A 121,902-nucleotide genomic window follows, 5' to 3' on the forward strand; every position below is an offset into this window, starting at 1 on the left:
CAATCTTCAGGTATGCAACTCAGCCTACAACTTGCAGGCAGTATCTAGACCATCAAGACAATTAAAAAAGTACTCGGACCAGTCTTGGAAACGCCTTTTCTTGGAGACAGTTTGGGAATGCACAGGGAGAAGGTTGCAGGCAGGCTTGATCCTATGGGAAGCAGGAGCAGCCCAGTCCTGGCCGCTGCCTTCTCAAGCCTTTTCCCAACATGTCCTTAGGAATTTGCTGAGCGAATTAACTGCACATGCACGGCGAATCCAGTGCTTCCAGGAAAGCACTGAGTTTTGGGAAAACATGATATGTAGTCATGTTGTGTGTGCACAGTAAACCTAGCTCACACTGGGTCTACTATGTGCGTGCAGAACAAATATACAGCACGAATCCCTTACACGATAAGGGAAAGGCCAAAGAGTGCAGCCTGTCCCAACGCTGACATGACTACGTGACCCACTCTGCCCTGCCGGAAAATACGGGCACTACTGCTTGAGGTAAAAAACACCCCGGGATTTTTCCCATCAGCTTTAACACCAGTCATCAGCTAATTGAAAATTTTTACATTTCTCAATATTTTTTTTTTTCCTTTTGATTGGAAATTTGGAGAAGAAGATATATAGTAGAGGGTTTTTTTCCCTGAAAGTGGCCCCGAACTGTGTAAACTTTCAGGTTAAGTGCTCAATTAAAAGGTCAAATTATCCAAATAGAAAACTGAAGTGTCAGGCAATAATTGTCTACTGGACTCCGTTACCTGAAGAGTTCATTGCACACTGACCTCGTTTAAATATTATACAAACTAGTGGTACGTGTAGTACTTCCTACCAGTTATTTATAACTCTTAAATATCCGGAGTTAGGTAAATATCAAGATCACTCTTCAAAAGTGTTTTAATATGAAATTGCAGGATCCACAAATACAATAAAGATGCTTTTAGAATTGCCAACCAAATTTTTCCCAGAAAAAAAGTAGTCCTTATCTCTTACCAGCGTAACGAATACATTTATGTAACAATATTTAAGCTATTGCTAATACTTGCTAAGAAGTCTCATTTTATGTGCCACCCCCAGGGCTCAGCTCTGTGCCCATACTCTTCCTATGTGGTATTTATTATAACTCAACTTTTCAAACTCATTCTTTACTTTTGACCAAAAACTCAGCTTCTATTTAAAGTATCTCTGCCTCTGGCAAATCAGCAGGGACAGTGACATATGGTAATCATCTCTACTGTAATCCCTGCTCAGTGCCATTTCAAAAATTAATTCAATTTAATGATTCATTCCAAGTTCTTACTTTGTAGTTGTAAAAAAAAAAAAAAAAAAAAAAGCGCTAAGAAAGCTTTCAGTGTCTAGTTGCAGCATTCAATAGCCTTTGGCGATGTCCAGAAAAAAGCTATTATAATTCATTTTCAGAAATTAAGGAGGAAATATACTTGAAGGTATTCTCCTGAATAAATGTTTCTCCAGTGGGCTAGGAGTTCTTGTTGGCTACATCTAAACTGCAGGGTAGGTGGTGACTACATTTACCTGGAACATGCTGTGGCTCTTTTTTGTACCTTACCCCAGGGGAATCAGGAGCAGGGTGAAAAGGGTTGTAAACGTCTCATCCTGCCAAGGACCTGGGATGTACCCATCAATCTAAGCTGGGGGCTATTCTTCTTCTCTGTCAGCACAAACCTGAGTGCCAAGGTTGTGCACACCATCACAGCGGTATTTCTGTAATACTCTTGTTATTAAACTTCATGCACGTCAGAGGTGGTTTCCAAAGCTTACTGAAATTAGTGGGTTCCGTTCTATCGGATCTGAACATGCTTAGACGAGGCCTGAAATGATTCTGCCTCTTGCACTCGGCAACCCTGACGGTGCCACATGATATGCGGGTCCCCTTTCTCTTCTTGTGTGTCCCCTCTGGGCGAAGTCACATGCTGGCTGCAAAAACATTAACCACTATGTCCTCTTTAAACCCAACTCACTATCAGAAGCAGGGAGGCCATAACCTGGTGTTTTCTGGGAGATGTGGTCTGTTCCTGATAAGGGTTATCTAATCACTTCACAAAGCTGAAAAGAGATAGTAGGGACACACAAAGAAAAAAAAAAATCCAAACCTGCCAAATATATATTACTTCTCTTTCTTTTAGAAATCTTTGGCACTGTAAGCACACATCATCTGAATACAACAATAAAAAGGCTTCCTGAGTCATCAGTTGGATTTGTTGTGAGACCTGAGTAGGTTAGCACTGACATATGAGTCACATTAAATCATTAACCCCACCTGAAAATATCAGCATGGACTCTATGACCCCAGGGAACAAATTTAACAACACAAAAAACTTGATCTGAAAAAAGCTAACTTTAGATGAGACTAGTTCAGACCAAACATAGCCAGTGGTGTGGCTTGAGAGAGCCGGAGTCATGTCATGGGCTGCTCCCAGTGGGGCCATGGCTGGATGAGAGGGGGAGGCAGATGCACCTTCAGGTTTCTCATGCCTAAATTTTTGTTCAAAATGGGAACAAAGGAATGAAGCTGGAATAGGAAATTGTTTGGCTGCCCAAGGAGTTGATCATAGCAGCATCATGTCCTGTCCAGTCTATGCTAAAAATAGAAATTTGATAGTCCGTTAAATATTGTTACTCTTAATTAGCCAAGTGCCAAAGAAAAATCTTAGCTTCTTTGGGGTTTTGCTTTTGTTTCTTTATTTAAAATGCAATGAAAATGAGGGAATACCTATTTTTTTTAAGGATGTATGAGTATGTTCTTGACCTAATGATACCTACATATTATTTTCACAGCTGTGACTTATAGTTTTACTACAGATGCTAAAAACAGACCTGTCCATGAATATGTATGACAAGAACAGCTCTTGTGCAGCCAAATTCACTATTCAGTCACCGCAGTCACCACAGTTTGTCTATTTTAATGACACAAGGGAAACAGTGTGCATTGTAGCAGCGTGAAAAAAAAAAAACAACCCAGTGCTTAAAAAGATGAGTCTTTTTCAGGGTTGGGGATCAAATGATAGAAATGACACACACACTCGTCCCTACCTACCAACCTACAAACATGCATGTACACATGTAATTAATCAGACAAGTTTGTCCTCGGTTGGAGGCAAAAGAGAACACATGGACTATTCCTTTGCAGGAGGGAAGAGGTGGCTGGATGTACCCATGAAGAGTTACAAGGCATGAGGCTGCATGAGAATACCCCTTCTGAGTCACAGAAATGTTCAGAAACTTAAAAGTGAGGCTGATTACCTCGTGACACCTGCTAACGGTGAGGAAAAGGCAAGGCAGGGGTTGACTTGTTTTCTGGCAAGGGATGTTGCAGGACACGGATGCCAGACACAGTTCTATAAAGTATGTCCTGAACCTCAGCCCCTTGCTGACACTCATATTTGAGGACAAATTAGGCAAACTCATTGCAGACTAGCCTCTAACAGTTGCCAAACGAGTCAAGATCCCACGGCAAGGCAACTTCTGCTAAATTGCCAGACAGTCCAAATCTGTGTTCCAAATAATCCTAGGTCTGACATTTCAGATGGCCTTTAGCTTGGTGTCCAGGGCAGCACATGGCTGAAAGGTGGTTTCTGTTGGGGCAGTTATGCAAATCGTACTGGTTGGAAAAAATTCAGTGGGTTTAACAGGACTTCACTTGAGTCATTGAGTTCTTTCTAACCCAGAATTCATAAACTAACTGCAAAACAGTTACTCAAAGATAAACACAGTGGACAGCTACAAACCAGACCAAACAGGTTTGGAAAGACAGAATTCCAAAGACATACCTGCAGGATGACTTGAAAAGGCCAGAAGTCCACATGCTCCCATTGCAATCACTGAAACATCCTCTGTGAGCTTGAACCTGGACTGGAAGCATATACCAAATAACAGACAAAACTGAAGGCTGCTGGAAGAATGGAACTTTTTGGTGGATATGACAGTCTCATTTGGTGGAAATAACATGAAAGAAAACGGCTGGTTACTAGGAATGTTCTCCTTTACTGTAGTTACCTAAATGCTATCTAAATTATTGAACAGACCATTGAACCATTGGAATTACTATTCCAGGTGAGACCTTTGGTTAGTCAATGATCCTGCTGATCAATGTCCCCAGGAGTGATCCAAGACCTTCAAAGCAAGGCAGGAGAAAGATGTTTTTAGCTAGGTACCAAACATGTTGGTCCTGATTAGGAGTGTCTCAATCTCCAGTAAGAGATTGTAACAATCACTGTGTTCACCAACACACCAGTATTTGAAAAAAGAAGATGCCAAGCCTAAAAGTGTGAGGTGTGACGTCATGAAGGAGACAGGTGTGACGGGAAGAACAGCATTCACCAAACTGATAAATGCAACAGCTTATCAGGGATATAAAGGAGCCAAATGATGACACAGCTATGTGTATCTGAAATAGTGCTCTAACGATTAAATCCAAAAACCACCCAGTTCATAAGAAATGCTACTAGTGATGGCTCAACCCATGACACGTGTAAGCTGACCTTCCTAAGCAGATTGATGGGGAAAGTGAAATGCAAACCAGACACAGCGTTCCAGGCACTCCCCAGTGAGTCACTGCTGCAGCAGGCAACATCAATGAGAAATACTGATTGCCAAATTTTCCACTCCTTCCCTGGGTATTGGTTCCTTAACATCACCCTTCACAAATCTCCCTTTCTTATGCTGTTGACTGTATTCCTCTGAACAGCTCCCTCCTGTCAGTCAGCTGCCTGCAGCTCTCACCAGCTTTCGGAGCAACTGAGACATGCCAGCATGCGACTCGAGCAAGAGTCTGGCCTCCGAGAATCCTCATTTGTAATTCAGAGAGACTGTGGTCCTTCCAAGCTGCCTACATTGTTCACTTGTAACTAGTGAGGCACATATTTTCCCAAATCTGTTTGCAGAATTTGCAGTAGTGGCAATTAATACCAGACAACAGGCTCCCATTGACTTTGGGCATTCTTGCTGTAACTACGAACAAGTGCAAGAGTTACATATCTGTCATCACAGCGGCGGTAACAGAGAATGACCTTTTGTCTGGCTGAATTGTTTAGGTCTTGCACTGCAAGACGTGGGCTCAGCCAGTTTGCAAATAGATAAATACAAAGTCATTCAGGTAAGGTTACACAGGGATAAATAGCAAAAATCATCCTGTATTTAATAAGGATTAAGGCAAATTATTTTCAGCAGGTACAGCTTACATTGGCAAAAAAAGTGGGAGTGAAATTGTTCTTAGATGTGGATTAAATCTTGTGAACAATTTTTGCAGGGGAAAAAAAAAAAGTAGGGAAAAGTATTCCAATAAATTCAGAAGTTTTGCTTTCATTATTTAAATTCTTGACATCTGTGGTTTTTTAGATGAATTAGAACATGTTACGTCATGCATAGTTTCTGATCAAATGAAAACTTCCAGATGACCTAGCTCATTTAAGGATTTGTTTTTCACTTTTTTTGAGTAATATTTTCATTTTGAGTCAACAATGAATAATTTTTTCACTCATTGAATTGCAATGCTCATTGTTAAATGTTTTGCAGGTGACCTGTGACCTGTGACTGCATTACAGAATTATGCAGAAAAAGAAAAAGGCGTTCCCATCTTTTAGTTTAATTCCACAAAGTGAAAACTTTACTATCTGAAGGCATTTTGTCTTGGAGCATCTCTGGCCATTCACAATAGCTCTGAGTAGGTTGAAAAGTAGGATGCAGAAATGAGCATCTGCGACCCAAAGCACCAGTCCCCAGGGATTTTACCTGTTTGGGAGGGTTGGGGCAGTTAGACAGCAGCGAGGTTCAACTCCAAAGCAGATTTCAAAGTCTAAAACCTCTCAAGAGGATGTTGCCTTTCAAATCCCGGAGGCTGTTTCATTGCTGCCTCGTTGGGTCTGGAGCGCGGAGCCCCCTGCGAGACTCCCCGGCGAAGGCGATTTACGGCTGCCCTCTGCCGTCCCACCGCCCGGCCGGCCGCAGCATCCCTGCTCCCTGGGCCCCGCTCCCTGCCGTCCCCCTCAGAATGGGGGAAAAGCTTCCAGCAGGGTGAATTCAACCCCCTCTTTACATTTCAGACTTGTTGCAGTATGGAAATTGTAGGGGTTTTTATAATTGTTGCTTTGTCTCAGGCATTATAATTGCCATCATCTCCCTGATTTGTAATTAAAAAAAACCCAACAAACTGCACCACTACAAAAGTAGTATGGGTAACCCTATACTTTAATGCTAGTTTCCAAATAAAATCTATAGTGTAAATTAGCTTCTGTAAGTGAATTAATTACACCAGTAACAGCAACAGCCTGACCTGTGCTCTTAATCTTTGTAAAAAGACCAAACCAAACCAAACCAAAACCAACCGAACAAAAAATCCCGGTGTCTCTAAAAACTGCTGCGAGGAGAAGTTACAATTTTTAACGTTGTAGTACCTTCAAACTACATTTCTGGGCTTGCATTCCCCTGTACTTTGTGCCATGTAAACACCACGTAGGAAGTAAGACCAGCTGTGTTGTTTCCTATCCCGTTCCATCTTAAGGTGGGACTAGAGGCAATGGGAGAACTGAGCTGGGAGGAATGAAGGGTGTGAAACAGGCAGCAGGTTTCTTATAATTGTGAGAATAGGTGCACAGGTTATCAACTTCCATAAGTAAATATGCTTACTAACAGCTGGAGGAGCTTATTAACAGGGAGGTTCTTACACCTCTGCAGTGGAAGAGGTATTAGTTAGTAAAGAATTAATTTCTTCTTGTCTATTTCTCAGCAGAAATCCTAGGTGAGACCTTGGCTCTCTTCCAGAGGGCTGCCTGAGCTTGTTAATACTCAGGAGACAAGAACTAGAGAGCCTGGACGCACAAAAAGCTTTTTTCCTGTTTGTCACAATAGAGCTATAGAAAGCCTGGCTTTAATGTGTTAGTTTTGTTTGATGCACGTGATTTCTCACTAGCCCTGACTCACCTGACAGTGACTCATCTTGTTCAAGGTAAACTTTCATTTTATTGAATTAGCAGGAAAAAATTGGTGTGGAGAGCAGGCACCAGTTCTTGCACTGCTCTAAAGAGCCTATGAAGAAGTGGTTTAGACTATAAAGAATCATGCACACTAGAAAAAAACAAACCAGACCAAACCATGACAAAAACTCCATGCTTCAAAGCTTCAATGAGGAAGAAGAAAAGCAGGATACAATCAGTATGAAGAGGCACAAGTAGCAAAGAATACCAAATTCACCATTTGATTTATAGTGTAGATACATAAAAGGCTTTTAAATACATCTCAGGCTGCATTCATAAAAACAAGTTAACCTTCTGGTAGTCTCCTTTGGAATTTAGGTGACATTTATGCCTTTAGTCTATGTGTATCATTTCCAAACTGGGAAATCAGAGAGAGGCCCAAGAATAACACTCGAACCAGAGCTTGGCAGAAAAAGAAATATTAAAAGAACTCCTCATGTTTAAACATCAGAGGAAAGGTTGGGTGGTTTGTGGTTATCAGAGGATGATTAGATTAAAATAAACCATGGAGTGAAAAGATATATTCTTGATTCTTTATTAGAAGCTGTAAGAGAAAGGCGTCAACAAAACAATCTCTTACACATCTCTTGCCCTTAAGCTACTCCTACAAGTGGCAGATTGGGAGAAAAAAACTGGTAGATGAGTCAAATATTTGCACTCCATATTTCAAAGTTTTAAGATATGTAAGGAAATACTCTTAACTGAATATTTTAAAGCTGGACTGCCTTTTTTCTACTCTAAAATGGGGAAAATGCCAGCAAACTTTTGGAAGGATTTTTGGCTGCCCTGAAAGAGCATGTGGTGCAGGATGGCTCCCAGTGCCACATCCAGGGACACATTCCCCACTCTGTGGGACAGAAGCACAGGCACTGCGGCTACCTGGAGCCACCGAAGGACCTCCAGTGGGACGCAGCACGGTGCCACCCACTTTAGTCACAACCAGAGGCAGGGCCAGCTCTGCAAACAGCCCCACTGGGAGTAGCTGCAGTAAAAGCTGCGCAGCTCTGTGGGTAAGAAATGAGAGAGGAACAGGCACTTGAAAGCTGGGGATCGCTGTGTTTTGACCACACTAACCCCTGCCTTCGTGTGCTTCCTATTGTGCTGGATTTCTCTGACAACGTACCCTATGATGTTGTGTGGTTTCCTTAGTCGCTTCCATGCAGTTACATCCTTCCTAAGCCCTAATTATCGGTGTGAGCACCTAGGTGCAGCCAGATGCACATGGCGGTTTGCAGGAAGGCAGGAGGATGCCCTGCCCTGTTGTCCTGGTGTGTCCCCAGCTGGCAGCTCAGCCCCCCCAGCCGCTCTCTGCCCCCCCAGCAGGGTGGGGGAGAGGATCCAAAGGGCAAAAGTGACAAAACTCGTGGGCTGAGAGGAAGGCGGCTGAACAGGTAAAGCAAAAGCCGCGCACAAGCCAAGCAGGACAAGGGGGTCATTCAGCAGTTCCCATGGCGGGCAGGGGCTCAGCCGCCCCCGGGACAGCAGGGCTCCAGCACGTGGCACGGTGACCTGGGAAGACAAACGCCATCCCTCTGAACGTCCCCCTCCCTTCTTCCCCCAGCCTGACATGCTGGGCATGACGCCAGGCGGTACGGCACATCCCTCGGGTCCGGGGGGGGCAGCTGTCCCGGCTGTGTGCCCCAGCTTCTTGTGCCCCCCAGCCTCCTGGCAGGCGGGGTGGGGTGAGGGGCAGAATCTGCGTGAGCGATGCTCAGTGGTAACAAAACATCTCGGCACTGCCAACACTTTCAGCACAAATCAGAGCCCGTACTAGTGTCTGGGAAGGAAATTAACTGTGCCCCAGCCCCAGCCAGCAGTGCTGTGCTCACAGACTCATGCGTTGCACGTGGCATTGCTGGCCAAGACGTCCCGGCCATCTCAGGTACCGGCCAGTGTTCATTGCCAGGGCAGGGCTAACTCGCATCTCCTAAAATCAGCTGTGCCTGAATCTGTGCTGCTGACATTTCACCTCCCCAGCAGAGGATTAGACCAGTGGAGGCACGCACTGCATAGACCCAATGCGAGCTGGTGCTGAAGCCAGCCAGGAGACGCTTTTCCACCCAGAAGGCATTCCCCTTGGCACTGTTCCCAAAGGCAAAGTGCAATCACTCTGTACTAACAAGACTGATAGGTGCTTTCACCCAACCCACATTTGCTTCTGGGCTTTGTTTATCTGATCGACAATTTAATTACTTTTGTGAGCATTACTCATTCAGCTATCACCTGGATTGTTTTATTGTATGTCCTCAGTGTTGATTTTTAGAGACACGTAAGATTTTGTGACACTATACCAAAGCGTTAGGAATCTGGACAATATTGGCTAGAGACATATAATGGGAGACACTCCTAAAGTGTATGGCTTTGCAAGTCCATGAAATCGAAGGGAATGTTATTTTGATTATGCATCTGTATAATGACCTCATTCCAGAGCCCTACTGCAAATGGTGTATTTTCCAAATACCACGGACCCACCTGTCCTGGATCAGAAAAGCTTCTGTTGCAGCATCAGCACCTCTAATTCAGTTGCTAATATACTCTAGAATATGTTGACAGATTTACACAACATCTGTAGTCAAACAAACCCTCTGACAGCTTGCAGAGAAGGCAGGAAGGACTCCCCAGTGGCATTCCTGCTGGGGTTTGCAACCCGCTGTCAGAACTCCACCTCTGCCCTCCAGCTTGTCTGGGAACTGAATTTTGGGTCTTCCGAGGACTGCAGTAGGGCAACAGACAGAACATCATCACAACCAGTCCTGAAGGACAGGGAAGAAAAGACTTGGCATTAAGTTCTCACCTTAAAAAACTGCATCCTAGACATTTTCAGGTTACTTTGTGAAGGAATACAATTTAACTAGCAGTTGAAGAGCAAGTAATCAGCAGTGTTTAGGGATGCATCTTTGAAATGGGGAAAGAACAAAAGTTTTTGCATTTTTTCAAGAGTCTGTATGTCTTTTTCTTAAAGCCCAAGAGTAAAAAATTGAGGTTTGGCTTCTCTCTGGCTGCTTGGGAGTCCCTTTGCAGTAATATCTTCATGCTGCCCAAGCCTCTGCAGACTGACGCTGAGCGTGTGGTTGGAGGTGAAGTTGTTATTCCATTTTATGAGTGGGCAAAATGAAGGACAAAATTGAAGGTTACACGGAAAGTACAAATGCCAAGCCTGGGTCATGGAGGACAGGTCAGGCCCTACCCTGGTCATTGAACAGCACATTGTCAGGTAGTAACCTGTCACTCCTGGAGAGCTCCACTTAAATTAGGTGACACTTCTTCATTGAAAACTCCAAAACTGAGATACTATTTTGAATCCAGAAACGATTGCTCCAAGCTGCATCAGGCCTAGAAATCTTCCTATTTATTTATTTATTTTCGTAATTTTGAATTCAGATGTGACAAATTAAAATTAGCTTATTTTTGTTTCTAGCCCAGAAAAAATATTGCTCCTTACAAATAAATTAATATCAGAGCAGTTTCATGCAGCACTGATCCCTTGGAGGAACGACACCAGGAGGTGAGAGCTGAATCGCAGTGTCAGAACTGTGGGTGAGAGAAGTTTGTAGAGCTGCTAGCTTTCCCGTGCATAGCTCTCACTTTTGCTTTTAAGAATTTATAGTTTTAAATACTAAATTTAGCTATGAAGTTACTATCTGGTAATATCCCCTTCAAAAATGTATAATATTACTGGGTTTGAGTATTACTGATTTTACTGATAATGAGTTACATAGAGTGTAGATCTCTTGAACTGCAGTATAAATTCTCAGTACCTGGTAACTCCTCTTTGCGTCTTTTTTACTTATTGACAATTTTTTTTCACATTGATAATTAATTTTCAAAAAAACCCAAAGCTATCAAAATGTTCCTAAATGCTGAATCAAAAAACCTGTGAAATCCCAAGATGCATGTCATATTTTTTTGTACATGAAACAACCGGTCTCATGAACCAGGAGGATTTACAAAAAGTCCTCCCACGCTGCCTGGAATTCCTGCTTTTTACTCCCAGCCGACTTGGATCACACTGACCCTCTGCTGAGCTAATGGGCTGCTGTGACGGCACTGGCTGCTCTGGAGCTGTGCTGACGGACAAGCCCCTTCTGTTAGAGCTGGGAGTTATCCTAAAATAAAGCTTTAGCTCGTAACAACCACAAACTCGCTGACTAATGCCGTGGGGTCACAGAGTTTATCTGCAGTGCTGAGATGATGATTTCAGAAAGGGAAAGGGGCAGTGCTGGAGCTGGCAGAGGTCAGATCTGATATTTCAGCGGAAGCTCATCTCCCGTGGTAGCAATAAAATTATGTAATATTCTTACACTCTGCAGCCATTCACTTAAATTAATGTTTCCTCACATAGCGTAAAGCTTTTATCCCCTCAGTGTACTAAAGCTAGGGCTACCCATGCTTATGTTTTCACTTGACTGAAGTTTAGCAAACTGTATTTTTCCAGGAAGAAAAATTGTCTCCAGCTGCCCTAATCCTGCAGTGACCTAAGGGACGTCTCCTTACGTCTGCCCACCACAGCTGCTGCAGCAATTCGCAGCTGGGGTTGCACACAGAGTTCTCCCAGCTCATGCTCTGTGAGCACAAAGCATGAAAACAAGGTGCCTAGGAGGCCAGTCAATTGTTCCCTTGCGAAAAGTCCAAAGAAAAGAAAACAAAAGAAAATTTGGACGTTTCCCTCAGCCCAAAGCCATGAGGACAACTGGTAAGGAAAGGAAGGTTTAAAATCATTCATGCCTGAAGGCCAGCACTCATCCCCAGCTCAGCCCATCCCATCCCATCATCCGCTGGTACAGCCTTAACCTCCTGCCTGGCTCCTCCTCAGGACAGAAGAGCATCATAGAGGTGATCCACATGGACCAAGCACTCTTTTAAAGATAACGATTTCTATTACTACTAACACTGCTGCTGTTTGTGCTGATTGTGACCATGCTAGTTTCTCACTAAAGCGACGAATTAAATACACGGTCTAAAATAAGCCTTTTTTCCCCCTGCTTTTTCTTTTTAGTAAGCCAAACTCTTCATGCTTTACATTTCAGGCTTGGGAAGGGGAAGGGTGATAGACTGATGGGGGGAAAGTACAGCTAGTGGGTTTCAAAGCTGTGACAGCTGGCAAAAGCCGCGACCCAGCCTTCGCAGAAGCTGTATTAATGAAGTGAAGTATTTAACATAGTATTGTTATCATCAGTGCATATTTGATGGAAAAATAAAATGCTCATACAGGAGAATAATTGTTGTGCAAATGCCTGTCCCACCCACTAAGGCACTATGTATACAATAACTCTCTGTTTCAATCCTGACACAGTAACCTTCTATCTGTTCTAGAAGCTCCCACATAAAGAAATAGCTGGTGTATATTTTGTAATTCTCCCTCTTTAAATAAATAGTGAAGCAGGAACCTGGTTTTTTGTGATGGGGGAAGAAGAGGCAATAGCAGATGGCCAGTTCCCTTCCTACAGCAACGCTGTGAACCACAGTCAGCATCTGGAGAAACCAGAGGCTGCAGTCCGTAGTTGGCAAACCACGTTCAGGCTCTCCTTGGTAAGCAGCACAGGCGACTGTTGCTCATTCAGCATGGTGTTTCAGCTGAAGCGCGTGAGCCGAATTCTGCTTGCACATTAGTGCGGATCTGGAGGGATTCTGCTAGTTTTGGTGGAGTTATTTCAGAGCAAGAGCACAGTAACTCAGGCTGCAGCCTCGCTCGCGGTCCCCGCTGAGAGGTATGGGGAGCATGGTAATAATTACTGATGATTCTGCTTCCCTGGAGCTCCCCGCACTGAAGCAATTATTCTCTCCTTTTCATTACCCAGTCAGACCACATTGGCTAAATAGAAGACAGATTCAACAATTAATATGGACTCCACAAGAGACAGCGGGGAAAACCTACTTGCTGAAAACATAATTCTTCAGTAATCACTAGGAATCACTAACTGTAAGGGAGCCAGATCCAATAAAGCTTCAAATTTAGGCAGAACTTAAGCAGAAACAGTTTTCCCTGTTAACTCTGTGTCAGGCATTTCAGTTTTGGAGGCAAATGGGTTCAGACGTGCTTTTCTTTGTCTGGTTCCAAACAGCACCTGATCTGCAAAAGATCAGGGTGTTTGCCTTGCTGGTGTGATGTGTCTGACTGTGCCCCTGCACCACCTTTCGAGCTCGTGTCTGTCCCAAGGATGATGGATTTCACTGCAGGGACTGGGTGTTTAGGAGTGCCAGCATCTTTATGCCAGTTGCTGAAGCCCCAGGTCTGTAACACCATCAGTCAGCGCACTGCCTCGGGCTCCTGAAAACCTGCCCTGAGTGGGCTGCTGGGGGAAGTTATATGGAGGTGACAAATCTCAGCCTCAGAGGTCTCACTCAAAGTTTCTTAACAGTGCAGGGTTACATTTAACGACTCGGAGCTGCTGTGACGTTCCCCATCTGCCACGTGCACTGAAGTGTCAGACAGGACAGTCCCTCCCTTCCTTCCGAAATGACTGTGCCAGCGTGCAGCAGCTCCCACTGCCAGGACAGCCTCCCCGAGACGTGGCGTCAAACCGCACAATTGAACAGCATTTTTGCTGGGAAAAATTCCCACTGGGATATTCAGATGATATTAAATCTGGTTTGGACTTTCAGATGAAGCTGAACCCACAGAATGGTGGAAAGGGAGATGGTTATGTAGTTCCTGAAGGATTTACTGAGTTTCCATGAGAAATGACTCTACACCACCACCTCCATTTACTTTGGTGTCTGCTCCCTTCCAGCGCTGGCTGGAACCAAACCAGCTCCTCCAGACCTGCAATCCAGCTGGACTCCTTGTACCTCAGCCTGTTTCTCTGGCCAAAGGAGGCAGAAACGTACCCGATTTACCTTCTCCATGGTCTGCTTGGACAGGAATGAAATTGAACTCAATGCACTTGAAACTTTTAACTGTAAATGAGGCATCTTTTATTTCACAACTCATCCCTGTTTACGGCTGTTAGCCACCAGCACAGGGCAAACCCTGCAGACCTCAGAGGCCGGTGTGTCACCCCTTGGACAGTCGGTCCAAACCTGCCCGGGTGGTGAGTCCTGCCAGGGGCTGGCCTGGCTCTGGCATTTGGGTGGCTCACATGGTTCTTCCCACTTGGGATCTGGGGTAAATTAAGCAATGCAAATGTTGGGCTGCTCCTCCCTCATCTAAGAGAAGAAGGAAGTTCATGACTCACTTCATCCATCCTCTTGGGACTGAAATGGGAAAGGCTGAGTCAAAGCTTCATCTGTATTTTGTCTGAAACTGTCAGAATTTGACTGGAGTCATGCCTAAATTTTGTTTTTCCTCAGCTGTTCTCCTGCAGGTCCCTTCTCTCAGCTCTCTCTAGTGTTGCTAAGGGTGTATTGCTGCTCACCTCTCCTGCTCTGCTGAACAAACCTTGACCGCACCAGCCAGATGGAAGTCCTCACCTCAAATTAACGTCAGCCCCTTTCCAGGCTCCATATAGCAAAAGCAGATGCAAACATAGACCGATACTAATCAGCTCTTCAACTGTCAATATCTGAATGGTGCTGGCTCTCATTCTGGACAGTAATAAAAGAAGCTAGCTAATCATATGTAACTGTTGGGAGCTTTGTGCCATTAATTAGCAGGAAGTTTTATGCAGCTGTCAGATGCACAAGCTGAGCATTTCCTGCAGGGGAGAAAGACTTACTTGGTGACAATTTCATTATAGATATTAGATAGAAAAAAATAACATTTTGATCACTGAAAAATTATGGAAGCAGCACACAGCTTCCTCCGTTTTGGAGAGGATTCTCCTCTGCGGCCATCATCCTCCCTCCCCTGCCACCCAGCTAAATAATTCCCAAGCACAAGGCAAATCCAAACTCACCGTGTGCCCCTCTGGTCTGTCCTTGATGAATACATGGGATGTCTTTGAAAGGGCTGTAAAAAGAATAATAAAACCAGAGCTGAAATACGCCTCAAAGAATGGATAGTTAATTGTCCATTAGGATCACATAACTGGGAAAAATTAAATCGGTATAAACCTCGCTCTGATCTCTCTAATTTAATAAGGTTACACCAGTGTAATCAAGAAGAGCATCCCAGCGACTGCACATCAGATTAGCTCTAAATTGCACTGATGCTGGAGGAGTCACAGCAGAAAGACATTTCCTCTGATACTTGCTGTAGCTATTTCTGTTGTTGTAAGTGCTGCCAGACCAGGTCAGAGAAGGATGAGCTACGAGGACGGGGGGAGAAACAGCTTTGATCTCAACAGAAATAGCGTTGATACTGGGGAAAGGAACATGGAGACACTGGGAGTATTCACATGGCCTGGTTGCAGGCGTCCAACTCAGCTGCCAAAATCCAGGGATTGGACTTGAGAGAGAAAGGCACTTCAGGCGGGTGTCACAACAGCCTCCTGATCTGTCCAGCACTGCCGGTGTAGCGTCCAAAGGAGATCTGTCCCCTCACGTAAGCACTTATGTTAAATGCCCAAAGCTAGGCAGTGACCTTTTCTTTTAAAAGTGTCTAAATTATTCCTGTGCAATTCAAGTCATGAAGGGGGAAAAAATGCCTGGATAAAAAATAGCAAACACAATTCTGTAGAAAATAAAGGAAAGCATACAAACATCCTTCAGCAGTGCTACCATCTGTTTGTGCTCCATCCTAAGAGTAACCTTTTTTGAGGAAAAAGAGTATTTTTTACTCTTATATTCACAGCACATTCCTGTAAGTGAAGTATATGATAAACCAAATTATTATTTTCATTATGCTCATCAAGTTTTTAAGGCGGAATTTTATGACATTTTAGGAGCAAATAGATTCATGGAAAGCAAAACATGGTGCAAATATATACTGAATCTTAGTAACATTTTCTTAAAGAAATTAAGTATTTCTGGAATTAAATATTTACATCTTGTTTTTCAAAATTACTCCATGAGAATATTTAAGCCAAGGAGAAAGACCAAAATAATAATAGTAGTAGTAGTAGTAGTAATAACAATAATAATAATAATAATAATAAAATGAAAACTAGTCCAGAGTCACTGAATGGGTGGCTGGTTTTGCAGCCAAGTTGGTATTTGGTGCCTTAACCAGCAGGTAAATTTTGTTGCCGCCACCACATGTGCCATCCAGAAACCATTCCCAATATCATATTCTTTCTCTGGACAAGATTATGAGACTAAACTTTTGGGGTATTATTCATGGCTGTAGTAGGCATGGATTTGCAATATGTAAGGTGATAAATTTGGGGAAAAATGTTAAAGATGCTTGACCCGATGCTTGAAGAAGGAATCAGAAAATCCACTCATCCTCCCATGCATGCTGGGGTGGTGGATGTAATCAGCAGCTCTTGTTTTCATGCTTACAGTTTCTTCACCATCCTCTGAAGCATCTGACATCATTCACATCCAGCACATCACCCTTGTTACAGATCTGCTTCTGTTTCTTTATCATGGCTAATAACAGAATAAAATACAAAACCATAAAGCAACACAGAAATAAAAGTGCCATCCAGATGATATAAGCAAGTCAACAGGGAAAAAGATCACGGGGATTGCAATAGTATTCCAGTTTATTTGAATCTTGAGACACATACTGAGGAGACAACGTACCACTTGAAACAAGCTGGTTAATATATTTGAACACTTGAAGCTGACACTCAAGTGATCTATGTATACCAGGCCTGGATGAAAGGAAGCCTAAAGAGAACTTCTGGGAACCCCTGGCCTTGGGATATTTCATTCATAATCGAGGAGAAGTTGGCATTGTGCTTTCAGTATCTTCACATCACGACAGCATTAACAGCATTGCTGCTGTCACCTGCTGTGCTGGGCAGGTGCGTGGTCTCCCTCCAAGCCTTGCAGCAAGAGCTCCAGCTAGTCCCCAAACTGGTTTCTGGTATCGCCCTGTGTGAACCTTTCACAATTCTTTGCTATCACTTTGTCAGCCTATAAAATATTTTTTTGTTGGTATTACAACAGCTTGTGGGAACCCCCGTTCCAGAAACCAACTTTTATTGGCCAAGGTGGTGTGAAAACTCAGAACAAAAAGCCTTTCCCTGATCCAGACACCCCCAGCCTGAGCGTGGGCTTAGTGACTCACGTAAGGGAGCAGTAAATGGTGACAATAGATTTAAAATAAAAACACTTAGTCAGTTTACATATTATGGAAAGATGTTAAGATCCACTTTGACTGCAGAAAACAGTCATCATATTAAATGCACTTTATTTTTTTCTGCCATCGTGGGAAAAATGTGTACTTGGAAGGGGTTTCAGGTGTGCAGCACAACATCGCAATTTCCAACAACAGAGCGTCCGTGGTGGGCTCCCCCAAAGCCTTGCAGTCAAGCCTGCGTTTGAACAGCTTTGGGTGGCCAGAACACTCAAGAACAGAAAATATTTCCAGAAGGGCTGGGAGGGTGGACTACTCCACCCCTCCGTGTGTTTGCACCCAGTGTTTGCGAGCACTCCCCGGGCTGATTGCAGGAGGCAGGGAGAGCTGCTGGGGCTGGGGGAGCAGCACCTCGCCCCTTCCAGCGCCGGCTCCCAGGGCCACTGGGTGCCCCGGCCACCCTCCCCCAGGTAACTTGTGCTGCTGCTGTTGGTTTGGTTTTTCATGGGTTTTTCTTTTGCTTTTCCTCTGCTGCCGCTTCTAACCATTGCTTGAGTAGAGTCCTGCAGGGGCTCTTGTGCTAAATGATTTTGGGAGCTCCTGCAAATGCTTGGCTTGATCAGTTTGGGTTTTAAAGTATAATTTTTTCCTTTTGGTGCACTGGTTTCTTCTGGAACAGGACACAAGAATAAAAAGATCAGCTTTCTGACAGAGCATTTCTACCAGCCGGGTTGGGACTGTTCACCTTTGTGGCATTGCTGAACTGTTCATCCCTGAAAGCCCAGGGTGTGAATGTTTGAACTATTTTGCTTTTCCCATTTGGCTGCGATGCAGGGTGGCTGAAAGAATTGTATTAAAAACTGCCCCTAGAGCCTGAAGGACTGTAATTCTGCATGTGCTGGATGCACAGCCGGCTGCCAGGTGGCTATTCAATTTGTTCCTGGGTGTTTCTTGTTTGCTCTTAGGTGAGTCATCTCAATCCTTCCTTCTCCTGTCCCTCCACCACTGTCAATTGCGTGTCCATTTCTCCTCCTTAGCCACTGACAGTGCTCAGATGCATTTGTCCCCTGGTTTCATCATACCCAACACGTGTTCGAGTTACATTTTTCTGCAGGAGAGCAATTGGGAGCTGCAGTGAAGGAAGGTAAGGAAACTCTAAAACTGTGCTATTATTAGTCCTTCCTTGGCTCCACGTGAATCGTAGCAGGAGCTTCTGCCTTTCTAGCTGGTCACTGACACATCCCCATGTTCACCTGTTTTCCATGAGGCAGGATAAAGGGCAGGGATGGACCAAAGAGCTGAGGATCCAGTCCTTGCCCTGTGACCACAAGGCAGGCTGCTCTTTGCATTAATTAACGTGTGCTAGGTCCTTCCTCCGCCTCTGGAATGTATGTGGGTCTATTTAAGTCTTTCTCTGCACCTACAGTGAAAGTGTAGACATACCTACAGTGAAATAAGCTGCATAAAGAACTGAGTAAAGTTGATTATTTTTTTCTGACATTTAAGTACAATATATGCAAAGTTTTAGCGAGGAACAAATTGTGTACTTTTTATACGAACAGACACTGTGACACAGGTGATTGTAATATTCTAGGTTGGTCAATACATTATAAAGGTCAGGTTTTAGCCAGAGTACTCAGCAGCTCATGGATTTTGTTGTAATTTTCTTTGTATTTTTCAAAGCTTTTGCCACTCTGCCAGGACCAAACCAATGATTTTTGAAAGTGAGAGAAAAAGGTGAATTTTACCAAGCTTTGAGCTCATGCTCAGGGCACACTACGGTTCATATAATGTTTAAAAAAAAAAAATTAAAATTACAATTTTTCTTTTGGATTATTTTTCTGCATTTCAATAGAAGTAGTTAGGCATAATTTGGGAAAAGAACTCCTTTGGAGCTGTGTCTGATCTGGAGGCTGGTAGCTCATGTTCCTTTTTAAACCAGTCAGGCTGCATTCCAGCTGGTCTGAATGAGCCCCCTGCCAGGATAATATTCTTGAAAGTTAATCAAAAAATCTGTATCTAGAAAGGAAGCCTAAGCATGAAAATGAGCTTACTCCAGTTCCTCTCAACTTCTGAGGGTTTCCTTCTCATTTTGAAAAAACGCTCTTGCATCAGCATCATCTCTTTTCCCCTCTCAGTCCCTGGAAATTGCCTTTGTAAATTGTAAAACAGCAATCTTGCCAGCAGTATCTCCCAGGGCTGGTGGAGGTTTGCTCCACACGCACAGCTCCTGCAAAGGCCGGCTCTGCCTTTCCGACATAGAACAAAGGGCATAAATAGGTCCTGCCTGGTGGCTGTACTGCTAATAAATAGCCATCATTAATAACAAAGATGGCAAAAACGCCCAACGGAGAGACCAAGCCAGCATCCCAAGGAACAGTGTAGGGTTCACAGCTGAACAGAGGTCCTCAGAGAGCTCCTGAAGGTTCACGGTTCTCAGGCAAGTCACTGCACGCTGGGAGTCCTCAGCATCTTTTGAAAATCCATTTGCTCGTGTGAGGATTTTAGTTGGGGGCCAAAATGGGTCCTGGTGCTCAGATTTTGGCAGCGCACATTCAAAATGGTGGTCTTCATAAACACATTGGCAAAACGAGATACCAAATGAGAGCCTTGTGGGAGCCCCTTATTTTTCAGAAAGCTTCTTTGGCTCCACATTTAATCATTTTAGCTTCAAGAGAAGATGTTTCAAATCAGAGAAAAATGGATTTGTTCGTATAAATGACAGGCCTGAGCACTTTGGGGAAAAACGTAACTATTTGATGTTAATGACAGAGCTGGAGCTGCTCGTTTATGCAGCTCTAGAGCCACATATGGGTGCGATCAGATGCAAGTCTTTACAGCAGCAATTTCTAGATGTGATGGCAGAAGTGAATAGCTGTGACATTACTTGCTTGGCAACTTGAAACTCTGCCAATATGATACCATTTTGTACGTGTATTATCGTATCTGCTGATACTCAGTTTTGTCTATAGGTGGCAGTGACCTTTCATTTTTTCTTTAAAATAGGGCAGAAGCACACATATATATATCTTTTCCTAATTTTACTGGAGGATCTGGGCCAGGACTGTGAGGCTGTGCCGCTGACCGAGCTCAGTACCCAGAGGAATGGCCACAGACTTGTCACCTTTCTTCAGTAGCCACTTTGCCCCAGAGCACATCCCCCTCACACAGTACAAAACTCAATGCAATACCACAATTAATTACTGTTGCAAGAACGAAAAAAGTCTCAAGAGATATTGTGTATGTGCATGGTGGAAACTGTGTTTGGTGTTTTGGGATCATACTCTGAGAGGGTTCTGTAGTAAGTTTGTCCCATTTTTAGCAAAAGTAGCCTCCAAGTCTTACCCAGCTTTCTATGAGAGAGAAGTCTGGTGAGTGAAAACCTTTAAAAATTCCATGTGACCACTGTGTATGTTTTATATCAGTGAGAATTAGAAACCTGATTGTAGAAAACAGGTAATCTCTCCTAGAGCAAACTACGCCTGAGATCAGAGCCTGTGATTTCTGCTCTGTATCGGTTAAAGATAACTTACGCGATGTGAACAGAGCTGCATCAACAGGAAACTGGAGTAACTGAGAGTCAAGCTACAAGCCATTGTGGAAAAAAAAAAGAAGGAAAAAAAAAAAAAAGAAGGAAAAAAAAAAAAGGAATTTGCTTCTCTTCTCTCGCTCCCTGTAGATATGTACTGATTTTACAGCACATGTGAAAAAAGGAAGCGTGTAACCTGCAAATAATTCCACCCTCTGCTTAAGTTGTCTCCTGGCATAAACCAGGCGGCCTTGTGAATGGAAAACAAAAGTAAATCCTCCAGATTCAACCAGATACTAAATTTACCATCGAGACTAAGCAGTAGGATTTGAATCTTGTTTTCTTCTCTTCCAATAGGATAATACTTAAAGTTGCTAGGAAACAGAACCACATAGCAAGGACAAGAGGCCATTGTACATCCACAGGGAAACATTGGCTGCTTTCCACCGTAAATCAGAAGTTCTGATTTATAGTGGAAATATCAGCTGAGAAGATAAAATCCCTGTAAAATAACTCTGCACTCTGAAATCAAGGCTCGGTCCTACAGCCGCTATTTATGCGGCAATTCTCAGCAGTGCACGGCTGCAGTTCATGTTCCAGCATCAGTGGGGTCCGCTCGGTGTCCAGCACGGCAGTGGGCACTTTGCAGAGCAACAACCACCTCTGGAGATTGGTGCAGCTTGGGTTTCATGTCAGCTAGGATGCAGCATAGAATAGAAACCAGATCTGGACCATCCCTGTAAAGCAAAGGTTTGTAGACTGGGGTTAGCAAAAACCCACAGCCAGCTCCAGCTCTGTAAAAAATAACTGGAAGCAGTGACTTGGGGTGGCAGGCTGGAAGGGGAGCTGCCCCCACTTCTCACCATCAAATTCTAGTGAGCGGGATTTAGCAAAACTACTCTTTTCCTTCTTTTTTTTCAATAGCTAAGGGTTATTTAAGTAAAACACTAAAGAATTTGCTCTTATCCGTACATCCATACCTCTGCAGCATCACTGATTCATACAGGCATAAACCAGACCGATAATAAACCAGAAAGGCACTTGGTACCCATGGTGGCTGCGCAGGACATCCGACAGGACAGGCACTGAGGCTGGTCCAGCCTTCTGCCTGCATCTCTTTGGAGACCTCCCTCTTTCAAGGTGTGGCTCAGAACAGTTTATCCTTATTGTTTATTTGTGTAGCTTTAACAGTATATATACATATATATCCTGAGCCAAAGTCAATAGGAACCGTCCTCTTGACTTCAGTCTGGTTTGCCCTTCAACCATGTTGCAGAGTGTGTTTGGCCCTACAGAATTTACAGCCCTAAAGCACAGCAAGCTCAGAGGCTACATAAATGTATTTTAAATTAAGGGAAAAATAAAAGAAAGCCAAAAAAAACCCCAACAGGTTGATGTGTACTTGTACATAGGAAAGAGGCTAAAACTGAATCAGACACATTGCTCCTGAAACAAAGTTTAACAAAATCAGAACAGTTTCACTAAGTGTTGAATTATCTAATGGGCTAATAGTAGTTAACTAGTGAAGGTTATTCCTGGATTGTAGTTAGAGCTGTGGCTCCAGTAAGTATGGACCTAAGGAATCCATTTTAAGCTAACTTGGGTACCAGTAGTGCTGTACCTTGGCAACACGAGATGCTCAAAAAACACATCTGGGACAACAGGTGAATGCTGTGGTGGCTGGTTCATGCCATCTCTGACCTGCTGCAGCTACGGGCTTGGAGGTGCTTGAACTAGCCAAGGAAATGTCACCCAGTTACTTCTGTGAGCTGCAGTCAAGTGCTGAAGTGTCTAGAGCAGGACAAATACTTCCACAGGTGAGAATTTTCCCAGAGGATTTCTTATACATAACTGCAGGACATAGAGGGCCTGATTTTCAGAGTTTACACGCATGATGCCTTTACACCCTGCCTCTTTTATCTCTTCTCTTTTTTTATACGAAAACCAAACAAAAATATAAAACCCCACCAAGCTGCTGTAATTTATTAATGTATTTTGGTCTTTTTCACTTTATTCTGCTGCTAAGTCCACGTCGCTCTCTGCTGAGTCCTAGCAAATGACATGGGTGCGATTACATCCCATTATCCTCAACAAACAAGAAAAGTTGGTTAGTTTGTATCGTTTTCAGCGAGCAGCTGTGAGCCCCGGTGCACAACTGGGTTTGAGGGAAACAGGTTGGTGCAGACTGATGAGTAGGGCAGGTGCCTTCAGGAAAGCAGGTGGGGCTTTTTAAATTCCTAGTTTAAACAGCCTGTCAAAGTCTGTCACCATTGGCTGTCTCTTAATTTGAATTAGGCAGTAAATTCATACAAATGAGAAAGAAAGGCTGGTTTGTGGTTTGGTTTTTTTTTCCCTCTCTTCACCTTACAGGAGCTATGGGGAACACAATGAGTATCCCAGAGGAAGCTGGAGATGACAATATGTGCACAGTAAAGAGCTATCAGGTAAGCAAGGGCTGTCCATTCTGACCTTCCCTGGCTATTGCATATTGGCCTTTTCAAATCTCATGATGTACTCAGTCCTAAGAGTGCTTAAGAAGTGTATTGTTTGCTATTTCAGGCTCTATCTGACTCTCCTGAGAATATTAAAAATGGATCTGTTGCATTTGCTCAGACTTGTTCCCCTGCAACAAATCGTGAAGGTATGTACTGGGAAAGGGTGGCGCGTTTGCATTTCTTTTGCTCCCAGACCAGCAGAGAGAGGCTTATGGTGGAGCAGCAGCAAATATCAGTGCATGGCCTCAAATTAAAAGATGAGCCCATGTTTCAGCTCTTACTTGTGATTCAGTATATGTGGATTTTCAGAAGCCTGAAAGTTTAAAGATAACAAGGAGTAAAATAGGAGAATATTTCTAAAGTCCGCTGGACGCTGTTTCTTTAATTGAGCTAAGAATTTGGTTCTGCACCTGGTCCACAAAATGTGGTTTTATAGACCGATGGGTTTGGTTGATGTGAAGTGTTATAGGGCAGGAGTGGTGTGACACTGGTCCCTTTCAGGCTGCTGCACAAACATCGGGGTGCCCTGTGATGAGCTACCTCTGCTGGGGCTCTGGTGGCAATAGTGCCTCTGACAAGCCTTGGGGGGATCGTTGCTGCAAGGGGCACAAACTGGGGATCCTGCGTGGGGCATCATGTAGCAATGGCACCAAGGCGAGGGGCCCCAGCTGTTAGGGAGGTTTCGTGTTGCGGGGGGCACAATGAAATGTTGTTTTGCAGGCTGGAACAGGAGAGCAGGGAGAGAAAGTTGGTTTTAAGTAATGTCATAGCATCCCTGCTGCTGGTGGGGAGTTAACAGGTGATGTTGTTGTGCCTGGATGCCAGTTTGAAATACCCACTGGTGCAGAAACTGGTAATCCAGAGGGGATATACAAAATTACAATTAAAAAACCAAGACAAACAAACAAAAAACAAAACAAAAAAACCACACACACACAAAAAAAAAAACAAACCACACCAACCAGGACTGAATGCATTGAAAAAAGGAAACTTGTGCAGGCTAGAAGTAAAATTTGTTAAGCTTTAAAATATTCCCCAGCTACTGTACAGGAATAATCTTTGAGGCTATTGCTTGTGTTGATCAGGCTGCTTTGCTTTGCCAGACCTGTTCTCTGGCCACAGTGGGCACAACTCTGGGACTAGACAGAAACTGGGCTGTTATATGGAGAGCTGCTATAATTTTCTGTTTATAAAAGAAATCCACAAAGTACCCTATACTTAAGGGTCTATCCCCAAACCGTCTAATAAGGATGCCTAAAGATAGGTAGGTTAGAACAGTGCAAAACTTTGCAGAAATGGGGTATCTTGGGGTGGGTAGAGGAGGTAAGACATTAATGGGCCAGAAAAAAGACTATTGTATTGCTCCAGGTAGCGCTGAACTGCTTACCGGTGAGCTCAGAGTGTCTCACCTGATTTAGGTTCTGTAAGGAGCTTGAGGAAGGTGTTTCAAGGGATACCTGAGGCTGGCACAACGGGGGTGCACCTTGCTGATCTGCCCTTTGAGCTAAGGACTTGAGGGGTGCTTACCGAGTGCCCTCGGCTGTTAAATATTGAGTGTAGAAAATGGGGATGGGATCATGCAAGCCCGGAAGAAATGTATTAGTGTAAATTATTTAAAGCCCAGAGTAATACTGTACTAAGGTGACAAAGGGAAAAAGAAGGGAGTAGGAGACTGTTCTGGGGGAACTTCTTTTAGTGACTGCAGTAAAAGACATTATTTTGAAATATTCTGCAGGCATTCGGCCTTCTGGGGGTGTTTTGAGCAGTTTAATAAAAGAAAATTTTTCAAAATTCTTTGCAAGTTGGTTACAAAAACTGAAAAAAAATAAAATCCAGGTCCTATATATGTGTTCTCATCCATGAGATTGTAAAGTCTTAGAAACCACCTCTGCTTTTTTTTGGAAACAGTATTTCCGATCTGTTCAGTAACAATTTCCACAAACATGATAGAAATGTGAGTGCCTTTTTGTTAGTCTAAACATTTCCATCTTGTTCTTTGATTTTTGGTCTTGTGTTCTTGAGTAGGTGCATTGCTTTGACTTCAAAGATACCAAAAAATTATTTGTTAACAATGAAATATGTATAGGGAAAATTTTTTTGTCTTGTTTGTCATTTCGCAAAAATGGTTGGCTGGGAAAAATATTGTAAGATGGTAGGCATTGTACCTGCGGTAGTGGAGTTATGACATAATTGCCTCTGGACCTGAGATTTCATGATGAAATGTCACTCCTGTTCCTGAGCTGGGCCTCAATGGTACCTTTTCTATATAGAAACCCTCCTTGCTTTTGTTTTAGAGGTGGCAGACCTTCTTGAAGAGAGCAGGGTATGACTACTCTGCAGTAAGATTTTCTTTTTTAAACAAAATATAACTGCGTCAACTGCCTGTGTTTAAATTCTAGAGAATTTAGGGTAAAGCACAGCAATTCATAGAGCTAAATAAATAAAAGTTGGGAATGTACTATGGCTGATAACATTATTACCAGGAGGTTGGTCCCATTTACCAGAACTTATTCAAACTGTTTCACAAGACAAATGTAACCCTGACCACCTCTCTCCTGTTACAGTTATAGGACATATTAGATATTACTTAACTACTGCTGGGGCAATAAGAGAATCAGGGAGGCAGGGGGATGATGACTTTCTCTGTACACTAATGAAATAAAATTTATATGTCCCTATTGCGTATAAACTGTGGGTGTTGGTGTAGAAGTTGGATAGTTGGTAGGGGTATGGGTAGATCATTACTCAGCAAGTGCTTCCCGTTTTGGACTTGTTTGGGTGCTATTCATAGCAGAACAGCAACCAAGTTTTCCACAGTGGCAGGCTGGCCCCTGGGCTCACCATGGAAAGGTGCCTGTCACCAGCTGAGCCCCACTGCCAGTGTTGACATCCTGAAAATCTGGTGTCAGCTACATGGCCGGAGTATTAAAAATTCTGGTCCAAGTTGTTTTGAAAAAAGTTATCTCCATGTATTCGTGAGTAATTGCTTTCACCTACAGACATGTGTGTCTCGTCACCTTCCAGCACCTTATGAATTTCTCCTTCCACCTCTGGTTGGCTTTGGAGCCCTTCTGAGCAGCGTTCAGGCAGCACTCATCTGGAGCAGCGTTGCTTCAGTTCACATCTCTGCAGATTCAACCACGTTAATTCTGCTAGTGTTTTCCTTGCATTGAATTTCTTTCTGTTTTCAGAATACAGTAAGAAACAATTCTCTCTAATCTCTGCAAGGAAAGAAAATATTGGTTTATTATTTGTTGTTAAGAGAACCCTCTCAGCCTGCTATATCCAGTTAAAAAAATCTAAGCTTAGACAAAAATAATCAAAGACTGGTAGGGCAATATGCAGATGGTACCTATTACAGTTCAGAATCTCTGTTCCATGGCTAATTTCCTAACGTTATCTAGCTATAATAAGTCAGTTTAAATGGTTGTCTACTAGAAAATGAAAGCCTGTAGCTGTGTGTTTCTGCTGGTGTAAACCAGTGGAGTTCTGGAAAGTAAATAAAAGCCAGATGATTTACACTGTCTGAAGACCTAGAAAATAAGTGTACATTTTACTCTTTATACATAAAGTGAAGCATATGGCATTGTTTTACTTAAATGGATTACCTAATTAATGTAATTACTAAATCGGTTTAAGTAGAGAGTTAAAAAATGGGAATGTCTTGTGTTGATATTACTCGTATTTTAACTTTAATGTTTAAAAAGCAGTTAAAGTCATTAACTATTTAGATACAACTGAAATCTCACTGGTTTGTGTAATGTAGCCAAGGTCTTGGTGAAACAAAAGTACAAGTGCTGTTTGGAGATAGAAGTTATTCCTATAGAAAATGTAATTGACAGTATTTCTAAAATGAAATAACACAAGAAATAGTACTGTTATCTATCTTATGCTCATAAAGTGAGCAATTCTCCAGAAGGCAAAAGAGCTGCAAAAAAGGCAAGTGAAGCAAGAGGATTTTATTAATAGTGTTAGATGTATGTTTGTGGTCTTTGTCTTGTTAGTTTGTATTTCTGTGATTGCCAGTGATCTGACCATGTGCTGTGCATTAAAAGGTATAGTTGATAAATGAGTCTATGAAATCTATATCTACTAATATAATGAAAAAAGAATCCAGAGAGTTAACTTAATATGACCAGAGGAAGTAATGTTATTTGGAAGAGCCCTGTCACCATCTGCTTCACATCTGGGTGAGCAGATTGGTGACTGGTTCCCTGCATTTGCTGCTTCTGCTCAAACAGGCTGACAGATGTGTGGGCTTAGAGATTCTTTCCATGACTTGCCTTTCCTGCTCCTACTGATTATCAGGCTGCAGACACTGCACAGAGTGCTAGCATCCTTCTCCTGTAATCCTATTTAAATAGTAGTGGTGCCCTTACTGCTACCTCATGGTGTTGCTTTGCAAGAAAAAGGATAGCAATTTTGGTCCTGGTCTTTCCTAATGTTTTGTGTTGGCCTTTTAGAACTTTAAGTAATACAAGTACTTGGAGGACAACAGGTAAAAGGAAGACAGCCAGAACTAAAAACTCTTTATCTGAGATTTGCACTACATAGAGCAGAAATGTATCAGAAGGATAAAACGGGGGGGGAAATTTGTTTGTATATGTGTGGTACTTACATGCAGATTAAAACAATGACCTGCTCAGCAAAAGAAAGATTACATGAGGAAGAGGAGTTCAGTTAAGCTGAAATGCCTTTGTTCCAGGAGATAAATCTTATTCAGCAAATTCTGCTGCTAGCCAGCATCTAACAGAAATGGGTGTCTTGCAATAACTTGATGTGCCTGTAAGCTGTGAAACAATGCAGTTTGGTTATTTCAGGAATGATCATTACTATTCTTGCTGCTAGCTTCTCTTCCCCTATTTCCATTAATTTCAGTAAATCTGTTAGGTAAATAACAATGGCAGTTACCTTAATGACAAAAAGTTATTCTAGTGCATAAATGTACCGACAACTTTATTTGCATGGAATAGTTGAACAATATTGCAAAAGAATATTAGTATGGGGTTTTTTTTATTTAAGAGGGGGAAGATGTCTTATTTTAGAATTCTTTAATGTCTCTGACAACTTAGTCATTCAGTTGTTAAAACAGTTTTGGGGGTGCCCCACACAAACATGAGTTATACTTGGAGATCTGAAAATGCTGCACCTACTGTAGCATTATGATCCCAACTCAGTTCTAAATAACAAAAGGAAAAAATAACCTACACAATGTCTATAAAAATCTATCAGAAATGTCAATTAGGAAATTCACTTTTTGTTGGTAAACGTTTAGATTTTTAAGCCCAGTATTTGCTGCAGTAATTCATTCAGGACTGTTATCATCCATTGTGCTGGCCTGCTCTGGTAGATGACTTCGTGCCAAATGTTGCCTTGTAGCTTTAATGGTTCCTTCAGGGCTGTTAAAATCCATTGTCTCCATGACTGAACTCCAGGGAACAAGACAATGCTGTGGTACTGATTACATTGCTAAGCAAAATACCTGTTTGTAACTGGCTTGTATTCAAAACAATCAAAGATGCTGAAGCAGTATTTGTAGCTAATGGCTTGCTCAGTTCAGTTCCAAAAAAAACCTGATTTCTTTCTATTATCTAAAGCAGCAACATCAGAAAATGTTTTCTCCTAGCATTAATTTTATGGCATGTTCGCATGCTAGTGGCCTACAGGAGGAGATGACTATGCTGAAGACATTGCCAATTTAAGTTGTTCCTCATTCGACAGCTAAAAATTACTTGCCCTATGAAAGAGTCAGTAGGACAAATGGCAGGAGGTGAGAAGCTGCCAATGTAAGGCATTGCAGGACCTGATATGTTCCTGACATGTAAGTATTAGCCATGAGAGCACGTAGAACTGCTGAAACCAGACTAGCAATCAAAGGCTAAGGAAAAGGAGTATGTTTTAAGAAAGCATCTGAAGGAATTAGCTTGGGCAAACTGAGCATCAAAAAAATAGATGCCTACCTAGTACGTGGCTTAGGATGCTGCCAGCAATGAAAAGAGCAAAGTAAGCTTCAGAGAAAATAGGGTTACAGTGGAGGAGGGGGAAAAACAATCTGGAAGTGCTGGACAGAATTGCTTTTGGTCCCATTTGGGGGAGTTTGGCTGCCATCTGTTACGTGCACTAGGCTGAAGTCTGGTGATATTCCCTCTGATTAGCAAAAGCAAATCAGCTGACAAAAGCTTGGGCAGCTTTTTCATTTATGTTGGACTGGTGGTTCTGAACTTGCTTTCATATCAGTCACATCCTGCCCGCATCTGCTGCTACCTCTGGTCAGTGCTGCGCCTTGGTCCAAAACACGTGTGAAATGGGTGCTTTGCTGCAGGCGCTTTGCACCGCTGCTTTCTGAGCTCTGCTGCCTGCCCAGGGGGTTCTGGGCACATTAGGTCCTATAATGAAGAGAAATAATTCTGTACCTACATGGTGAGTTTTGCAGCTCATGTGGTCAACTTAGTCTGTGCTTGCCTTCAGGCTTTGTCTGTTATAACATTTTATTTGCTGACTCTCTTAAAACCGAAGCACTTTTTAAAAATTCAGTGCTAATTCTGCAGACTTGGTCCCATCCTGTGTCAGCAAACGTAGTGCTGCTGTTCACCCTTAGCCTATGGAAGTGCTTAAAATGCAAAGTCAAGCCTATGAAAGGAAGCGGGAGAAAGTCGGTCAGCAATTACTTTTGAGCAGTGAAATGGTATTGACATAATATTGTACTGTTACTCTTCTCCATACAGTTTTTCTTGTAAATCAAGAAAAAAATGTTGGTCTAGTCTAGCAAATTTCAGAAAATCTCCTTATTTTGAGTGTATTCTTACAGAAGAGGGACTTTGTGCAGCTATAGTATTGCCTTTTTAACATATCTTGGTGAAGTGAAGGGAGAGGAAGAAATCTTCTGTAGCATGACTGTCTTCTGTTAAGTACTTGAAAATGCCTGTGTGGTAGCAAAATGAAATGCAATCTTACAACAGTGCTCTAAATTGTATATTGATTTTAGTTTCAGAGCAGTTATTAATCTCATTCAGAGTGAGCAGCTTTGATCTACTTGCAGACCTGGCATAGAATTTGGGAGGCTTTGCTCCTATTCATAATTCTGCCTCTGGATTGGGGAACAATCTTGGAAAGAATGGCACTTCTGTGTCTTTTTAAAACCAAAAACATCATGCACTTTTCATCCAAAAACTGCAGTCTCAAAGCCTTTCTCCTTTACGGTTTGCTGTGAATATGACATGAGCCAAACCCCTTCTGTTCAGCCCACCACAGCAGTGTCTCCTCTCTGGTGGTGGGACTTGCCTCGCCTGGGGTCTGAGCAGACTTTCCCTGAAATGGTTTGAATCGTTTTGACACAAGAGACGTGCTGCAGAGCTCTTGCTGGTGATACTTTCCAGGTCTTTCATTCCTTCCATGATAATTAGAGATAAAAGGAGCTTGATAGGCTCACCAACTACTTTTTTTGGTTGGTTTTCTTAATGATGAGCTTCTATTCCTATTTTTACACTAAAGACCATTTTCCTGTGTTTCATTTTTTAATCTGTTACATAAAGCAGAAGTTCAGCATCTATTACAAATATTTTCCAATGGATATTGTTTCTGCTTGCTTTAGCTGGGGAAGGGTTTGCTTTTTGCTTCCTTCCCAAGTTTCCAACTATAATTAGAAGTTAGTGCTTCAGTTTTTTCACGCAGTATTACAGGAGGCTTAGGAGACTATAGCTGATACTTAGTGGCCCTGACTGAATGGCTGAATAGGTGGTTGAGCAGCTAGTTATTTGTACCTTTTCTTTGCATGTCAGTCTGTTGAAACAGGCACTCGTGAAATATTACAGAAGAATATTACTGGCGAAGGATTCTCGCCAGTGTGAGTTATTTTCTTACATGAGTAGTAACACTGAGAAATTAGAGGAAGACATTTTCTCTATTAGAGTGCACACAAAGAAACGAAAATCTATTTACCTGGACAGAACAGGCTGTACTGAGGTGCCCTGGCCCTCCCTCTGCACGCTTGCGTATGCCCAAAACACAATAAGAAAGCAAATGTCAGACTAAAAACTTTAGAAGCAAAGCTATTAGGAGCCAGCTCTCTGGCAGCTGGTGAAATGCTGGCCAGGTTGTGAACGCTGCCACCACAGCCCTTACTCTGTCAGCTGTTGCCTCCACTGCTGGCAAGTCTTTCGGTAAAGTCACTTGAGACAGGTGCTGGCGTGCCAGCACGCTCCAGTGCTGCTCACCACGTGGGTTTATGGAAGCTCCGGCGAGTCAGGGCCAGCCCTGAGCTGTGAGCAAGGGTCCGGGGGGCTCCTGGTCACCGAGTTAAGGCTGTAGGGAAAGGGATGTCACAGCTGGATGCTGGGGCTCTGTCCTCCTCCTGCATCTGCCCAGGGCCATGAGCAGGGTGCATGGGCACAGGAGGACAGTATCAGATGGGCACAGACATGTTACAGGGTGCCTGCTGATGCATGCATGGTGTCATGCCAAATCCTGCAGAGGGGTGGGAAGCTGGGGTAATTTCTCTGGGAAAAGCTAAGGGGTAGTTTTGAAAGCTATGATCTAAAAATGGTCTGCTTTCCTCACCTTGAAAAAGAAATTAAACAATGAAACTGAAGATCTGTACTGCGGAAGACAGGTGTTTAGTCAAGTTTTGTTGGTATCTGGGGTTTTATTTCTGTTAAAGTAAAATATGAAGGGCATAATATTGACTAGACTATTACAATTATTGTTTGAAATAATTTCAATTTTAAGCTGAAACTGACAATTTTGAAGTTCTAATTTAGCCAGTCAGTTTGAGACTGTCAGTTTTTCACAATTATAATTAAGTAGATCTAAATTCATCCTTGTCATCTGTGGTGGTGATTGACAGGGAAATCATATACATATTCTAGTCAGAGTAAGGAAGAGACGCTCCCGCTGAGGGGGAGCTGTAAGGTTTACCTTTCGGCCAGCATCTTGTTTACTGCGGTTTCAGGCCACGTAAGCTGCGATTCAGTCTCCCATCCACAAAACTGGTACAAGAGATACTTCTGTCTCTTGTTTCTTTTGTCCTCTGTAAAGCAGGAGCCTTCTCTCCTGTCTGCATATACAGTATTAGGGATTTTCACCTCAGCTGTATTATCAAAGTGCCACTGTAATACAAAAAAATCATAAAATATGCTTTTAAGATTAAAGATTTTTTTCACATCTAAAGTGTGATGGCCACGTGCCTACACAAGGGGGAATTATTTGTGCAAATTTTAAATGTGATTAAGAGCTGTACTGTTTGTGGGTCAGAAGAGTCAGAAACCTGAGGACAAGGCGGCTGGCTCAGATGTGATTTATAAGTATTCAAATCAGGCTTAAACTAACCTACAGACAAGAGAGGAGATGTGCAACTAAACCCTGCACTATGGAGAGCAGGCAGGAAGGCGAGGAACAGTGTTGGAAAAATTAATTAAATAAGTTATGACTGCAAAACCCTGTGGGGAGTTTGGCAAGCCAGGAAACAAAATAAGACGTCGGGCTTTCCGTTCTTTTTCCCATTTAGCTTTAACAGAGGAAAGTGTAATATAGTCATCCATAACTGTCTCTCAAGTTTTATTGACTCCTTTTTTGTGTATCGCTAATTTTAATTGGAAAGTAAAATACTTCAGCTTGTCCACTGGGCTAAGCAGTCAAAAACCAGGGCCGCTATCTGCCTTTGGCAGCTGAGAGGGGGCTGTGGAGAACATAAAATTTGCACCACCTTCAATGAGGAATGACAGGAAAGAAAAATCAGACGGGGGGGGTCTGAGACATGAGTGGCAGCTCGTGTTTAGCACAGGAAGACAACAGGGTCTCTACACAAGCTGCACCCTGTGTGGTCCTCCCAGAGGCTCCACGTTTCAGAATTAGTTTATTAAAGAGCAAGGTCACCATGATTAATTGTACGACCAACATAACTTCTTTGCTGTGCTGGATAATTACTGTTTTATGTTTCTGTTTGTAGTGGATGCAAAGGCAAGTGTTGCACGGGATAATGTGGCTGTTTCTTCCCCAAAGACAATGGAGCAGAGCCCCGCTCCCGAGGCGGGCGGGCAGAGTCTCGGGAGCACTGCCAGGAGAGCTTTGCCATTTGCTAAATCCCGCTCTGTCTTTGCATTTTCATGGTCTGTACCAGGGCGTACTGAAGACCCAGCTACAGATTCATCAGTTGGATCGGTGAAACTTGATGTCAGCTCAGAGGCGCCTGGAGTGAACAAAGCACCAAGTGAGAGCGCGGAGGTTCCCGCAGCAGCTGCGCGGGAGGAAGGCACACATAAAAACCTGACCCAGGCCCCGCCGGCAGCATCGCTTGGTGACATCGATCTTGCAGCATCAGTGACACCTGAGGGAGAGGATGCGGCCGCCTCAAAGCCAAAGCAAGTAACCTTCTTTGACAGGATCTTCAAGCTGGAGAAGGGAAAGGAAAGGAGCAAAACACAAATTGATACCCAGGAGGAAAGGCAGACTGCAGACCTTCCCGACGGGCGCATCGCAGCAGAAGAGGCGGCTGGATTACAGAGCGCATCAAACCCTGTCCCACAGGGGAAGGCAAGTGCTTCAGTAGGAATATCCATTTCACTCTTAATGAAACCTCCTAGGAATATTAATAGCACAGGACAACTTGGTGTCATGATAGCTGTGTGAGTGAACCGGTGTTGCTCTTAAAATTATTGTAGGTAACATCCCCCTCCTGCCGCAGGGGCGGCTGGATAGAGGTATGGGAGAAGAACCGATGGTGGAGTGGTGATAGCTCTGATGTCTGCCTTGAGACTAAATGCTGGCATCTGACCTTGATTTTAAACTAATTTGTAATTCTCTGAAAGGTTTGGGCAAGATAGCTGTGTTCATGCTCCAGTTGCCAGGATGATGAACAGCAGCCAGCTACAAATGGAAGCAAAACCACCTGAAAGTAAAATTGTTTCTTATGCTTTAGGAGCTTGGAGTTTGGCACGGGATGGTTTTAAAGAAGTTGTTTAGCATGTTTTGTGCCATTCTTAAAATAGTCACTCTTCTTGAGCAACAGCTGTTTGCTGCACACCCTCCATACCAGAATAAGGTGTATTATGCAGCAGTTTTTGCACGCTTAGCTACTGTGACTTTTTTTAATCAAGGAAACATGGTCCTCTAGAATTGATTTTTATAGGATGAGAATGCAATATAAGAAAACAAGTAACTTATCTGAAAGCACACTAATCAAAGAAAGGAGCTGAAAACAGACATGAGTTTAGATCTTACACTTCCTGCAGAGTCTGATATTAGCAAATACATTATAGGATCAATTTTCAGGCAGTTAACTACTGGAAAAGCCCATCCCCTGGATAGGGATAAGTGGCATAACCCTTCTTAGCTCTGTCGGAGAGGTGCCAGTATATACCAATTGGTGATATACCTCAAATCCTGTCCAGTGTCCGAAATGGGAGGGAGAAACTAGCTACACGGTCCCCTCATCAGAATCTCTGTGTAAATCCATTTTAGTAGTAACTGCTTTTATTGGCCTAGTTCAGGCTTACAAATAAGAGTGCTGTATGATTGCTAATGCTTTGGATAGTGTTGAACATGGCTCACGAGATCCTCACTGCTTGCACTGATGACGTTGCCGGCTGTCCCCAAAAGTCTCTTCAACTTGTATTCTTCTACCTTGTCATCTTTATCTTATGCCTTCTCAAACTGGAAGATTACATTTCTTGTATAAACATATAAATCATAATATTTTTCTGAAGAGTCATTTATAAGACTAAACAGTTGCATTTTTGACCATAGGCATGCGTGACTAGTATTTCAGACAGCTATATATGCGCATTTAAAGGATCCATAGTCTCAACCTAGCAAAACATCAAGGCATTCACTACATAAACAAAACAGAGTGAATGATTCAGAATGAATAATCTATTCTGTGCATACTGGCACTTCTGTTTGTAGCTTTTAAAACTGAAGCTTTTCATCACTGAATTCCTGCAGATGCTTTTGACTAATACACGCAAAGAATAAGCTTTGCCTGTGGCTCGCAAGAATTGTTATTTTTACAATCAAATGCAAAATTCATAACTTCCTATTTTGCTGTGATTGCAAACTACAGAGTGTGAAAGGTCAGTTTGTGGTATTGAAGTAATAGTGTGAAACTGTAATGAAATAACCTGGAGTAGCTTTAGTCAGAAGTCAGCTAAACGTTTGCTGGTAGCAAACAGTCATGTTGGGAAAGCTCAGGTAAGAAAGTGTTTGTAATGAGCAACCATCAGGGGACAGGACAAGATAATCTGAACCTTATTCTGCCAGTTCAAGCAGGTACTAGAAGCACTGTTCACTCAGATCAAGCTTATTTTTATCTCGATAATGCCTAGCTTATTAATTTTGAATTCTGTTCCATCCTCATCTTATACCTACCCACATCCTGAACATCGCTAATGGGAATAGCCTGGAAATCCCAGGCACTCATCAGCTGTAGGTTATGTTTGGGATGTAAGTGTTTGTAGGATCCCAGGCCACACAACAGCTTTTTGGTGCCTGAGGACCTGCTTAAGGACAGGTCTCCTGTTTAACCAAAGTGCCTGTACATCACTTACATATGTGCTTAAAGCTGTACTACTGAAAATCTTTGAGGGCTCTCAAAATCAGGGTACAGGCTGCTCAGTGTGAGTGGCAGAAGTGTTTCATGGGGAGAGTGGGATTTTGACCTTATCTTTGAATTTCTGGACTACCGTTTTTGTCTTTAATTTTTCAAATAGGAAAAGGAGTATATGCTGGGGACAGAGAGGAGTTAAGGACCTATTCTGGGAAAAATATGCCAACTAAATGCTTCTGATATGTTGCCAAACTTACTTTAACTCCATTTCTAAAACAAAGGTTGTGGCTCTGCCTTGCAGCACAGTTGCCTTCTGTTCCCTCTAAAGTTGCTATTCTCATGTAGGGTGGGAGAATGACCAAGTCTAATTTAATTGCTGTTACTGTAGTAACTACAAAGTGTTACCAAATAATCGTACTAAAAATCCAGATATTACAGCCAACAGGTTTCTTCTTTTTTCTTTTTTTTTTTGTGGGTTTTGACTTGTAATATCTGTCAAAGCAAAGTTTCCCCGAACTGAGTGCCAACACAAAACAAACAGCATTGCTGGTAAGTAAGAGAGAGGCTCCACAGTTGTAGCTTAAGAGCTGCACAAACATTCTGTGTTTGGTGAACCACTCTTTATTTTTGTGGTCTACAAAACTACATTCAGAACACAGCATAATTAAAACAAGGACAGAATTCATGAATTCATGAAGCATTTACTATGTAAGCCAAAGAAAAGATAAATTATATGCCTGAAATGTTTCACTGAGCCATGATTCATACAAACAAAAGTGCTGGCAGGAATACATTCTTTTGATATATTTTTCTAATGACTGAACTGAAACTACAGTATAAGTATTTAAGGTGTTTATTACCACCAAATTTGACTCCTCAAAGAAATGAATTGCACATTTACATAGTATCTGTTAACTTCTAACACTGACTTTCTTCTGTTATTTCTAGAGTTTTCTTTCATTATTTGCCTCCGGGGCTTTGCGCAGCATATTGTGCAGTGAGCTGCTGCGGAGGTTCCTGTGGCTATTTGACTGCAGCTCTGCAAATGGGATATTGTAGGGCTCCACATTCTCTCTCCCTGATTTACATGCTGATGGCCTGAGTCTGCGCTCCTTCCTACAGCAGTATTCCCACGAAAGTGCAAGATGGATCACAGCATCTATCAAAGTCCAGATCAGAGTTGTATCTCTGTAGCTAATGGCAGCCTTGGCTTGTGAAGCCTGGAGCAGGGCTCCGCCAGTAGCAGCGGGTCAGCATGGGGCCGGTTTGTGCTCTTCTGGTTGGAGTTCAGGGATTTTGGGATGGTGCCGTGCCTCCAGCTCCGCATGGCCTGCAATAGCTTTCGCTTCTGCAGGGCGAAGTGTGGCTTTAGCAGGGAGGTACCCTGGGACCGCTGGTGCTGCCAGCGGTAGGACCTGTCACCTCTGTGGCTGTCCCAGGGGTATCTACTGCTGGCAACAGCTCTATGGTGCTCAGCAGAGAGATCTTTTCCTCCTCACCGGAGTGCAGCCCAGCACCAGAGCTTGGGCTTGGGTGTGTAGAACAGTTTGCTTATTGCGGTTTGATAGCATCTAGTGCTTCAGTTATGAAGCCAATTTTGTGTAGCAGCGTATCTTCTGCCTCCCGCTTCTGTAGTGTCTTGCCTCCTGCCTTTGTTGCCCCTTTAATACCTGAAACAGAGCCAGCATTTTTCATATGACCAGGGCTCTTTAGACGGGATCCCTGGAAGCAGGGCTGCCGAAGCTGGCACGGCCACGCGTGTTCTGCACGGGACATATTGTTCTTGGAGCCACTCTGGCCCATGACTGGCAGCAGGACAAAGTGGTGTGTTAGACCCTTGTAAGAAACTTCTCAATAGCCTGTGGAAGCAGTCTGAACTACTGTGCTGTGTTTCTTCCTGGGTAAACTTGGAAAACAGTGGGTGGAGAATTAAACAGCAGTCTGTTCTTGCAAGTAAAACCTTGCGCTTTTTTTAACTCCTTAAATGCTGTATGGACACTGGCCACTCCATCCTGATCTTTCTTGATGCCAAACTAGCCCTCTGAATTTTTAAAACACTTATGCATCTTTAGTCTAGTCCTTCCCTTAGGGACCTACAGAAATGTATGTCCTATACAAATACTGTGGGGTTTTGAATCCCCCAGTACAGTGAAAGGCTCTAGAGTACAATTTTATTTTAACTTTTCCTAGTTAAAATGGCACTGAACAACTATGCCTAATGGGCAGGTTGGGAAAAAAACCCTGGTGTCACTTAGACGTTCAGGCAGTCTTTGAGAGCAGCAATTCAAAGATACTGTTTACTGGAGATGCCTGAACAGGCTCATCTGTTTTATTTCTTGTCCTGATTTTGCCTCTGGAGTCATCTGGGCATCTAGTATCGTAACAAGTACTTCTCTAGTTGCTGTCTAAGTAGCTGGGGATGATAACTTCTGCTGAAGATTTATGGCACTGCTACGATTGTCTGCTCAGTAATGTCCCAGATCCCCTAGCCAAGTTGGGGCCACCATCATTTACCTTAACGGACAGATCCAGCCCTGCACTTACAATGCAGACAGATAGACACGGGGAAGGAGGATTATTGGTAGCAGACTCAGATATTACTAGCCAGATGTAGTACTCCTAAATATCAAAAAAAGGAAATGCTGAATGGGACACGAGGACTTGCCTCAAGCAGCTCTCTCCTGCATAACATTTGTGTTGGCTTTACCTGTGCAGGCTCAAGGCAAAAGTGGCCAGAATAGCAGGCAAATTCAGCGTAAAAGAGTGCCAAGCTCTCCAAAACTGGTCCAAAAAGAGGTTTTTAAAAACCAGACCCTTGTTTAGGTGTCTAAACAGAAACTGAGTAACTTAATATTACTAACTTGTGAATGCCTGAGCACTGGAAAACTATTTTTGGGCTCTGGGAACTGTAATTCCAGGAAGAGAGGAGGCAGTTCCATCTGGCTCAGAAGAATAACTTTGGGTTGTTGCTTTTTTCCTTCTTTTAATATGTACCATGTTTGTGTTTTTGCTAGATAAAAATTATTTCTGGTATTGCAGAATACAGAGTATCGGAAGCAATCTTTGTATGGTATAATCAGACACTGAGCCATCAAAAGCCAAAATCTCAGCGCCTGTTCCGATGCACAAGTTCAGCCTTGAAAAGAGAAAAGCAGTGTTGTTTGGGACGCTGTGTGCAACTTTACTTGTGTTTGTTATACTTGGTAGCTGAGAACAATGTTCCTCCAACCAACGGCAAATGCTGAATATATTAGAAAAGAGGGGAAAGAGATGCATAAATGCTCAATTGTTCTGAATACGTAGGCTGGAGAAGTATGGTTGGAATTAGGGTTGTGACTCTCAGAGCAACATAATGCAAGTCACAAATGTTACTTTTGCATTCCATTGGAAATTAAGCAAGCTAGGACTGAGGAAACTCTGTGCAACCCCCCCTTCTTTTTTTTTCTAGGACATAGATGACTGCAACCAAAAAGACCTACGGCAGGACTCGGCAGGTGTCAACTGTCTCACTGCTGAGCAACCTGAAAAGGCAGAGGTAAAACAAGACAACCTCCAAGCAGCTGCTGCAACAGATAACTCTGTCATGAGTTTCCTTAAAACACTGGTAAGCTTTTGGCTTTCCTTTTCATCTCTAGGCTGTGCTTTAAATTGCTTATAAAAATCCCATGTGAACATGTTGAGCTAAATGTAACATGCTCGCTGTCACAGGCACTGAGAAGTAATGAAGCCAAACAGGTGCCTTAAAGACAGACTTGAGAGTGACAGAGATGTGTAGGTACTGTGCAGTTACAATCAAACGATGATGACCTACTCTGGAAACTGCCTCTTCTGCACAGATACTGGTAGACCTGGAGGTATTTAGCTCTTGAAGTTTCATCATGCAGAAAATCCTTATTTTGTCATATCTTTAAAATTTAAAATCTTTATATTCATGGATTAATGGAATGGTCAAGCTTGAATAATGTATCTTTGTTATTTTTAAATATGCAAAATATCTAGATATTTTGCATGTTAGCCATTGGCTTTAAGTTGTTTTTGAGACATGTTTGTATTATAAATTTTCTCATGTGCTGGGGGGGAGCAATATTTATTTTTTTCTCCTTTGTGCTAGAAAATACTGCTAGTTTCAAACATATGATCTTTCAGATCTTTTGAAAGACTCTGTTGGGTGTGACTATTTGTTTTCCTCAAATACATTTAAGGTCTCCCCAAGCAAAGCTGAAGCCAAAAGTGATTCTGAAGACAAGGTAGGCACATTCCTCATTCTGTCACTGGTCACTAGATGTTTCTGACAGGTATTTCCTCTTCATTGTGTTGCTTGTTCCCCAGTTGATGTTATCATTTGAAGTAAGTTAAAATATTTTCCCCCTGAATAAATTTGAAAGGAAGATGAGCATAAAGAGTGCAGTTCTTCATACCATATGTTACAATCAAGTTCCAAACTGTAGCATTTCCTGCAAGGCTGGTAACAACCTGGTAGTGCTTTTAGTTATTACTCTGACTTGTCCTTGATCTAAAACTACAGGTCCCTGCAGCAAGATCCTCTTGAGTCCACAGAAAACTCCACTTGCTCATTGAGCTGTGCTAAGCTGCTGGTTTTTCATTTCCAGTTGTGTATATGCATGTCTCCTTTATGTCCCCACACCTGCTGGTGGGGGGGACAGGCGAGGTGCCCCTGCCTGTGGCAGCTCTGTGGCTTGGTGGGCAGGAGCCGGCTCCCACGCCCCTGCTCGGCTCTGCAGCCACAGCTACTGCTGGTCACCCCTTAGGGTGCAGGAGAATGGGCGAGGACCAGCTTCCCACTGGAATCGGTCAAAAACAGGAGGAGGAGATCCCAGTGCCTCCTCTCTGGGACTCTCCAGGCTGAAGCACCCCTGTATGGACTCTGCCGCAGTCAGGGTGGACAGGCTGCTCCTATGAGCAGCTGAAACGTCAGGAAGGCAATGGAGCTGCTCCGAGCAGGACTGCGACTGGGATCGCTGTCCTGCCTTGACTGCTCAGGATTCTTCCCTTTACATGCGGAGATGAGGATCAGGGGGGTTGCTTAAGCACGATGAATTGAACACTTGAGCTGTTCTAATACAACGCATCGGGCTGGCTCCAAGTGTGTGTGAGGCTCCCACTGGGAACTGAAACCCACATGGGCTAGACACGTATAGGACCAGTCTGAGAAATGCTCCTCCATGAACAGGCAGATGTGGCCTCTTGCTTTCCTCTCTGCAAACAGTATGTTCTTGGATTCCACTGGCAAAAGGAAACTTGTTTTTAGTGTCCATGCGCAGTGATGTTCCTTCATATGTGAATTCAGGAAAGCTTCATTATTATGTTTTTCATTTGCTGTCAGATATATTGAAAATACCAGACTGATCCAACATTTAACAAACTTGTGGAAATTACCACCACACCACCCAAAAAAAGTGGAAAAACAAACTGTAAAATTTAAGTTGAAAACATAATCTTCTAAAATGGAAAAATGTAGGTGTTTAAACACTTTTCTCCCTTTTTTCCTTTTCTGTTAGTGCCAAAATTTACAATAGTTTCAACAGAAGCAGAAATGAGACAATTTTTATGAAGCTGCCTTCTATCTTCTAGTGTTTCAGTGGCTTACAGGCACATCACTGCGTAACCAGGAACTTCCAGATTAGATGTCCTTACACATTGTTATGACTATAATAACTAAAGCTTTTCTTGCAATGCCTGTGATAAAATTTAATTAACACATAAAGAATAAAACACTAGAAGAGAAAACAGTCTTTCCATGCAACTATGTTGCCAAAACCACTGTAGGCACAACTTTTTTTCTATCCTTTCTTTATTCTTTTTTTATCCTTTGTCTCATTCAAATTTTTTTTTTATGTAGCCTGGTACTAAAATGGTGAGGTCAGTCTTTCCAGAAAGCTTGGTGAGTACGTGGGAGATACACACCACTCCCCGATTATAGCTCAATAATTCCGGAAATCATCAGCCAGGGCTATGGTCTCTCAAGATATCCAGAAAAGGCAGTTATCAAATTCCACTCTTTCAGTGAGACTTGTAGCTCTTTCAACAACTCCTGAAAAATCCAATTGAGCAGTCCTGTTTGCATACCTGCAAACTTTATCATGTGCACCCATGTGCTTCTATAACAGGTGACTGTTGGTGGTGGTGTACTGTAATTTGGAAACAAATATGCTGTTTGGGTTTGGTTTGCTATCACACCTGCGAGGGTAAACAAATCCAGATGACTAGCAGGATATGCAAACTCATTATGTAGTAGTTGAATGGGAGTTGCTTTTTTTATGAAGAATTCCTTTATCTTCACTATCTTCCTGACACAAAGAATGACATTTTCACTATATTAAAGGAAAAACATGTTTAAAAGGTTAACTTATCAACTGTTGCATAGAAAAGCTGCAGATTTATCAGCTGTTACATATAATGAAATAATGGTCATTCTTCCCCTGAGAAATAACTTCTGTCTTAAAGGTAAAGACGTGTTCTTAAGTGAGGCTTTCCCCTTTGTGCAGTCTGAGCCTCTCCTGAGTGCTGTGCGGCTTTCACGGGGTTTGGCTGGCACAGGGATCACTGTGCCTTTGAGTCCTGGTCACACTTTCATTTCAGCTGCTGGTGCACCCCCTTGGCAGGGAGGAGCTGGGGTTTAGCATGCAAGGGCTAGTATGTGCCCAGTGTCTCTCGGCAGTGCTCTTCCATGGTGAACAGGACAGACAAGCTTTCTCATGAATCTGAGAAACAGCCACAGCCCACTTCAGCTTTGCAAAGCACGGCAGTGTGCTCCCTCCTGCTGAAATGCAGAGGTGTGTGAGGCATCAGTGACACTGAACTGGGTTGGTGTTATTTTTGTAGCAACATGCTGTCATTAGCCGCTGCCTCTGGCTTTAATCAGCTGGCTAAAGACACGGATGCTTTCAGCAGCCTGTGCACACCCTTAGTGGTTGTCATTTCATCTATGTGAACACAGGAGTTTAATACGAGTTGAGTCATACTTCCTTGGAGTAATTGATCTATTGCAAGTTTATACTAACCAATGTGGCATTTGGATCAGATCTGCCCCAGACCACCTCTTTGACCTTTCTGTAGCAGATCCTGTCTTGTTCCCACATTGTACGTTTGGGAATACTAGGAATGGTACAGTGTACTGCAGGGGGAAATGGCCAATTTTGTTGTGACTGGCCACAGCCTTTTCTCAGTACAAAGCACTTTGGGAAGATGCAACGGCACAGAATGGGACAGTCCTGGAGAGCAAGACCCCAGCTTCGCCTACTTATACCTGTTACGTTCTGTACTGTGGCCTTTTCCTCCTGCCTGTTTAGTTGTGGTCAGCCACAGGGCTTGATACTTCACCTTGTAAATGCCATAGGCTGACTGTTTCTGTAGTTCCTGGAAGTTTTTGCCAACTCACTTTAAAGCTTTTTACTGGTTGAAAGCTTTTTTTTCCCTTGTTCAAGTATAAAAGAAAACAGAATGAAGCTTGCAAAGGGACAAGCTAATTACCTGAAGGATGAACGCTTGAGTCATTTGCATTGAAATATTTTTAAAATTCTTTATTTCTTTGCTATATATTGGTCTGATTCTTAATTAAATCAGGAAATACATTGCCTAAAGGAGATTGGAATCAAGTCCAGGATACTAGCAAGTAGTGAGTTAAAAAAAAAATACATCCACCTTTGTACTAGGTAATGAAAGGCACCTTATTGTTTTAAAACCTGACACTGAAGAGTGAAGAATGCTACCCTGTATTGTCTGCGATTAGTCATATGTTATGGGCATACGTACGGCGCAGTCACCATAGAACACACTCTTGTGTTAACTTGTTTCTATGTGGAAGCTCAGTTAAGCAACCTTGCATGCTTCTGGTTTTGTGTGTCTCTTTTTTTTATTAATGAAAAGATGGAAATGGTGGTGGAAGAAGAAAAAAAAAGCCTATTTTTTATTACATGAAAACTTAAGTTTTTTTCCTGCACTGACAAATCCAGAGGGTTGTGTTGAAGACTGGGGGTGAGGGGGGGACAGCAACAGTGACTTGAAAAGCAAAGTTTTGAGAAGGTACTTCATTAAAAAAATATTCCAATTCTGTGAAAAGTTAAATGGAACATTTTAGCAAATGCTATTCGGGTTTTTCCAAGACTTGCAGAGAAGCCACGTACTTGAACAGGGCCACCTCTACCCTCTCTGCAGGGTAATTGACTCTGCCTTGAGCCACAGGCAGTCTGCTACCACTTTTAAAATAGCCCGATGCTGCTTTTTCCCCATATAGAAAGCTGGCAATGTTTCCTTATTTTATAGCCCTTTGTAGTGGGTTTTTCAATGTGTTGCCTAGTTTTTTTAGAGATCTGGTCTCTAACATGTTTTGGGAATCATTGTTCAAGTTAAATGCCTCCTGCAGATATTTAAAATGGAATGAAAAGGAAGCAGTGCTCATCCAATACTTTTAGTGTCAGTCTATCATTACTATTTTTCTGATACTTTCATTTCTAACTAATTTCATGAACATTAGTGCAAACTTGAAATAGTTTATGTAGCATATATTATGAATATTCATACTGCCTCTTTCCTGAATAATGCATTATGCAAAACATTTTCAAGTCTCTCTAACACTGCAATAAAAAGAATGAAGGCATTTTCAATGATTTATGTATCTGCCTATTTTAACACTATAATCTCCAATTCAGTTACTCATGGTAACTAAAACACAGAGGTCGCAGTCTTTGTGGGATCTGAGTCTCAATGAAGATTTTAGGGGGCAAATTGTGGTTTAATTTTGAGTCAACTGGATTGCCTTAGCTTTTATATTTATTTCACTACTCATGTGAAAGGAAGTCTAAGGAGAACTGAGCAATCGCTCAGAAGAAAACATTATTTATTGTCGAGAGCAAAAAGGAAATGTTTGGATTTGATACTACATGTGTGAGTAGTTGAATGTCTTCTGTGAACCAAGAAAGAACTCTGCAATAAGTACTTAACTTCAAATGCTGTTGTACAAAAGGGATCAAAAGTGGAAAAAGGCCATGGCGGGCAACCTGCTCCGAAGACATCAGCAGAATCCCAAGCTAAAGGAGCCAAGAAAAAGAAGGCAGAAAGTCCCAAGCTAGGACACAGTACTTTTAGTAAACTCTTTAGGCATAAGGTCTGTATGAAACACTAGCATGAGCAGAACCCTGAGCAGTAACAGATGGCTCCTCTCACAGAGTGAAGTTGTTTATTTGGTGACTGAAATCAGCATCTGGCCAGCTGTGCAATGCTCTGAAAGCAATGGCATGAGCATTTCTGTGCCATGCCTTATGAAAATGATCTTCATGTGCAAAGTTTCTCTTGTTATACCATCTGTGAATTCAGGATTCTGAAACAATTCCTCTAACCTTCCCTGCTACATGCTTCCCAGTTACACTTGCTAATGCTGACTAAACTTCCCTGGCCACTTAAAAATAAAAGGTACTGACAAACAATGAGTTCTGCAGGCATGAACGGTGCCTACAGTTGTAGGACAGGTTTAAGAGTTCAGTCCAACTACAATTAAGGCTTTATGATCCACATTGCCTTACCTATTTTGACCACATGCCAGTGCATGTTGGTTTGGTGAACTGGGGCATCAGATACGGCACAGAGAAAGTGGGAATTCCCTTCACAAATACTGCTTTTCACTGAAAACAAGAAAAGTAGTCGTTTATTGAATCCAAAGTTTAGTTTGGAGGGGAAAAGTCTGGTTTTCAAGGATACTTTAAAGTTGTTCAAAATGCACACTTTTCATGCAAATGATTGCTTCAGAGGACATTAGCTTTTACCTTTATATATATATTTATATCTCACTGAAAAATCTTTGGTCTCAAGGCCTGTGTTTGGGCATTTCTGCATTCTCTGAAGATAATCTGCCATGATATTCTGTGGCAGGGAGGCAGAGAATTGTAGCTTTTTAGCCCAAAGAATGCAGAGGCGGAGACCCTTCTACTGGGGGAGGAAAGTAATTAATATTTAATGTTCACTCAAAACACCCACATGGAATTTCTGGTGAGTAGGGGGCTTTATAATCAAAGGCATGGGTCAAAGGGAGTTCTTCAAGCTATTTTCAAAACAAAAATGTTCTTTCCACGGTCTAATTTTTGAGATAAAAAAGTCATCTGTATATTATTGAAGGAATAATAATCTTCCCAATGGTTTTAAGTCTACAGTTCTTGCCAACAGCTTAAAGTTAAGATCTTGTATATACTGCATTGATAGCTAATGGTTTTGATATTTAATACAATTAAAATATTAATTACTTGTTCATAATCAATTAGGGCTTCCAAGTAAAAAAACATACCTGGCTAGCATTTTTTAAGGTGCTAAGCCTTTTCAAGAGTTCAAAATCTTGCAGTGAGTTGTTGGGAAAGATAATTGGGTTTCATTAGGCTGTTTGATAGAATTTGTAACAGAGCCTTGGTCTGGAATGAAAGTAGTTATCTTGAAGGAATGCAACAGCACTAAAATTTTACACCAATAAAATCTATCTTATAAAATGTCATTACTTTTTAAACAGTTTTTTCTTGTTTCTAAGTTTATTTTCACAGTTTGCTTTCAACATACAAAATACAGAAGCAATAACTAAGGTATCATTTATGACATATTAAGAATAAAGGAGATGGATTAAAATGGTGCCAACAGTTTGCTTGTAAGGATGGTTGAAAGTGGAAATTCAAATCAGAGCACTGATGTGACAGGCAAGCACTAAAGTTATCACCTCTAGTAAAAAAAAAGTTTATCTCTTTTCATTTGAAATGCCTTAGCATGATGTGTCAACTGGATGAATAAGTAATGAATTCCTTTATTTGAAATTATCATTTTAATGTATGTCTCCTCATATTTAATTTTAAGCAGTTCACTGTCTCCTCTGAAAGTTCTTTCCCTGCAAGTCTTCCAAAATGCACTTCTCCACACTTTAAGTATAGATTGACTATTAGGTTAACAGAAACATTGTTTTTCAGTGTCCTGTGTTTACATGAGTATTAACTTTAAAGCAACTTGTGAATGTTGTTTTCAAACACCAACATGCATCCTGGTATAAATCCATAATATAAGCTGATGCAATGTGATTTGGCCATTTGAGCTGAAAGGCTGAGTTTGGGTGGCACTTGACAGTTGGGTCCCTGTCTGTTCTTTTATGCACATCCATGTATATTTGCCTTGCATTGCATGCCAGTTTGGTAGTACAACCGTACTGATTTATGGAATTTTTACTCGGAACAGAAGGGTTAATCACTTATTGTCAGCACTGGTATTGAAGCCAGCTCATGGCATTGTACTACTTCTTACCGCTTGCTTTGGGTCTTGTTCATTAGAGCTAACCACAAAAAGAAGTTCTTGGCTCCTGCAAAATATCTCTCACCTATTCTTTTAAGAAATCTGCAGAGCGTGTGGCAGGCTGCCTAAACCCGGGGGTGCTGGACTCACGTTTACTTGAGTTTGTGGCTTGCTGCTCCTCTCTTTGTACTGCTCAGACGCTCATCTTCAGCGTAAGCCATGCTGGGTGTTAGGATTGATAGATGCTGGTATGTACCACTGGCCGGGAAGGAGTTTAACAAACTGGATCCATCCTGGCTTTTTGTGTTTTGGTGAAACCAGGACGCCCATGACTGTGAATGATTTTTTACAAAAGAGTAAATTCAAAAGCACGAGTGGATGGACTAAAGCAATCTCCAGCACCTGCAGAGCGGCTTTTTGTAGAGCTGCAACTCCTGCTTCTAAGTTAAAAAGCCACCGCTGTTCTGTGTCCTTCATTTCCAGGCAGTCATCTGCCTATGTTTTGTATCCCAGAAAGCAAAGTTTCCCGTTCTGAAGGTGACGTTAGCACGTCCCTGACTGGTATGCAATTCCTGCAGTGGAAAAGACCCAGCTCTGGCTCGTACATGTGCACTGAAAGCTGTGCACCAGACCCAGCTCAGAAAAATATCTGCTAGTATCTTAAAACCCTGGGTAATGTCTTACCTGAAGAAACTGGGAATCCATACGTAAATACATATATTTCTACAGACGCTGAGGACTGCAAGCAGAGCAGCGTGAGCACATAGCAATTCCACACAAGGCTTCAGTGCTGCTGCAGGTAGAAGGATGCAAGCTGGCAGTCCCTCCAGGCAGCCTCGCCTCTGCCAGAGATCAGTTTCCATGGTTGCAGGAGCCAGGACTTTCACAAACATTCACTAAAAATAAAATAATTTGTGACACAGACAATTCCTGAACTGTGTAACTGTGAGCACTGACGCTGCCAGAAACAGACTTGTCTTTGTGTTTTGTTTCCCTTCAGGCTGCAAAAGAGACCCAACAGACAACTAACACCAAAGTGAGTAGGATGATTCAAGTTATCTGTATGAATAATGCAGTTAAAGGGTAATTATTCTCGCTGTCATTTTCAGTCTCACAGACAGCGTTTTAATTTCTTTATCAATTAATCAACTCTGTTATGAAGGGTGGGTTGATATGTAATTTGCTTCCTCTGTTCAAGACATTACTTCATTCGAAAGGACAGGGATGCAGCCCGTAAGCTGCACCTTGTTGCCTTGTGTGTCCTGTGCAGCGGTGGCCTGCTGTGCACTCCTGTACAAGGTGGTGCCCCAACTCGCTGCAGGTATCTTGTTCTTCACATCTTTCCAATAGCCTATGTGTTCATGTTTCTTTCTAGAGCACTGAACAGCAGCCTGTTACCTCTGTAAAATCAGACAAAAATGTCCCTTCCTCTCAAGAGCCACAGACAACTAAGCAGAATACAAAAGCCCCCGAGCCTGCAGCTCAGCAGCAGGCAGTGGCCAGTGAAGCCCCCAAAGATGTGACGAAGGAGAAAACATCGTCCACTCCTATGCCGCTGAGCAAGCTCTTTTGGAAAAAGGTACGTCTGGATTTCAGAGCTGGTCCATCCCACAGCTCCATCTTCACACAGTGTCTAGTTATTGCTAAATACAGAGTTACAGTAAAGCAGTCAAATCTGCACAGTTGCATATATCCCACATGTCAAATGCACAACAGGCTATGCATGTACAAATGCATACGTGAGCTTTGGGCAGTCACATATGCACATGGTTATAACAGCAGTTAGGCTCCTGCAGAAGAATCTCATAAAACATAGCCTTTTAAACCTGCCTGTAGTATTTTTTTAGTGCTGTTATGGAAGAAGAAATGTTATACTCTGTCAACTTAACGCATTTATTAAAAACCCCACGAAGATTATAGTATTCTTTACCAAATTATGTCATTAATAGAGACATAACCGTAAAAACCTATTTCATTTTCATGAGAAAGGTTTGCTTTAGTTCTAAATGTCAGAAAACCTGGAATCTGGTGGGTCTATTCTTACTCAATAGAAAAAGTTGCATACCAGAGCGGATCAGTCTTTAATTTTGAGGACTGAGGTTGATTGCTTGGGAAGAAGTATTTTTCCTCAGGTAAAGTAAAGATTTTAACCAAAATTAGGGCTAACTTTGAAAACACGGTTCCTGTTTTCATGATCTGTGTGTTTTATAAGCTGAAGGATAATTCTTTTCTCATTTAATTTAAGGGAAGAGCTGTATTAAACTTCACTGAATCACTGTATGTTGAATAACTGCTTTCCTGGGCTTCTGTTCAAGTTCAAATCCCAGAAAAGAACTACTTCCAAACGCACAGATGCTGACTGAGCAGCTAGCCCTGCAGCTTCTTTAGCTGTATTTCCCTACTGAGCAGTGGTGCTAGACATACAGTTTGGGTATGTTACTTACATTAAAAAAAAAAAAAAAAAAAACCACTAAGGTCTTTAGATATTTACAGAATAAACATGCATGAAAACAATCTAAGCTTGAAACATTTGTAACTTGGGACTTCATTTCCTGGGGAATGAGGCAAATCAGGTATTTAGAATGAGAGGAAAGTTGTGAAGAAGAGGGAGAAGGATTTTTTTTTGTCTAGTTACTGCTACAGAAACCTCCTCCTCTGAGTAGCCTGGCGTATTTGAAAACAGGGATGGGAAGCAGGATGTATGCTGAACGTCTGGCAGATGGTTGTATGTAGTTTCAGCGTAAATTTGGAAGTAATAAAGCTGGTCTGAACTTCAGTAATTTCATAACGAAGTAACAAGGTCTTTTGTGCTTGAAAAAGAAAAAGCATCGAAGAAGGGAACGTATTCTTGCAGAATAATAGGGAAAATCATTCCTGTGGAGGAGAAATTGGTAGTGATGGTTGATTTAAAAAAAAAAAAATCTGATAAGGTTTTGGTAAGATTTCAAAACCTTAATTTGAAAGATTAAACCAAACTAATGTAGTTATAGCTATTTTACTGCTCTGTAATGTAGGTTCTGCCCACAGTGAGCACCAGTTCCCTATATCTTGCATTACAGCTAAGCTAAACTAGTTTTAAGTACCTACCCTGTGTTTCTTTAACCTTATAACAATCTTCATGTGAAGTCCTGGGATCTCAAACATCTCAGGGGTTTAAAACTTGTACCAAAATTGTCTTTCACTTATGTTTGTTCATAATGCTGTGTTAAATTTATCCTACATCAGTAGCAGCTGCTTATGTCAGTGTCATGGTTTAACCCCAGACAGAAGCTAAGTACGCACAGCTGCTCGCTCTCTCCCCCCACAACAGCAGGGCTGGGAGGAGAACTGGGAAAAAGGTAAAACTCATGGGTTGAGACAAGAACAAGTTAATCATTGAAATACAATAACAACAACCATAATGAAAAGGAGAGGGAGGGAGAGAGGAATAAAATCCAAAAGGGAAAAAAAATACCCAGGTGATGTACAATTGCTCATCAGACACTGACCGATGCCCAGCCATTCCCTGAGCAGTAACCAGCCCACTCCCCCCAGTTTACATACTGAGCACAATGTCCCGTGGTATGGAATACCCCTTTGGCTAGTTGAGGTCAGCTGTCCTGGCTGCGTCCCCTCCCAGTTTCTTGTGCCCCTCCAGCCCTCTGGCTGGCCAGCCCTAGGAAACTGAAAAGCCCTTGACAGTATAAAAACCACCCAGCAACAGTTAAAATCATCTGTGTGTTATCAAATTTATTCTCATACTAAATCCAAAACACAACATTGCACCAGGTATTATTAAGAAGAAATTAACTCTACCCTAGCTGAAACCAGGACAATTCGTTGAATGGAACTACAACTCCAAGCAGGTTTTGGTTGCTACCAGAAATATTAAGGGCTAGTTAAATAACTTATGCAAATGCACTGAGCTATAATAGTATGTGAAATCTGAATTCTGTAAAAGGAGCCCAGTTCTGCTTAGTTAGAACTTCTTTGGTCTGGAATCATGCTGAGACCAAATGTTTTTGCAAGTTTTCTGCTTTTCTGGAGTAAATTTCTGCAGCAGAGAAGTGAATTTGGTCCTAAGAATTAAAAAAAAAAAAACAAATGTGCCTGCTTGAGCATTGAATCCTTACCTATAAAAGGCTGATGTTGCTTTACTGGATTTTCTTGGCAGAGAATAATATTGTATTTCCTTTGATGAAAGACCCTGGTGACCCAGTCAGCTTGAAGCTAAAAAAAATGATGATAGATGTAAAATAAAATAATAAAAAAAAAAATCCTTAGACTACAGGTTAGCCTCAAACTCAGCTTGGTTCGAAGATTCTGTCTTTTTTTCTGCAATGATTTTATCTTTCTTTCTGGCACACTTAATGTACTGCCCTTTTGCTAGGACAGAGAATCGAAGCTAGCAACTGTTCTAAATAGGTGTATGATGCAGAGTCACATGTAGTTTTCCTTTTGAACTAACAAATAGCAAACACAACACTCAATAGATCCAGGATTCAGATCCAGATCCTCTCTTTCCAGGCAGTCTCTTAGATATCTATCTTCTGATGAGCTTTCACTTCAAAGTAAAGTTAATGAAGTGCCTGTCAACACATTGCAGTTAATGCTGCTGCTCTGACTACAGATAAAAAAATATCTAAAAGAAAAAAAAAATCCTTATTCAGCTCCTCAGATGGAAACCACTTTGACTGTATTTGCCCCATTTCCTGATCAGTCTGCACAAAATTGTCATAACTGCTACTTAAATGTTTGTCATGCTAGCTTTTGGGTTTGGGTTGGGGTTTTTTGTTTGTTTTTTGCAAATGCTGAGGAATATTAATAGAATAATACAGTTAGTAGTTTCCAATATTTGTGTTGGAAACTTGGTTTCAAGACCTTGTAGATATCTGATCGGGGCAGAGAAACATGACACTTCATTTATATCTGATCAAAGCAGGCCAGTGAATGATGGAGGAAAATGATTGAGGGAGTATTATTTCAAGTGCTCTGTGAATTATCTTTAAAGCAGATATATTTTTTAAAATCCAAAATTTAAGCTACTGCAATTCTGTTGCCATACAAACGCAGAAAAATCATGCCCTTTTTACTGCGGGATATTTATCTACTGTTAACACAAACAGCAAACTGGTTAGCTAGTAAGTGAAGCAGAATAACACTTTCTATTCCTGAGCTTGCAACTGTGTTCTTCCATAGGAAAGCAAAGATAAATATTTGGGTGGAGCGTGTGAGATAAATGTCACAATTGCACAGGACCTGCCATGTTCCTGCAGTAGTTTCCCTGCTCCCATCCTGGGATATACCGTCTATCATGCAGGACAGGAGAAGATTCTGGCCATTTTTGGCTGGATAAATGGATGAAGGAACTTGAAAGAGAATTGCCCCTGGCTGAGGGAGTGAGGAGGACAATAAGCAACAGGCTTTTGGTGGCCGTTTCACCACCTGAGTACCGGCACGGCTGCCACCCTTACAGCAGAGGGGACCTCTAACCGCCTCAACCCAGCAAATCAAACCAATGGGATTTGTGAGTCAGAACCACACTCCTGGGATGTTTACAGACCAGTGTGGCTTAACCATAAGCTGCCCATGGTTAACACTAATCGGTTAACAGTCTGAGCTGTTACAGCTACAGATCTGCCCAGTGGCACCTTCGTGCAGCAGCTGCAGGTCACAGGGGGCTTCAGGGCGGAGGTCTGAGAGCACATCCATGGCTGAAGCTGAGCTACCTTAACTGCAGCAACCTCTGTCGTCTTCGCATTGGCAAAGGAGGGCAGGAGGGTGGGTTAAAGCCTCTCTAACCCTCCCTGCTTCCCGCCTGTGAGTCTGCAAGCAGCAGGAACAAATGTCAAGCATGACTGCTCTTTTAAGTGGAAATTTCTTGAGCAAAAGGTCATCTCCCATATATATTGTTAAGATAAAAGAAAACCTGCTTCATAAAGAAGGTATGACCCAGGGAAAACAGAAGAACTGTTCTTTGTGTCTAATGAAATGCAGTGCAGAGTACCAGTTCAGACTCCAGTACAAGATCAAAGCAGGGTATAGTGTTTACCTCAATTCTGAGGAAAGATTCAGCAAGCAAAACGAAAACTCCTATCAAAGTTATCCAGGTCACAAAATAAGTTACGCTCTCATAAGGTGACAATTTGTATGGTCAGAAACCTAGATAAGAAACTGTTGTAGTAATAGTTCCCCAAAGCAATAAGAGGGTTTGTAAGAACCAGACCACAACTCAAAGAGTAGACACAAACTTCCCACCACAACTGTTTTAAGTAAGCTCATTAATAAAACAAAATCAGAGATGCTGTCATTCAAGAGATGGAGGAATGCTTCCCAAACACAGTGAAATAAAGAGCCTAGTAAAATACTCCTATAAAACACAACTAGCAATGATAAATTAAAATATTATTTTGAAGAAGAAAACAAAGGTATTTTCTGTAATAAGAAGAACAAAGGATGGCACTCATCTTACTTCAAACAAATGTATCTTGAAATGTTTCCTAAGCTTGGCAGAGTGCCTTCAAAAAACAAAAATCAAACAACCTAATGGCACTTCTGTCTCTGTGGTGCATAACAACAATAGCTGCTGACTTCGGCTGAATTTAGTACAATTTGTGTCTAAGGAAACTGGAGGCAGAATTTGGACCCATGAATCCAGCAGCCTCAGTTGATGCAATTTGTAGATGTAAGGAGATAACTTACTTTTATGTGAACGTTTATGCATCAAAGACTCATGAAGCAGATAGATCTGGGCTGGTTGCAAATTCTTATTATATACAAATTGCAGTTTCTTCCCAAAACTAGTCACAAAACTTGATATAACTTTTGGTTTTCTCCCAGGTGAGTAAAGAAACCGAGCCCATTGCTCTAGAGAACAGGTTAGGTTAATGTAGTGTCATTCAAAGTTTATTGACTTCATCGTTGTTAGGCTCTTCCCATCACACTTTCAATTCCTGCCAGAAACACTTTGGCGAGTCCCTTGGATGCACAAATGGAAATTTTTCTTCTAGTTTCATAGGGGAAACAAAAATGAAAAACTCTTAAAAGTATGTCAGAAAACCTTCACTGGAAGGGGTTTTCCCCATCTACTGAGACACTGCGTGCAGGCATTCTCTGCCTCTCTGAAGCATGCAAGATAGCATGATCCTGTGTCATCGGTCTCAAAGAACATGCCACCTTGGTCAGTCTTATTGGAGAAGAGGATTATGTGCTGTCTCTAGAGCTTCCTTTTGTCCCAGCATGTCTGAATAGCCTGATCTGATTGTATAAAAATTGTGAAACCTCCAGTCTTGGAGATACTAAAAGCTCAGCTTGACAAGTTCCTCAACAGCTTTGAGCAGACAGTTGGACTAGGCCTCCAGAGATATCTCTGAGATCACAAAGTTGCAAAAGAAAATCAGCAGCTTCAGTTAATTCATTCTTAGAGAGGGAGATGGGTATACAAGAATGATTCCTGGAGACAATTTATTAACAGTCCTTGCAAACTGGGAGGTCCCAGAAGACTGGTGGTTAGCTAGCGTGAGGCTCATCTACAAGAAGGGCAAAGAGGATCCAGGGAGCTACAGGGCTGTCAGTCCGACCTCGGTGCTGGGGAAGCTTATGGAGCAGATCATCCTGAGTGCCATCACATGGTACATACAGGTCAACTGGAGGATCGGGCCCTGCCAGCAGGGGTTATGAAAGGCAGGTCCTGCCTGACAAACCTCATCTCCTTCTATGACAAGATGACCTGCCTAGTGCATGAGGGAACAGCTGCGGTTGGTGTCTGCCTGGACCTCAGTAAAGCAAGCCTTCGACACCGTCTCCCACAGCATCTCCTGGAGAACCCGGCTGCCCATGGCTGGGACTGGGGTCTCTGCGCTGGGTAAAGCCCTGGCTGGCGGCCGAGCCCAAAGAGCGGTGGGCAATGGAGTCACATCCCGCTGGCGCTGGGCACAGGGGTGTCCCCAGGGCTCTGCTGGCGCCGGTGCTGTTTCATGTCTTTACCAGCGACCCGGACGAGGGGATCGAGTGCACCCCCAGTCAGTGTGCAGGTGACACCGAGCTGGGCAGCAGTGTTGATGTGCTGGGGGGCAGGAGGCTCCGCGGGGGTCTGGGCAGGCCGGGCCCATGGGCCAAGGCCAACTGTACGGGGGCCAGCAGGGCCGCGTGCCGGGCCCTGCCCGTGGGCACCGCAGCCCCGCAGCGCCCAGGCCGGGGGCACAGCGGGGGGAACTGCCCGGCGGGACAGGGCCGGGGGGGGCTGGTCGCCGGCCGGCTGGGCAGGAGCCCCCAGTGTGCCCAGGTGGCCAAGGCGGCCAGCAGCAGCCTGGCTCGTGTCCCAGACGGTGTGGCCAGCAGGGCCAGGGCAGGGACTGTCCCCCAGCACTTGGCACTGGTGCGGCCGCACCATGAATCCTGTGTTCAGTGCCGGGCCCCTCACTGCCAGAGGGACACGGAGGGGCTGGAGCGTGTCCAGGGCCGGGAACGGGGCTGGGGAAGGGGCTGGGGGGCGGCTGGGGGAGCTGGGGGGCTCAGCCTGGAGAGGAGGGGGCTCGGGGGGACCTGATCGCTCCCTACAGCTGCCCGGCGGGGGCTGTAGGCAGGTGGGGGTCGGTCTCTGCTCCCAGATAACAAGAAGAATCAGCCTCAAGTTCCACCAGTGAGGTTTAGGTTGGATATTGGGAAAAATGTCTTCACTGAAAGGGCTGTCAAGCGCTGGAACAGGCTGCCCAGGGAGGTGGTGGGGTCACCATCCCTGGAGGTGTTTAAAAACCATGTAGATGTGGTGCTTAGGGACATGGTTTAGTGGTGGACTTGGCAGTGCTGGCTTAACGGTTGGACTCAATGATCTTAAAGGTCTTTTCCAACCTAAATGATTCTGTAATTCTATTCTAATTATAAGGAATTTATCATAAAATTTTTAATAGCAAGCCTAAGATCTTACACAAGGTAACCTGTAAGTTCTGCAACAATTTTGATATGCCTAAAAGTATGAAATTAAAATAACTTCATAAGTACACTAGATATCTAAGTTCAAAAAGAAAAAAAAAATAAGATACTGTAAAACAGGATTTAAACTTTCCTAAAGCCTCCCATGGAATCCATCAAGAAATGTACAAAAAGTTGCCAATTGCTTTAAACAAATCAATTTATCTGAATAGTTGACTATCACTTTGTTCTTTGCTTTATTTAAATAGACAGTGCTTTTCAGAGTTTGGCATTTCGCCCCAGGACACATTTGTTTTCAGTAGTGACACCAACGCTATTGCATAGACAGAGCTTGAGAGACAAAACTCATTTGGGTTGCAGCTGTAGGAGCGCAGCAGTAATATGATCCCAAACCGTAATCTTTGAGTGATGAGCTCCCAGAAGCTAGGTTGCTGCTTTATTGAGCCACTGTTTCAACTCATGCAATGAATCATTTCCTTCAAGCAAATAGATGGTGAATTGATTATATGTATGTGTGAATAGGCAGAAATATAGATTAAAATTATTACAGATTGATTATCTCAAAAATGTTCATAAATATAAATTAAATCTACAATTCCATGGGGAAGCGGGCTATGCTGCAGTCATCACAGGCAGCAGGGGACAAGGAATATTTATTCCCTCATCATTCTTCTCCCCCCTACCCCACCCCCAAAATGTTCATTTCTTCCACAAAAGAGGAGTACAGAACAAAGCAAAATCTCTCATGCTGCTGTAGAAGTCCATGGTGAGTCCCTATCTTGCATGTGGGGTCCCCTTCAACTCGAATATGATAGAACTAAAAGGTATAATACTGAGGAAAAAAAGGCACAAATAAATTGAATGGCTTCCGTATGAAGAACTACATAAATTAGTATTTATTTATTTTTTGGCTCAGAAAGGAGTTGGCAGAAAGGAAGGTGACAGCAGCCTACAGAACGACTACTGTAACATAAAAGGTGAACAAGAAAGATCAGTCGTTGCTCAAAATAAAAGCAGTAGAGTATCAAATGAAATGATCTGATGACTAACAAAAATAAACTACTTTAAAAAAAACAAACACACTTTCGCTGTAAAATCCTTTGCCACAGGACTATGCTGGATGTCAGGAATTTATATCAACTGAGAAAATGTTCAGCTAAATTTCTGTAGGAAAAAATCCATCAAGGGCTATTAAACCAAAGATACTCCATGGGAATCACCAAGTTGAAGACAATTGGGAAAGTGTGTGAGGGCAGCAGTACTTTAAGCTGCTGTTGCTGGAGGAAGCATCCATTTTTTGCCGATCTGAGTAAGGATCCGGGCCTGGGGTGAATCTCTGGTATTATCTTTTAAATTGTTTTCATGTTCATGTGGCTAAAATTAATTTGGTCAAAATAACTATGAGTATGAATTAAGTGTGAGTTCCTGTAAGGATATGTAAAAACTGTGAGATATCATTCTGAGATTTATTTACAGCAGTTCTTTCCTACAGTAACCATAGCATATATTTCAGCTGTAACTTGTATTTTTAAGCAGCAGCATGTGTTGAAATGCCAATACCTAGAGTAACTGCTTCTGTTTGATTCAGTATTGGAGGCTGAGGGTGCAACTTACCCTGCTTTCATGTTCTGCACCTTTCTGTGTAGGCTGCAAAATGATAAAGGGCTTGCTCCAGGTCAGAATACCTGGTTATTAGCATAACAGCTTCTTTTCACGGGAGAAAGGAAGATACTTCTTTATACAGTTACCATGGTATGGGAATTAATTAGTGGTCCTTGAGGGCACAGGAGAATGATATTTACCAGGGCATTTATAAAAGGCAGAATAGTCAGCGAAGGAAATGCACGTTCAGCCTCCCACCCAGCTGTGCCTCCACGTCCGACAGCAGAAATGTGCCTCCTGTTCACGTATTCTGCTCCACACAGGTCTTGTTCAGTTAAACACATCGAGCATTCCCAGGATAGCCTTGAGAAGGCTGTGGAATGAGACATGCAGGAGATTAATCAATAAATCTTATGGGGAATCCATATTTCAGAGGCATTTACAAACCGCATGCCTCTGATTGAAGTACTGTTATAATAGAAGGAACTTTCCAGTAATTCACAAAAGCTCAGTGGGACCCAAAATCCTTCTACAAAGGCAACGTTGCTGAGTACCCAGCAGCTTTTCTTGTACTCAAATGAGGGTCAACACTATCAAAGAGGGTGACTGTGACCCATGGGATTAAGCGAAGTAATAGATGAGCTACTTAACTACCTTGTACCTCAAGAAGTCATTTATATCTTTGCAACTGGGAAGAGGAGCTGGCGTTGCAAATGTGACCAGCCTGAGAAAGCTGTACTTCTGTATTTCACAAAGAAGGGTGCCAAACAGTTTTAACGATTAATAGTGTCCACGGTGTGTTTTAATTAATCCTATTCCTGCTTTTGTGTGCAAACTCCTGGCTATGATCTTGCTCATTTCATTGGTTTTACGTGAGTGTCATTTACTCAGGGCACATATTACAATATGTAATTTTGTTTAAATTTTCTTTTAAAATTGTGATCAAAGAAAAATTACTCTGTTTGGGAAGTGGTACTGCAATTCAAGAAAGGCTATTTCTTCAGTTTAAACAAGGACTTAAAATCCCACCAGCTTCTATGCTTTTTTTAAATGAGGATGAATCAAATTCCTGAAGAAACACGTACAGATGGCAGTGAAGCTGAGAATGCTTTTGTGCCGTATTTGTTCCTGATGTACCAACTTACTGCACTGCTGAAGCACTTTGATTGTAATCTCTTAAAAAAAAAAAAAAAAAAAGCAAAACAAAAACAAAACCACAACAAACCTCACTGATACTTTTTTTTCTTTTTCTTAATGTTTCTCCAAAATAACCCCAGAATGCGTCGGAAGAAGCAGAGATTGTAAGCAATGAAAAAGCGGACGCTTCTTTAGAAGCAGTGGCTCCTGGCAAAGAGGAGGTTAAAAGCCCAGAAGCCGCAGAAGTGAAACCCCGCAGAGAAGAAAGCAAAACCCCCAAAGCCAACCTGAGGAAGTTTTTTAAGCTGGTAAGCAAGACGCGCAGTTGCCAGGGTTGGGAGCCATGCGCTCGCTGCACGGCTGGGCTGGCAACTCCTGGAAAACCTGCTGAACATCAACGGCTGTGAGAGCGCAGCGGCGCAGCTGCGCCCGTTCCCCGCGGTGCGCGCAGGGCTGCGCCCCTGCCCCCCGCGCCCCCCCCGCGCCCCCCCCCCGCGCCCCCCCCCGCGCCCCGTCCTGCAGCTCCGCCTCGTGGCGCCTCCGGGAAGCGCCGCCGAGGGGCGCGGGGCAGCCCGCGGGACTTGCGCCGCCGAGGAAGCCCTTCAGCTCCGCCAGCCGTTTCCTCGGGGTGATGGGAGAGCGGGACTGGTGCTGCTGGGGCAGCCCACCCGCTGCTGAGGCAGCCCACCAGCCGGCTGTCCCTGCGCTCTGCAGTGCTGTGCTGGCTGCAGCGAGTCGTGTTTTTTAGCAGTTACACGTTTTTGGCAGCTTACGTGGGTTAGCTACGCTGGCGTGTAAAAGCATACGGTTGCTGCTTCGAAGGTGTTATATGCTAGACGAGTCAAAAAAAAAAGGCACGAAGATGAATCTAATCCTTCCCAGAAGAAGACTGAAGGGCAGAAGGAAAGCACTGAGGTGATAACGTAGCTAGACTCGATCTTAAAGGGCTTTTCCAACCAACACGATTCTATGGTATCATCCTCCAGTCATAGGCATGAAGCCGTCCTGGCGGATTTGTGTACAAACAACAGCCAGACAGAATTCCTCAAAAGACTCTAGAAAAGTAGCCAAGGAAAAAAATAGTCCAAGACTAGAACTAACACTTCCCTGATTAAAATTATCGCAGGCCTTGAGGATTTATATAGCAATTGATCTATTTTGGCAAGATTTACAAATGTGTATGGAAGATTTCTATTTTAATCAATGCTGTTTATTTGCAGGCAGCTACATGGTGTGGGTGTCAGAGTAGCTTATACATTAAAATGGAAAAACCACAGTTTCTTATAACACTACATAATACATAGCCCAGGTTGTCTGCTTGCTGGTACATACCGCTGTGAGCAGCCACATAGTGAAAGGTTAAAATTTGTGAGTCAGGCTATAGAAGGTACACACAACAACCCAAATCCTGATTTATTTTTTTATTTCTAAATGTTTGGTGTTTATTTTCAGTTGTCTGTTAGCCTCAGCCCAACCCATGATGGCTGCCTTTACTTTTTATTCTTTAGAGTTAACATTACTACATAGCCACTCCGGTGTATCTGAGGATCCAAGCTAAAATTCTTAATACCAGTCAAGAACTGTGCACCCAATGGGCCTTTAATTTCACATATGACTTTACAAAATTAGTCAGTTTGGGAAAATCTCAACTTTAATCCTAAATCCAAGGGGGCTTGTGGTCATCCTGCATAGAGGCTTGTCACTGTGGCACATGCTAGGCATGCAGAAGGTGACTCAGGAGCAATGCATATCAAACACGGACGCCTATAGCAACCATGACTTCAAATCATGTCACCTTACTTAAAAAATATAGCACCAATTAAATAATAAAGCTGTTCCACACCTGTCTTAGTCACCATGGGAGAAAACAGGGCTGTGTTAAAAGCCTAGATGTAATCAGAGCAGGCGTTTAGTCCGGATTTTAGCCTAGAAAGACAGAACTATTGTGTAGGCAAACATCTACCCACATGGGAAACAGAATTGTATTAACTGTGTAACTGGTTTTGCAGCTTTTTGAAACCTTTAGTATTTATCTGCTCTGCTTTTGGCTATCAATTTGCAAACAGATCATGGATTACTTTAATATATTTTTGGCCTTGAAGTATGTCCCAGGCTGTTTCCTCTGAATAACTTTTGGATTACTGGACCACTGCCATGCTGTTGCGCACATCAGAGCTATGTCGCTGCCCTACCTACAGCTTTGTGCCGACTGGTCAATCAGTATTTCTGATTCCTAAGGCAGTCAGAAGGATTTTAAGCCACTGCTAAACAGCCACTCTCTGTAAAGCTTTTGAACTAGTGGTGAGCGCTGAAAATGCATGAAATGTTTAAGACTCTAAGAGAGGCTTTTCTGGCAAGGAAAAGGCGCCAAGCTCCAGTGCTGTGGGGCTGAGAGCCGAGATGGGTATTGTAGAGATAAGGTCCTTCTGCTCAGAACGGTTATACTGGCAGACTGCATACTGGAAGGTATCATTTCCCCTCAGAAAATGTCCATTTCCACTGCAGTTTTCTCCTGAGGTCTGACTACCCTAGAGTAACAGCCATAAAGCGGAGGAATTGCCGAGCCAGCTCTGCAATAGCTAGCTCGCAGCCTGGTAGTGGTGTAATTCTGGCACCATGGAGCTCAGAGCTCGGTAATTTGCACATTTTGGGGAGCTGCCATTTGCAGCCTCCCTGGTCCTCATGCTAATGTCATTAGTCTGCTGTTCATACTAATGCTAGTTAGTTTTAAACTAACTCAGACATATGAGAGTTTACACTGCAGCTCCGGCCACAGCGTGAACGTACATTTAAGGAGCACAGCAAAGGGCCTGACATCACACCATCCCCTTGTGCTTTCTGCCTGTGTGAGGCACTCAGTTCTTAGCACCTCTTACCTGAAGCATGGGGGATAAAATGATGTCTTCACGTGGTTGCATCTGTTCAACCTCTTTCACTTGCAAATCTGGACAAACCTCAGCCAATGCCTAAATGTACCCTGTGGCGTTCTACCTCCCATGGTGACAGGGGCAGGAGGCTCTTGGAGGTATGGGAAATGCCTTAAAGTGGCATCAGAGCATGTCCAAAGCATGCCATCCACGTGGTGCAGGTCACTGGCTGATCCAGCAGGTCCTCTTGGAGCACTCCTCCTGCCTTGCTGCAGGTGGAGTGGGCCAGGAATTCTTGTAAGACAGGATCTGGACAAGCACAGGTACTTATGGTCTCTGAAAGAAACCATGCTTGTCGTGAGAAGGAATGTGGCAGGACTTTGCTAAAATCCAGGCTTCTGTTTACTGATATACTTCATTGTTTAGTCTCCATTCTGGCAATAGATGGATTATCGCTCTGGCTGTTGAAAGAGACTGACCTTTAATTTTATACTACTTTACTGGGTTTACTGGGTTTCTCTTCTACCCGCAGAAGATGATCCCAAGGTATTCTGATAACATCCACACTTATGTTACACAGGTCAACCACCCACGTGCCTAAGAAAATGTAGCTTATATTCTTAGAATTCAAAACTGGGACTCAGAAATTGTTTAATAGTATTTCAGTCTATTGTGAGCCTCAGACAGGCGAGTCTGTTATTCTCCATGTGCCCCAGTTTTGAACATATTCTGCTTAGAAAGTACAAGCACAGGCTGATAGCAAATAGACATTTAGATCCATAGCCCTATAGTTGCCACTATTGACACAAGGATAGCCATTGCAAGAACTAGGAGTAATTTATTTTGGAAAAGACAGCATGAGTCTCGAAGGTTGCCCGCTGACTTGCTCAGTAGAGACATCCCTTCTTATTTGTGACGAATTGTTTACAATTGCAAAGGTCACAGAAGTCATTGCTGTGGTTAAAATGGGAGAGGGTTAACTAATGCTACAAAAGCTATTGGGAAATTATAGAAATATATAAAGTATTAGTTTAAAGCCCCATGAATCAATAAAAGATGAAGAAATACTACTGCTTTTTTATCTAACTAACCCACACCTACGTGAATGTGAGTGAAATCCTGTGCTTCCAAATGAAAGTCACTCATGTTTCATTAATTAAAATCAAATAGCTATCTTATTATTTACAGGGTGGGATACATCAGACCCAGTGTAAATGACTTGATAGAAGTGGCTACACCTGAGCTAGTCACCCAGGTTCCCTTTAAAGGCACCGAGTAGAGGTGCGCAGGTCTGAGAGTCCCTTAGAATTTAGGATGTCAGATGGCATGAGCCTATAAAGTTCCTGCTTTTCTCCATACAATATAAACAGATACAAAGCTAGGTAAGATAAATCCTTTCAAGATGTCTGTTTTGAGATATTTTTGTGGAGATGAGAAGGATGTAAAATGGCTGCGCTTTTATTATTATTTATTTATTTATTTTTATTAAATCAGAATGAGCAGAGTTATTGACTGTAAACTGGGGGTGTAGCCTTTGTCCTCAGCTGGGAAGCTGACTGGTAGCACAGTTAGTCTGAGATAGTGTTGAGTATGGTCTTTGCAAAAAAAAAAAAAAAAAAAAAACAACCTCCTATTTCTGGATTAAGGAAGATGCTCTCAACTCTCAAGGAAAATATATCTTTCTGGAATAACAAAAAAAATATTACTTTCAAATTGTCTGTAGTGTCTGTGCTGTGTAATAAATAGCATTTGGCATCAAGAATAACTATTTTATGTTGTCCCAACTTAATTTTTCTTCATTACTCATGAAAATGTAGTAAGCCTATTGCCTGTCCCCACCCTCCTCCATTTAAAGATATGCTGATCCACCCTTACTGCAGAAAACAGAAAACCCTTTCAGGAAGCTTGCAGCAGCAGCAGCAGTTCTAAATGACCAAAGGCAAGGATAAGAGGTCAGCAGTGCTCTAGAGAGAAATCCTTGTGATCCTTAAGCATATGTTTAAGTGAAGGCAAGAGGGAACTTTGTCTAGGCAGAGACTTCAAGGTCTTTACACTGTTACTTATTTTTGGGAGGTGAGGAGACAGACCAAACCACAGATTACTAATTGGCTAAAGCAGGGGTTTTTTCTTTTTTTTTCTTTTTTCTTTTTTTTTTTTCCCCCTGGTAATTTTAATTGGGTTTTTTGTTGTTGGTTTGGTGCTTTTTTTTAGAAAAAAAAAAAAGTAACAAGGTGATTGCTGTTATAGCATAAACTTTTTTTTTTTTTTCTGAAGGCATTTAAAGACTTACTGAAATAGAAATGCAAACTAGATCTTATCACAATGTATCTTCATGCACTCTGGGCTGAGTTTCTATCCTGTAATGTTCAGACAGACCACACAGCGCTTCCTCCCCTCCGTTTCTGCAACCTCTTACACATAGTCACAAGCATAAACATGCAAGAGACTGAGCAGCAGCATGTTCCAGAAAGAGCATTCTTCCCACAATTTGTGACAAGTAATGAATTGTCATGAAGTGGTTTAGCTTTCTATCATGCTGCTTCTATGTATTGATTTTCTGTGGGTTTATAGGGGAAATCAGAGACTGAAATAGGTCCTTGCAATAATACCACACACAGGATCAAGCTGATACTGTTGTGCTTCAAGTAACAAATCTACAAGCTACAGAAACCCACAAATCCTCCTGATCTATCTTTAGAACAAAAGTCACATCCTTTCATTGTTTTCATTGAACTCATGCAATGAAAAATGACATTTAAATTTGGGCACTTTGAAATTCTGGAATTTATTTTATGCTTTACTGCTAAGCATTGTGTCTTACATGGTACTCAGGAGAATACCATGTTGAATCCTCTAGCGTACTTTTTAATTAAATAAATGTACTTATTTATTTTGTTTCTTTTATGTCACTAATTGTAACTAAACCTTAATCTAATTCTCACAAATGTTGTGATATTTACTCATTGAGCTAGTTTTGTCAACCAAGTTTTTGTCATTTTGAAATCTAGATAGAAACAGAGGACCGTACCTTAAAAACATATTTCAGAGTCATGGTTTGCTCTGAATGACTGGCCAGTGCTGCAGCCTCAGGGTCTGCTCTGATTGTCTGGGCTGGGAACAGCGGGCACCAAGAAGGGCCATTACTTAGATCTATATAGACAGAAGGCATAAACTGGAAAGCAAAAATTGGGAAAAATGGATGCGGATCATAAAATATAAAAATATATCTGTAAAGCCGAGTGGGTTTTAATTATTCACGGGATATGCTCTTAGGATGATGGTTAAATAGAAAGGCAGTCCCACTAGATCTTATAAGACAGATTTGCCTCTGAAAAGCAAGCAAAAGCTCTTTCCTAGAAAACTACAGCGGCAGGCCTGATAGCACTGTCTTGTTTACTGGCTGATATGATCTCTGGTCCACTGAGACCTCATTCATATTTCTCAGGCCTTAATGGGAAAATTGACTTGCGAGAGACAATCACTTCACATAGAAAACGACTAGCAAAAATCTGCCTTGGAGATGTGGGTATTTAAAAGTGTTGGTAGAGTTTCTGAAATGTCTGGGTTTGTTTTAGTGTTATAAAGAGTATCCTTAAATCAAACCTCATGTTTTTTGACTCGTGTTTTCATATTGAATTAATGCCTCAAACAGGAACCCAGTTAGAAGTCCTATAATCCTTTGTTATTTTAGTCAGTCAAGGGTGATGGAGGGACAACCAGTTCAGAAGAGGTAAATGGCCCAAGCCCCAGTCACCAAGTAAGTGCCCGGATTTCTTCATCTTTTGGTGATGGGTTGTTGTCACCTGCTTCCATACAATTCTAGCTTTTGAAATGTAAACATCACTGAAAGAAAAGTGCTACATGCTCATTGAGCTTTATATATTTACATATTACTTTACTTATCTATTTATTTTATCAGATTTTTTTTAATGCTTTTTTTCAGGTGTGTTCCTTTTCTTAAAATGATCAGTGTTTTTATGTTCAATTTTTTTTCCTATCTCTCTTGCTATTGTTTTACTTCCTGCATGTACCTCAGCTTAGGCAGTGAATCTAAATACACACAGCTAGAATAATTTTTACTTCACTGATTTACTTGTCTGCAGAGGAAAGGATCATTTAGGTGGAAACTCCATAGAAGAGAAATGAAAGTGAGAATGAAAACTGTTCACTGCAATTTAACAGAAGCTGTGAAAATAATTTTTCTTACTCTCATTTCATTTCTTTCATTTTATGTTCATAAAAGCTAAACTGAAACTTTGGATGTGACCTTTACATTATATTCTTTATGGCTTTAAAAATGCTTCAGAAATATCACAGTTTCATTAACAAATACTGTTACCTTTTCTGAGCGTCAAACCCTCACCTGTTGCAAGTCAAGATATCCAGAATGATTACATTCAGCAATGAGAGACAGAACACAGGCTCTGTGTTCAGGCATAAGGTTTCCTTCAACCTGAGAGCAAAGCAGAAGATGTATTGGAAGGTGACCTTTCAGAATTTCCTTTTTTTAATCAATACTAAAATTATTTTCTCACTCTTCCTATTTTAATTATGTCCTATGACGCTAAGGTTAATCTTTATGAATTATTTCTCTAAAAGCATCCTAAATATAGAAGGTCTTGTCCTGTGACGCTTACTCCTTGTTTTATACAACAGCTTTGTGAAATGATCTGGGTGACTAAAAGTTACAGACCTGGATCTACTTTTTTTTTTTTTTTAAGTATTGTATTATTTTAATTATCAACCAGTTTACTTCATTTTTTTTAAATAACTTATTGGTCTTCCTTCTTCTCTTGCTTGCATTGGTGTAAATTAGCACAGTTTTATTACACAGAAGAGCTCAAGGAAGACTATCTGCTGTTGACTTTTTCCTTTTTTAGAATTTCTATGAAACAATCTTAAATTATGCTATTGCATCTCTGGAATGCTGTGATTCTTCTTTGCTCTTCATCATTGCCATTCTGTATGCTACAGAAATGCATTACAACATTGATCCAAAATCTGCAGAAATTTAGGGGGTCTGCTGTTGTGCTTAAAAAACAGCCTTGGATCAAGGTCTCCTGAAATATGATGGGGAAAAATACTATCCTGTTAATCTTTTGGTTGGGTTGGTTTTTTTTCCCCTCTAGCAGCACTGTTAATGTTGAGAGAGTAAAAGCAATCTGTCAGGTGCAGATCACCCTTTAGAATAAGAAACATTAACATGTTTCATTATTCATAGGCTTCACTTTGTATTTCCTGAGCTTCTCCCATCAATATAAAATATGCCAATTTCCTGCCTTTCAAGGTTAATATGAAACACCTCAAAGATATTATCTGATTGGATTTTTTTTTTCTTATTTTGCCTGGAAAATGTATTATGAATATTTTTAAAGTGTTTTGTTTTACTAACATCAAAGGCCCAAACCTGCTCACAGAAATAATAATGTTGCACCCAGTTCAGATTTGGCTGCAATGCTGTAACTATCAGGCACCTACACAATCAAGTACGTGTGGTGAGGAAGACTCAACTCTAATTTTATACCTGCAGAGTAAACCCACAGATTTCAGAGTGTTAATAAGGGTTAGAAGTTGTTCTGGCACCTTTGAGTTCAGACGTATCCAGTCTCATATCTGTATTTTGGGTGCTGTGGTTATTTCTGAACTGAATGTGCACATTTGCAATTGTACCAAAGAGAAGCATTTCAAAGGCGAGTGAAGACAAATAAGAGTAAGAAGGATCTTCTCAAACTAACCGACGGGGCCAGCAACTGAGAGCTTCCTGTCTCATAAAGTTATTCAGAAAGAGAAAGACAGAATTAAATTTGGGTCTATGAAGTTCTGTTTGTCCTTGTGCTGGGAGAGCTCCTGCATCACTTGGGCACCCAGAAGTGCATCCAAGCAGGTCCTTCTCCTCAAGGCAGGTGAACAAGCTGCAGGTAGCGTGCCGTGTCTGTGCAGCCCCAGGCAGTTCTCCTGTACTCTGACATTCTTGAATTTGCTTTAATAAACTATTGACACCTGATGGTGCCTGCCCGTGAGCATGGGGCTACTGATCACCAGCATCTCCAGGTTTCATGGGCTGCCTTCATGTATCTCCTGCAGAACTAGAGCAAAGACTAGCTTCACAGCTGTATTTTTTTAAGACTAAAAGCAGACAAATCCAGATGTAAGCAAGCATATACCCACACATGTCTGTCCTTTGGAAAAGGAAACGGTTAAATACAAGCACATATTTTGCAGAGGACTGAAGCCTACTGGTCAAGACTAAATGTATTTAAATGGTTGCAGGTTCTATAATTTACATGGGGGGGGGGGGGGGGGAGGGGCTAAGATTGGGTGGGGAAAAAAGGTAAATCAAGTTAAAAAGGCCAGAGGTAGTATTGCTACCCCCTCTCATTCTTGTTTCCCCAAAATTAGAGGGTCTGAGGGTTTTTTTAATAGATATGAGAGATGTATTTGCATTCTGTTTCTCTGGAGTTTCTGCTTTCAGGTTTTTCTCTAAAATCATAATGTCTAAAAATGTTTTTATTTTTAATTAAAGCTTGTCATGTAGGTGTATAACCCTAGGCCTTTAGAAGAACACCAGGTATTTCAAGACTAATGGTAAAATCCCCAAAGCTGGAAAAATTACTCAGCATTAAGCTCTGGGCTCTGCCCTGCGGGCAGATGTAAGATTTCCAGCTTTTCAAGATGGTAAATTTGTGTGCTGTTTTAATTATTATGGTAATAAATAAGACAATACGATTTTTTGCATAAGAAAAAAGACAATCCTATTTGCAAAGTGAATTCCAAGCAAAAACTTATCTAGCCATTTGCTACTCTCCAAACTGTGACAGTTTCATTATCCTTTGTTTGCCAGATACGGTTTTTATCCTGTGAACTTCAAACATATCCGGTACTTCTCTGAGTTTCGAAATCTTTTTCTTTACTATAAATAGGTGCTCTGTTGTTGTATTTGTCTTTGAAATCTTTGCTATCTCTTCTTTTGTGCTTGTATATGAAATTTTCTATGACGCTATGGCCTTCCATAGCCAAACCCCATGTTAATTCTTTGGTGGAGTGGTGCAGTTTCATGGCAGAGTTGGTTTTATCCTTTGCTTTATGGTGTCTTTTACTTCGTTTCTCTCTCGGATCTTTTTCTTGCACTTTTTGGGTGCTTTCACAGCCTTGGATGCAAAAGCTCGGAGAGCCTTAGTTGGCAGTGCATGCTTGTGACTCTGCATCTTACCATGCACACTGTCTGCCTCCTAAAACAGCCTCAGCATAGACATATACATAAATAAAGTCTATGCAGGGATGGTTTGATCTTGCAGTCTTTGCTCATGTAAGTAATTCTGTTGGCTCACTGGGAGTCCTTTCCTAAGTCAAGGCTGCAGGAGTTCATCCCAAACTCTGTAAATGAAAACTCGTTGGACGGCAGGATTTCTCCCTGCCAGGTGGCCTTTCATTTTCTAATATATTTATGGATCGCCTTCCAAAATGTTTACATTTCACACTAAAAATAACCATTGTTTGAAACTGCTTTAGACATTAAACTCCACAGAGAGGCCAGTTGCCCCAGCTGAAAGTGAACCTGTGGGCCAAAAGAGCAAAGAGAGTTCAAAAGACAAGAAGTCTACAGTGGAGCTGAGCAAGCAGAAAGGCAGCAAACAGGAAACCAGGGAGCAGCCAGACTCCAGGGAGCAGCAAGCAGCCGAGACCGACTCCATCCAGAACGGAGGAGATGCTTCCAAGGAACCCTCCTTCAAGAAGACAGAGAAGAGGCAGTCACTTGGAGGGTTTTTTAAGGGCCTTGTACGTCAACTTGATCTTATCTTTTTAGTCTTTTTTCAGCTGATTGAACCACCTAGCCTGCAAGCTGTAACCGTGCGATATTTGTGCTCCGATGGAGTGCAACTTCACAAGCAGCTTGCAGGGCTAAAGCCAAACAGCCGCAAGTTTTTGGAAAACTTGGGCCTCAGGGTACTGATTCACAGGCAGGTATGGTTTACTATGGGAGATCTATAATTGTTCCCACACCCCCGTTTTTGAGGTTCATGCCTTGGCTATGGGGATGACTCAACTGTTCCTATAGCAGGTACTGAACCACCCACAAATTATGGTGTGTTTGTTAAGGAAAAGTGGACATGGTGCCAGTGAGTAACCTGCTGGCCACAACGGTGGTTTAGCTGCTGCTTCAGAGCAGCTGGGACATCCCTGCAAGGCAGGAAACCCCTGCAAGGAAAAAATTAAGGTAGACCACTGGGTGGGTGGGAACCAGCATAGTGGTCACAAGATAAGCAGCTCATGTTAGCGATCAGTTATAGACTAGTTAAGCACATTAAAAAAAAAAGCGGGGTTTTTTCCCTGCTTTTTTTCTTAAATCTTACCCTAAATTAGCTATGCCCCCTTCACTGAAAGCTGAAACGTATAAATGAAAGAATTCAGTATGCGCAAAATCTGAGTTTCTGTAAGGTTTGGTGTTAATCATGCAACTAGTGGTTCCTCAGAGTATTAAATAAGTGGAAACTTTTTTTTCCCCCTCGTCTGTATTTGGTGCCAAGGTAAAAACAAAAGCACAGATTAGACCTGGGACTGCCTCTCAAGTGCTGGCATGAGGGCAGATTTTGATTGCTTTTTACGAACAAACTGGAAGGATGCGGTTTGCTCCTCTTTCCTCACATTGCCACAACAACAATAAATCCACAGAGCTATGGGGTCATTTTTAGCATCTTTTAGAAACCTTGTGTGTAAACTGAGCTTCATCACAAATTTCAAGTGATGTGAAGAAGCTAAACAGATTTGACTGTTACCTTCAATGATTCCTAGTGAATCTGGCTCCCCTGAGAGACATACAGCTTTTTTTCCTTCCTCCCTAACCTACTTCTAAGGTTGTCAGGAAAGAAAAAGAGCTAGGCAATCCTCCAGGCCTGAAAGAAGGAAAGGCAAGCAATACAGATTGAAATGGTAACACAGATTTGAAAATTAGCCCTGTTAGGACACTGGGTTATAAAATAAGGGCTGCCATGCAGGCCAGTATGACTCATTCAGAGGCAGATGTTTTTCCACATCATAAGAAGTGTTTAATTTGCACACATTTCACAGAATTACTGTGTATACTACAGAAGGTGATTTGCATTACCAAAATAATTACATATTAGAAGGGGAATTAAGAACAAAAGGAAAATAACTTTCTGTAATATTGATTAGCAAAAGTTCAGCCACTTCTGCTTTCTGTTTCCCCCCATTGTTCTGGGGTAAAATCCTGGTCCTCACTGAATCAGTGGGACTTTCCTGTAGTTTCAATGGAGCAAGGAAGTCCAGGAGCTCACCTGGAGCATCCACCATCTTGTGCTGGCTTCCATTCATCTTTGCTCCCAGTGAAGTCAAGAGGAGAAATCTTTTTGCTTAACAGAATGTGAGAAAGTGTGGACATTGTTTTATATCTACCTATGAATTATACTAGCTAATTGAAGTTATCAAACACATGCATGCTTATGTGCACATTTCTTTCCTCACACCCTTTGCCTCCAAATTTTGTATGAAATTTCCACTGTGCACAACATGAGTTCATGTGCATAGCATCTGATCCACGCTCAGAAGCATGGTGTGTAGGTGTCATATCCTGCTGTGAGTATTGGCAACCTCCCCCCAGCAGTGAAATCAGGAGTTCTGTTACTTAAACCACTCAGATGATGGTAACAGATCTCTTATGTCAACTGCAGGGGAGGAAGACAGCCACATATTTCCAGCATAGGTTATCTAGAAATGGGGCAAATGTTAACTGCCTCTATTATTTCTGGAGATAAATGGGATTTGTTTCTCTGGTCTGGAGGTTTGTTGAATTTAAGCACTGACAGTCCTCCTTTGTCGAAGTTCTCACTGTAGCCACTGTGTGAAAAAGGGTTTGTCTGTTGACAACTGTACTTTATTTGTATGGTGTCATTCATCCAAGCTGTATCCAAAAATCTCTCGTAGAATTTAACAATAGATACAAATTTAGAATTATTCCACAAAGGGAGAAACAGGAAGTGCAAGCTAGCAAGGAGACATGCTTTCGAGTGCAAGTTCATGAGACACAGAAAGAAGCAGGAAAGGTGTCTCTGATTCAAAGGGCAAGAAAAAGCTTTTTGATCAAGAGAGGAGATTGTGAAGAGGTAAAAAGACCGTTTGGGGAAAAAAAATGCAGAATAAATGTAGAGGAAGTAGAGATGTTCTGTGAGATATTTTTGCTTGCTCGAGTAGTATGCCAGACAGTTTGTCTGTATAGTCCCTTATCTTCTGTTGCAATTATAAAGGTCAACAGTATTCCTACAGCTTCCCTCTACCATTAACAGAAGATGGCGCTAAAAAAAAAAAAAAAAGTTTTTATAACAGTATAGCTGATACAGTCAGTTTCTTGTGCTTTTGAACTGGGAGGGGAAAAATAAAACAACAACAAATGAGGTCTGTGTATGGAAAATATCTCACACAAGATTACTGTATCTTTTTTAATATCCCAAAAAAAGATTACCCACATCTAAGTAACCCAGTTCTGCTATGCTTTTAAAAAAATAATCTGCACATCTCCTAGGTGATCATACGAAGTCCTAGGAAGGGTAATCATTAATCTAAAAGTATTAGATCACACACAAATCAATGCCAGAATTTTCATCTCAAGATAACAGCTCAAATATCTGGGAACAACTCAGCAAAACTATAAAGCTTTATGCTGATAAAATGGAAGCAGGAGATACTTAACAAGGGATCCAGCAGACCTTACTTGCTCACATAACCTGTACCCACCCAGCGCCTCCTAAATTCTGGTGAGCTATTTCAATAGCAGCTATTTTAACACCGCTCTCTCCTAAATCTGTGGATTCCTCTGGGAAAGGGCACAGAGTAAGAGGAAGTCGTAGTGCAGGAATGCAGCTGATGAGAACACTACAGTTCAAGCATCTGCTCCCGGTTGGACTAACAAATGCTGAAACTTTTGATACAAATGGAGCCGCTTATGCAAGCAAACAGTGTTGCAGCCCGGCTGAGGGGTTTTAGCATGGACGATAAGGTCCAGTGGTTGTCCCTATGGTAAAAGAGATTAATTTATAAGCTATATAAAATGCAAAGGTATTTAGTGAGTCTTAGAAAGATTAGATTAGAAAGGGGGGTAAAAAAAAGATTAATGACATTGTTTTCTGAGCTGGAATAACTCATACTTAAGTTGTCAGAAACTAGGAGTGCTTAGCATGTGGAAACTATTCTGACCTATTCTGATCAGAGTATCTAGTATACTGACACAGATTTCTCCTGAGCACAAGGTGGAAAAAAAATACACTCCAAATCCATGACATTCCTCTGTGTGCACTTTAAAGTGCTCTGCACAAAATAATATGTTCCAGCTTAGCTGTCACAAATACAGCCAGCTTCCACTGCACTGAAAGGGGTGTGCAAAGTAACTGAAAGCAAGATGTGAGCCAGTGGTACCTGTGCTTCTGAATCTGAGGGCAGAGCTGGAATTTGTCCGTTAAAAGGGCAGGAACAAAGTTCCTTGTTTCACACAAGGCTTGGAAATTCCAGTTTAACAAGAATCATCAGCCAGTCTCCTCAACGCTTCCTGCTTTAATCAGCAACCACCTTGATGGGTGCAGCAGGGACACTGTAGTATAAGCAAATAATGTATGACACTTCTGCAAATGTGCTAAATGAGTCAAAATGGGGATTATCTCAAATGACTTCCCCTCCTTTACTCCTCTCTCCACCCATTTATAGGAAGAATGGCAAGTAGTATCATCCTCGTTTCCATCAGTCTAAAAATGGCTTAATATCTTCATGCATCAGACAGAACAGCTACCATTGACAGACTCCATTACTCTTGTAATGTGGGAAGTCTTTTAACAGATGTGTAGGTTTTTAGCATTGTTGGATAAATTTGGAATTACTAGCTTGTTTGGTATTGTCTAATAGATATTAGGAGCTATTACATTGTTTTATGTGGTTTCCATTTGCTGCTACATATATGTGGCCAAAAAATTTTATTCTGCTCTAGAGTGTCTTCCAAACTCAACATCAGTGTAAGCAGAAACAAACCCATTGCAGCCAGCTGAGCTGCACAAGATTACAGTCAAAGACAGGGGATTCTTTTAGTCTGTTGTGATTTTTGGCTGCTTTTTTTTTAATACTTAGATTTTCAAAGGTGAAAAGTTAAAAGAATATCAATGAGGTGGAGACTAATCAGTATAAAAACCCCACTGTTATTACTTCTCTGAAAAGGATGAGGAAGTTGAGATCTTTCACTCTCCAGGTCTGACACAGAATAGTCTTGTGGTGACCTGAAGTGATGAGTCAGGTTTCCAGTGCAAAACATACTGTGTGAAAGGAGAATTTGTATATGATTCTGCACAGTTCCTGTTGTAGGGAAAGCACATAGCAGTCACCTTTAGCTTTGTCATGCTCTTTTTTCTGTTTAGCATGTAATGACTTAGGCATCTGGCTACAAATAGGATTGGCATCCTACATTAACAGTGACCTCTGAAACAGTGTTGTGGATCCATTTTGCTGTCATGTACTGAAGTTTCGGTGGTTTCAAGGCCAGTAGAATTAGGTCAAGGCATCTTAAACTAAAGCCAAGGTTTTATCAATTACTAGTAAAAAATTTAATTGGTGTGGCTAGATCTATGCATTTCCTTCATCTAAGTCGGATTAGTGTCTTGAACTGGTTCCAAAACCAGAATTGAATTTGTAGTGTAAAAAAGCTTTATCACTCTAACATTGTCAAATACCTGTCATGCATAAAAGTATTTAATGTTCCTTTAACTTAGAGCAGACCAAGGCTGGCTATAATACACTGTTAATCATGCTTGAAGGACTCAGCATGGTTTCAGTGAACCATTTAGGCCAAGAAAATTTTAGAGAAAGCTATGCCAAAACTACAGTGCAAGTACACAGCAACATGTCTCTGGTACATTGGTCCAATTTCTAAAGACAATTGCTTTCCGTGCCGACCAGGAAAATTATATGAAAATAACCAACACATTTAGGCAAAGTCACAAGCAGTAGCTTTCTGGGATTGTCATGATACAGATGGTGCTTATATGCTTATGCATATAAATAAAGGGCAAATTAAGAAAAGCAGAAAGGTGAAATGAGTGGGAAATATCTGGCAGCAAAACTCTAAGACATAATTCCAGACTTGAACTGTTCTGAAATATTTGAAAATTTTTATAAATTTCTCTATTTTGTTCCACAGGGTTCCAAAAGGATGTCTGATGCTGAAGTGCAAACAGATCCAGTGTCTATCCTACCTGCTGGGAAATCCAAGTAATGAATACACTTGGTTGCTGAAGGATCAGCAGCTCTCTGTAAGCTCCCTTGCAGTAGAGATGACTCATTATTTTCCTTTACATGGCCGTCATCAAATGCCTGAGGCTAAAGCAAACATTGGTGTATCATTTAAGGTATATCATTTACAAGGTTTGTTCATTAGATGTTAGAAAGCAACTCTAAAGATCATCAAGCAATGTGTAGTATACTTAAAGAAAGGTCATGTGGATGGTTTTAAGTCTATAGAGGGCAGAGTATGTAAGGTGAGAAAGCAGCAGTGAATTAAATAAATGGCAGAAAAAAATGCATGTGACAAAGGAATGCAGTTTGTGCAGCAAGGCATGAGCAACAAATCCTCAGCTTTAGAGAGCTTTAAAGCAGCCAGGAAAAAAAGAAAATCTCCTTTGATAAATGTTATAGTTAAATGTAAAAACAACCAAGTCACCTTCTGTGGTTTTCAATAGAGCTGAAATTAGCAAAAAGTCTGCAGTATAATAGAATCAGTGGTTATAAAGTTATGCTTCATATTGGTTATTAATGTAAATTAAAACGCTAAAATGCAAAGGCTTTACATGATTGAGACAGCTTCTCTCTTGTCTTGGTGAGGTGGGATAACAAATTAAAAACGATTTAAGGTTCTAATAGGAACACAAGGGGGCACTCGCGTCCCCACCGCAGTCCTAACTCCAAGGCTGTACCTACGATCCTGTTATTAATGTTTTTCAGATGATAGGAAACTTAGTGGTTTCATCAGCTATTTGTTTATATCCATACTTGTAATTAATCCTAATAAAAACCAAAATCAAGGCTGTCCAGGCACCTACCTGCTTCACAAGACTTGTGTAATAACTGTAGTTAATAAATTTTACAGAAAATTAAGATTTCTGTTTATTCAGCCCCGGGCTAACCTGGACAGTTTTAATCCACACTAGCATCTGAATGATACAGTACTGTATATTTTGACCTCCTTATGATTAAATAAACGAATACTTATCCTTTCAAAGAAATCACTTGCCGCTTTAATCTTAAAACAAAGTTTGTTACTTACATCTCTGTTTTCTGATAATTGATGTGACATTAAGGCATAAATCAACACAACAAAATCCTGCCTGCGGACTGAATAGCTGTCATTCTTTATTTGAGTAGAGATTAAAACTGGAAACCAAGCGAGAATTCTGTAAAATCTGCAGAATTACATTTCTAACTAGTGCTAGAAGACCAAGGTAAAAGAGCCTTGTTTCTTGATCTGAGCCACTGCATAGGTGGGTGGTATTTTTGCACTGGCCTCTGCAAACCTGTAGACTTGTGGCAGATGACCAAGACTTGCCACTGGTTCTATGCACAGAGAGCACAGACAAAAGGTCCTTTAGTTGTAATAGTACTTTCTGCTCTCCTCCCTAGCACAATGGGCCTTTCATGCCGTATAAAGCGGTATCAATCAGAGTGACTGCTTACAGATTTCAAATCTGATTCATAACAACCTACTACATCTGTGTAGGACCAGTGACTTCTGTGCATCCCCATTTTTGGTAGGATGAGAGAAGAACTGGGTTTGTAATATCCAGCTTTGCTCCACAAAAAGGTCTTAGGCTTTGTCTCCACTGCAAGAGTATACAGTTTTAATTAAGTCAATGCATGTAAAGCTACATACAGTGAGACAACCACCATGGTTACATGCTGGTATGAAAGTGCCAGATGTCAGCATAGTGAATGTTCTCAGGAAGGAGGAATAAGCTATCATGCTATTTGCTGACTTCATACTGCTGTAATTGCCTCCGTATTAGGATAGTATTTCAGCAATTTTCAAATAAAAATATGCTCTGTGTAATTAATTAATTATAGACTATATATATTATTTTATTATAGACAGCTTGGACATTAATATTGTATTATGGATACATCAGGCCGCCTGTGGAAGGGAATAACTCTTCCTTAGTCCATGTGTTAGGAGCAGGTCTGCGTTGATTGAATCCTGTATTTCCAAGGCAATTAGGACCGCTGACCATGTGATCTGACCATATCACTTGGCAATGGGACTAATTTCAGGAATCAGGAAATCCTCTTGGCAGAAAAACAAGAAAAACAGTAAGTTTGGCTGTGGATGCCCCTTATGCCACTGAGCTATTATTGCAGATGAAATAATGGTTAGTGTTGGCACTGCCTCCCACGTAGAAACTCCCCGTTTTGCTCGATTCCTCTCTGATAACAGGAACAACACGAGCCCTGAAGAAGCGACTCAGCCTTCTCATAAAGCAACAACACATGGAGCCCCAAGAGGAAGAAAGGTCTTAGGAGGTGCATCCACAGTTAAGTTGAGCTTCCGCATTCCAGTGCCGTGTAAGAAATACAAAAATACAGCTTTTATGTTCAGGCCCAGTAAAGCTTAACAAGTTATTTGGAAATCAAAGCTTTGGAAGAGGCGGCAATCCAAGATAAAGGAAAAGAGCAGCCAAAGCAATGCATTGCATTTAGACTCTTGTCAAAGCTCAGGTTTTATTGCATAGGGTCTTTTGAGGGGAACTGAAGCAGGCCAGACTGCTTCAAGGCTCTTACGTGTGTGTCATGTAGGCATTTTGGAAGAATTTTAAGAAGTTAATGCAATCTCATAAACACAAAAATCACAGGGAATGGAGTAAAATTGCTACTTTTTGTGTAAGAAATGCTTCCCTCCAAGGGGCAGATGTTTATGCCACCACCACCCTGCCGTAAGCGAGCCCACTCGCAGGTGAGGCTCGGGCCCTGCCACGCGTGTCCTGCTGTCCCCAGGATGAGCCCTCAGCGGGCCCAGCCCGCCGCCACAGGTGGGGCGCCACAGGTTTTCTGAGGAAAAAAACTGAAAGCACATTATCTCCCATGGAAGTGTATCTGAGCGCAACTGTTCTTCTCTGGAAGCTGGCCAGATGATTAACTTCACCATGTTTCAAGAAGGTTTTTAAGGGCAACTCCTGGCAACACTGCCCTGCGCTGACTGTTACAGTGCGCAGCCCGGTTAGAACAATGTGATTTCCAGTATTAAACAGCCTGCCCATTAATTGTGTGCGTAACCAGCAGCTAATTACCAGCACACACAAAACAGGTAATTGCACTTTAGCAGCTATTATTTATTTGGTGTAAGCATTGACCCTTGCCTAAAAAACACCCCAGAGCCTGGTAGTTTTCTGGCCTGCCCTGTCTGCTGGTTGTCTTGTGAAGTCTCAGAGGGACATCTCTGAGGGGGTGTCCCTGAGGGGCATCTCTGAGGGGGATCTCTGAGGGGCGTCTCTGAGGGGGCATCTCTGAGGAGGCATCTCTGATGGGGCATCTCTGATGGAGCATCTCTGAGGGGCCATCTCTGAGAGGGCCCCATTGGAACCGGGGCCAGGGCAGCTCCATGGCCAGGCCCATTTCAGTGTCCATGTCCAGCTGACCACCCAGCCTGAAGTCACCTGTCTCTGTCCCCAGGGTGGGGAGGGGTGCTGCAAGAGCTGTCACACATTTTAGGAAATGGAGGGAAACTGAGGCAGTGCTGAGGACCATACCTGGCCCTCATCTGTGCTCAGGGACAGGTTTGTGATTGCTGCTGTCACCCTGCCTGGCTTTTCTTCGGTGGGAATGCTGGGATGGGGCCTGTTGGCAGCTGCAAAATGGCCACAAAGTATAAGTAATCACTTAATGGGTCACACATAGAAAAAGACCTGGTTGCATGTGACCTGTTGGGGCTGAAGTATTGCTTTGAAGGCTTGCTGTTTGTGTGGGCAGACACCACACTTTGGTGTTCCACAACCTGGTCCACACCCTTTCGGGCCCCCTCAGCCTCCTCCACCTGCTGTATCTGCCCCCGCCAAAGTGGGGGGGACTGCAGAGGAGTTTCTGTGGATCCCCGCTCCTGCAGAATATATGCCTGAAAATATCATAATTGCACTGTTGCGTCTGTATAATAGGATCTTCGGAGGTTCCTGTTGGGCCACCTGTCTGCTGAAAGCATTTGTTCTGTTGAATTGTGTGCATCCATCAATCACACTGTATTTGCATTCCCAGGGAGGTTTGCAAAGCAATAAACACCTTTAAGAGTACCTAGAAAGCATAGTCTTTCTCCCTGTTGGCCATGCCAGACCTGTATCTACCCTCTGCCTGGTGTTAAGCTCGAGCAGCTTTCCAGTTGGGAATCTGATTAGGCTCTTGCCCTTTGTAAGTACAAGATTTTTTGCTTCAGGAGATGAGGGGTTGGTCTGCTCACACAGAGACCAGGATCTGACGTCTAAGGAAGTAACAAAAATGCTTCCAGGGTTTGTGTGGTTCACGTTGCTAGCTCTGTACCCAGGGCTTAGAACATGTTTTAAGTATACCTTAATACCTTTTTATATATAAATGTTTACAACTGGCTTTGAGGCAATTTATGCAACAAAATCCATGCTTTCATACCTAGAAAAGACAGCACTCCAGAATACAAACAGAAAGGGCTAGTGCATGGATGAGTGAACTGACCCCATTTGTGAGACAGAGATAGAAAAACTCTAACTTCAGTACACTCATTTGAGAATATCAGTGAAGAATCTGGATTTGTTATAGACTCCACCTCTTCTGGATAACACACCCAGGTCTTTACTGGCAACTTCAGCAGTTTAGCAGTTCTGAGAACACAAAAACAGGAAATTCTGCAGCAGCCTTGAGAGGGGCTGAAGATGTGTATAAATTCCTTAAAGTTTGTATTATTTTCTGAAAACAAATTATCAAAAGCCTTGAAGAAGAATAAAACCCTTATCAACACTCTTTGCTTTTACTTAATCATTTCCTATTAAATTTGTCACCTACTAAACTGCATAGGAAATCAGCCTTCTGCACAGGAAGCATTAGCGATTTGACTTTAAACCGGAAAGGTACAAAGTCCAAATTCCTTCTTTATCACATCCGACTGTAAGCAGGTGATGCGACATTTGACACTGCCCCTTCACCTACCTTTACACAGAGTAGGAGTAAGGTCCTTTATGATTTTTGCAGTGCACAGGGAATGATAAAGGCAGACCCTGGACACAATCTTCAGGACATTTAAAACATGATTACACTTTTGCAGACTCATCTTTGTTGCAGTACTTCACAAATTTTAAGGATGTTTTTGATGACTTCATTAGTATTGTTTGGAAAAACATAAGGGAAGTGCAGAGTTTTCACTTTTTTTTCTGTCAGCAGTTTCTAGTCAATTGGAGAAACAGATTCTTAGTTGGTATAAACTGAAATTGTATTACTTGAATAAATGAGATTGAAGCATGTTGAGGCACTGTCATCACAGGAAGCTTTCTTTTTGCAGCTTTTGAGCACTGGCAGTGGCTGTCATAAGTGGAGGAAAAGAGTTGCTTGTGAAAAATTTGCTTGTAAAATCGAGCTTGCCTCCGAAACAATATTTTTTTCTTTTTACCACTGATTCACAGTATTGGAAAAGCATATAATCATCAAATGTCCTGTTCCTACACAAATAGATTATATAACTTCTGATAAGCAAAAGAATGATAGAAATAATGAACATATGTCTGCTTGGTAGAACTGAAAATCTTCCTATCACTCATTCACTTTAGAAGGCCCAAATCAAAACACTGCTGTCACGATTCCTCTGCAGGCAGGTTGTCACAGAGTGCTGCATTCAGGAAGAGTCTCCCTTCAAAAGCACAAACAGACCATTTGGAAGAAAGTGTAGGATTTTGCCAGCAGCTGGCTTCAGCCTCCACCTGTGTGGGCTGGGAGGGAGTGTGGGTTAACAGGGCAGTGTGAGAGGCTTATAGGAACAGCAAGAGTTTAGCTTGCAGATCTCCTGCTGCCTGCTTCTGATCCTCTATCTGTTCCTTCTCAAACAAAGCCTTCTCACTCAGCCTCTGTATAGGAGACCATAAATTCCTATCTCTGCATAGTTTACACTCTTTCTATTAAATATATGAACATAAGTGCTTGTTACCACCACTCTGGAGTTGATACCCTGTTACAGGTATCATGCTTCATTGCTGAGGGGATCAGGTTCATATAAATATCTAGATAAATAGATACCTGGTGAGTGCCGAAAGCCTGGTGATTCTCACTGGCAGTACTATAGGAGATTTGCAGAAGTAAACCTGTGCTAGCTCATCAGCTAAAGTATTTCACAGCCTTGGATATTTATCTCTGTAAACTGAAATCCTTGGGTGTGACCTGAGATGACTGAAAGGTGTCCTCTCGTTCAGCTGCCAGAATAGGAGAGCAAGTAGGTGGAGACAGTAACCTCTTAAATGTCTGCAGCACCAATTAGCAGGCACCCTTCATCGAATTCAGTAATCAAGGCTACAAAACCTTAATAGCATGTATTTATTGACCAAAAAATGGCTGTACCTATATTCAGATCCCCAATCATGGAGCAGAACCTGGTCTAAGACGTTACAGAAACAATTCCCTGTAGCCAGAGAACCCACTAAGGGTTCTCACCAGCAGCATTTTGGTGATTGCAGCTAAGTGCTTTCAACTGTGTTAGCAGAGCACCCTTGCCAGAGACATGAGCTACATAAATTTAATTCCAGTGTGACTAAATCCATGCTAATGCTTTTATCAATGTTGTGACTGTACTTGAAAATCATTTTTGGCTCTCTTCTCCCACCCTCTCGCCTCCACGCGATCCTGCCAGTAAAACTGACAAGTAAAACCTAGAGTTTTGTCTCCATCAATCTGCTGTTGCAGTGGGGTCTGCAGGTCCCACAGAGACCTAGAGAGGGTTAATTACTGCAGTGGGGTGAGTCAGCCCAGTTGGTTTTCATATATGAGCTGCTGAGAAGGTAAGCTCCTTTGAAAGGGGTTGGGAAGCAAGAGAGCGCTAACACATTAGCTACTAGAAGAAAGGCCAGCTTCGGCCAGGACCAGGTAGGAGCTTTGCATTGCTGAACTATCCCTCGGGCAGAGGCCAGTTGTGGGATTGCTTTGCTGTCTTTTCAGTCTGGAGTATGTGCTTAGCCTTTCACATGGAGTCCATTTATGGCCTCCAAGAAGGCATGAGTCCTTGATAAACTTTTCTGGGTTTAGCTTTCTGTGGAGTTGGTAGTATGGTTTGTCTAGAATTGCTGTGGCAATGCCTTGGCTCAAGCCCTCATTAAAACCCGACCTTTGGGAAGTTGCACACCTGTAACCCGGTGAAGCAATACACTCTCCTACCTTTTTGTTAGAAGGCTAAATGTGGATTTAGCCACCTAACTTCAACCCTGAAAACATAAACAACTTCTACATCCATCAATATTTATTTAAAGGTGAATGGTAATGCTACGACATAAATTTGGAATTTTCATCACAGAAAAAACAAGCTTGCTTTTTAAAGATGCTTTTCCCTGTAAAATGTGCTGGTGTTCTTTCAAGTAGAGGATATGTCATTTCAAAGCCTCTCTGAGAGACCCAAGCAGGGATTGTGTTGAGTATCTTGGTGTGAAAGAGTGATGGTGGATCTTGGCACAACAGCATTAGAAAGCCTGCCTGTGCCAGACAGCATGAAGTACTGTTTCTTGGGTTAATCGGGGGTGGGGTGGGGGTGTTTGGGTATTTTTTTGGTTCTCAACAAGCAAAAATCTCTACATATGTTACATTTGTACTCTATCTTGATTGTTGCAAAGAGGTTTAGAAACAGCATCAAAGGAACCTAAAGTCTGTGGTGTGTTCAGACCGTACAGGAGATGTGGTGTGGTGAGGGTTAAGGCAAATCTGCCTTCTTTCATTGTTCCATGTCACCATGTCAGTCATGATAGCTGACCTGCAGTGATGTAATATAATATGGACACTAAGGCTTTTAACAAATGTCACTTTGAAACAAAGCATGTGCTTTTAGAGAAAGTTGTTTGTTTTAACTGAACCCAAAATTAAGCATTTATCATCTTGTCTCCTGTAAAGCATATTGTTCTAGCTTGGAGAGAACTGAAACTGAACCATATGGTGAAAGTGGAAGAATTCAGAAAAATTTACTCTGTTTCCATCAAGTCTGTGCCTGTTTTTTCTAGCTTCAAGGGGAAAAAAAAAAAAGTAATTGCTATAGACAGGGTAAAGACGGTAGTTACTATTCCTAGTCCATTACACAAGAGTAGGTGCTTTCAAGTACTTGGAAACAAACATTGTACTAAAATTACTACTGGTTACTGGCAGAATTACTTGTAAATGTCTATATTCTAGGATGGAAATAGTATTTAGGGTTTTACAGAAAGTGTTCCTTAAGCTTTTTGTTCACAGATGTATCTTTGTTCTTATGTACACACATTTGCCAAGAATTTCCTAAGCAACTAATGATTATGCATGCTTCAATTTTGGGGTATTCGGCTTGTAAGTTCTCAAAGAACTTAACCTTTTATGAATGCTGATTCTTTGGCAGTGAGATATTGTAAAGGTTACCCCAAACTGATATTATTAGCATGCTTTCAATCTCCCCATTTATTTTGAGTTTACTCCCCCAAGTTGATTCTTCATGAGACTGTAGTGCTAGTTTCTACAAAAGCTGAAAAATATGATGTTAGTTTGGAACTGGATTTGTAAGTTTGGGGACAACTTACTATCTGTTTCTTGGGAATATTTTTTGTTTTCAGGATCAAAAAATTATTGTCAGGCTCCATTCACATTGATCACATTTATCTAAGCACTTTTTAAAATATCTGACTTCCTCAATACATTTAATTGATGTCTGCCCTACCAACAAGAGAACCTGAAGTATTGAAGTACTTGTGACAGATCTCAATTTGCAATCTGAGACAATTAAAACTAATGTGACTAATCCAGTTGTTATCACCAACAAACATCTCAGATAATCTCAGATATTTAAAGCGAGATCTTTTTCCAGTTGTTAGTTTGAATTTGGATCTTGTTGTTAACTGTCTATAGAGGGGGAAAAAAAAAGTCTTCTCTGTCTGGAAAGATCAATTTTTGCAAATTAATGCAATGTCCAACTTCAAAATAGACACGTCCAGTAAGATGATGCATTATTGTTCCTACACTTATTTGTACTTCACAGATGTAATTTGGCTTCCTTACATTAAAGCCAGAGATACAGAGAGCACTCCCAACAGAGTAGGGGAGTCTGCAGTGTGGCGAGTGCAACAGAGGCCACCCTTAGGGCCTTTCCCTGCTGATCGCTGTTTTCCTTACAGCCTCCTCGAAGCACTACGTGAGACAGATGGAGACCTTACACACCACCACTCCTAAAGGGGGCAAAATGGGACTGTGAGGCTTGCTTATCCTTGTCTGCTTGTGAGAGCTCGCAGAATGTGGGACTTCTATGGCATGTGGAAGACCCTGAACCATACACAGACAAACCAGGCTCTTCCCAGAAGAGTATGCAGGGAACACATAAAAAGATAGCTACATACATGTGTTTCATACATGTGTTTAATTTCACTTTTCCCAGTGTATATTACACCTCAGATGCTTCTCCACAAGACAGGTTTGGTAACTGTCTCCAGGGGACCATGTTTACAGCCTCACCATAACCCTGATTCACACGTGGTTATTGTTCAAGTGAGCTATGACCACACTTAGGTAAGAGAAGAGACTCTTCTTTTTTTTTTCTTTTCTGTTGCATTTGGTAGAATATTTAACCTTCATTATCAGAACTAGTCCTGAGCTGTTTATGATTTAATATCCTGCCCACGAGGAGGTTTAGGCTTGGGCCAGATGATGAACACTATATAAAAGCTAATGTTGCTGCATTGTATAAAGAATCAGCTCAGGTGGGGAAGGGAAGGTGTGAAAAGGGAGGTGTTCACAATGAAATGGACTGCAAACAAGCTGCTGCAGAACCATATGCACAACCTGTTCTCATCAGTGGAATATTAAAGATGAAGCAGATAAAACAATCCTTGGTATTGAAAATAAGATTATTGCTTTCATGCATATGTATTGGCACTGCAGCCTTTTCCACAGATGGACACTATTAAAGGGAGTAATCAAATATCAACATGTGTTTCGTACAGAAAAAGACCCTAACCTAACTGGCTAGCAGGAAAATTTTTGTATTGATTTATTTTTATATCAGAAAGGTGACCGAGATTTTAAGCTTTTTTAGGCTGATACTGTGTGGTTGATCTGGTGGTGGTTACCGGGATCTCTATGTGATCCTCACCTCAAGTTCTAGTGTAACAAGTGTATAATACATGTTTTTTTTAAGAAAAAGTATCATGCATGAACCTGATTTCACACAAGGTCTTGTCACCATTTCTAGTAGGTTTCAACATGCGCTAGGTTAATTTAGATGTCAGAAATTGAATTGCTTTTACTGTAATTAAATGGGTATACATTAGGATTACCTAAGCTGGATTTAGTAGAATCACAGAGAACAGAATAGATGCAATGCTGCAAATCTTCAGTGGTGTTTGTCCTCTCCAGGTGTGATAAATACTGCAGCTACTTACTGAACAACTTAGGATATGACATTTCTGAAACTGGTGCTGGACATAGCAGGGGGGAAAAGGACGCTGTACACAGATTTGCAATAGTCACATCAATCTTCCAGTGAGTGATTGCAGTCCTTTCCAGTTCTATTCAGACTGTACAGAGTAGACTCCTCCCCTGTCTTCCTGGCAGAAAAACAGACAAAATTGTCACTTCCCCAAGTTGCTTCCTCATGCAGCAGCTGAATCCCATCTCCGTCCAGCTCTCCTGTTATGGGCTTCACTTCCCCAGCGCCTTTGTGTCTTGTGAATTCTGTGTGACTCCCCATTCTTGACATAGCCTCTTCAGTAAATCTGAAAAAAAAAGTTGCTGCTGTTATTACACGAATTGAAAAGTACTTTCCCAGTATTATATATATTTTTAACGACTAGTTTGTCAAAGTTTGTTGCTTGAATTTCTGTTAAACTCTCTTTTCTTACATAGTCCTGCTGTTCTACTGCAGTTAATCTGTTTGTCTGTAATGTTAGGTTTGTTTTAACTTATACTGAGGCAGTTGATAAGATCCTGTGGATTACTGATCTACAACTGTGTATTACGAAGTACTTCTTGATCTTGCAAATTCACTAAATGTCAGCGCAGTGGTACCAATAAAATTGTACAATCTGCTTTCCTAACAGGGCAAGAATGAGTTGTTCTATCCAAAAATGACTGTCTGAAACAGATTTTCCATGAACCGTTCTGTCAGTGTGTGTGTGCGTGCGTGCATGTACACACATACAATCCCAGCATTCCTGGGACCTCATGGATTAAGTTCCCATAAGCACACATGATATAATTTCTTCCAGGACCAGATTCATGTGGTAATGTCATTGTTGCGCAACTGCTTTTCTCAGCTTAAAATAAAGACATTAAGTACTAGATAATCAAAAGTTTTCTTCCTTACCTCCCTTACTAATTTTTTCCAATGTGAAATTTAAAAGCCAAAAATAATGATTTTAAAAAGTTTTTAAAAATAAGTGATCTTCTGTATCAAAAGTACAGATATTGCCTTATATTAAAGAGAGTTTCGTTATCTCCCCTTCCCCACCCCCAAAACAGAAGTTGTTTCAACATCCTGGCTTATTCCTGGTTTCATACCAGCAATATGCTTTTTGGCATGTACTGTACATTACACTAACAACCCAGCCTGCCAACAATTTAATAGCTTTGCTATGCGATTATAGTTTTCAGGCCATACCCACTTTATTGACACAGTTTCCTTTTACTATTGCTTAATAACACTTCCCTCCTCTTTCTGCCACCCCTCCCCTCCCCACCCGCGCTCCCCACCACACCTTCCTCCCCGATGCCAGCAGAGGGCACTGGGACTTAGTTTCCCGGACGGTTCAGCCGCTAAAACTATTCAAGCAGTTGCACTTAGAGTTGTGTTCTTTTTTTTTTTTTTTTTTTTTTTTTTTCCTGTCGTTCCATTCATAGAAACCTGGAGACAAAAAAAACCCCAAACAACCAAAAAAAAACCAACCAACCCAACAAACAAACAAAAAAACCAGCCCAAACCAAAACCCCAAACCTCCATGATCAAAATTTACACAGCGATCAGAGTGGGGAGAGCAGTGCCTGTGGGTGCTCGTGTGCCAGGGATGGGGATGTCACCGCAGGGGAAGACACTGGGGGTCATCATTTCGGTGAACTCCAAGTCATCTGTTTTCTTTAGCAGGATCTTTCTGATCATGGAGGGAGGCTAATGAAAGGGTCCTCCAAAATGTTTTCGGAACAGTTTCTTCACAGCGGTGCTCTGGGTAAATAATGCTCCTGCAGCCTCAGCGAAATGGTGGCTTATCCTCACCATAGTATGGCGCTGAGCACAGGACAACAGGGCGCACCTCCAAACCTCCCTGCTTCTTCCTCTGTTTACTCTTTGATTATTTTTTTCAGGATTTACAGATCAAACTGGATGATGTGTCCAGTAATCTCTGTTCAGGTTTCCTGTTAATCCTACCCTACTTCACAAAGAATAAGTCAATGTCACTCTATGGTTTAATTCTTATTATCAGGCTCAGGAGAGCTCCTGCTCAGCACTGTTCAGGGTATCACTGGAGCTGGGGTTTCATTTGGTACCTTTTCTGGGATCCCACCGATTAAAAGGTGATACGGGGCCTGTGACTGGAAGTGGGGCAGACAAAAGTGAAGAAGTGTCACTGAAGGGAAGAGGGGCGATGATAAAGGGGAAATGAGAGTGCTCTGACTTCTTCAGCTGCTGCCTTGCAAAAAGTAATGTACTTAAGGACAGAAAAAAATAATAATGTGCCTATGTATCTATGCACAGTGTGACATGAATGTTAAGCAAGCACCACAGAAGTGCTTTTAAATTAAAAAGAGAGAGGATAAATGAGAATAAGTGCCTTATGTATATGAAAAGACATATTCCCCACTCCATTCTCTCTTTGTCTTTCAAATGCAGAAGAAACAAAAAGGTCAAGAGAGATTTGGTCGACACCATAACACGGAAGTCACTTTTTGTGCTATTGTGAATGTGTTATTGTTCTTCTCTTGCTGCCTTGTTGTATTAAGAATGAAATAAAAACAATGCTAATGACAAGAGAGGGACAAAGCCTGTGCTGGGCCAGATGGCTGTTGGAGAGGAAACATGCTTACCTGTGTACTTTACCACATTGCTTTGAAGAAAAACTACGCTGTTTATTCTCACCATATCCTTCTCAGAAAGCAGCTTTCAATTTTCTGCTTGAGACCTATGAAATCTCTTACTGTAAACCTTTCCCTCCTAACACTGCCATCCAATTGGGAAAGCTGTTACCTAATAAACTGAAGCATGTCTGGTACAAAACATAAATAGGGTTAATGGCTGACAACTGCACACGGTTAAGCAAAGACAACTGATTTGTGATTTACATCTGTCACAAGTGTATATACAGTTGCACAGTTGGTTCTGTGCTTTCAGTTCAAATATAAGTCACATAACTGTATAAGTACTTTGTGAGATATATAATTGCCTAGTTATGTACGTAATTAATTAAATACCGTATGCAATCATAACTGCATGAGTAAAATGGGAGTGCAGTCATACCTGTCACAATAGGCTGAGCTTGGACAGACAGCTGAGTTATTAACGAGAAAGCCTTGCATATACTGGGACAACTGGAATCTTTAACTTGTCATCTATGTAACCTCAGCAGAATAGCCTCTGCGCAGTCGCTTTTAAAAGGAAACATTCTTACCCTGCAGTCTGCACCGGTCCAAAGGATTCATGGTCCCTGCCCTAAGCTGAAGCTGAGAAATAATTTGCCAGTACTTCCAGTATTATTTCTAGTGCAAATTCATATGGGTTTAAAAAGCACACTCAGCAGGACCGGTACAGAGTGTGCATTATCAGTCATGCCCTTTCAGCATAAAGGAAAAATTTTAATTTCCTACTTCCATTATAAATTATACATTTGTAAAGTATCTCCGTCTTTTTGTACAATAGTTCACACAATGGGGTTCTAGTTTGTGGCTGCAGCTCTTGGGAACTATGATATTTCCCGAGACTGAAAATGGTGAAACTCTTCTAAAACTGACTAATATGTATTTCAGTTTAATAACGGAAAAAAGTGTATTCTGAGCTCTCCTTCAAAGATTAAGGATGGTTCCTCTTCAATTTGGTGTCTGAAGTTCCCGGTATTCAGTGTCAGCTTTCTGGTTCAGGCAGATATGAGTCATGGATCCAGATCAAATTTTTGTGTAAATGAGGCAAATGTTCAGGTTCTTTAGTTGGTTCTGACAGGCACATCACTACGCTGAGATTTCTTTGGTGATAAGAACAAGTATTTAAGCCTGGTGGCTGAAGCAACTAGCAGTTTACCCCTTAATTGCAACTCGCAGGTTAAAACACAAGCTATTGCAAGGGGTCAGATACTTAGATAACAGGAAAAAACTCTAAATGTAATTTAAGGTCTTTATGTCTACAGCTTCTGTGTTTACATCCCTGGAAAGTTTAGTATATATTTCTGACTCTCCATGCATTTGAATCCTATGATGGGCAAAGGTCTAGTTACCAGAGCCAAAAGGATTTTTATTTCTGTTCTTTAACACAGTCTGGAAAGAGACGGAGAAAAAGTAATTTCTCAGTTTTGCCTGGCATAGGGAAGGGTGGGATTACCAGCTTAGGTTTTCCTGTTGCGTTTCTGTCAAGCAAATCAGTCGTGCCATTCCTGTAAATCAGTCATCCTCTTGAAAGGGAAGAGGTGGCACAGGCTGGAGTTCTGAGCTTTCAGGGTACGCAGGGAATATGGAGCAGTGCCCAGGATGGATGTAGGCTCCCACTTCCACTGCAAGACGACGTGTACCCATGTGCAAGAGCCACAGATGCACGTGTTCACCCAGCTGAGGCTAAAGAGTTGCTGCCCCCCTGCTCAGTCTGGGGGCAAGGGTGCTTATGGGATGGTCCTAAAGCCCTCTGCCGGCAAAAGGAGCCAAGTTGGCAGAAACCTCCTTGCATTTGTGTTCAAATTTATTGATTTCAGGCCAGATGAGCCAAAGGCAGCCATAAAAAGCAGCTTGCCAGCAAATTCTGAGATGGCAGCAACGAGCAGCTGAGTAGGGACGGAGATCTGCCTGTCGTTTGAAATTCAGTGATAAGCTACTTCCAGCTTTTCCTCCACAGGGAGGTATTGATTTATTATATAAAAGAGGGAGTGTCACCAGGGTCAATCTGGGCAACCAGCACAAATCTTGTTTATACGTTTCCCTCTCAGTGTCCATGTACCTGCACAGTACACGCAAATACAATAAAAGTTGTTATTAATAAGACATTAAGAAGCATAGTGAGGAAGGGCCTATTTTCAGATCGTTCTTTTTTGACCGTAACTCCACTATAGTGAATGAAAGCTTGAAATAAAAAGCACAATCAAATGCACATTGTATACTGATAGACAGTATATGGTCAAGTGTTTGTTTGCAGGGCTGTCAGAACTTGCTAGGAGTAAAAAAACAACCACACACACTACTTCACATCTGCCACTGCCTGACAAACTACATCGTGTTTCCTTGCTTCTAATAAAGATCACACAGCAGCTAATACTCTATCAAAGCTTAAAGACCAAATAAATACAGTGCTTACCTCCGAGGGCCTATGCCCTGGTTTTATTGGCATGCATAACAGAGGCAGTGTCGTGAGAGGCTTGTGAAATGCAACTTCCCACGTGCAGCAATGCTTTTTGAACATCTTGGTGCAGATTTTCTTAAGAGATATCTGTGTTCTTAGAAAGAGCATGTCTGTGCTCTGAGAAATCACTTATTTTAGGCTTGTCGATAAAACTCTGGAGAGAGAGAGGGAGAAAGAGTACTGAAAGAAGAACAATCTACCAAATACAGCTAAGAATATAGTTTATAGTTTGCAAGGTACGGAGTGCTTTATTGGAACTGAATGATCAATATTTTGCAGGATTATTTATTCTGTGAAGCAGGAACAGCAGTTCCTTCTTCAAAGCCTACCAAGTGACAATAGAATTGATCCAAAAACCCTAATTCTGGAACCTGATATGTCCAGGAAGATTTGGGGATCTATACCCAGCCTGTGTGCAGTGACTGATAACCTATCTGAAAGCTCCTGCCTGTTTGTGCAGAAGCCGTTGGTGCTATCTATGTCAGAGATAGTTATAGAAAGAGAAACTGCTGAATTTGTTTCCACACAGAAGATGTTTGAATATTAGTGTGCTTTAAAAGAAAAAAAGACTGACAGCATCTGGAGTAGGGCAAGTGCCATTTATCATGTCAGTGAGAGTCAGGTTTGGTTTTGGAATGAGCAGACTAGGTTGAATAAAATACTATTTTATTCTATATAGACTATACTAGGTTGAATAAAATGACCCAAACTGGAACTGCTGCAAGAGGCTCAAAACTTTCTTCTTCTTCACTCAAAATATTGCTTACTGTGGCTCACTTTATCATGAAATACTTAAATGCTTTAAACTTAGGCATTGGGTAATCTGTTTAGATAAAAAGTAATATTTTTTGGAATTAGATAAAATAAGCTACTTACAGATTTGATCACAGTCATCATCAATAATCTAATTTAACCCTTTTTTGATTTTAAATCACCTGATTCAAGTCTGTTTGTTCAGAATGATTCATCAAATAGCTTGTGCAAACAAACTGTGTCCTGTGATTTTTTCCGTAGACAGTCCAGGAGGAGGTTCATGTTGTTCAGTTTTTTGTCACATGGTTAGCCACAAGTCACATTCTGTTATTTCTGTTTCCTCTTTGATGACAGAAATAAGAGATGGCAGGTCTTGCAAATTATCTGCTCTATTATGCAAATAAAACCCCAGCTTTTGAGAATCACCCCAAGAACACTTTTCCTTCTGACTGTTCGACCCAATATGTGTTTTGCATTAGTACTCATGATGGAGCTGCTTTTCCTCAGTGTTCTGGAGAGCAAAGATGCACAAATCTTTCTTTGCATATATACACCTTGCTTCATTTCTTTGGCAATGCTTTATGCATCTTTGGTTTAAAAGCTACATCAAAACTTTGAAGCTGGACGGTTGTTTATTTGATGTATTGACATGGGCCGCTGTCTTCATCTCCCTGTAGAAAGGCAGTTTGAGGATTTAATGTAAAGACTGTGCACCTACATGCTCAAGTGGCTATGTATTGCCACACCAGCACTAATTGCATGCACTAACATAATTTAAATTAGACATGCAACTGTTTGTGCAAAGGAACACAGGAACAGGCCTGTCAGACCGTACAAAAATAGTACCTTTCCATTGAGGTGGACGTGCTGTTATGGCCCCAGCATTATTGTCTGCTAGTAATTGAACCAAAAAAAGAAAAAGTAGGACAAATGAATGATGGTTGAGGAAGAGATTTAAAAGGATCCCACATTAGTTTCCTGTAGCCTACATAACGCTTCTTTTAATAATCTCAGCCCCATCATTTAACATGGGTTTAAATGAAAAGGAAAGACCACAAGATAAGATCACATAAAAAACAGAAGTCGCTAAACTAACTCTGTGTCTGCTAATAAAAGACTTTTTTTATAAAGGTATGTTTAGTAAGAAAATACTTGAGAAAATAAGTGAATGTTCAGGCAGTCTGTCAGCAAACTCACAGGCATTTGACAAAATCGTAGTTCACTTTCAGTTACCTTTGGAGATTAAGGGGGTTTAAGGGGTAGGGAGGAGACATGCACATAAAGCAAAACCCATCATACAGAATAGATGTCAGGTTATAAGAATAATATACATTCAATTCCTGTTTTAAAAACCTATAAATTACCAAACAGTGAAAAAGGGCAGGCAGTGTAGCGTGTACTCTGTGTCACTTACTCAGCAGCAAGGGGTGTTTCTGGAGATGGCGGAGTCTGGTTTAACCTGTAAATTGGATAATTCACCCACAGGAAATCAGGAGCTGATTATACGCAGAACTCTTGGAGTTAAAGTGCTTTATGAAATCACATCAATGTAACCAGAATTCTGTTCAGGTCAGAACCAGAAAGGTTTGACAAGGTTACATTTAAACTAATTTTAGGAGAAAAACATGGTATTTGGTTTTGTCTATTTATGCTATAGTTTAGACTACAGTGCTATCTATTCTAAAAAGAAAAACACAGGAGTTTTCAAGTTTAAAAATGTGAGACTTTTTAACATTTGGAATAAATCCAGTAATTCAGTATCTCTCAACCCAAAGCCAAGTCAAACTTTCTGCAGAACTGTAGTTTTATTTTCTAGTTTGAGGTGTATCTGGGAAGTGGGGGAGGGGTAAATGAACTTTGTTATAATTAGATTAGAACAGAACCACTTAAAACTACAGTGTATGACATAAATGTTCCTAATATTTAGGCGAATTTGCTAGTACACAGCAGTATTATTTGCACAAATCCATGCCTGTTAAATGGCCATGTTCAACACCGTTATAGTAGGGTGGGCTTTCCTGGAAGTGCACCAGGAGTAACTCTGTCCAAGTAAGACAATGAGAATGACCACTGTCTGTTTCCAAATTCCCATTTGCTTTCAGATGAAAGTGAATTTCATAATTACAAAATTAGTCATGGGTAATTGCCAGCTGCAGTTATTTTGGATGAAGAAAGAGGATTTCTGTTGTTACAGCTTTTCGTTTTGTGGAGCCTGTTTGGAACAGTTGCCTTCATTTTTGTCATTCAAACAGAGAGAGTTACCTGAAGTATATAAACCTCACAAATGATCGCAACAAACTTCACTGCTTATGTGAGGCTTTGATGACTAGGAGGGACTTATACAACATAAATATAATAAAACTATGCTGGAAAACTTCAATTTTGTGACATACACGTAGACTCTGAGTGTCAATCAGTATAGGCCTGAGTTCATCTTCATTCAATACCATGATTTTAAACAGCAGCTTTTACTGGGCAGACTGTATGTGCAATTTTAAAATTGCTATTTTAAAATAAAAAATGAAAGAAGATTGTGCAAATGGTCCACTTCCCTGTAATTTCAGGATTCTTTTGTGCTATGGCCCTATGAGGTTACTTATATGAGAAAATCAACTATTAGAAAACCTGTATTTAATAATTTTCCTGGAATAACTCTTCTTTTGGATTAAGGAGCTTTATTCAGAGGTCAGTATGTGGGCACCACTGCACAGAAGGAGTGTCTGTGGTGGACTTCATGGAGCATTTGTCATCTCATTTCTGTTTCAGAATCAAAGTTCTTCTGGGATAAGATCTGGTGGTATGTTTGGCTTTTCTTTTTTCTTTACTTTGTTTTAGTCCGTGGTTGCACTTTCAGAGTAGAAGAAACTATCAGTATTATGGTTGTCTCCTAGTGGAGAGACTTATTGAGGGAGGTAGTTTTGCAGCATGGCCTAAAGATGCTCAGACTCTGGATTTGCCTGATCTCTTCATTGAAGACCGCTGCGTAGCCAGCTCCCCTTGACAGAGAAAGCTTTGTCTCTGACTCTCATGTGCTTCATCCTGAGCTTTGTGATCTGCATTTTCCCAGCGGGGCACAGCTGTCACGGTGACTCATAGACTGAAAATCACGCTTTGATGTAGCTGTGTCTCTAACCATGTAGTATGTTCTCCAGTTCCTTGTCCAGTCTAGTTTTAAGTGATTCAAACACCACTCCTGTTAGCAAAATATTCCATAGTCTAGGAGACTGTGTTGGTATTCAGTCTAATTTCATTTCAGCCCACACTGTTTCATGACAGTCTTTAATGTTTACACACGTTAAATATTTTAGGCTGTTATCATATCCTCCCTTAGTCATAATTTTAGCAAATTACATGCATTCAACCTTTCTGCCATCATCTTTTTTCTTTCTTCTTTTTTTTTTTTTTAAATAATTTACCCAAAAGCCTAGTTATTTTTCTGTTCCCTGAGTTGCCAATAGAACCCTATAAACTGATGGATATTGTGGGGGGAGAAGGGGGAATTTTTTAAAATCAAAGTGAGTTCATACAGCAACATTAAAATATAGTCAGCAATATAATAAACTTTTTTTAATTGAAAGGAGTAAGGGATTTTTTTAGATAGAAGGCTCTCTGTAAAGATTACAACAGTTGTGCAAATTAAGTCTGTTTTGTTGTTTGTTTGTTTGTTTGTTTTCTAATGATCCCCTCCCTGTCAGTTCAGAGTTCCTTTGACTGGTTAGATTTGTATGATTCTAAAATTGGTGACTTATGCTCTTTTTCCAGGGTCTTCAATAGTGATTTAATTTAACACATTTATGATTTATGTGAAATTATTCATTATGCAGTTGACCTTATTTGAGACAACAAATTGCCCCTTTCAAACAATTGACTGGCTTTTGGAGTGTAGTTAAGGCTGAAAGAGGAATAAGCAGATGATACAGAAGAGGCTGCTTGGAATTTTAAACTGATATTAGGATGGTCTTTGAGTAGGCAGGGAGGCTGGTGCAGACTGCCCTGCATTTCCTCCGTGTCTGGAACATTAAGTGTTCAAGTGCAGTAATGGCACTTCCTGTCAGTGGGAATTGTTTAACAGCTGATCACTTCATAAAGTGGAAGGGCAGGGGAAGGGACTGAAATAGCCGGGAATAGGAAATTCCTGTAGAATAGAGAATAGAGAAGCAAAACCCTAAAAGGCCTCAAAAGCAAGTAATTGAGGAAGATGGAGCTGCAGTAGCTGGAGGGAGTGGCTTCTCTCACTTTTCAATTAGTTCAGTTTGCTCGACTCTCACTGGTGGGAGTGATACGATCACGAATGTAGACAGAGCGATGCAGAGTCCCACTCTGCAGTTACACATCACGTGTCCAACAACAACAAAAAAAAAAGTGATGCATTCTTTCTCCCCACAAAGTCTGCCTATTTTTTTTCCCCTTCTCTTTTTCAAACATCTAATTGTCAATTAAAAATTGCAGTATTTATTAAAATGGTTGGGGAAATGCTATTTTCCAGTGGGATATGAGAAGAAAACTTTACAAGCTGGGGGAGGGGAGTAACAACAAAGCACTTATTCTTCCCTTTCCCCTCCCCCAGTAGAGGGAGGAAGCAGAGGAGTGGTAGTAGAAGTAGGAAGAAGAAAGGAATTAAAAAATAAAGAAAACTTGAAAGTGGAGTAAGGAAAGGAATTTAAAGGAGAACTGTACACTTTTTAGCAAATCTTTGGAAAGATGGCTAAATTCTGTGAGATAATGAAAACTCTGGGTTTAGCAATACATTCCTTTAATTTTAAGCATATGCATTGTCTTGCTGATACCAGTTTAGTTACTCCTATTTATTCCAACTGAAGGTGTGGCCTAAAGGTTTAGGATAAAACACAGATGAGAATATTTGTGTAACATCCTCACTGTTCGTATATTAGGGGAGAGGTAAGTAACTTGGACAGTTTCACTCAAGAGGTTTCATAACCTTTAAGCTGGGCGTGTGCTGATTCAGATGGTAAAAGCAGTATTCAAAATGAGTTAAGCTTTGTGTGTTGCATGCTATTTTCTGAGGATTAGTCCAACCACCTGTTACTAAAACATGAAACTCAGTCAGAAAAATAATTACATACCTTTCCAGATGCACACAGAAAGGCGCACCTTGGGTGAAATAATTGCAGAGCCAAGAAAATTTTCATCGGGAACACATCAGCTTTTGTCTTTAAACATGAAACATTTCCAACAGCTCTCACTGTATGCCAGCATTGCATTTCTGTGATTTTTGTACTCTGACTTCATGCACACACATGTGCGCACACACACGTGCATGCACACACTCAGACAAAATCTACTGCTCGCTGAATCTCCTGTTCGATCAGAGTTGCACTGTTCAGACTGCAGATAAGCAAAGATAAGCAAAGTATACGTTACATGCTTTAAAGCATGTGCTTTTCCAGTTGTAGATGTATGCACAACACAGGCAAAGGATAGAGAATATTGACCAGTGTGCTGACCTGGGGGAGAATCTTTCCTGACCAATTTTCCTCGAACTGTGGTTTCAAATACCAAGATCTTGGTTTGTTTTATTTTGTTTTAACTACTGTTGAGTACCGCTGGCTTGAAAAGTTTCCATTTTGCAAGGATTTTCTTTCTTTTTTTTGTTTGCTTGCTTGTTTTTCAACTTGCTCTGGGTCCTGGGACGATGAAGTTTTAGAAATGTGCTGCAAGCCGCCCCCCCCCCCCCCCCCCCCCCCCCCCCCCCGGGCTCCACAGCCCGCCAGGGAATTGACAAGAACAGCGGCAGAGCGGAAAAGGAAGCCAGCCTGGCCCAGCAGCTGCCCTGGCCTGCTTGGCTGGGCTGGACCCTGCCCCAGCCTCGGTGGCTGCTCATCAAAACCCAGGATGTTTTAAATAACATGTTTCAGCCTTAGCAAATTGTGATTATCCAACAAACCCTCGCTTTGTCAGAAAGTTTCTGACCAGCTTTACTTTGGAGTAACTTGCTCCATCTGACCCAAGGGAGTAAAAGCCTCAGCTTTCTTGGGGTAGAGGGTATATAAATAACTGATAATGCATGCCCAAAGTTCTCCCACTGGGATTAATAATAGTACATAAATATTTATGACAAAAGTGAGTTGTCCCTGAATTGGATCTGGAGACACCATTCAGTTTTGAATGGAATTGAACCTGCTTCTACCAGATTTGTATTTGGGCCTGAATTTCTGTTTTGGGAACTATTAAAGCAGAGGCTGTTTGGCCCCTTATGAATGCAGCTCAGTAACAGCACTTCTGAAAACTAAAACTGGAAAAGTTCCTCATTCCTTGTTCCTCATTATAGGGCAGAACACTTAGTTTCTGACAATGACCTGTACAAGCGTAACTGCCTGTTTACTAGCCGTGTTGGAAAACAGCTTTAGACCCTTTGTTCATTTGCTTAGCAGCTGTAACAATAGATAGGTGTGTGAGAAAGCAGCAGCTACTCTTTCTTCCTCATTCACTCGCTGCGCTAGCACTGCATCAGCTATGCAGAAGACAACAGTTTGCAACACCAAGTTGCTACTGGCTGTGTGGCGTCAGTTTTGCTTTTTTCTATTTCCTTAACAGAGAGGGTTTGGGTTAAAAGAGGAAACAAAAATGTGCACCCATTCCTATCTGAAAACCAGACCTTAGCTCCCGGTGGTTCTTTTCTTTTCCTTTCAAAACACGAGCAAGATTAAAAATAAAGAAGTGTCAGTGTGCTAATGTTTCAGTTTCTAATCAGTTCACAAATGGCAGGAAATTAACCGGCTTTTCATGAACATCTGTTCCACTTCTGGCTTGAAAGGTTGGAGGCAAATGCTATCTGTCAAATTTAATAGTGAGCATCAGTAATAAATATACTTTTCATTTTTCACATGCACACCCTCCCCCTTTTCTCTATTACCCATTCAAAATAATACATTGTAGCCACATGCATTGTTTTCTTCTCTTGTATTTGGGGGGGGGGGGCATAATATATGCTGTTAATTAAAAGGACGATGAACTGCCTCTGAATAAAGATCAGGAAAAAGGTTGTGATTACGGTACTGCAGTGCTGTACACCTGCTGGATGTGTTTTCAGCGAGTACGGCAACGCTCATCCCGAGTCCTTCTTGGGTGAAATTTTCTTTTTTGAAAACTCCATAATGGCTTAGGAAGCAAAGTCTGTTTTCACTAGTATTATTTATTTTTAAGTGACTTGAGAAACTAAAGGTCTTGTTGCTGTAGCAACAGTCTCTATGGGAATGTCACATCAAAGTAACTTTATTTAATTCACCTTTTTGTGCCTAGTGTTCTCATGCAGGCAGGTTCCTCAGGCTAAAGTAAGAGTACTCCACAGGAGAGGTGTAACTAGTTTTGCAGTGAGCTTATTTTTTTAAGGTTGATAGGAATTAATGAATAACCAGCCACTCTAGTTGTTAGTTTGTCCCCCAGGAGACACTTTGCTACCACTGTGTTGCCTCACACTGGGAGTGGAATGCCTCCACATTATGCTTTTTTCATTGCTGTTGGTACTGTGTGCTACATGTCTCTTCATTTAAAAAATTGACAGGCATTCCGGATTTCTTGTTCACTACTACAAGGTCATAGCGAATTCACAAGCCCAGAATCATACAGTTTGTAACAGCTGTGCTCTTCTTGGTTCCCTGCAGAAACGGGACTTGAAATTCTTGCCTGAAGGGATATTATGATATCTACATTATACTCTCATGACAGTGTTTATTCCTAAAGTTGATTTCAGTACCAATTCAGTTGCTCTGGAGAACAGAGAAGCTAAGTAAAATCTCAAGCAATGCATGGCATAGGCCGCTGGATTTTGAGCAGTCCATAGCTGAAATAGAGAATGACAGCCCAGATAATGCAACAAATGGCCTCAAAAGCACCAAAAGCTTCCCAGATTCCCTCATGGGGTCCAAAGAGGGGGACATTAATCAGGACAGACAGAGGAATCTGTAACCAAACAGGTTTGGCCATTACACAAGAATACCATGCAAACATGAAACTAGAGGAAAAGATCTTTATCAGCACCTAGCATGCAAAAACATACAGAAGGGAAACTCAAACAGTATTATGTGCTGCGGTACTATGATACAACTGCAGACGGATGTGTTAGCTTGTTTTGCCTCATTACTGGCAGTAATTACTGGCACCACATTGAACATTCAGTAAAAGTACTTGCCTTGGTCTGCTTGCTCAGCATCAGAACTGCTTTTCCCACTACTCTGATTGCTTAACTTGAAGTAAGACTAGGGCATTACTGGGCAAACAGGCCAAATTGAATCAAAGGAATTCAGAATTAATAAATTTACTTTAAGAAGAATTATAAGGTTTTAGGAAAAGTGATACATGCTGTCTTTAATCATACAGTGGAGTTGATGCTAATCTACAGTGCCATAAGGAGAGCTCAGACAAGGGGAGAAGGTTGTTTTGGTACTTAAAGGCGAAGCAGCTCCCTTAAATTACCTATATAGCTGATGTTTCTTTCTGTTCCTGCCCCAGTGAGAGGCACATTGTGCTGATATTATCCATGACAGTGTTTTCTTGATTTGCCTATTGCCTTTTTGAACACCACTTTACTTAGCTCTTGCTTCTCGTTAGTATCACCCAATGAGAGCATGGCTGACAGTGGAGTTGGTGTGCCAAAGGAGAAAAGTTTGATTATTACTTCCACCCACCTAAATCCAATGCAGGAGGCTAACCACTGTGTTTGTAACAGGGGCTTGTCCAGCTGAGGAAAATTCATAAGGAAATGCTGAGGTGGAAAGGAATGCCACTGGCAAAAGGCACTCCAAAATGATGGTCACTGCTGTAGCTTTTCTCCCCTTGGTACCAAAAGGCCAATGGGACTACAGAGCACCAGGCTTATCCCATCATTATGGCCATATTCTCATGACTTAGCACTGCTCATTGCCCTCAATACTGCCTGACAGAAGTTTAAAAAGAGTCATTTACTGTCATTCTTCACTAAATTCCCAAAGCTTCCTACAAAGCTGGGGAAGAATTGTCCTTGTCTGACACATGGGAAACTGAAGTGGAGCAGATGTGCTGAGGGATGGGGACTTGCTCACACTACCATGAACAGCAGGCTGTAACTAGGAGTCAGGTTTCCTCAATTCATCGAACAGTAAGTGCCAGGTTCACATTGTTCCTTCCTTAAAAAAAATTAAAAACTAGGTACTGCATGTTGATGACTTACATATCCTTATTCAAACAGATGCACAAATCTGGTTTAATGAAAGGAAAAGTAATATTGCCTATTAATGAACTCTGAATAATTATATTACACTCTAAGCATTGAGTACAACAGTTCTCACTAGGGGGGGGAAATCATTGGGCAAGAAAAATAATTGTCTCACTAGCGATTACCATTAGAGTATTAAAGAAACTGATGTACTTATCATTAAGTAGTCTCTCTGGAAGCTTTTGTTTCCTAATAAAGTGCTCATCTCATGAAGTATCATCAGGAGTACAGTAATTTGATTCTGATTGTGAGCCTTTACCTGCTTACTAGAGAATTGCTTGTAAATATTAATAATGGATTTCCACCATGGGAAAAGAAGGTACAACTGACATTCTCAAATATGAAAAATCATTAAGGCCCACTACCCTCCTTATCCTCTGTCATGTATGTCTTCATGGCATCAAAAGCACATGAGACCCCAGTGACAAATTATATATTGTGAAGAAGCTCTAATTTTTCTTCAGCCTCTGGTTGCACCACACTATTTGATTATTCCAGCACTGGGAGTGAAATTCACCCCTGTGCTACAGGGTGCGTAGGGTTGTCAGTGGGATTTGGCTTGGGGATTGATTTGCAGGAGCTCTTTCCAGGTTGCCTTGCACTCTGTTAAGAATGGCAAATGAAATGCTTTAAAAGAGAAGGTAGGAGAAGGGCACAGGTAGACAGTACAGAATTCCCTGTTCTGGGACCAGTGTTCAGAGGGTGTTCCAATACACCATTTTTTCTTGAGATTGCACAGTTTAGCCCTCTGAAATTGTGCTTTTTCGTTTACTTTTGCTTACCAAGATGAAGTATCTTTCTCTGCAGTCTAGTGTTTGCATTGGTGATTCTTTTCACCTACTCATTACCTTTAGTTTTTTTACTTGCAAGTGGAAAATCTTCCAGCACGCTATATAATATCACCATAATCTCCCTGGTATATTGGTGGACGGGGGAAAACCCCACTAATAAATAGTTTGGTTTTCAGTTTTGCTTTGGCCAAAAATACAACAACAGTTTCCACCATTACACTACCATTTCAGAAATCTTAAGTGCTTCAAGACAGAGAACAAATACATTTATGCATCTTAAAATGCTAGTAGGTTTCTACAGCCATGCTCCAAAACAGCAAGGCGCTTGTTCCACTTTCTAAACGTATCACAGTCTCCTATGTAAGTTTAGAAACTCAGTCTCTGTAAATTTGCTCTTGAGTTTCTGATATGCCCCAGCACAACCTGTTAGTTCTTGAAAAAACACCACAAAAATAGCATTAATCTTGTAGTTTCATTTTTAAATACAGAAGATTGTAAATCTGCAGAATGAGGTGTGAATACCCTGAGAGGAAATCTCATAAGGAGAATGAAAGATATATTTTTTTGGATACGAAGTGTTCTCAATATACCAAGTTTTTTTCTAAAAGGCAGGCGACACATCCCCTGCCTCTGCGCACCTCTGCTGCCCTTTGGCTATCCAGGTCTTGTGGCTGTCATTTTCTTTAGACACTGCCTAACACTTAGGCATTAATATGATCAGCACTTCACAACAGAAGCCCTTTATCCCTGCCATTAATCATTTTGCTAAGTTACTTTATTGCAGTTGGTGGCAATAAATGTGGAATAAGATGCTACATTTGTCCCTAAATTATCTCAGTTTATCATGTCATATTGTAGGGTCAGAGTCTACTGGTCTGTCTTGTACTGGACTGAGCATGGCCTTGTGACGCTCTCAATGCCTATCTTGTGCTTTATTTGAAAAGCCTTACCTGAGAACTCATGGAACAGCAATCAGAGACACACTCTGATGATGGTGGTTATTACGCTGTCAGCTATTTAAAAAGCTCTGTACAGAAAAAAAGCTTATGGAAAAATAGGCAACAACATGGATATTTGTCTGGTTTTGTTTTCTAACGAGAGTTCCAGAAATTTTTTAATACGTCTTTTCGGTAGATTTTATTTCCCCATCTCTTACATGTGTCTTTTGCATAATATTAACGCTAACCTTTGAGTCACCCACATCCTGGTATGCATCACCACATTTTCTGTATGAAACAGAAGAGGATCTTTATGTATTATCAGACACACAAAAAGTAATAATTTGTATTTTTCTCCTCTTCCCTTCTGAAAAGTGGGGTGAGATACCTGTACTGGAAGCCTTACAGAAACTTTTCTGAAAAAGTATTGGCTATGGAACATGGCATGCTCTTCAGTCCATTTAGTTTGTCCGCTGTTCAGATACAACAGTTCTTCAAAAAAATGTTGTATTTCTCCTATTTCTTCATTTTCTTCCTCACTGTAACTGCTATGGAAGCCAAAACAACCTCTGTTGTGCTGTATTCCTCCCCACCCCTTGCCCCACATTACTGTTGCAAATTTTTGCTATCTTTCAAGTTGTCATGCTTTTCATGATTTTTGTACCATGTCATGAAGCTCTTTGTATTTAATTTAAAGCAAGCCTGCCGGGGATGAGACATCTTTTTTATTCCTTGGTTTGTTTTTTTGTGCCTGTGTGTTGTTTATGTATGTTTCTAGTATTACAGAGCTAAAAGGAAAACTTAAAAACATGAAGCCAGGATATACAATACACTCAAGAGTGTGATATATTTTTCCCACACTGTGGAACTTGATCAGCTCTGGGTTTTTTCAAGCATCCCAGAAGTTTAGATGTCTACTCCCCCTCATCTCAGTTGGAAGATCAGTTTGTCTGGGAATACTGGCAATAGTTCATTTATTTAGAGTTCATTTTCCTGAATCTTGACCTATAAGCTTTCTCCAGTTTGGACTACTTTAGGCTAAGATAACAAAGTCGTTTAAGCATTGGAGCAGTAGAAACTAAATCTACATTTACACCAGAGTGAAAGAAGAATAGTAGTATAGTATATATTAGCTGTTGCTGGGTTTAATTCAGGTAACACAGGTAAGCTATAGCAATGTGAAGAATCAGCAGGAAGAAAAAGTACTCTACCTGTATTCAGGATACTCTAAAGCATTGCTCTTTCTCCTTTACACACTGAAACCTCTTTCAACCATGTCCATCAAACTCGTTTCCAGCTGGAACCCCTAGACCCAAGGAAAGAGTCAGGTAAGGCCAGGAGGATGTCAAGTGCCAACCATGGGTTCTGCCCAGATGAGCTCAGTGGAGGCTTGCCTAACCATCACAGCATACAGGCGGGGAAGCAGACGGAAAGATAAATGCCTAGGTAGCTTTTGAGGATCTATGTCGAAGTTTTCCATCTGTAAAATGGAGATAGTGGCACTTACTGACATTAACACACTTAGGCAGAAAAGGTGTAAAAGTCCTTTATGGAAGTCTGTGCTTGTGTAATTACAGCTACTCTAGACATCTCTAAAAAGCTTTAAAGAAAAAGTTTTAAAGGCTTATAAAAATGAAGCTAGTAAACAGGAGGATTCTACAAAATGTTACAACCCACCACGGAATTTCAAAAATTTCATTTTATCCAGAAAACAAACAAAACAGGGAGTGGAGTATAAAGAACACGGTTTTTATCACCACAGTCCTCATTTATGTGAAGGGGGAGGTTTACAGCAAAAACAAACCCTAGTCCCTTTATACTCACAAATTAGCACCTTAAACTCTCATTTGTAAACCTTTTAATGTTTTGGAAAAGGGTGTTCCAGTAGTGTTTTCATACTAAATTCTGTGTCTGCCCACAAAACAGATATGCATTCAGTCCAAGCCCATGAAAGGCAATCACAAAAAGAGCACCCAAGATAGTTAAATGAAGTAATTCTGTCTGGAGCTGGGAGAAATCCCTTGGGTGTTGCAGCTCTTCTAAGAACCCCAAAGCTTTTTGTCAGTAATTCAGCACATACCTGACCAAAAAAAAAGTTGTCTGACTGGTTCTGTTGTTTCAGCTGTGCTGAAGCAGGGGAAGCAAACAAAGCTTTAGCATTTCAATTAAGTTTCAACTCTGATGATATTTTCAAGTAAATATTTATCAGTGTGGATGCCCTCTGAGTAGCTCACTTACAGCATTTTATATTTAACAAATTGTTTGTTGCTATCAGAAAAAATAACATCAATATTTCTCTCAAGGAAGAAAAATGTCATCCAAGGGTTCCCTCCCTTAGTACGTAACACATTCTGATAGCAAGGAAAATTGTTGTTTTCTTGTCTCCTATGCTGGAATTTGTAACTGAAAGGGGGAAAATCTTACATCTGTCTTTTAACACTTGACCAGATCAATGACTTGTGATATCAGAGCTTCATGATCTCAATACAATTTGCAGTAAATGTAGGTTATTTCTTTCTGCCTTCAGGAAGTGGGCTGCCAAGCACTGAGTTTCTTTCTACTCCAATGATATAAACAAGCACCAAAGGATGTCAGGTCAAACTCTCGTCTCTTCCTTTCTACTGCACGCTGTCATTAAGAATATTAAAGTTTTGATTCACTTTGCTGCAGGTTTCAAGCTGAATTTAGCAGACAAATACAAATGCATTTTAGTGTTTTCAGTATTTTCAAAAGCCCTTCCAATTAACTGGTAGTAATCCCAAATGCAGCATTTGGAAGAAGCTGTGGGTTTTATTGTGACCTGGCAACTTCAAAGCAACAGCAGCCACGAGATTATCCAATTGCAGTTCTTGGCAGCAGCTGTTAAATCTTAAATTGCTGAAACACTATCTCCAATGCATTGTGATAGACCCTAGCAGAATTGTATGTAAATTTACATGGACAAATTTGAAAGTTGCATCCTTTCATACTTCAGTAAAACTAAAAGAGGTTAGCTAAACAGGGAAAAGGCCTTAGGAAAGTAGTGATCACCAGACAGTACGGAGACAGCTTATCTCTTTGATCAAAAGATACTGGTTTTAAATCACAGGTAAACAGGCTTTTGAAGTACACCAGACTATGTAATCTGTAACCACCAACATAAATTATTTTCACCCATTTTAATCAGGAAAAGTGAACATTTCAGGTTAGAGAGAAAGTGTCCTTAGCAGGGTGACTAGGTTATCCTGCGAGATTGTGATGTGTTTACCACACCCACTCTGTCAAGGCGCTAAATGCACTGTTAAATAACTAGAAAAGTACTGACTGTATGGAAGACCTTCTATAGGTGTGCCTGCAAAATCTAGGAGTGGCTTTGATTGGTGGTTATTCATGCCAGTTATTCAGCTGCTGTGATGAACACACGTGCCGATGTTTTTGTATTTCCTTGTACTGGTTTAAAATATTCTATTTCTGCAGAAGAAGATAATATTTTGGTGAGAGACTGGCCTTGCAGAATTGGGAGTCAATGTGTCCTCTTTCCTATCTCCACGTAAATTTGCCTCTCGATATCCCTCCCTATGCATCCTGTTTGGAAACATGATTGTTAAAAGTAACCAGAAACTGCTGGAAGAAAGAAAAACTAAATGTGATTAAAGTTTGAACTGGCCTTTTATTTGCATGCATACAGCACCATTGAAACCTCTCTTTCTGAAAGATTTTTTTGTTTCTTCCTCTAAATCTATCTTTGTAGAAGTTCATTTTCTTCTAACAGCGCTGGGCGGGTGTGTGTGAATTTGATTTATTGGAGGATTAGGGAGTGTTGCTATAAATGCATGTCTCCTCATTCAGTAACTCAAGCTTGAGGTCAGATTGGATGGGGTGCAGTCACAGTTTGTCTGTGGTAATGAACTTTCATTATCTTAATATCCCAAACAAGGTACCTGCTAGCAACAAAACCACTTCCTTTGTATCACTGAGTTAAAAAAAAAAAAAAAAAAAGACAAAAAACCTGAGTCTGTGTACTATCATGTGCCAAACTTTAAAAATCTGCACTTCCTGGAGAAAAAGTAGCAGAACAGCTGAAACCGTAAGTTCAGTGCTCAGCTGGCTGAGGGGCTGAATATTTGGTAGGTTAATGTCTCAATATATTTGGTAAATCTTTCAAAAGTTAAATAACTTCATTCCTTTTATCTGAGTTTAGTGGGCTATGATTCTGGGAAAAGTGGAAGAAAAGAGCACAAAGTAAATACAACAAATTGTCAGGCAAGTAGAAAGCAGCTACAGAAGATGGGTCTCATGTTAAGTATTTTGGAGAAAGACATTTAGGTCTGCAATGTGCGTAATCATTGCAAAACTTTTTTCTCACAGTGAATTGAATCAGATTGATCTGATCCTTCTCGAGTCAAGAGAAGGCAAAAGTTATTTTTACCTCAGAACATTTTTACATCCCTGAAAATTATATGTGACTAGTTTAAGGACATTTTACTACTTAGATGACAAGGTAAGAGGAGGAGGAGCCATTCTTCTGACTCTTGTTAAGATCCTTGTGGTTCTGTTTTAACTACAGCAATTAAATATAGGGGTGCTCATACTGAAAATATTATTAAGGGTAAGAAGTGGGGAGAAAGTGAGGTATTTTTGAAGGTTAACCATAAAAGCTCTGTCTAAAAGCATACCACAGCAAAATTCTTCCATCCAGGCTGTGTGGAAGATCTGATTTTCCTTTTAGTTCTCACTGCCTTCTGCAAAGGCTGAACAGTAGAAGGTGAATTTGGAAGGAAAAAGCAAGATCTGAGAACTTTGCCCTGTGGATTCAAGTGTATCTTGAAACAAAAATAGACACTAACTTGTCATTACAGGGTGGGTTGTTTGTTGTTTTTTTTTTTTCCTGCCAACTGATGTGGTATACACTGTCAAGTCATCTGTAAAGCAATTAAAAGTTTTTTGTTCTAGCTTAGAGTAAGAGAAGTTTCTCCGTGTATTTTTAATGTTGAAATAGATCCATTAGATCCCTGACATGGACAGACACTAACTTCCAGCAGCATCTTGACATTGATTAAATATCAAGACAGTTATTATTTGTGAGTGATCCTCACCTGAGGAGCACAAAACATCTTGGTGAGACAGCTCTCACAAGTGACATTTTTATGGATAAAAATGCTTCCCCACTCTTCTTAGTACAGTACAGCATGTCTGCAATGAGATGGTGTAATACACACATCTTCCAAGTATTTGAATTAAAATCATAAGAATAACCATGTTAAAGCTGCACTGTTCCTTTTTCTGAGCTATACAAATACAGAAGTAAAATATACAGCTTGGTAAATATATGCATGCACTTCTGCAAACGTTTCATTTTGTGTTTAAGTACGTGTATAGTGAGTGTACTTATATGCACTTTCATTTGCAAAGAAAGTGTTGATTTCATGTAGCAATGTAAATGATGAGGTACAGCTGGAGGATCTGTGACTTTAAATGTGCTTAATTGGGGAAAAAGTGTGGAAATCTTCAAACATGTACGTGGGTGGTGTCTGAAAGAAGAGCAAATGTCTTGCAAGGTTTCATTGTGCAAACAGTGATCTCTTTCTCTAAATGTTTTGGATTATTTTGACCAGATTAGCTACCACATTGTAATGAAAAGCACCTAGCAAAGTGTTCTGATACGCAACGTACTTCTGATCTTTTTGTTTTCCTCTTTTTGCCTTCCTCTCGTCCCCTCCCCCAGCCGCATGTGTCCCGACCCCAGGAAGAAGCAAGGGGGCATGGCAGAGTTTCATTAGGCTGCTGCAGTTAAATCCTTCAGTGGCTGTGAGGAACCTCTGAGATGTTAATAATGGCCTGAGCTGTCCCTGTAACACAGAATTCAAACTGTGCTTTCGCTCCTGCTCTAAACTCGGTTCCAGCACAGGAAGAAACCTTTCTTCTGCTTCTGAGAAACTGCCTGCTTCTGGGATGGCGCTGGTGGTGCACAGCCACTTCATGCATCCCAGGAATCTGGGCACTGCTAAGTTTACAGCCACTTTTAAAGCAAAAAATATAAGATTAAGCTAGCATCCTTGCTACTGCAGCCCATTCAGCACAGGCGTTTAAACCATATTCTTCTAGGAGATGTTAACTATCTTCTTGTAAGGGTAAGGAAAAGTAGGAATTTACTGAATTTCCCACTAGGTGCCTGTCTGCATCTTGCTACCACAGGTTGTAAAGGTTCAGTCCAGCTTTCTACAGGGAGCTATGCTGTGTTGAATGTGCTTTAATCCAGAGGTCAGAGCGTTCAGCACCTGATGGCAAAGCCTTGTATTTATCTTGCAGACAGTGACAGTCCAGATGTATTTTTTTTTATCACACTATGCCAACAATAAACTATCTTTGCTAATAACAGGAGGATTTTATGTAGAGTTTTCCCTGAAGCCATTCAGAACAGAATTCTTATTTGACTCATTTCAAATCAAATAATTGTTTTTCTCATGAAACAAGGCTTTGACTTGAGTCTGAGTCTCTAGCTGTACCAGAACTGGGGAGAGGAGGGGCAAAAATTTCTCTTTCTTGCTAATACCAGCACAGCCCCAAATTTTTAGGAAGAGTAAAAGGGAGCATAAAGCACTTAGAAGAAGTAACATGTAGGATGAAGGAGGAATTGCCTCTAGGCTATTTAAGTGATGGCAGTTCCTTGGCACTTGCACTGTTTAAAAACAAAAAATTAAAAACAAGGCTCGAGTTCTTAACAGTCTTGCGTTTGTAGAAACTGGTATTGATAAAACTTGAGTGTTGGCATAGATACATATGCATGTATGTGTATCTGCGTTGCCTAAAATTCAAGTATGACTATCCTTAAGTAAATGGGCACAGGCAGCTACCTGCAAAGAATCCAGCCATTCTCTCCCGGTGTGGTCCAGTGCTTCAACAGCAAGATGGTATTTGCTGCTGGTTTTGTGCAGGGTTAGCTGCCCTTCTGTGCCTCAGGTTTTAATCTGTAAAATGGATCTGATAATTCTGCACAGAGGGGGAAAAAAAGTCTGTCTAGTTATTAACCACTAATTGCAAATAGTACTTACTAATTTTGAAAAACAAATATATTTTGAGTAATTCAGATATTTTTTTTTATGAACTGGAGCATATAGGAAAATAAATCATTTGCCTGTTCAGCTCTGAAAACTGCCATTGTATAATATAAAATACAAAAATTATCCTGTGTAATTAAGACACAGCAGAATTTTTTTAAATCAATCAACTGTACTTTAACACAAAAAAAAAGCAAACAAAAACTACAACTAAAAAAACAACTATTGGGAGGGTTTTATTGAAGTTCTACTTGATTGTTGTTGTTGATGATGGAATAGAATCCATGTTATTGAATAAATTTAGATTATTTTTAATTAAGCAGAGCACAGAGAACCCCAAAAGAAACAATTTTAGCTCAAGATGTATAATAATGGGTTCGGCTGCTTTGTCTTTTATTTACAAAATTAGAATTTGAAAAGTTAAAATCAAGATTAGATATGTTTGGTAGTTTATCTGAGTGTTTAATTTGTTACAGGTTGTGCAATCTTTTTATAGTTCCATGCAGCAAACCACTGTTTTAGGTCACTGAAGTCAGCTGGGCTCAGTGTGAGACCTGCCCATCTGATTCTTTTACAGGATCAGAGACAGTTTTTATCTGCGATGGTGTCTCCGAGTTTCAAAGCACAAGCTACAGTGATAATTTTACAAATCTGGCACTTTCAGACTTGCTCAAGCAAAGAACACAATCTTTAAATCCAGCTGAATTCAACACTTGTATTTATTAACAAAGTGGCACGCAGCCAGAATTCTGAACACGTAACCTGTTCGGTCATAATGCTGCCTTTGTGAGGATATCTGAATTTCTGGAATTCAGACCCACAATTTGCTCAATGAACCAGAAAGCATTTCTATTTCGTGGCAGAAAGAATTACAAAAAATTACCAGGCTTGCATTTTTTGGGGGTCTGTGATAAAATTATTTTTGAACTTTATTCTTCTGAGTATTGGGTCGCTTCTGTACATTCCAGTCGTCTCTAGATGACCACATTAGAAGAAGAAGGAAAAACCCCCGTACTGAAACAAGAGCAAATATTGTAATTTCCTAGTTTCTTTTTCCTAGAAATAACCCCATAAAAACTTCCTAAATACAGATGGTGGGCAATGTAGCAGATTTGTTCAAAGTATTTATACAGTATAACTGAAAAGACTCTGAAAAGATCAGCAAAGGATTTTTTTATGGCTTTTAAATTATTAATTCTCATTCTGAAGGCCTACAAAGTGGCAGTTGGCAAAAGGGGGGTTGTTGAGCTTTACTTTGTGTGTGTACTTCTTTTGAGAAGAACAAGGCACTTCTACAAAATATTTTGCCTTTAATTGATTCTCTTTTGTGGGGTCTTTTTTGGCTTTTGTGTTTGTTCTTTTTAACAGCAACAAAGATTTTGTCCTCTCTGAAGAAGTGTAAAAATGTTTATTGTAATTTCTTGCATTACTTGAAATGGCAGGACAGTGTGGACATTGCCAGAATGTCCTTTCGCTAACATGTAAGTCAATAACTCTTTTAAAAAGTCTTTAACAAAATTAACATGATTTGTTGTATGCTATTTAAGTAACAATCCCTTCTCTTCCTGACTGTTACACTTTGGTCTTCCTGGCTATTGTGATACTGTTAGTTCATTAATCCTGTATCTATCAGTGTTCGGGTTTAGGAGTTGCATTTCTAAATACAATTAGTGAGCAGAAGAAGACCCCTTTGAGGTCTTGGAATATATGTTTTAATAAAAAGGTAATGTATCTTGCATGTATCCATGAAAATTAAGGAAAGACAACTTCTACAACTATCATAATCCTCATCATTCTGTTCTCAAGTTTTGCTGATAGATTTAGGGGTGCTTAGAAAAGGTCAGTGGGCTTCTGATAAATAACTCAGGCTGAGGCTTCAAAAATGCAATATATGAGATGAGATGTTTTGATGATGAATTGAGAAGCATTCCCCAAACTCTGAAGACTTCAACTCCCGAATAAATTAACTCACTGTAATACCTGACAATCTGCTCGCATTGCACAAAAGTCTGGTTGAAGCTATAAATACTTGATGACAGCTTGTAGATGCTCCAATATGAAGTAACAGTCCTGTAGTGATGGGTCCACGCAAGCTGGATGCACAGGCGGTATGATCTAGTGAACACGGGATGTCCGGAATCGGGATGCCTGGGATTTGGGGAAGACCGGTTCCTGTACCTGGCTGTTACCTGACTTTCACCTTCTGTTTTGTATCTGTTTTGTATTTTGATTTTCTCTATTTACCTGGATTTTGAACGATTTGGGTATCTTACCACTCTGATCAGTCAAGTTCAGGGCTTCTACAGGCTGTCACAGCCCAAGCTGTAAACTAAACTGTGAATTTCTAAACACCAGCCCAGATCTGCTAGTGATATACACACGATTTTGAAGTGGTACGCCAAGGAAATAATGGATCCTGTTGTCTTCTCCCCAGGGTAGATGGGAGTCAGCTGCATAGAGCTCATGGCTCAGTAGCTGCCACTGTTCTCTCTGCAAGTGAGGAGCAGTTTGGCTAGGAGGCATGTTTCAGCCATGCAGACCAGCACAGCACCATGTGCTTCTGCTCTTGTCGTCAAACATGGTTATGGACTTCAGAGAAAATAACTAAGTGAGCTACAGTTGGGAACTTCTTGGTTAGATGATTGGGAAAAGCATTTCTAGCGCAGCTGGCTGATAGAGAATTTACTAGGTTTCATGGCTAAATTCTGATGTTCTCAAATTTCCTTTACCTCTAATTTGGAATGGAAATAAAAACTCCTTCAAGGTTTCCCATATTGTGGAAGAGCTTTGGCTTCATGGCGTTATGCCTGGCAGGCTGACAACAGGTTACCCACCTTAGAAGTCCTCAGTTTCATTCATGTGTGGACTACTGAGGACAAGGGGAAAGCATCTGACAGACAAGGTCACTCATATCTAAGGCAAAAATTGCACCATTTCCATATGCCATTTCAATTTGGACGTATCAGCAAATTTTGTCAGAGACAAATGCTATGTCTCATTCTTATTTTTTATGCCTTTCACTTCCTCTTTTTGTTGTCTCCTTGGGCTTATTTTTTCTAATACTATTTTGTTACTGTATGTTTCAAATCCTTTTAAATGTAAATGTAAAGCTAAACAATACAGGTGGATTCTGAAGCAGTGACAAACTTGCTGTAGTATCAACTCTTTCAGTAGATGTCTTTTTTTTTCATTTGGTGGTCACAAACCAGGAGCCCCCTGCTGCAGGTGCTGCACCAAAACCAGCAGTCCCTGTCCTCTTCTCCTTTGCATCCTCCCAGCTTCTGACCATAAATGTGAGTGCTCTGGACAGCATATGTGATAGCAAGAGTGTGAGAGAAGGCAAAGACCACATAAAACAAGAATAAATCCTTCACTTCAGATTTGAGTAACAGAAAAACAACCTTTGGGTTTGTGTCCCGCTTCCCCCTCCTCCCCCCCCTTCCCCGCCCTGCCATTTCCTTGTCTCTGTTTCTGTATCACTTCACTTCTCCGTGTCATGTTTCTGCCCTCTTTGGGTATCGTTTTTCAGTGCTAATCAATCTCTCACATTGCTTTCTCACACCCTGCCGTCCCTCCCGCACAGGGTGAGTGTACAGCCTGCCTTTGTCACCCAGGGTTGACATGGACAAGTCTGATGTTGTTGCTTCTCTGACTAACTAAGGCTCGTAGTGTTGGTAATGCAGTTTCTTTAGATACCACGTGGGCTGAAGTACAGACTTTTGCATAAGGGATAGTTGTCCCACTCTGTGTCATTGTGTCACCTGTATTTACATTTCTGCTGTAATGTGCCGAGGTGACTGTTTAGTTTGAGAGTGCCAGACAGTGGCTTTTGTCTTGGGTGTTTTGAACAATTACTTTCTGACTCTTCAATATAGGTGGCATAAAAATGGCTTAACACTGATATCCCTGTTTACCCTTGTTATTTCCATTTTAATGAAGAAATAAGGAAGGGGCTGCCCTAAAGATCTGGTACATGAATATGGAGCAGATCTCTGAGCAGAAATTTGATGTGAAAGACGGAATGAAGGATGCCCTGTGAAGAGTGAGGAGCAGGAGCAAGGTGTCCCATTTAGCTAGCCATGCCTGGTAAAATGTATCTGAAGGATCCTTGCTTTTTTCTGCGCCCCAAGACTCACCACGGTATGGCTCATTGACTTGCATGAGGAGGGTGGAAGAGCTGTTTCCTCCGGGATTGTAGGTGAACAGTTTCTATCCGCTACTTTAGCTGTTGTGAACAAAGGGAGGAAAAAAATCACCCTCGTGGGATCATAGGGTTGTAGGATAATTCAGATTGGAAGGGATCTGAGGAGGTCAGCTAGTGTAGATTTCTTTTTTTTTTTTTTTTTCCTAATATATATATATTACTAAAGGGGCTAAAACTTTGAAGCTTTGTCTTGTTTGATCCTATATTGCTTTAGGTGGTGGTGGTGGGTAAACTGTGTCTGCGTCCCATTTCTTCATTAACCAAGACTGTAATGGAAACGTGGGGGAAATCATTAAATAAATACACCTGATATATTTGCCAGAGAACTCTTGGAGTGGCTTGTTCAGACTTCTAAAGACTGAGAAAAACACGGTGTTTGGCTGCTGGAAGCAGATCACTTTTTAAATGTTAGCATGACTCCAAACATTCCCTTGGAGGTCAGGCAGCCCAGGAAGCCAGAAGTAAATGACCCACTGGAGAAATATTCTGGAGGTCCAGATGTGAGGTTTTGTTTCTAGCATTAGTTATTCAGCTTTAAAACTGCAGTTCAATTACAAGTTCAAAGCAGTTAGTGTAAATTTGTTGTGCTGTTGCACACACACTGTGGCCTGTTCTGTTGCAAGTCCTAGTTCGGTTTCCCAGACAGAGTGCAAGCAGGATGCTTCGGTTCTCCTCTTTGCCTTACCAGTAACATCAAAGTGTACCCAACTAATGATAAGATTTTCCACAGTTGTGCACAGATACATACTCTTGCCACTTGCCTGTGTTGGCACTGGCAATTTGTCATTTCACAAAGCCTGAGTGTCAGGAAAAAATTGTTAGTATTTGGCTGGTTTAGCTCCCTGCACCAGACCTCTGCGGTCGGAGAAGCTGGGACAGGGGAGGGGAAGGGAGCTCGCAGTGGGGTGAGCCATTGGACTGGCTTAGCTGTAACGTCAGACTGCAGTCTTTGTTGATTTTTTAGTTTAGTGTGGGAGGCCCTCCCTGGAAAAATAAATTTGTATTGTTCAGTTGTTTGGCACTCTTCCAGTTATGCTGATTGTCTTTTATTGGACATTACAGATTTTAGCTGTACTTGATTAGAGCATTAGCTTGATTTCTTTGACTAATGCTTACAGTTGTCACATGTTTTTCTCTGCCAGCTCAGCTAGCAGCAGCATGACACCAAGTGTCTGCATTTGTTCTTCCCAAGTAATGATATTCAAAGCAAAAAAAAATAAAAAAAAATCTTTGAAGCAATGTTCTTTTGCCTAATCTTGTTTCTTGACTTTATCCTTCTGAAGGATAGACCAAAATCTATATCTCAGACCTTCTCAGTGTCTCATCTTACTGTTGTAGGAGGAGGCAAAGTAAATTAATGGACTGGGACTTACAGGCTTGAGTTTCAAGACCAGGCATATGAATGCACATGCAGTATGTGCTAATGGAGAACCACACTTGCATCCTACCTTGTCACAGGCATACACAGACCAGGCATCCCTGGGCTGCCTTCTGTTATGCCACAAAGATCTGCTCTTAGAAACTGCATAGCCAGTATTATAATTTAAAGCAGCACATAACCTGTCTAAAGACTTATTGGTGAAACACAATGAAGGAGCAATTGCTGGCTCCCACTATGTACTTGCCCCTGCACAGAGCAGAGGTCAGAAGTAGGAGAGAGTCAAGCTTATGGTTTTGATTTCATATTAAAATGTTTTATTATGGCTTCATTTCATGTCCAGGGATCCACAGTTGAATCACACATCATTCAGCCTCTTAATTTCCTGTAATAAAAATATAAGTGCTCAGATAAAGAAGTTCAAAGACCTTTTCCTGAAAACCATAGGGGTGAGGGAGAGAAAAATCTTCTCTACACTTCTTCCAGCTCTTGAACAGGTCTACAGTGTTAGATTATTTGTTTGCATGGTGTCCTTCATTGTCGCCATCCTCCGATCAGGGCCTTTTGAAGTCTGTACTTTAATATATTTAGTAACTTGACAAACTCCATTTGCTGAGCTGGCTGGAAGCGGCACATAGCGCTGTGTTATCCGCACTCGGTGTGAGTGGAGCTGCCTGCCTCCAGCGCGTCTGCAGTCCCACGGCGGGAGTCAACGCAGGGCTGCTGAGAACTGCCCAGGCTGGTCACACTGCATGTCTGCAACCTGCCGGGAAAGCATTTGGTCACTTCCTCAGTCAGACACGTGGACACGAGGCATTACCCACTGAGAAAATGGGAGCTTTATCCTAAACTTGAATGGCTGCAAAAATGAGAAAATGAGGAATCCTCTGGACAGCCTCGTTCTATCCATATGTCTGTTTACCTTAAATTCCTGTTTGCATAACTGTTTGATTCTCCCAAAGGAGCAAGCTGTTATTGACTACTGTTGACATCAGAGATGCATGTGATTTTAGAAAGGCTGGGCAGTGCTCTGAGGAGCTTGCTTTCTCCCGCACAAGGATACATTTGCCATGCCACCATTAGGCATAAAGGCGTTCTTATTACTGAAAGCATCAAGAAGCCATTGCAGCCTTTCACAGGATTAGTCTTATTGAGGACAGTCAGTCATAGGGTTAGTTTAACAGGAATGATAAACAAATTACTAAAGTCTTTATTTCTACTGCATTTTCTGCCTGTGTTCTCTAAATCCCGCAGAGGCCCCCATGAAACAACAACACAGTGACAAGGGAGCGGCAGCAAGCACAAAGCATGAATAAAGAGAATGCTAAAGCTGGGCTGCATAACCCTGCTTGATGTGCGGTCTCCTCTGATATCACAAACTTTTTCTATTAGGAAAAAGAAGCCAGAAGCCTTTGCCTACCAAAAAAGAATCTTTGATCTAAGTCTTTTATGTTCCCCCCCAACCCCCCTTGCTAAAAGAAGCCATGCCAGCATTATAGAAATAGCATCTGCAAAACAATTTGCAAGCTGGGGTTGAATACATCTTGCTTTTCAAAAAGCAAATCTTTCACATAATGTCATGTGGTGATTTTTGTGATGTTGCATTTTTTAATGGCCTATGTGTAGAAGATAGATGTCAGAGACATCAACCCAACAAACAACTGTAAATATTTGCCTTGAGAAAGCATGTGGTATATCCTGTAATTCTTGGCTCAGCCTCTTAATCTGGAGGCAGCTTAATTAGTTGTTAGTGGACCAAAGCAAAGAAAATCTTTTAAAAATAAATAAAATAAACAACATGGAGCCTGTGTTATAGTCCACAGTGGCTTTTGTAGAACCTAAGTGTGCTCATCACTTTGAAAACTGGGCCCTGAACTCATAGTTTGAAACTTGAAATTTTAGCTGAGTTCTTAGCACTACATAAAATCGCCCAGTTAAGGGTTTTCAGAAATTATTGGCAACACACAGTCCCCTAATTCCATCATTTTTTTCCTGCATTTGTGGCCATAACTTCAGAAATACTGAATTTCCTTCAGCTTTTGCTGCATTTTGATCCTAGGGAGAGGATAATGTTTTGGAAGATGGAAGTAAGATGACAAGATCTTTCAAAAACAGTTCCTTTTGTGAAAAACTCTGATGTGTTGATATTTGTTTTCATTCTAACAGTATCTTTAAATACAAATAAGGACAGTAAATATGCTAACAATTCCATTGACATATGGTTCCAGAGAAAAAGTCTCTTTTTTCCAGTGAGCTGGACAAGTGTGAAAAAAGACCTGAGCCTTATTGAGTGCAGTTTAATGGGATCTGTATTCAGCATTCAGTCAGGATTTCAATTTCTTTTTTAAAATATTAGATTGTATAAGGAATGCGATAGAAAATAAAATATAAAATGTTAATGGTGTGATGTCATCTGGAATACTGTGTTCAATCTTATTTCAGCAAGAAGTACTTCATAAATAAAGGTGGCTAAGAGATGAGTGACATGTTTAAAATGGGTAAAGGAAATCGTTTTTGCGGTGCAACACAAATACTCCATGGAACTCATTATCACAAGATGTTCTTGAAGCCAAAAAAGTTAGATGTGTATCAGAAATAGCCACAGGTACACTAGATAGGGCAAGAAAAGAAATTATAGCTTCTCAAGCTCCAAGGCATAAGACAGTATTAACAGATGTGGGTTAGAAAACAAATCTGCTATGGATGGGATCTTCTGCAAGATCCTTGAATATCCCGAACATTGAACAGGCAAGCATTAGGGAGAAGATGCTTATCTACTGAGGTCTTAATCAATATGGTGACTTCTGTACCTATATGAAGTAGTAATTTATTTAGATAAATGACATAATGAATTTAGTGCATCTTGAACGATTCTGCTTTCGATTAGCTGTGTAATTTTCCTAGTTGGGAGCCTGAGAAGACTGCAGCAAGGCAATTCTGGATTCATCTGTTGTTATTATAGGAGTTTGTTCTCTACCAACCAAAAGAGGTTCAGGTCTTCACTGGTGATTTACGGTGATATTTACACAGAACAAGCCACTTCTGAGCACATGGGTTTAGTAGTGGCTTTTTGTTTCTCTTTTGAAAACAGAGACCATCACATTAAACCCCAATTTAAGAATTTTCACTAACAGTTTTGCCTGTGCTGTTAACAAACTGTAGATGCAAATATTGTTCCCACTCCATGGCTCCTGAGGAGAGTGTTTCATTGATATGTTAATATCTTCTTTTCTCTTCTTTCCATGACCTAAGATCTAAACAGCCACAGTATTAGATACAGTACTTGCACAAAACAAAAGTAACATATCATTCTTAGTTAGAAACTAAGCTTTTTCTAGAAATGCTTTCTGTAGGGACAGTTGGGCTAAGAAATACTTTAATGTGTGGGAGGTTTTGGACAATAATAAATAACATTTTTATGCAAAGTAATATACTGTTTACAGCTGTGATGCTCATGTGGCTATTTGTCTATTGCCACTCTTACTAGCATTACAATTAAAGTAGATGTAATATAAATCGGGGCATAAATGTTAATTTTTGCTAGAAGTCTTATAGGTTTGAAGCATTAAGATGTGGAAAAAATAAACAACCAGAAAATAGGATGCTTACTACTGAAGAGAATTTGGGTGTTACATTACACCAAGAAATAGGGTGGATAATTAGAAAGCAGTTATGTGCCCTGAGTGGGACAAAATATTTAGCTGGAATTTGGGAGACCGTCCATTGTTCAGAATACAGAAACTGCACTTGGAATGCGCCAACTAAAAATTAATCAGAAATAGACTGCTCTGCAGGGTTTGTAACTGGAGTTAGGACGCCTCTATTCTATTCTGTGATACCGAATTAACTTGTCATCTTAAGAAAATCATGTAATCTGTGCTTCAGTGCTTCTACCTCAGTCATGTGAACAGTGGTAACTTCCTGGATAAAACTGCTTTATTAACAAACTCACATAGCACCTTTTGAGGAACTGGCCTCTGCTGCCTGTGGTCAAAGCAGCTGATGTAGAATAAAAATGCTGAAATTCAGTAGAGCTTTGGCTAAACAAAGACTCCCACCTTTCATGCATGCAGCTGAACAAATTCTAACATCGGTGGGAATGACAAAATTTCCCTTCTGTAGGCAGATGCAGTAGATGACAATATGTTTCAAATTTTCCCAATGAAAATACCCAAAAATATTTTAGATTTCTTAGTCAGAAATCTTTCCCAGACACTGAATAGCTTTTAACAAATTATAATGCTACCTGTTCTACAGTCATCAACACATACTCTAAACATTTTTACTGTAAGTCATTGCTTGAGGGGTTTTTGTGTGAGTTGGTGTGCAAGCACTCCAAATGAATCATTAAGATGCTGATTGGAAAAAAAAAAAAGGCTGAATATCTCGAAATGGTCTCACACAATGTGTGTCCAAAATCTGTATGAATCAAATCCATGAGCATGGCATCTATTTCAAACCTCCACTAGAGCTGAACAAGTAGAGCAATTGGTATGAAAGAATTTTAAACTATGTAGAGTGAGTGATTCTCTCATCACATGCTCCTTCTTGAAATCAGCGTGAGAAATGTCTGTCTTAGACGTGGTTCTGCTTGGTCAACAGATATAAAAATTAAATTATATTTATCAATTAAGATAGAATTTTCACTGTAGGAGCCTCATGTGGCAGTTGTGTGAGCACTTCTATACTTGCGTGTATATATATATATATACACACACATACACACATATATAATTGTCAATTTGGGGAATCGGTGAAAAGGGTATTTTAATATATATAGCTGTTGGTTGGGATAGCACTGGAGGAGCAAGACTATTCAGGGACCTCACCCCTGGATTATGGCAGGTTTTCTTTTACGTGCTCTCTGAACTGTCCATCTGGGATAGCAGCAAGCCCTACCTGTCCAAAGCACAGGCTGCCTTACAGCTTCATACACCTCCACGTCCTTGCCCCCCAGGCTCTGACAGCCAGATGTAGCTCCGTGGATTTCTCGGTAGTAAGAAAAGAGCCCTAGATGAATATGAGAATGTTTCATGCAACTATGTGATGCTGTATTGTATATACAAACAAAACCTCCCAGTGTTGTTTCAGTATCTCTTCAAGGGTTTACAAAGCAGGTTGCATATGTGTCCTTCCAGTGGGCCAGATTTATCAGTGGTGCAACTTCTTTGATTTCATCAAAGCTATATACATTGTCATGACTTGAGGTGTACTTAGGTATATCTTGGGTCTTTATTACATGTCTTATTTATTCACAGTTTCAGTTAATGATATCCCAGCATAGAAGTGTTTGCTTGCTTATCCCAAAACACAATTATCCTTCTTATAATTGAGAACAGCATTCTCAAGAAGCAGCTCATTTTTTATTATTTATGGAGTGGGCTTTTTTTGCTAGGAGAGGTGTTTCTGAAAACATACAATCCAAAGGATTACTCTTTTAGAACTACTGCCAAAAAAATATCACTTAACTGAACTTCAGGATTCACAAAGCAGAGCTCTGAATTGAGGCCCTTAACTTTTTGATCCTGCAGTGACCCACATTGTATGAGCACAGCAAATATTTAGCTTACGCGATTCAGGTATGCAAAAAACTATGATTCAGGTATGCACTTTAGTCCATGAACACTGGAGAAGAAAGGAAAAAAAAAAGCAGATCTGTATGTGCCAACAGTATTACACAGCACAACTGGCCAAATATTGTCCAGTGCCTGCGCTAGGCTTTTGTTTCTCTGTGTTTACATGCAGTTATGTTCAAAAAGAAAGCAGCAGGGGTTATGGTTTTTTTGGGTGGGTTTTTTTTTTTTTTGTTCTTTTTATTTTTTTTTTTTTTTGTGGTGTGTATGTCAGCAACTACCATTTCATGGCTCCCACATACGTCATTTTCTAAAGTTGACAGGGAATTGCACCTAGCATTCTCACCACCAAAGTCTGGTTTCCACAGAAAGTTAAAACCCCTAAGACATATTTTAGACTGCTAGTAAAATTTAAGTTGTCTCATTTTTTAAAACAAATAAACCATAAGATTTTATGATAATCTCTCTGTAAGAAGGGCATAATGCCACTGAAACACCTTTAAGCAGAATTATGGTCCTGTACTAAGCTGCCAAAATGGTTTATAGAACTAAATCCTCCAGGTATTGTCCCAACTCCACTAAACGTTCCTGAGGACCAGAGATTTGTGTGGGGACACTGGGGTTTGCAGATCCATGTGAGAGAAAGCGCCAGTCTTTATTGTCAGCAGCTCCCTAGTGACAGTACACCTGCAAGCGAGAGGACATTCACTCCCTTGGGCCACTGCTGCTTCTGCAGGAACATGGGATCCTTAGGTGCTTGGTTGCTCCTCCCGTGGTTCCTGTGTTTGTCAGGGGCTGATGAACAAGGTCTGACACTTGTAAGCTACATGGCTGCCCAAACCCTCTGCCCAGCAGGGGGGCATCTGGGTTGGGGGTCCCAAGGAAGCTAGCTGGAGTCCATATTCGTGTCAGAGTGCTCACCGGAGCTATGCTGTAGCCCTCCAGCTAGATAACCTCTGAAATCCATCTGCTCCTTCAGATCTGTTGAAGATATTATTACTTTGAAAAAGATAGGGACTCACTCTGTACTTCTGGATTTGCAGTCAGTTACTACAAGGAGCATGCGAAGCCATCGCAGCAGAGAGCCGGGACCGTACAAGTAGAGAATATTAATGCCTTCCTCCTAAGCTTCTTTTGTTTTGACTTTTGCATTTTATATCACGTCTTTCTCAATGCTTACAAGTAAAAGCCAAGCCGAAGTTCTATTGTTGCTTCTTAAAATTCACAATCCCTTAAATTTAAAATGTTACTGTAAAATAGTTTGATTTGTGAATAAATTGCCAGAGGTTTGAGGTTTGGTTTACATTTGTCTTCCTGAGGAATGGCGTTTATCAACTCTTTGTGAGCTGTCATCACCTTATAGGATCTGCTAAATACACAATGTTCAGGCTGCTGTTTCAGCAGAGTGCTAAAGGCTTGTCCATTGTAATTAACATATTCGCTGAAAACATTTAAACATCAGCATTTGAAACCTTTAATACACTGAACTGCCCCAACTGCCCAGGAGGGGCTGGCTGGAGGAAGACGCCCTCGGGAACAGAAGCAAAATAAAAATAAAATAAGCTCTGCTTTCTTCAAGGAAATAGGATAGAGGCAGTTTCTTAATTGTTTGCTTGTTTATTTATTTACTTCATGCCATTATTTCCTTGAGGGGTAAAAGCTGTTAGGAATGAATTCTTATTCAAACCTCCCAATCAAACATGTGCTCTTTATCATCCGCCCTCGGTTGGGTCCGACGTGCTAGGAAGAACCCTCAGGACAAAGGAGCAGAACAAAAAAAGGCATTTGGAGAATCATTAAACCACAATCGAGCCTAATTGCTCCGTATTGGTTTAGAAAACATCCAGCATATTTAACTTTACC

At 41.3% G+C, this 121,902-nt stretch overlaps 1 protein-coding gene and 1 long non-coding RNA gene across 5 annotated transcripts; one reads left to right on the top strand and one right to left on the bottom strand.

The window, feature by feature from the left end:
- The first annotated feature begins 22,929 nt into the window (after positions 1–22,929).
- On the top strand, positions 22,930–76,487 carry BCAS1 (brain enriched myelin associated protein 1). Of its 3 annotated transcripts, XM_055814585.1 has the most exons (12): positions 22,930–23,013; positions 23,129–23,210; positions 33,179–33,591; positions 39,051–39,206; positions 39,805–39,849; positions 44,586–44,726; positions 47,874–47,909; positions 48,249–48,452; positions 58,663–58,830; positions 65,081–65,146; positions 68,899–69,165; positions 74,576–76,485. In XM_055814585.1, the coding sequence occupies exons 1-12, from the start codon at positions 22,945–22,947 to the stop codon at positions 74,648–74,650; spliced, it is 1,722 nt and encodes a 573-aa protein (XP_055670560.1). In that variant the 5' UTR covers positions 22,930–22,944; the 3' UTR covers positions 74,651–76,485. The 3 variants fall into 3 exon arrangements, with proteins under 3 accessions (XP_055670560.1, XP_055670558.1, XP_055670559.1); XM_055814583.1 differs by lacking the exon at positions 65,081–65,146 and having other exon boundaries at positions 22,945–23,013; positions 74,576–76,483; XM_055814584.1 differs by lacking the exons at positions 65,081–65,146; positions 68,899–69,165 and having other exon boundaries at positions 22,945–23,013; positions 74,576–76,487.
- Positions 76,488–83,973: 7,486 nt separating this feature from the next.
- Positions 83,974–96,244, bottom strand: LOC114011731 (uncharacterized). Of its 2 annotated transcripts, none has more exons than XR_003553792.2 (3): positions 95,992–96,244; positions 90,110–90,308; positions 83,974–85,346 (listed from the first exon to the last, which is right to left on the bottom strand). It is a non-coding gene; the product is annotated as an uncharacterized LOC114011731 (long non-coding RNA). The 2 variants fall into 2 exon arrangements; XR_008748854.1 differs by lacking the exon at positions 95,992–96,244 and adding an exon at positions 91,031–91,199.
- Positions 96,245–121,902: the final 25,658 nt, after the last annotated feature.

The sequence above is a fragment of the Falco peregrinus genome, chromosome 9, assembly GCF_023634155.1.
Source record: "Falco peregrinus isolate bFalPer1 chromosome 9, bFalPer1.pri, whole genome shotgun sequence".
Lineage (NCBI taxonomy): Eukaryota > Metazoa > Chordata > Aves > Falconiformes > Falconidae > Falco > Falco peregrinus.

Coding starts and splice junctions, on each gene's coding strand:
- BCAS1 (XM_055814585.1), top strand. CDS start 22,945: ATGGGGAACACAATGAGTATCCCAGAGGAAGCTGGAGATGACAATATG. Junction 44,727..47,873: donor GTAAACTCTTTAGGCATAAG/GTCTGTATGAAA, acceptor GTTTCCCTTCAG/GCTGCAAAAGAGACCCAACA. Junction 69,166..74,575: donor GAGGGTTTTTTAAGGGCCTT/GTACGTCAACTT, acceptor TTTGTTCCACAG/GGTTCCAAAAGGATGTCTGA.